The sequence below is a fragment of the Wyeomyia smithii genome, chromosome 2 (assembly GCF_029784165.1).
Source record: "Wyeomyia smithii strain HCP4-BCI-WySm-NY-G18 chromosome 2, ASM2978416v1, whole genome shotgun sequence".
Taxonomy (NCBI): Eukaryota; Metazoa; Arthropoda; class Insecta; order Diptera; family Culicidae; genus Wyeomyia; species Wyeomyia smithii.
Genome location: NC_073695.1, coordinates 115,001,923 through 115,129,011, shown reverse-complemented (window position 1 = coordinate 115,129,011; position 127,089 = coordinate 115,001,923). Strand labels below are relative to the sequence as shown.

The 127,089-nt window shown below is 39.2% G+C and overlaps 4 protein-coding genes across 5 annotated transcripts; 2 read left to right on the top strand and 2 right to left on the bottom strand.

Annotated features, from left to right (window-relative positions):
* The first annotated feature begins 3,204 nt into the window (after positions 1-3,204).
* LOC129721541 (uncharacterized) lies at positions 3,205-7,182 on the top strand. The gene is made up of 5 exons (XM_055674239.1): positions 3,205-3,476; positions 3,534-4,497; positions 4,566-4,682; positions 4,751-6,984; positions 7,043-7,182. Exons 1-5 carry the CDS (start codon positions 3,447-3,449, stop codon positions 7,094-7,096), a joined length of 3,399 nt encoding a protein of 1,132 aa, XP_055530214.1. The 5' UTR covers positions 3,205-3,446; the 3' UTR covers positions 7,097-7,182.
* Positions 7,183-21,814: 14,632 nt separating this feature from the next.
* Positions 21,815-88,603, bottom strand: LOC129721550 (cold shock domain-containing protein CG9705). Its single transcript, XM_055674253.1, has 3 exons — positions 88,028-88,603; positions 25,361-25,483; positions 21,815-25,189 (listed from the first exon to the last, which is right to left on the bottom strand). Exons 1-3 carry the CDS (start codon positions 88,174-88,176, stop codon positions 25,009-25,011), a joined length of 453 nt encoding a protein of 150 aa, XP_055530228.1. The 5' UTR covers positions 88,177-88,603; the 3' UTR covers positions 21,815-25,008.
* On the bottom strand, positions 30,667-33,537 carry LOC129721543 (uncharacterized). Its single transcript, XM_055674243.1, has 2 exons — positions 33,499-33,537; positions 30,667-33,430 (listed from the first exon to the last, which is right to left on the bottom strand). The coding sequence occupies exon 2, from the start codon at positions 33,285-33,287 to the stop codon at positions 30,747-30,749; it is 2,541 nt and encodes an 846-aa protein (XP_055530218.1). The 5' UTR covers positions 33,288-33,430; positions 33,499-33,537; the 3' UTR covers positions 30,667-30,746.
* A 13,207-nt stretch (positions 88,604-101,810) lies between the features above and the next one.
* Positions 101,811-110,952, top strand: LOC129721544 (E3 ubiquitin-protein ligase RFWD3). Of its 2 annotated transcripts, XM_055674245.1 has the most exons (3): positions 101,811-102,059; positions 102,114-102,671; positions 109,207-110,952. In XM_055674245.1, exons 2-3 carry the CDS (start codon positions 102,119-102,121, stop codon positions 110,736-110,738), a joined length of 2,085 nt encoding a protein of 694 aa, XP_055530220.1. In that variant the 5' UTR covers positions 101,811-102,059; positions 102,114-102,118; the 3' UTR covers positions 110,739-110,952. The 2 variants fall into 2 exon arrangements, with proteins under 2 accessions (XP_055530220.1, XP_055530219.1); XM_055674244.1 differs by having other exon boundaries at positions 101,811-102,671.
* The last annotated feature ends 16,137 nt before the right edge of the window (positions 110,953-127,089 follow it).

Genomic DNA, 127,089 nt, shown 5'->3' with positions numbered 1-127,089 from the left:
AGTTTCGCCCTTAACAAACATCGTACTTTTTAATAGTTAGAAAAATGATCCATTATTTTTTCGAAGTTTGAAGGTGGATAGTAGCTCACTTCATACGTTTTCGGTAATATCTCTATTTGTTTACAGTTTGTAAGATTCGCCCTTATCACGAAGTACTCCGGATATAGTATCTTCCCCTAGTATCAATAAAACAAAATTTTATTTAAAACGAATTTCTTTATTCCACTGTGTCAGGGAAAATCTGCAGAAGAATAAAGAAACGACATCGCGATTTACGACCACAAGTAAGAAAGATATGCCAGATAATTGTTTACGAACTAAGCACGTGCGGTGGTGGGCTGAAGTTGATAAATTTTACAGTGCGCTTCGGGCAGCACGCCAGGTCAATATTGGGTTAAAATCGAGCGAGTGAAGAAGGATTTTGACAGCAGTTAGGTTGCTTCCAGGTCAAAACGAGGTGAGCTGGTAAAATAAAGAAATTCAACATTATAAAATGGATTTGTTGGCGACGTCATCGTGCTTTGGTTGAGTCGGTTTGCATTTAAATTGTAAAATTTCGTTAAACATGCGAAAGGGACCATGTACCATATATAACCAAGCCAAAATTTCAAATTTTTTAATTGATGCATGGCTGGTCAACTCGTACAAATGAGATATTATGATTGAATAATTTCATAATCGAATAATGAGTACGACGAATCGAAAGTTTAGCAGCGTACTTCCGGAATGGATAATTTTTTCATAGAGCTTTCTACGCCAGATCTCACCAATACAGTCGTGTAGTCGTGTATCCTTATAAAATCGATTTGTTTTCAACCAAAAAATCAGCTGATTTTCAATTTTGAAAAATATTTCACCTATGAATCCTAGTTCATTAGTGTTACCTATTTTAACAAACTTTGTTTTTGGTGGAAAAATAAAATAAATAATAGCAAGCAAGGATAAAATAAAACTTAAAATCGGCTTACAACTTGAATAAAAGTTCGGAGCAGGAGTAAATTTTTTGATTATTTGCAACCAAAATTAAAACTTGTATTAGTGAAATCTACCACTAATACTAGCGCAGATAGGAAGGTCTATGACTGTTTTTGAGCGGTGAAAAACGTGAATTCAGCAACTGGGTTTTATATGTTGGAGGTGCCAGATCTCTTTTCAATGAACAATGTTGACTACCCAACAAACAAATTTGTTGAATAACGGCTTGTTAGGCTATAGTTGAGCCGAAATTCACTGAATAATAGCTTACTAAGCTGTAAATCAACAAAATTGTTTGTTGGGTGACTTTTTCATTCAACTCGTATAATCGATGGTGACGATAAAAATTCAGAGAAATAATGAAGTGCATCGCGAAAACCATGAGTGTTGGATTTTATGTTTATGTTTTATTCTATATGCATCATTATGTTGCTAACCATAAAAAGGTAAATAAACCTATGGTTTAGAATCAATGGAGATATGTAATTAGGTAGCATTTTGGAGTACTTTGTGATAAGGTCGTATTGTTAAGCGTAAACAAAACAAGTGAGAGATGATTTGTGCTTGTGAAGTACAAGGGATATAACTCTCATTCGTTTGGTTTACGTTTCGACATACGACCTTATTACAAAGTACTGTATCATTCTAAATTCATCATGTAGTAATAGAAAACGGAAATTGTATCACTTTTTTATAGCCCGAAAAAATAACATCAAAACAACCTTAAAAGTTACTGTAATTGTACATAGTTATACCACTATTTAACTATGTTTTTCATTGTAAATACATAAATTTTACTAAAATATCATTGTCCAGAACAATAAAAAACATGGTTTCTGCCATTTTTAACATGAAAAAGGAGGGTTGTTTTGTATTTTTTCATGCATTTTTCCCATATATTTAGAAGTCACTGACAATGTTTTTCATGGTAAAATTATTGTCGGTGGAAAATTCAACAACAAAAAACGTTGTTAGAGCATGGTAGTGACAAAAATCGTTTGCAGTCTTACAGTAAAAACACAATGTTTAGTATGGTTACAGTGAAAAACATTGTCCATTTACTGTTCTCACCTACACGGTAAGAGTCGAAAACCCATTAATGGATAATTCTGTACCCATATTTTACTGTTATATGCGGCTGTCAAAAAAATTGATAATTTTAAAAATGTGAAATGGGTAAAATTGTACGCATTAGGAAGACATATTTTTAGAAAAAAATGGGTTCAAGTGTCTTTTTAGTTTGCTTTGTCGGTTTGTTCGCCAGCCTTGTGCACCAGCGAAAAAAATGTTTTGTAGCGATAAGGTCACCAGGCGGCGCTAGTGTACGAGTGATTTATAACGTAATTTACTTTGAAAATTTACACGGAAATTTCTATCAATGTTGTTTTTGCTTGGACGTCTGTCTGTGATATAACGTTGAAGAACTATGATATGAATAGAGGGGTGCCCAAAAAAGCACCGATAAATACTTCGTAATATTGAATATTGGGAGTATTTTGCAATACATCAATAGCGTCTTGCCCCAAGTTTCTTACCGCAAAATACAACGTAAATTTGTTTTCGGGAGTACATGATTGCAATACCCGTCAATGTGGTGTGACCTTTTTTGTTCGTTTGGCTCACAACATTTTCTCCGCGCATCTCTCCATCTGAAGGTCAAAACATAATTGATACGTTGCGGCTGCGTTAGCGGCAATTTGGGAGTTAGCTTATACATTTTCTATCAAATTAACGCAAACGTATCCATAGACTTTTTTACGTACGAATGTGTTAGTGACACTAGTTGAGGAAAATATTTACAAATAGCTGTTTTGTTTGCAATGCTATGTTTTCAGCAGCTGGGCTAATATTCAGTTGAACACTCATTATATGTTTTGAACTTGTTTCTGAATAATTTTTTCATCCGTGATCAGAAATCGGAAGAAGCTGCTGAACATAATCGGCCAAAAATGGTAAAAAGTGATAAAAGTCGAAGCAACGAGATGCGATGATTTACAGTTTAGAGGAAACAAAAGCAACCATACACGGGATTAAACGTTTACTAGTGTGCGTAGGTGAAAAGTCACTTATCTCTATTGTGTTTGGGCCTTGAGTATTTCCAGTGAATACAATACTGAGTAACTCTACTAGGTTGGAGCAAAAATCGTTGAGCGTGTACATTTAGTCTCTTGTTTCTACTGTGTCACCCTGTGTATTTATCCCGCCAGTGTTTGACAGGTTGCACAAATTCAAAAAGTGCATTTTTATACCTTTTCATCTTTTTGTAACAAACGGTCGCCATCGTTGTGCGATTTGCAGTAGCAAGGAAACAAAACTATTTATTATTTCAGTTGTTGGTTATTTGTTCCTAAAGCAAAGCATAAATTATTTTAGATCAAGAAGTTTGGCTGGTACTTAAATACTTCTGTTATCAAATCTGCTGTGAGATAAAAATAACGGATTTCACCTTCATTTACTAAAATTCGGACACAATGGATTACTGTCCATCAGATAACTTAAAGGTAATTACATAGATTAACCTCTAAATTTTATTTATTTATTTATTTATTTTTTTGCAGAAACAACGTTACTTTGCAGCTCAAACTCTGCAAAAGGCCGACAATATAAGAAAGCGTAGTCCTCTGAATAATCGCCAACCTTCAACACCTCCTACCAAGGATAACGATATTAGTGACGATTCGCGGAATGATGGGGAGTCTATGCTTCAACCGCGTCGGTACAAATCTATCAACATTACGGAACTAGAGGAGGATAACACCATTCACATGCAAGCCACACCGCATAGGGTTAGCTTCGAGCCTAAAGAAATTGCCGCAAGATCTACGATGGATGAAAGCAGAGTTGATATTGCACGTCGCAGGTTGGAAGTTGATCAAATTGCTCCAGATATCCGAGAGATTTTACAGCAGAGCTTTGCGGACGAGATTCGCGAACTGTCTCATCAAAATGGTAAACCAAAGCTAGCAGCAAATGATTCGGTCTACGGCGTAAATCGTGCGGACCTGAGCCTGCCGCGTACAGCTGGCATAAGCAGAACATCCTCGACGAGGGCGTCGCTTTTGTCTATCCCACCAAAAGATGTTAAATCACAAAAGCAAGATTTCTGGAACTTGTCTTCGGCAGTTTTTGCAGAAAGCTGGATGCAGAAGGAACTTTCCCAGCTAGAAGAAATTGAATTTCAGGCTGCAGATGAACAAGCTTCCAGGTTACTTCGCGATGAGTTGTCTTGGGAGCAGGAAAAAGCTATTATCCCAAAAACGAGTGTGAAGCAGTCATCGCCCACTGCTTCGACAATGGACGCAAAAGTTCCAAAAAATTTCAAAAATCATGTAGATTTTTCCTGTTTTTCTGGGTACCTGGAGCAAGATGATGTGGAACCTATGCAGGCCACTCGCATCGAAGACGGCAGTTATTGCTCAGTTGGAGAATACTTCAATAAGATGTCCGATCTGAAGGATGTTCTATCTAGTAGAAGTCCCCCGCGCAGGACGCCAGATCCGTTGGTGGATTTGAGTAATTTATGTAAGATTTACATCACTTTAAAGGGTACCGCTTGTGTTTTGTATGTTTATAATGAATTCTATTTTCAGCTCCAGTGGAAAACGTTGGGAAAAGTTCGCCACAGATTAATAACGACAACAACCGAAAACCAGAGGAGTCAAACAAAGAGAACTCGCTGAGTGTGTCCAGTATGTTAAAAGCTTTAAGTAAGTTTAAAATTCTTAATTCTAGAGTAAAAATCATATTATTTGATTAATTGTTTCATCATTTGCAGAATCTGTACAATTGGAGGATTCCCCAACAGCATTCATAAATAAATTGTCACATCTTCGTAAAACAAAATCCAATCTCACTGAAGCGGTTGTACGTGAACCAATGTTGTCGCATCCACCTAAGGAATTGCATAAAACCTCGTCTCTTAGGGCGGATTTAAACGCAGTCTCTAAAACTGCTTCTTTCGAGACTGATCTCGAAGCGGCAAAATTGTGTGATCCCAAACGAAATGATAATTTGGCCGATACGGTTAGCTTCACCGAATCTTTGCTAGAATCGTCTTCATTTGTTTCGGCGAAACCTCATCGTGAACCGCCTTCTACCGCAAAAACTATACATAATGAACCAGATGGGACATATAAAATTTCAACGGTAAAAAAACCTCTCATGGATACATACCGGGTTTCAACAGCGACCAAACTGTCCGAACAACAGTTAGAACTTCCGCCAGTTCCTATGATACGGAATCCTCCAAAATGTCAGCGGCAGAATAAAATGGAGGACGCGCCGATAAAACCAAATCGAAAAAGAAGATCAAGCTCTGCTACTAGACAAGAATTGCAACATGCTGAAGAAATTCGAGTGGAAGCGGTCGCTGTTCAAAAGCGTAGTCGATCACCTTGCAACGTGGCTGAACTGAAGGCTGTAGCTAGCCATCTGGTAGAATATCCGGATACTCCTAAAGGATCCGTTCCATCACAACGTGGTGTGGTTGGCCACGGTCAAAAATCGTTTCTTTCGCCTGAACCACGTTCTCGCGACACTCAAATGTACGGTGGTAAATCTCCATTCACGTCCCCCAAATCAGTCGCTTCAAGTCTCGAATCAGAAATGGCAGATCGTGCTGCCTACACGGATCCCATTTCATCAAAGAATCATATATCAACCGGAAACTTTGCTTTCAGTTCTGCTCGATCTGCATCTCAGTGCTCGGTTGCAGGCAGTGAGTTTAGTCATAAAGACGGCATACTCCCACTAAAAGCAACGCACAACGAAATTTCCTGGGGAAGCACTAGACTTCGACGAAACGAGAAAAAATCTATGCAAATCAAGAACATGTCACAAAAAAAGTTAGTTGTTAAAGCAAGCATTACGGGACCGGGTTTCCAGTTATGTGGAATGGAGCCAAGTGGCATTCTAACATTACAAAGTCAGGAATGTCGCACTGTAACGGTGGACTTTTGTCCGACGGTGATTGGTCCTGCTGTAGGCGTGTTAAGTTTTCAACCACCGCACGATTGCTACGGCCAGCGAATAGTTTCTCTCTATGGATATGGCGGCGAAGCGTCCATCAGAGTAGAGGGAATTCAGAAAGGACCTGGTGGACCATATTTAGAACTTGGCCAAGCACGCAACTTAGGATGCCCGCTAGAAAAATCCTTTTCACTTTACAACAAAGGTAGTCTCCCAGCATTTGCGCGGATTGGAATTGATAAAAAAGGTTTGGATCAAACATTCCTGGCCTCTGCTGTCCACGTGCAACCGCAAAAGGTAATCATTCCACCGAACAGCTACGCCCACATTCACGTCGTTTTTAAACCAAGTCGCCAGGAGGTGGCCCAAATTTTACAAAAACATATCGATGTTTTGTCCATAACCAACTTACACATTTTATGGGGTGATGAACCAACACGTCATCGCGTTCGCAAGATAATCTCTATTATAAAACGCCACAACTTAAAACAGAACAAGCTGACTCCGCTGGAATCAGTTTGCGAAATCTTTCCTAAAGAACACGAGTTGTGTGAGCTGGAATCGTTTAGTGAGAACCTTTTCGAAACCATTCACGAACTTTTTCTAACATTCCGGGAATATGAACTTGTTCTCACTGTCGATCGTGCTTTGGACGAAACTATGCTGGACCTTTCACTGTCGGAGGATAGCAGCGCCTTGTTCAAAACTATGTTTATCCCTCCTGAAGTCGGATCACCTTGCCTGCCGCAGGAGACCACCGCAGCCGGCCTCACGACGGCATCACTGCAGTCTGCTAAACGTGAAAGTGGCGAGTCTTGGAGTGTTCGACCGACCTTCCTCGAGTTTCGTCCTGGCGAGCGGACGAAACAGTTTGTGATCAAAAGCAATTTTTATACGATGCAGTTTTTCGAACTAAACTCTAACTTTCGGCCGCTGTTCAAATTCTCCCCAATGGAAGGTCAAATTCGACCGGGACAGGAGGTATTGGTGAATGTAGACTTTCATTCGGGGCCCCCAACTCAGCAACAGATTCTGATCGTGGTATGTATAGCCCGCAATGTGATGATTTTTGATACTGATTCTTTTGTCCTCACTGCAGGTTTATATTGAGAATGAGAAAATAACCATACCGGTCTACGTTCGGAATAGATAATAATGTTCTCGGCTGGAGCTTAAGTATTTGTATTTATTTATTGTGTTCTATAGTGATTAACCTAGTGTAATGTGAATTTAAAATAATAAAACGTCAATAATACTGAGTCCTATTCTTCCCTGCCCTTCGGTTCAGTAAGGGTCTGGGCGCGTTCTACCAACTTTGTCGAGGTAGATGTCAAGTGTGAGTAAGCGATGACAGTGGGTCGCCACTGACGAGCATTAGAAGCAATATCATAGATATCCCTGGTCACATTGTCAAAAAGTGGGCAGCATACATTACTTCGACACTCTGTCAAGCTGCATCCTCACTATATAATAATTATTCTGAAACTTAAAACCTAAAATATTCATTCTCTGGACAAGTCTACAGGACAAACGATAGACAATCCGCTCGGCAGTGATGACCCTCTGTCATGGATTCTTGTGATCTGTCTATATGAAATGTCGCGCGGGATGTGGCCGAGCCGGGGAACCACAGAGTCAACTAAATGAGTCGTGGGGTTTATCGACTTGACTTGAACACGCATGATCTAGTATAGAAGACCGGGCACACGAGTCATCACATGCAGTTCTAAAGTGCCAGAACGAATTGTGGCTCTTGCAAGGATCACCTGATGATGCTCTGGCATCCGTCGAACAATACTGAATGGCAACGTCTTAAAAACATTATCGCTTGTAACATCATATTAATTATTTTATTTATCTCTCTTTCTCCCACGACAATTGTCTCTGAGATTACGAAAGCTACGATAATACGAAATGGAGCACATGAGATATAACGGCAGAGTGGTCTTAGTTAAAAAGACAATCGGAGACGGACATTGCTTGTTCTCAGCGCTAGTGCTACAAGAATATAACACGCAAATAGGTACAAAAGTTACACACACCTAATGAAAATCATGGAACTACGAAGAGCGGTTGTGGAGCATATAACGAACCACATGGCAAACTTCAGGGAGTCCTCAGCAGTTACTACAGAAGAAATGACACACTTGGGTGCAACTTCTGAAGTAAGGATTGCGAAGTTCCTTGAACGCCTAGCTGAGACTAATGAATGGGGCAGAGAAGAAATCATAGCAGCGGCAGTAGAAATCTTCAGAAAAAAATGAGATCTACCATGAAGACGGTCCCATTATAGCGTTTGGCAACACCTACAGAGCATACGGACTAGTAAGAATAGCGTATAGAACGGGGATCAGGAGCAGGAGGACCCTGTCTAGGAACCACTATGATAGCGTTCTGCAAAAACTTACCTCTAACTGCAACCAGAATAGAAACAGCTCCAACAATCAAGGACTAAATCCTCCAAGCTCATACATTACTGAAGTTCAAAAAAACGCAGGTGCGAACATGTCACAATTAACCTTGGGATCGAGAATGGAGTCTCAAGAATCCACGCGATTCACCCAAAACAGAGACATATTCACTATCGCAAGCTGGAATGCAAGAGGATGCTCGGACGAAGCGAAACGGAATGCAATGGATGATCAATTCGCTAACAATAGCTATGCGATAATAGCATTGCAGGAAACCCGTCTGGCACAATGCACAATAGAGACAAGGCAGACAGGCAGGGTGGAGGAACGGCAATCGTAGTAGCTAAATACATTAGCGATATGAACAAATTCCGAAGAATAAGCAGCAATTCATCCACCCAGGTCAATCGATGACCAAACAGTACTCTACAACAAACCAACAAGACGACATCTACAAGAACTACAACACACACCGCAACGGAATGAGGTACTAAAAAGACTAGCTGTCACAAGGTGAGTCAATCAATCCTTTCATTTGTTTTCACCTTATATTTCAATTTATTTGCTGATTGATTCATACTCAAACGTCAACAGTGCCTATCCGACCGACATTGGTTACCCTCGTCTGAAAGCGTGCGAGTTATGAATCAATTGGAACAGAAGCAGGCCTTGACAAAAGAGCTCCCCCGCTGCAACCTGCTCTCTTTGAAAAAATAAAATAATAATAATAATACTGAGTCCTATTCTTACAGTTGTTTTACCTGGCTTTACGCATTCGATTCTCATAATCAGTTGGGTGATTATGACGGTATTATTTGTGATTACCTGAACTGCCGCTATTCGCATAATAGTCCTATGTAAAAGTTGCGAGTTCTATGTAAATTTTGCGAAAATTGGTCCATTTTGGCATGTTTCTCAAGAACAGCCATTAAAAAAGTAAGGTTCGATTCCCACAACCTCGATTTTAATGGCTACTTTTGTAGAGCATGCCAAAATGGACCCATTTCCGCAAAAAAGTGGGAGAGGTTGTTTATAAGAAACGACCGCAGGGTTAACGTAGAATTACGACAGCCTGTCTTATGTCAATAATTTTTTGCAATAGCTTTGGAAATACACTCGATTAGGGTTAATCATTTTAATGGTGTGAAGCGATATATTTTTCCGTATTTGTTTCGTATATTATTTTTGCTTTAAAAATAAACGGAATCCGTTGGAAACTAGCTGAGTTCAGAACTTTTGAAAGTGGGCAATATTCGTGACGCTCTCGATGCTTTCGGTTTTACAATTTGTACCCCTATATATGTTGTCGTAAGACATAATTCTACGTCGAAAACGCACTAATCGATGTGCTCAAGTCGACTCTGTAGAAAGAAACATAAAAAGTAGGAGGTTGTATCCAAGACACAACCGCATAAATGACGTAGAACTACGTACACTATCAACAAATGCATTGAGTGTTTCATTACCCTAGTAACACAACTGGTTTTATCACAGTTTCATAGCGCTTTTTTGGTTGTATTGAGCGCTATAAAACTTTGATAAAACCAAAATTTTTACTTGGATAATGAGTTATAATGTCTACTAATAAAGGGTTGTGAATTTCGTGAACCGGATTCAGCAGTTAGCAGAACGTGCCGAGTTAAAAACCATACACAGCACACACAGTGTGGTCCCCGTGGCTCTGTGGTTAGCGATGTCGATCGGCTAGCTCTCCTACACGGTTGTGATATCGGGTTCGATTCCCGATGAGTCGAGGATCTTTTCGAGCTGGAAATTTTCTCGACTCAGCAATGGGGCACGGTGTATCGTTGTACCGCTAGACCGCTATTAGCCCCCAGGCTAAGCGTGCGATATTGCTGCTGTTACACACACACATACACACACACACACACAAATCATACCATATCACAGACACACACAAATCATACCATATCACAGACACACACACATCATACCATATCATACAGACGCATACACATCATATCATATCATAGAGACACACACACACATCATATCATACACACACACATCATACTATATCATCATACCATACACACATCATACCATATCATACACACACAGCAAGCAAGCGACCAATCAGAGGACGTTATTTTTATTTCAACAAGGCTTGACAATTTTCAATAGTGCAATAGTTCGTAGATTCAAACAACATTTTTCTGCATTTGGGCAGATGTGTGTATAATTTTCCAATCGATTGCTGCAAAAATGAAGAAAATCGGTTGAAAACCAACCGACCTGTAAGCATTTGAAAAGGGACAAATTTTATCACAGTTTTTCAGTTTGCATCCCTGTGTGGTATGCTAAAGTAAAACGTAGTTTTACGTCAAAATCAGTTGCTGATCGCAACCTTTGTGCTGCCCCAACAGTAGGGGAGTTAAGATACACGGATAACATGCACTGTGGAAGCTATTTCACCTTCTGTAAATTAGACGGCCGCGACAGATGTAACTACTAGAATCCGCACAGAATGCTTGCTTACGTTGTCAAAAATTATTAACTTTCAATGACTTGTTTATTTGCCTTGAAAAAAGGCATTTTGCTGTTCAAAATTGGATTTGGTGATGACGATCTTTATGCTGCCCCAACAGTGGGGGAATGATGGCAGTCTGGCGAGGCACGCTGAGAAGAACCGCGCTGCTACTGAGACATGGTGACCAACCACAGCGCAAAAGGTTTATTTAATTTGAAGGCAGCCACAGGCGCAACCCGCTGTTACTTCCGAGTGCTGTATCTGCTTCTACTGCTGTCAACGTTGTGGACGGTCCATCCAGCTCACCTTCCGACTAATGAATGTAGCTAGTTTTCCCAGAAACACTCTTTTATAGCCGAAGGGTGCTACGTAATAGGCCACGCCCTTCTGTTCAGTTGTTTAATTCTCTAATATTCTTTAGACGAATTATTCCACAATTCGCATTCGATATTTATTTCCAGCGAATAAACACCGATGGTGCTCTAACACACGCAACGGTTTTAACCCGTATTTTATTGCGGTTTGTAACATCAAGCGATTTCGTTTGCTCGTTGTTGCGTGTTACATCATGTTGCAACTTGGCAGCTGGGAGACGACGAAATTCTGTTAATGCTGATTGATTGAATCGACTTCATATTAGCTCTGCATATTCGAATTAACTGCCTTTGTGAATGCGTTCTAACAGGGCAGTTTGTTATTCAAAATCGGTTATGTTGATCGCAGCCTTTGTGCTGTCCCAACAGTGGGGGTATTAACTAAATAAACTACAACAAAATTTGATTGCTTGGATCCCGCGAAGAATGTTTGCTTGTGTTGATGCTAGGAAATTTTCACCCTTCAATTACTTGTTTATTTGCCTTCAAAAAGGCCTTTTGCTGTTCAAAAGCGGTTGATGATCGCAACCTTTGTGCTGCCCCAACAGTGGGGGAGTTAAGATACACGGACAACATGCACTATTTCACCTTCTGTAAATTAGACGGCCGCGAAAGATGTAACTGCTAGAATCCACACAGAATGCTTGCTTACGTTGTCAAAAATTATTAACTTTCAATGACTTGTTTATTTGCCTTGAAAAAAGGCATTTTGCTGTTCAAAATTGGATTTGGTGATGACGATCTTCATGCTGCCCTAACACGGGGGAATAATGGCAGTCTGGCGAGGCACGCTGAGAAGAACCGCGCTGCTCCTGAGACGTGGTGACCAACCAGAGGACTAGTGCTGCTGCTGCGGGAGGACGACTGCTGTTGTCGCTGTCTAGAACTATTATGAGCGGCTTCGGCAGAAACAGGCTCTTATATAGGCCAAATAGCATGTTTTCAATTGCAAGGTATATGATTCTGTCGACCGTGCTTGGGAAGCAATCATATAACTACCAATCAGAGGAACGATCAATAGTACAATAGTTTGCATAATCAATCAACAATTTTCTACATTTGGGTGAGCGTGTATAATTTTCCAAACAATTGCTGCAAAAATGAAGGAAATCGGTTGAAAACAAACCGATTTATAAGCATTTAAAAAAGGACATATTTCGTCCCCTTTTCGGTAATAGTTTTCCTATTTACATCCCTATGTGGTAGGCTAAAGAAAAACGTAGTTCTACGTCAAAAAAAAAATAACAGGAGGATTGTGTGCAAAGCCACGACCGCAAGGTTGAAGTAGAATACTTTTACAAGAAAGATAACCCGGCTGCTTGCGTGTCAGTCATTTTTTCTAGTAAATAAACGTTGACTAATCAGATCAATCGAATTATGCACTTCAACAAGGATTGACCATTTTCAGTAATATAGTAAGTTGCTTGTCATGGTTGGAGCTTGACAATTTTTAAATTTTGAGATGAATTTTTATCGGATGTCGTGCTCATGACTGAAGGAAAAGATGATTCGGTACATTCTGAGACACGTAAATAAAGTAAAATTTATAACCTCTACAAATTTAAAAATGTGAATTAACTAAAGAGAAAACATTAACGCTTTAATCGTCAGGTTTTTTGAAAAGGACAATTTGTTGTTCAATTTAGTATCGGATAAGATGCCGATTACATCTTAGCGTTATCACTGACAGTGCGAACAAAGTATTCGTTGTGATGAAGTAACATGTGAAATGCTAATATAACACTCAAAGCTAGACGGCTCACGTGTTGTCAAAATGAGTCAACTTTTCATTGAATGCATTTACTAGTGTCCACTATCGCACAGAGACCGCATTTCACTAAAGTGCCTCACTGCATCAGCCGCTATCGATGCTGAGATCCGCTGCAACTAGTGCGCTATTCATAGACGTGCCACAGTTGTGGCCGCTATACGCTACCATTGGTATCCGCTGTCCCTGCATCAGCTGGCCGAGCTGCTATCGTTTCTGGGATCCGCTGCAAAAAGTGTGATATCTATTGCTACGCCGCAGCTGTGGCCGCTTTCCGTCATCGCAGGTATCCACTGCACTGCTAGTGCTGCTGCTAAGTAGAGGTGGGCAATCCGCTCACGAACTGATCTAAAGAGCTGGTTATTCAAAGTGAGTGAGTGATCTATCGCTCTTTTTTAAAGAGCGGTAACTCACCCCTTACTTCAAGCAAAAAGCTGAAGCCGATTTTGTTGATCAGACACCGCAAGCGAGAGCCATATAAATGTTTTACACCCCAAGCGCAAAGCGGCGTGCGACACTGCAATAGAACTCCCAGAAAATAGCTGCCGCAGGCTGCCTGCTCTTCTATGTATGCATAACCATCCACCCACCGCGGGAATAAAAAATAAAATCTACTTGCCACAGTTCACACACAGCACACGGGCTGGCTAACGCCGGGACGCAAACGAAAAGTGGAACGAAAAGAGCGAAAGAACTGGTTCACTGATCTTTTGAATCTATGCAGACAACCCGCTCCCGAGCTGATCAGAAAATTAGTTCTTTAAAAGATCGAAATCTTCTGATCGCGAGCGGATTGCCTGCGAGCTGAACAAAAGAGCCATCGGAAGAACCAGTTCTTCTGAGAGCGAAAGATTTCGCTCTTTCAAAGAACTGAATCTTTTGATAAGCCTGCGAGCGGATTGCCAGATCAGTGAATCAGTTCTTTCGTTCTTTTCGTTCCACATCCATTCGTGTGCGTACTCGGCGTTAGTCAACCCGTGTACCTGTGTATGGACTGTTGCAAGTTGTTTTTTTGCATGCTCTTGCGGCTGGCTGGTGGCTGGGTGATGAGAAATGCAAGTCATGCATATCAGGGCAGACGTTTGGTGGCAGCTTGTTTCTGGGAGTTCTATTGTAATTTTGCGCGCGACCTTGCGCTTGGCAAATCGGGTGTAAAGCTTTCACCTGGCTCTCGCTTGCGGTGTCTGATAATTAGCTACACTGATAGAAACCAAAAATTATGTAGGAACGAAAAGAGCGAGTGAGCTGTTAAAAAGAACTAGTTCATCTTAGTGAGCGGAACCGCTCTGATCCGCTCACTATAGTGAACCATTTTTCCCACCTCTACTGCTAAGGGAGGACGATTGCTGTTGTCGCTGTCTAGAACTAATATGAGCGGCTTCGGCTGAAACAGGCTCTTTTATAGGCCAAATAGCAAGTTTAAAATTGCAAGGTATATGATTCTGTCGACCGTGTCTGGGAAGCAATCATATAACGACCAATCAGAAATCGAATTTTTCGTTTTGACAAGGCTTGACTATTGTCAATAGTACAATAGTGTGAATAACAAAATTACAATTATCTTCTTTTGGAAAGAATCTTAGAAGATTTTCCAATCTATTGCTGCAAGAACGAAGAAAATCCATCGAATACTAACCGATTTATTAGCATTTGAAATTGGACATATTTTTCACTTTTTTCGGTTTTAGATTTTCATTTCATATCCCTATGTAGCCGAACTTCCTGAGAGAAGTATTCTACTTCAAAATCGTATAGTCAATTCATAAATTCATTAAGCAGACAGTATGTGAGTATATTTTATTTTTCCAAATCTGTATCATATTTCCAGTTCGCTTATTTTTCGTTCTTCCTCTACTCACATACTGTCTGCTTAATGAACTTGCGTGTTAACGGGAAAAAGCCGTTGTTAAAAATAGAAATTCAGTTCGAAGAAACAATTCATAAATGTTTGATATTAGTTGTATTTACCAGACAATTGAACTGTGCAGTAACAGTTAATAATTTCAGCCTTGTTAGATGTATAAAATAAACAAAGCAGAAAGAATTTTAATTTACCGAAGGTATCGTCGGAATGCTTGGTCAAGTATATGAATGTGAAGATTGTTTGTATTTTATGATGCTGTAAGAAGACGGAGTTTAACCAGAGAAAGACCGGAATCCTCAATCGGCAAAGATGCCCCTTCTGTAAATTGTTATAAACCATGAGTATGATCGAGATGCTGTAAGAAGTGACTGGTTTGTAATGATGAAAACTTAGTAAATTGACATTTACGGATTTGTTTCGCATATACCGCTTGTGATGCACAGTGTTAATGAATCGTAATATACATCACACTGCTGCGCAATTGCAGCAGCATCAAACTGCAATCAAAGTTGCAATTTAGTAATAACCATTCATTACGCTCTTCCAAATATATTTAGCAGCCTTGAAAAAGACTGGTTGCTGCAGTTGCAAATTTCATTCAATTATCGCATAAATGCTTCATGGTCCAGATAGCGCGCGATATCCGCTCTGACAAAGATTTTTTACGCACGATGTGAAATGGGATAACTGGAGAAATTATTTCCAGTTATATCATTCTACTACGTTCGTAAAAAAGAGGATGGGCTACGCTGCTCACAGTTTGTCGGTATATAAGCGAAATTTGATCGTGAAAGCGCATTAGTTTATCGTCAACTGTGTACCTGCCAACAAATGTGTCATCATTGAGATGGCACCAGAGGCAAGCGACAAAGGAGCCAGGAAATTTGTCACAACAGGTCAAACCTCGTTGTAAGGAGAAACATTTTCGGTTGCTTCCCGGTTGGCGGATTACAACAAACGTTCTACTATTACACTTGCCGCAAAGTTCAGGTCGCCGTACGTTTGCTGCTCCCAGTAAATTGTTACATTCCTCTTGTCAACCTATTGTTGCCTTATAAAGGCAACAATATAACATGTATCGTGTGTTGCACGGCTTGAAGGAAGAAGATGTTCCTGTTCTCGTATCGGATATAAGGGTCGCAATTATGCTGTGATGTCAAGCAACAACCGTCTTCTTCAAGACGTTACATATTTGTTAATGAAGTGTTATGAATTTTCTAAAACGGACTCAGCGCCGTGAGCAGAACTTGCTGAACTTTTCTGTTTGGAATCGGATTTGTTTCGCATATACCGCTTGTGATGCACAGTGTTAATGAATCGTAATATACATCACACTGCTGCGCAATTGCAGCAGCATCAAACTGCAAACAAAGTTGCAATTTAGTAATAACCATTCATTATGCTCTTTCAAATATATTTAGCAGCCTTGAAAAAGACTGGTTGCTGCAGTTGCAAATTTAATTCAATTATCGCATAATTGCTTTATGGTCCAGATAGCGCGCGATATCCGCTCTGACAAAGATTTTTTTCGCACGTATAAACTAAAGTATCAACGCGCCCAGCGCGATCAGCCAGAAATTGAAACCCGGCTTTTCTTTCTTCTTCACGATCAGCAACCAACGTCCGTGTGGTATCGGCACAATCATGGAATGAATTATACATAAAACACAAAGCGCGAATTCTTAGTCAACTAGGTATATTCTGTCGACCTTGTTAGGGAAGGAAGCATTGTGCGACCAATCAGAGGTCGACATTTGCGTTTAGACAAGGCTTGACAATTTTCAATAGTACAATCGTTCGAACAATCAGATTACAACTATCTGCATTTGGACGGGTACTTGGTTGATTTTCCAATCGATTACTGCAGAAATGACGAAAATCGGTTGGAAACTGACTGAGCTTAAAACGGTTGAAAATGGACAATTTTTGTGACGCTCTCGATGTTTTTGGTTTTTGAAATTGGATCCCTGTAATGAAACTGGTCCCCTGTATATGTTGCCGTAAGACGTAACTCTACGTCAAAAAAGAAAACATGACTTTTACATAGGACTGTTATGCGAATAGCGGCAGAATGTGGTTGCAGTCTTCAAATAGCAGGACAAGACAGTAGTAATTTGAAGGCGGTTTTATATCTCGAGACCAACTTAGAGGTACGCAAAACCCTGCTTTGAAAGGATTCGAGAATTCTATCTCTGTAGTTTGCTTTCGTGATTTATATAATTCTCACTTAGGGATATACTGCCGTTCTTCGCATGTCGGTCCCATAGCAAAAAACACATTTGATCAATTTTCGATTATTTTGTCCTAGTACACCAATGCGAGCGATCGGGCGTGAGCCTTGCCGGAGGGTAATGAACAGCTCTACTTACGGCTGTTCATCAACCTACGGCAAGGCTCTCGCCCGATCGCTCGCGTTGCGTTCAGCATGGCAAAGGCCTATGATGGATGTCGTGTGACGGCTGTTGAAAAAGGCTGTGGGAAGAAAAAGCGTAAGTACTGCTCCGCACCTTACCGACAGCTATCGTGCAAAGAAAAGCAAACTCGGCAATGGAGCGGCTGTGCACTGAAGGATGTATGTATCGCATACCGAATGTTATATACAACCATACATTCTATCGCGGACATGGGAATAATGTAAACAGCAAAGAAAAAAAACATTCGTATATGGGGAACCATCGTTATATGTAGTCGCAATATATTTCATCTGTCGGCTGTCTTTATTTTGCCAATACCAACACTGTCATGGAGAGACGGTCTCGGATGTCTTGAAAAAATGTCATCGCTCAGTACATTTTTTCCCCTGCTCAAGACTCGAAAATAGAGCTACGTTTGTCAGGAAGTTCGGCTACATAGTAGAGATGGTCGGGTTTGGCTTTTTTCAAACCCCTACCCGACCCGAACCCGAAACTTTTTTCTTCGACCAAACCCGAACCCGACTCGAACCCGAAAATTTTATTTGTGTGGAACCCGAACCCGAAACTCTAAAACCCGAACCCGAGATTTTTTTGGGGAGTTAATTTTTTGTACCGATTTGAGACTCCCCTGAAGCTTTAAGCTTCGTATGGTATTGGAATGTTAGTAAAAATCTACTGTTGCATGAAATAGACATCTATACATATAAAAATGCAGCTCTGTCTATCTGTCTGTCTGTTCCATATAGGCTCGAAAACTACTGAACCGATCGGCGTGAAATTTTGTATATAGGGGTTTTAGGGGCCGAGAAAGGTGATTAAGATAGTTTGAGACCCCTCCTCCTTCTGGAAGAGAGGGGTCCCATACAAATGAAACACAAATTCATGCACATCTCGAAAACTAACCAAGTAAATGAAACCAAATTTAGCATGTGGATGTTTTCAAGAGTAACAAATATGTCCATGTTGATTTGACACCCTTCCCTCTTCTGGAAGGGAGGGGTCCCATACAAATGAAACACAAATTTCTGCACATCTCGAAAACTAACCAAGCAAATGGAACCAAATTTGTTAAGTGGATGTTTTTAGAAGTAACAAATGTGTAAATGTTGATTCGACACCCTTCCCTCTTCTGGAAGGGAGGGGTCCCATACAAAGGAAACACAAATTTCTGCACATCTCGAAAACTAACCAAGCAAATGGAACCAAATTTGGCATGTGGATGTTTTTAGGAGTAGCAAATATGTCCATGTTGATTTGACACCCTTCCCTCTTCTGGAAGGGAGGGGTCCCATACAAATGAAACACAAATTTCTGCACATCTCGAGAACTAACCAAGTAAATAGAACCAAATTTGTTAGGTGGATGTTTTTAGGGGTAGCAAATATATCCATAATGGTTTGACACCCATCCCTCTTCTACAAGGGAGGGGTTCCATACAAATGAAACACGAATTTCGCACAGCTCGAGAACCATCAACCAAATACAACCAAATTTACTATGTGAATGGTTTTAGAGGTAACAAGTATGTCCATAGTGGTTCGACTCCCCTCCCTCTTCTGTGAGGAAGGGGTTCATAACAAATGAAACACAAATTTCTGTTTATCTCGAGAACTAACCAACTAAATGGAACCAAATTTGGCAGGTGATTGTTTTCAGGGGTAACAAATATAATGGTTTGCCACCCCTCTCTCTTCTATAAGGGAGGGGTCCCATACAAATGAAACTCAAATCACGGACAGCTCGAGAACCAATCAAGCAAGTATAACCAAATTTAGCAGATTAATGTTTTTAAGTGTAACAAACATGTCCATAATGTTTCGACACCCTTCCTTCTTCTGGCATGTCTCCAAATACCATTTCGAAATCCAAGATGGCGACTTTCCGTTTCTGAAAAATAGCGGCAAATGACCTTATACCACCTTACATGGGTATTTCCGGGATTTTTATGATGCACTGAAGCCACAAATCGACCTCAAACAACATTTTGAATTGTAAGATGGCGACTTCCGGTGTCTGGAAAACAGCCGAAAATGACCTATTTGGTCATTTTCCACACAATATGAGTGTTTCTTCAACCAGATTGACGCTCAGAGGCCAAAAATTGTCTCCTAATGCCATTTTGAAATCCAAGATGGCGACTTCCGGTTTCTGAAAAATAGCGGCAAATGACCAAATACCACCCAATATGGGTATTTCCGGGATTGTTATGATGCACTGAAGCCACAAATCGACCTCAGAAAAAATTTTGAATTGTAAGATGGCGACTTCCGGTGTCTGGAAAATGACCAAATACCACACAATATGAGTGTTTCTTCAACCAGATTGACGCTCAGAGGCCAAAAATTGTCTCCTAATGCCATTTTGATATCCAAGATGGCGACTTCCGGTTTCTGAAAAATAGCGGCAAATGACCAAATACCACCCAATATGGATATTTCCGGGATTGTTATGATGCACCAAAGCCACAAATCTACCTCAGACAACATTTTGAATTGTAAGATGGCGACTTCCGGTGTCTGGGAAACAGCCGAAAATGACCAAATACCACCCAATATGAGTGTTCCTTTAACCAGATTGACGCTCAAAGGCCAAAAGTTGTCTCCTAATGCCATTTTGAAATCCAAGATGGCGACTTACGGTTTCTGAAAAACATTGTCAAATGACCAAATACCACCCTATTTGGGTATTTCCGGGATTGTTATGATGCACTGAAGCCACACCCCGTCCCCAGCTCGTTGGTGGTGCCACGGCTCTGGTAAAAGGTAGCCTCTCGATCTCTGCTTTCCATACCTTCTGTTTCGACCAGCGAAGTTCTGCAGTGACTACGAATTCGAAGTGGCGTGAATGATTACCTTAATTCCTTAATTCCCTAATTACCTTAATATATGAGCATGTCGCAGCCGTGAAAGCATAACGATCACCAGTTCCATGTACGTAGTTTCCAATCGTAGTCCTTATTTCGTCGCCTAGGGCTGTGCCTATTGCTCTGATCGGTATTTACTTGTGCGATACTTGCAACGTTTGGTGTTTTGGCTTGTTGAGCCTTCTCCAAACCCTGTCTCACCGGAGGACCATCGTGTCAGCTCTGCTTGGAGTCCCATGGTGACCAGGGATGTTACGGATGATTTTTCAGACATCTGCAGATGCGGATGCGGATATGTAATTACGGATGCAGTCGTTGATGCGGATGTCAATTTTCATGCAGATGTTCCGCATTCGCGGAAGCGGATATCCGTAGCATCCCTTGTGTTATATTTTGCTTTTTTCACAAAACCATGCCCCTTCCCAGTGCAAAAGTTATTTGGGTGAGCAGTAAATACACCAAGGAAAATTTTTCTGCAATATTTTATGAAGCGATATACATTTTCAATATCTGCATGGTATGATGCGGATGCGGATATGTGATTACGGATGCAGATGTTGATGCGGATGTCAATTTTCATGCCGATGTTCCGCATTTGCGGATGCGGATATCCGTTACATCCCTAATGGTGACACCAGGACGTTGAACAGCCACTCCTAACATGTAGGCCAGACACTGTTTCGAGCCGCACCATCTTGGTGAACAGACGCTCGAGTTGGTGAAGCATTTCATCTGCCGCCGGAGTCTCACTTAGCTATTGTCAGATGGCAACATTGCCCAGGCAACGACAACCAGGTGTTTCCATGTTTCTTTTATATCATATGACTCGTGGACATGCTTGTCTTTTCTCCCCAGTAAACCTCTAGAGTGCAGGAGAACATCTTGCACTGCGGAGACAACTGCCGTCACACTAAAGAGCAAATCAATACGCTCATGCTAGAAGAGAGCGACAAACGATTTTCATCTGTTGAGCTACCTGAACGCACTGCGGTGAAATCTGAAATCTCTCTCGTGTGAGACAATGAACTATGGTGTACTTTCTCACACGTGTGGACATCACGTACAATAATTACACTGCAGAGCTATCTGCGGTGCGTTTCACAGTTGGTTTCTTGAGCATGGCAGAAAAGGAAAAGAGATTGGGAGAAAAAAAGGCTGCGTTGCTCGTGCCGGTCGAATTTACTCTGGTGGAATTCATTTTCGTAGTGTAGCTACACGAGGGCTACACTTTTGCCCGGTAGGTTTCTTTCACCTTCCGGTTTACTCGCCAGCGGACACTGTTGTGTACTTCTGCGTTTTCTCTGTAGAGTGATTCACCCCTCTTGTTTCTATCAGATGTGGGGTGAACTGGAAGTGTGTTTGTCTCTCTGTAAGCAGGTTCAGACACTTTGGAGTGGAGAAAGAAGCATTGTGGTGAAAACATTTGCTACACGCAGGCACATACTGGAAGGGAAGTGCGCGGTGAATTTTTGCTCCTCTCCTTTCACATACTGAGGAGAATGACAAGCATGCTCGTGGATGCGAAATCCAGCTGCCTCATCTGCAATACCAAAATTGGTTAGACGAGTAACTTGCCGCTTGCCTCGTCTTCTGTAATAGAGGCCTATGAAATCAAAGCTAAGTCTCTAATATGATAACTGAGGATATTCGGATTGATGCTTGAGACCACAAAAAAAACGGGTGACATTGTTTACAGCTCCGTTGAAAATTTATTTGTTATCCTCGTATGCTCGTGCTTAGTCCACTTACAAGATATTTTTGTTTTAAAACAGTTAACATTAAATCCTACTGTTTGTAATTAACGAACGATACAAATATATGTGCTTTCATTTGTATTGAAATTCGACATTGTTTCAACACAATCGGTTTTTTGTTTGAGCAGGCCTCCTAGCATGCAGTTGCAATATGAACCAAGACGAAACTAAACGGAACTTTTGCATTGACCGTAACAGAACGAAAGAATCAACTCTTACGAGGCAACGGGGATAATCTATCTATATATAATCGCTTTTTGCGGACGCAAATATTTGATCCTCATATGTTGTAAAAAACAAGGCCGCACAAGAGGTTTTGGCAATCGACAAAAAGTCCAAAGGACGAAAGGTTTCCACTGGGAAAGTAAAAATGTAATAATCTTATTCATAACGGGATAATCATTTTCGGTTCCGCGTGTTGCGCAAAGTTTGTGCCTATTTTCAATCGTTTCCGAGATTCTATCTCGGATTGCTTAGTTCGCATTTTCATCTCGTTGTTAACGTCTTATGCAGTAGTTATTTTCCGGAATCGAAGTTGTATGTGTTCTTAGGTTATCTGTTATACAAGTCACTAGTTAGGGCTAAAGCGACCGGGCAACAGCGAGACACGAGCCTAATAAATTTTTGGTTACATCACGTGATTTTATCGCCATTACCAGGAAGCCTTAGTGGATTGGTGCTCATTTTCTTTGTTATGTTTCCTTAAATGCTAAAGATGTGGATTTCTTACACTTTGTTTTTGCTGAAGATGTATATCGTAAAATATGTTTGGGATTTGACACCGACAACGCATAATCCACCGCCGATGGTGCGCTTACATTCGTGATTTCACATGAGGTGGAGGGGCGTGATATTTGATGTTGGTTTGATAAGGGGAAATGAAGATATGCGTTTTATTTCTATCATGGTCTACGTTTGGAGTTTTGCTGGTGAATATTTTCGCACTTTGTGGGTAAGAAATCGTTTGGATTACGTCTAACGAAGAGGTATTAATTTTCATTTACCTTATATCTTACATAAACAACTATGATGTATTAAATACTGCGTTGGACGATGGTTGACGGCTTGATTCCCTTCTATTGTTACCAGTGGATTTAACTCTAATACTGATACTGCGGTCAGCCTGCATTCATCGTTACTCTCTCATTCAAGACAAAATCCATCCTGACACGAGTTACATTTGATTACAACACGATTAAAAAATCGAAACACTTGCGGGGTGACATGTTTAAGCTTATCCAAAATGGTATGAGGCACACCTGAATTCAATTATAGTTTTTTTGCTAGAAAAAATCGATTTTCTAACATATGATTAGGAAGTGCTTCGTGAAGCCCGACGATTTTTTATTTAAGGGTGACATATAAGGGACCAAAATAGTTTTCAATCTGGAGGCGAATCATTAGCAGAGTTGAACATTATGCACTGTGCCCTAATTGAAATGCCCATAAATGTACGGTATGTGACTAGTTTCATGGAAAACAGTGCTCAAAATGATAATATTTTGATTAAATAAACAAAAGTTCTGTGAAATTACGTTACATTAGGAAATTGGTGAATCACTTGAGAACAGAACTTCCAGCTATAACTGGGATTTATACAGGTTGTTAATTTTACGATATCGAAAAGTTGCTTATATATTAAACAAACCTTCTCATTCATTCTTATGAAATACGTCGATCCTATCTCTCATTTTAAATTGTACTTTGTTTTCCGCAATACAAACAATGTTTAACTGACGAGAAACGACAGTTTCGTGTAAAAGGTTAAATAGAAAGGAAATTAGGGGCATAATGAGCATATGAGGTGAAATGGATAGTCAAAAAAAGAATGATTCAGTTTTTCAAAGGTTTTCAAGTGTAGTAATATTTGTTACTAAAACTTTTTCAGCACTTATTGTAGTTTTATTTTGATACTACTTTTGGGAAAACAATCATTTTGATAAATTTCGTTGTAATGGGCCCTACTATTTGGAGTTGAATTTAGTATAGAGTAAATTTGAGCTTATCATAGATAGACCGAGGGAAGGCAATTGAAAAAGATTCGCTGATCCTCATGGTTGAGTATTGCATACTCGGTTTGAGCGAAAAAACTACTTTTGAAATGCGGAAAACTGCGCATTATAGTGAAACAGAAGCTCAATCCACTGTTTCCTTAGTTCCACAAAACAACCCCCTCGGGTTTTTACACGTGGAACAGAGCTTTGTTCAAAAGTCATCATATTCTAAGATTCATTTTGTGTAAAACGTAGTACTTGCTCAACTTTTTTCTAATAACGGATAAATCACAAAAGGAGGTAAGTTTTCAGTAATAAACGTTTCCTTTTCTGTTTCCAAAAGCATATTCGTATTGCCAAATGAAAGTTTTCAAACAACTGGTAAAGATTGCAGCTTTTCGTGTGCCTAAATCTGCTCTTTATACCTCGAGTTACAAACTAAATTTTGCTTTATAAATTTTTATGGAACGCTTAGTAAGTGGAGTACTTCTATATATTCCTTTTTCTCTAATTCTAATTTTTCCATCCTTTTTTTACAGCCTTGCTCTTTCCATAGAGTAGTTTCGAAGCTAACATTTGTTAATGCCTTCTGCATTGCTCTTTATCTGCTAAAAATCCGCAGTAGATCAATTTATGCAATGTTTGTATTCGTCCATTAGTCAAGATAGTATTTCGCTTTGATTTTTCTTTTGTTGAGTTTTTGCGGAATTCTATCGTAATAAGTAGAGAGGAGAAAAATCAAATTAGTAGGTTAATAAAGGCTTGTGCCGCAAAATTTATTCTCTAGCTTGCTTTCATCCTTTAATCACTGTTTACCTTTTTAGTATTTAAGAAGTTCACCAATTGGACATCCTACACATACATTCTCCTTTCGGTTCACATTTCAAAAAAGATCCTTGAGCAGTACAAGTGAAAAAATAACATTTACAAAGCATGGAACGGGAAACATAACTTTAAATACAAAAGTAGCCGTATGTACCGAGCACACAACTACTTGTAGCATATTTCCTCACTAGAATATAATATATATAGAACAGTATGCATAAGAAAAAAAAGAACACTAGCTTGGCCGGAACTGCTAACCCCTACATACGACGATCCCAGCAGAATGCGTGACCATCCAAGCCATATCCTAGTGCAGCCGGGATCCGTCGGGAGACTTGCAGGACAACTCCTCCCATTTTGAGTGCTTCTCCGGTGTCAGATGAGTGATTTGAACGTGAATTGCTTGAACTTTTTCGAACTTAGGTGGAATGAAGCAGATTCGGTAGCTGACCTCATCTCCTGGTAGTGGCACATATTCGCCTTCGACGCTAAAATTTGACAGCAAAAGGAAACAAAAACGATGTAAAGCAGTCATTAAGACTGACATGGGCGCTGTGTGCCATCGTCCCGTGGGACGGATGGACTAGATATAATGAATTATATTTTTCTGACAGTATGACGTGAGGCAGGAGGCAGTGACGGTGAAACAGACAACTTACTCTGAAATGTGCACGAAAATGTCGTCACCTCCTGACGCGGGCGTAATAAAACCGTGACCCTTATTCCTGTTGAAAGATCTGACTTTTCCTTCCTCGATAGGGTTACGCATGGCACGGTCCGATCTGAAAAATGAAAAGAGGAAAAAAATGTATCAAAAGGCATATTGATACAGGCCACTTTTAATAACTGCTAATTAGGATCAATGGTGTTAGCATCATATTTCTGCTCCGTATAGTATAGCGACGAAGCGCTGATATCGTAATCGGTTCGCTGTAATTAAAAGCTTTGTGAAAATCGATGCTGTATCGTTATTGGAACCCGGTTACTCCGCTAATCGGGAGTTGATAAATTATCATTAATAGAGAAGAGCGATGTATTAGTAAACGTGTCATAAACATCTGATTAATGTGTTATACGTTTCCACAGTAGTCACCAAGCGCTTCCATCACTGTATAGGAACAGTGTGTGTGTATCTCAACAGGTAGGGTGCTCTTATCGATAGAATATATGGTAATGTAGTATACCAATAGAAAATCGATTGGTATTAGCGTTGTAAAAATGTTCACGATTGTTGGTTTTGAAAATTTACTTCAATAAAAATATGATTTACTATCAAATAGATCTTTAACTCTGAAGAAACGTAGCAAAGTAGAGCCTTGGTGATATATTCCGATTCGGAACTTGATCTTATATTTATTCTACATAGACTTCGCGGCCACCTTTTTAGTGTACCGGACTGGCCGCGTTTAGTGTACTGAAACTAGCAGTTACTCCCGAGTCGAGACTCGAACCTACGACGAATGTCTGGTTAGACCAGCATCGTATCTGGAGACCAGCTGGCAGGGAAGGAACACAGTTACACTGGGGTCTTTTTTACGCGGGTTATTTTTATGCGGTTTTTTATACGCGATTTTTTACAATAACGCGGATTCTTTTTACGCGGTTTTTTTAAATAACGCGGATTATTTTTACGCGATTTGGAAGATTGCTTTTACGCGGTAATTAATTAGGTTAGGTTAAGTAAATCCAATAAAGAAAAAATCAATCGTATGGTTTATGACAATAAGATATTCTGTTTTATTAATCTAAATAATGCATATTTTTAATATATTTGCTGTTATCATCACAAAATTGGCAATTTCCGTTGATTCGGGAAGAATGAACAAAAATACCATAATAATTGTATAACGATACGAGTCAGGGTCGTTGCGATTAGCTTCCGATTAAGGAACGAAAGTTTAAACATGTGGCAAAATTATTATAAAAAAGTTATTGTCATGTTCTTCAAATAATTTTCATTTCAGAAGCACTATAAACTCATTTTGTGTGTTTCGTTACCATTTTTATATCATTTTTTAAGTTTATATTTACTCACGTGCCATTATTTTTAATCGGATCTTATTATTGAATGGAGTTTTCTCACGCATTTTTTTTTAAATTACGCGGTTTTTTTCAACGTGGTACAACTAATCGCGTAAAAAAGACCCCAGTGTATTTCATAAAGACTGGAATCTGTGATTTCAAAACTCTATATCAACGCCTTGCGTTGTAAAAATTTTAATTGAACGAGTTTTCCTAAGTATGACGGAAATTAAGACCACAATCCTATTGTGGAAAAATTTGCGGATTATAATTTGAATTGAAAATCCTCTTCTGTTAGCGCTTGGTGTTTAACAGCTCATAAACACGAATCGATCGATAAAGTTTTATAAACTTTTTTTTTGGTCGAAACCAAGACTCGACAATAGACGGGGGTTGGTTCTCGAAGTAAGAAGCATAAGCACAAAATTAATGGTGTGGGTTTGATTCATTGTATCCATTGGTATGAGGTGTTTAGAGAAGGAACCTTTTGATCCAGGATAATTGGATTTAAATTAAAAGCGTTCCTTCTAAGAAGAGGTTTTACGAAATGGTTAGGGAAGCCGTCTGCAATGGAAGTATTAAAGTAAACTCTACTCGCAAACGCATGTTTAATATGATAATTTCTAACTACTGGATAAACTAGCGAGTACCCTTCAGAACGTGTGGAGCTTAATGGCCTCAAGGTTGAAATAGCATCGTTTTTATTCGATCGTAGCCACGGCTAGGTATAGTATATATACTAGGGTGGCAATGAAAATCGACTTTTCGAATTTCACTTTGGAGTAGTGCTCAAAAATTCCGTCTTCTCTGAAAAAGTCTACTAACGAAATTTCAACTCAATCGGACCTTGGGAACACGTGTCTCAAAGCGGCCAAAGTTTCACTTTTTTGATCAATGAAAAAATGTACAGGTAATAGTACCTACACAATATTGCCAATATCGAAAAAAAATTTTTGATGCCAAATTTCTCAAAAATGCATTAAACATCGAGAACTATCTGGTGATTTTCGGTAAATTTTTTTTTTTGTAGTCCAATTAATCTTAAATTTTAAATGGGTAGATTTGTCGAGAAGGAGAAACTTTTGAGTTCTACTTCTAAGCGAAATTCGGATTTTTCCACCTAATCCGGATTTTGTCCAAATTTTCAAACTGTTCGGAAAACATACTGAATATTCTATCAACTCAGAGTTTTATTTACAAGCTCCAATCGAATTTACCAATAAAAATTTCTAGGAAAGTATACATTCAAGCAAGAACATAAAAACCCTGGAATGTCTAGAAACAGGTTTTAATTTTGACTTTTCTGATTTTGTTTTTGTCAAACTTCGAAGAAAGCATGTTTGGTCCGGATTTCATTACCTGACTATCCAATAAAATTGAGTTCTGAAAAAATGGTTCGGATTTTTCCGTAGAAATACGTTTCTCAGGAAGTTCGGCTACATAGGGATGTATGTAAAATGAAAATCTAAAAACGGTAAGAATGAAAAATAAGTCCAATTTCAAATAGACTTTCCCAAGCACTGTCGGCAGAATTATAGAACTAGTGACTCGGAATGTACTATTTGGGATATATAAGAGCCTGTTTCAGTCGAAACTGCTCATCAACATATTCGTTCTCAAACTGTTGAGTAGTACGGTTCGATTTGTTAAACGCTCGGTTCGTTAAAGTTGAATTTTGTTTCGTGCGACAATTCGTCGAGATAGTCGCTTGCATCGCTGTGTGATATCGAAGAAGAAAGCAGGCACTAGCCCTGTGAAGCAGAACCACGCTGCTGAGGGAGGCAGTAAAAAGAAGAAACAAGGTGGAGGCAGGTGCACTTCGAAAAGTGTGGCTGACTGCGACACGGTAACAAATGTTAGCGACGTTGGAGATTTCAGCGGGCCGACTGAAGTTTCGGATGTTGCCAGTCACAATGCGGTGAAGGTGATGCTACCCCCGCTAGTTGTGAAGAATGACCCACTCAACAAGCTCATTAGCGACTTTGCATCGCTGGGCGTCGCAGCTGAATACAAACTGTTCGGCATCGACACGAAGATTATGCTCCACACGAAAGTGGACGTTACGCAGTGTCAGAGGTGCCACAACCGCGTTGCAACATCTGTGCTAAGGACCACTCTACGTCGGTTTACCCCGTGGAAGGTGCCGGTGCGGTACAGTTCAAATGTGCCAACTGTGATGGTGATCACCAGAGCTCTGATCGGCAGTGTCCGAAAAGGGACTGGTAGGAATAAATACAAACCACCGCGGTGCACCGGTCTTCAGGGCGGAAGATTAATCTCCTCTCCGTCTTTTCCAGCAAGCAGAACAATCAAGTACACATGCGCAAGCTGATCTTCCACACTCATCATCCGGCGGGTTAGCCGGTCGACGGTCGCCTCTTTCCCCCTGGCTTCTGACTAGTGTTCGACATTGGACCGGGTAGGGTCCGGTAAAAGTCCGGTCCGGTCCGAAGTCCGATCGGACCGGAACCTTTAAAGTCCGATTTTTTTCCGGACCGGACCGGAACGAAGCCATCCGGACTTCGGAACGGACCGGGTAATGCTTTCCGGACCCCGGACATTTTCAGTGAAAAAAAATTATTAATTTAGGTCATAGAACGCAGCAAGTTTTTCATCCTTTTTGATTTTCTTCGCTGCTTTTATTAAATTTTCCAATAAAATTTTATATGTTAACTTGAAATAGGCAAAAACTAAACTATGATAAAAAAATATTTTAAACCTGAAACAAGTAATGCCTCCACCAACCACGCTGGATCTGGGTTCAAATCCCAACGCCATAGGTGTCGATTCTTGTGTGATGACGTTATTCACTCACAGTCAACCAAAACTGATCTAGATTCAATCCTCCGGAGATTTTCTGAGGCGAAAAATCTCTGGGTTCTTCTATCGCATGGGAAAGTGAAGCCGTTGGCACCGGTCCGTTAATCAACGGATCGTTAGTTAAGATTCTAGTTGAAGTCGCCTCCCCGGGTGTCGGTGATTGACATAATTATGGCAGAAATAGACAATCAGAAAATAAGCAAAAATAAAAAAATCGTAACCTAACCCATTCCCGGCGTATGATGACATATGGCATTACCTGACATTCGAACTTTGATTTGAGTTCAACATTTATACTTGAAAATTTACACGAGGAAACTATTCAGCATCGTTAGAGAATAGATTGATGCTTAATATGCAATACAGTTTATGTAAATTATGCATATAGTTGATTAGTAATAAGAGTTTAAAGTTAATTGTTTGAGGTGAAAACTGATTTTTCTACATCGGTAATGGGTTAAGCTTAAATCCGCTTGAGAAAATGTCTTGAGGCCAGAAATTTCAGAAATTGATTTTAAAGAATTTGCGTTTCAAAAACCAGAGGCAACGAAAATAATTTAAAATTCAATTCAAAGTTTATTGAATAGTATTCTAGAGGCTTAAAATGCAGAGCCTGTCTTTGTTTTTTCTCAAATTGCTTGCATACTCCTCTAAAATCAGAAAGACATATTTTTCAAATAAAAAAGGCAAAACTATAAGGGCCATTGCGGAAATTATTCGCCTAAAAAAACCTGGAACAATACCACGTGATGGGTTCAATGATGGCAATTTCGGTCACGGGTTTCTTTAAAACACGTTTTATTATGTCAAAGCCAACGTTTCAAGGATATATTTCCTCGTCCTCAGGGCAACTACGATTAACAGTTTACAATTTACATAAATTAGTCACACGAATTAAGTTATTACATACACAACTTACAAACAAAACAAACAAGTTCTCGTCAAAATATGGTGCATTGGTGTAAAATTGCTTTAGGTTAACTGCACTACACTATGGATATCAATTATACAGAATATTAATTGGTTTGTGACTTTTCAAAATTTGAAAAAAAAAAAAAACGCAAACGGATGAGCTACACTTACACAGTATCTTCCAACACACATCACACACGATTAAAGCCGTCGGGAAATGTTGCGTCAAAACGGGGAGAAATAATGTTGCAAGACAGAGATAGAGAGTGCTAGAGACTGTAGCAGTCTGCATCAACATGTGAGAGATCGCAGCGTGCCGGAGTAAGCGATGCTTAAGTTGTTCGTGTCCGTTCTATAATTTATTGCGGATCTGTCACATGCGATGTAACACATTTCTAACACCTGTAATGCTTGAATCCTGTCATCCGAAGTTAAAATTCTAGTGTTGGCTATATTGAAACTGTGATTCTCTTCTATCGCATGCTTCATCAACGCCGTCTTTTTAAACTCATCTTCCCTTCCCTCCCTCTCAGTGCTAGAATCTCTATACTGTTCGTAGCGTTTCATGAGAGAGCGGTGCGCGGCAAGACGGTTCTTCAGTTGCTGTGTAGTCATACCAATGTATGAGCTATCGCAGTCTGCACACGGGATACGGTATATAACGTTTCTTTTTGAAAGATGCGAAGAAGAGTCTTTGAGTTTCGTGAAAAGTAGTCTGTTGGTTTTGACGCATTTGAAACTCAGACTGATATTTTCATGGTTCTTTTTAATGCTGCGTGCAAGTGCGGGTGTGAGGCCGTCAACATGGTGCAAAGATCGATATACTTTTGGTTCCGAGTTTACTTCCTCAACAACGTTATTCGTGCTTTGGTTGATAAATCTGTTGATTAACCGATTTATCAGTGAGCTCGGATAGTTGTTGGTAAGCAAGTGCTCGCGTACTATCTGCTTATTTTCCGTGAGCGATTTGTTCGTCGATAATCGAAACACTCTCCCAATAAAACCGGTTGCCGTATTCAATTTCTGTGCCAGCGGGTGCATCGAGAGAAAATTAAGAATTCTCCCGGAAGCGACAGGTTTCTTATACCACTCGGTCACGATTTTTTGTTCGTTGGTTCTAATAAGAACCATATCTAAATACGGTAAACGGTTGTTATTTTCTACCTCATATGTGAATTGAATATGTGAGTCGAACCCATTGAGAGCGTTCCTCACATATTCAATCTTGTCAGCTGGGAGAGCGGTGAACAAATCGTCGACGTATTTTTTAATACATGGAATGTGTACATCGATCTTCGCAAGCACATCATCAAGTAATGTAGTCATTACAAGATCAGCTAAAGCAGGTGACAAAGGATTCCCCATGGCTGTCCCCTCCTTTTGCCGGTAATAGGCCCCACGGAAGGTGAAATAACTGGACGAGATGTTAAACTCAATGAGCTTGATAAAAACATTTTGATCTTTGATCGTCGTATTTTTCTCGATCAAGTTCCAATTATTTCTCACCGCTTGTACCACCAAGTCTCTCGGTATGCAAGTGAACAGGCTCACCACATCAAACGATACCAATACATAGTTGGGGGGAAGTGTGACGTTGTTAATAAACGTACAGAACTCATATGAGTTGCGTACGTTATATTTCTCGTGGTCTATCGAATGATGCAGAATGCTAGCAAGGTATTTTGAGAGATCATATGTTGGGCAGTTTATGCATGACAGTATGACCCTCAGTGGAATGCCGTCTTTATGAATCTTAGGTAGTCCATAAATTTTAGGGCAAGTCGCGTTGTATGTAGTTAGCCGATTCTTGGTGGGTTGATCAATCATTTTTTGGTCGAATAGTGATTTCACCAGCGTGTTATTTTTCGTTTGAATTTTGCTTGTCCAATCCGCGTCGATCCTTTCGTATGTGTCGATGTCGTCAATAAGGGCTCTCATTTTTGACTCATAATCTTCTCTCTTCATTATAACTGTTTTATTACCCTTATCGGCGGTTACAACACATAAGTCTGGATTTTCTCGGATGAACTTTTTGCTGACGTGAAATGCTTCGATCAAAAAACGATTGATAGTGTCTGGTGGTGATGTATGACCACCGTTCGTTAGCCTGTTCATATGATTTTGAATTATGTTGATGTACTGATTGCGACAAACCATTTGCAAACTCTCATCTCTTTCGGACTGTAGAATTGATTCCAAGTCCGCGATAATCTTGAAATATGGAATTTCTTGATTATTTTCCAACGGCAAGGCGAACTTGGGACCATAGCCCAAAAGAACCATCGTTTCTTGGGGAATAACAACATCTGTGATGTTTTTAACCCAAGAATCGTTCACTTTGAGTTTGTTTGCTTTTTCAATTTCAACTGTTTTGTAGAGACGTTGAAATTTGCGGCTCGTCGTAATCTGCAACGATCGACATTTTCTTTGAAAGAATGTTTCCTGGCGCTCGAAGAAATGTGTGTATGTGTTAGAGGGGGATACTTGCGTGATTTTGCTCGTGAGGGTAGCTTTCGTTTTCTCTAGCGTTTTGATTTTGTGAAAACTATCGCTGATTTCGACGTTCAGGATCGTGCGTTTGAAACGGTCCATCGCCTTCTCCAGCTTCCCTCTGTATGGACTGGCATCCTCCAATAATCCGTTTATGCAGCGGAAGGTGTTTTGTATGTGTGTGGGGTGTAAGCCAAACTTTTTACATCGTCGGAGAAAATCTTTCCTTATGCATTGGGCGCTCAGCTTGTTAACCGTCTGGGCGTAGCTTTTGTACAGTTTTCGGTGTGATGGTGGTAAACTGTTGTAGAACGAAGTGGTAAGGTTTACGTTCGACGCCATTGCTGTTTTATGTTAAGCGGTGTTTGACCAATAAATAGTTAATGGGTTCAATGATGGCAATTTCGGTCACGGGTTTCTTTAAAACACGTTTTATTATGTCAAAGCCAACGTTTCAAGGATATATTTCCTCGTCCTCAGGGCAACTACGATTAACAGTTTACAATTTACATAAATTAGTCACACGAATTAAGTTATTACATACACAACTTACAAACAAAACAAACAAGTTCTCGTCAAAATATGGTGCATTGGTGTAAAATTGCTTTAGGTTAACTGCACTACACTATGGATATCAATTATACAGAATATTAATTGGTTTGTGACTTTTCAAAATTTGAAAAAAAAAAAAACGCAAACGGATGAGCTACACTTACACAGTATCTTCCAACACACATCACACACGATTAAAGCCGTCGGGAAATGTTGCGTCAAAACGGGGAGAAATAATGTTGCAAGACAGAGATAGAGAGTGCTAGAGACTGTAGCAGTCTGCATCAACATGTGAGAGATCGCAGCGTGCCGGAGTAAGCGATGCTTAAGTTGTTCGTGTCCGTTCTATAATTTATTGCGGATCTGTCACATGCGATGTAACACATTTCTAACACCTGTAATGCTTGAATCCTGTCATCCGAAGTTAAAATTCTAGTGTTGGCTATATTGAAACTGTGATTCTCTTCTATCGCATGCTTCATCAACGCCGTCTTTTTAAACTCATCTTCCCTTCCCTCCCTCTCAGTGCTAGAATCTCTATACTGTTCGTAGCGTTTCATGAGAGAGCGGTGCGCGGCAAGACGGTTCTTCAGTTGCTGTGTAGTCATACCAATGTATGAGCTATCGCAGTCTGCACACGGGATACGGTATATAACGTTTCTTTTTGAAAGATGCGAAGAAGAGTCTTTGAGTTTCGTGAAAAGTAGTCTGTTGGTTTTGACGCATTTGAAACTCAGACTGATATTTTCATGGTTCTTTTTAATGCTGCGTGCAAGTGCGGGTGTGAGGCCGTCAACATGGTGCGAAGATCGATATACTTTTGGTTCCGAGTTTACTTCCTCAACGACGTTATTCGTGCTTTGGTTGATAAATCTGTTGATTAACCGATTTATCAGTGAGCTCGGATAGTTGTTGGTAAGCAAGTGCTCGCGTACTATCTGCTTATTTTCCGTGAGCGATTTGTTCGTCGATAATCGAAACACTCTCCCAATAAAACCGGTTGCCGTATTCAATTTCTGTGCCAGCGGGTGCATCGAGAGAAAATTAAGAATTCTCCCGGAAGCGACAGGTTTCTTATACCACTCGGTCACGATTTTTTGTTCGTTGGTTCTAATAAGAACCATATCTAAATACGGTAAACGGTTGTTATTTTCTACCTCATATGTGAATTGAATATGTGAGTCGAACCCATTGAGAGCGTTCCTCACATATTCAATCTTGTCAGCTGGGAGAGCGGTGAACAAATCGTCGACGTATTTTTTAATACATGGAATGTGATAAAATTGTATTGAAGCCTGAAAGAAACTAATAATATCAATTTAAAATCAATTTCACAATTGAAGTGTGTGAACACTAGGAAATGGGTAATAATTAGGTTGAAAATGCAAAAATTTATTCTTTATATTTATATTTATTCATAAACAAATTTAAAATTGCCAGAAACGGCTATCATTGCAGATTCACGCAAGGCGAGATACTATCTCGATTCGGGGTCAAAAAAATATGTTCTAATTATTTTGAAAACTCTGAAAATTAACTAGAATGTTTCCTCTCATCAACTAAAAATGACTATGAACGAGTTATCAGGAAACAAGAAAAAAATAATAAAAAAAATTTTAAGTCAATTCAATAAAAAAAATTAAAGCCAATTCAATTTAAAATTAGGTTTTAAAAGAGAAAATGAACTCAGACTTGGGAATTTAGTTAAAAAAATTGCTAAATTCTAGTCTGACGAGAAATCAGAAGAAGAAACTCTAGAAAAGATTCCAAATGAATTTAAACAAAATCCACAATCATATTTGAAATTCAACTTAGAATTAGTGGAAAATGAATTTTTATATTTTATTTTTAAATAAGCACTTTGAATAAGGCCAAAATCCGTAACAAAGCTTAAAAACAATTAATGAAATTTCACAAGGCTTGAAATGATAGAAAATGATTTCAAAGATTTGTCGTTTCCGAAGCCTAACAGCAGCCAAAACAACTTTGAATTAAATTCCGAATTTGTAAAAATATATATTAAAGGTTTGAAAAAGCAGAAACCAGTCCTACAAAATGCAGAAAATCTCAACCAGAGAATGCAGAAAGTTACAAACATTGCTTTAGTTAAACAGTTTAATTAAACCAATAAATATTTACGTAAGTCTAAAATGACACAAAACTGTTCCAAAAAACGGTTCAAAATAAATGAAAAATTTATGTGAGAATATTCTGAAACATGAAGCACAAATTGATTCTTAATTATATCCTGATTTTAGCTGAGTGAAATAATGAAAATCTTAGCCATGAAAAGTCGAAAAATCAACAGCAAATACATGTTGGCCGAAGAAGTTAACCCTTTTTCAAGTTTTGAAATGAAATAATGATATTAAAAACAAGATTCTCTCACAAAATTATTTTGTCAATAAATAAACGTGGTTGAACTTATATATTTATGCGTTTTAAAACCGGGAAAAACATCAATTTCTAACCGGGAAAAAAAACCGGGAATTTGAAATTGAAAATCTGGCCACCCTGTTAATTGAATGCCATCGGCTAAATTGGTGGAAAATGAGTTACAATATGCATAATTTTTGTTCCATTTATGGTGTTGTTTATTTTCTTTTCATCATTCAGGACAATTCTGAAAGATTTCCGAACCTGTCGTTAATGGTAAGAGACGTCCTGTGTGTTTCTGCATCGAGTGTTCCACTCGAAAACAAATATTCTTCGGGACGGGTCCTCGTCACATCACGCATAAACAGACTAAGCAGGAAAAGAATCCGGCAGCTACTTTTACTAAAATATTGGCTTAAATAAATGTTCCAGAACTAGGACAATTGTAGAACCAGCCTTTTTTGTTACTACACTCCAAGTTTTTCAATTAGAGAAAAAAAAAAATAAAAAAGTAGAAAAACAAATTGCAAAACTTAGTTTGTATTGTATTGATTTAGTCAAACATTTTTCAACATGCATAAATAATATTTTTTTCACTAAAATAACGCTCTCGAAAAAACTGGCAACTTTTGTTCCCGGACTTCGGACCGGACTCCGGACCGGAACCGGAACGAAGCCAATCGGACCGGACCCAAATCGGACCGGAACGAGCTAGTTCCGATTTTTTACCGGACCGGACCGGAACGCGGCCCAACGTTTTCGTTCCGATGTCGAACACTACTTCTGACGTCCACCTACAACAACACCAGCGAGCTGGGTGAGTCCGAGGAATACTCTGCCGATGAGCTGCTGGAAATCTTTAACAGCATGACCAATCCGCACCGCCGTCATCGAAGCCCTTAGTGTGGAGGTCAAATCAACAACTGGCTTTATATGGTTCATCGCCGTCTACTGTCCTCACCAGTGCAAAATCAGTAACGCTACAGCAACGCAGTTCAAGAGTGACCTGACCATTCCGAGTTGTGCTCTCGTCATGTTCGGTTGCAATTTTATTTCGATCTCGATAGTGCCGACCAGTTATTCGCCTCCAAGGTCACCGTGCATTGTATTGCGTGTGCACTGCTGCTCGTTGCCGTCGTCGCGACAGCAAGAACAAGGAAGAAAAAGTCAACAATAGCCCGTGTGTTGTGTCGCTACTTGGAGAAATCCAGTACCCGGCGCTCGGCTGCTTGGCTGTATTAGTGCTGCTGTGTGGCTGGAGCGATTGGCATCGCCCGTGCGCTGATTGCGGTGGAGAGCGGCTGCAGAAGATAAGTAGTTTTTTTTTTCTTGGTTTTTTTCTACAATATTATTTGTTGATTGGCATTTTGCGTGTGTGGCTTACGCGTCCAACATGGACGACGAACGCGGGGATGAAAACCCGCTCGTTCTACCGCCTAGCCCTCCCGGATACAAAGTTCCAAGGGTTAAAAATGGAGCCCCGCAGGAAGCTACCCATCGGCTTAAGCAGTATCCGGAGGGCAAAGCTGGTATTGGGGCTGTATTTTTCCGGCCGAAAGTGAAAGCATTGAACACAATGCAAATCTGTAGAGATCTGGCACGGTTTACAGCCGTGACTGAAATTACCAAAGTACGTTCATTAAGCAGACAGTATGTGAGTAGAGGAAGAACGAATTATAAGCGAACTGGAAATATGATACAGATTTGGAAAAATATACCGCATCCCGACGGGACTTGAACCCGCAATCTCCCTGTCTCCGGCATGGTGTTTTGACCAATTAAACTACGGGGGACGGTGGTACTGTTCCACAATCTATATCGTATCACATTCCGCTGTCGACTTATTCTATTGCTCATCCCTAACTACACACACTGCTGTGCAAGCGTTATTTATAGACTGAAGGGAATGTCTCATCACACACAGAAGAGTCAGCTGATGCTGATAACTCTTATAGACCTGTGTGATCGAGACCGAAGTCAGTCTGCGTCGTGCTTGCAAGTGCGACACAACTACGGAAGGTGCTCCGTACGGCTAATTTTTTCGAACTGAATTTCTATTTTTAACAACGGCTTTTTCCCGTTAACACGCAAGTTCATTAAGCAGACAGTATGTGAGTAGAGGAAGAACGAAATATAAGCGAACTGGAAATATGATACAGATTTGGAAAAATATACCGCATCCCGACGGGACCAAAGTACGCCCGAATAAGCTGCGTGTTTTGGTGTCCGACCTCTAGCAAGCAAACGAGATTGCTGCTTGTGAGCTCTTCACGCGGGAGTACCACGTGTACATTTAGCTCGCGTAGTTGATGATGATGATGATGGTCCCGCCACATACCCCTACAAAGGTTTGAGCTGGACGATTTATCTATAGATAATTAATGTGATCACATTTTAATCAGTTATACAAAACAAAAAAAACGAACTGATTTCACCTCCAGATATAAACTTCTTCATACTTACCATACTTACCATACCATACTTCTTCATATAAACTTCTTGTATACTTGATTCATAGAGCACACAAAACTAGTACAGGGTTTTCATGACCTTCAGCCAGACCAACCACAACTATTTCATGATTTTCTCTAAGCATTCAAATAACAATTTTAATTTGCTAAAAGAAATCATTTATATCTGAAAACCGCGCGCGAGGCTCAAGCTTCTGTAGTCTCTTTCTATTATTTTTAAAGCTACAACAACATAAATGAAAAAAAAATCCATCATCATCACCGTGACGAACACAGTAGTTTTGTTGTTATAAATTTAGAAAAGTCCAATTCAATATAAACATATAAATAAAATTTTACAACACAATCAGATCCGTTCGTATAAAACTTCGTCATTTACAAGCTTCAATAAAACAATCATTATATGAATAGAAACCAAAACAAATAGTTCATCTAAAATAAATCCGTTTGTTAAAACTTCGTCATTTAAGATCCGTTTGTTCAAACTTCGTCAGGTAAACTCTACATCATTTTGAAAAACTTAGTATCGTTCTATACAATAGAAACTTTCACGTGTGAATTACATTGTCTCTTGAACTCCGCAAGTGTTGGTGCACGTTTAACATGTCTTGGCATCGAATTGAAAAAATTTATACAAAAACGTAAAACTCGTCGCATGTCATTTATATACATAATGAACAAAAGGGGCCCTAATACACTTCTTTGTGGAACTCCAAGATCATTCTCCACGGGACTAGAAACAGAATCATTGAAAACAGTCCGTTGAGTTCTGTCAGACAAGTAGCTTTCAAACCATTTGAATGCAGTACTCGAAATTCCAAAGCGCTTGATTGTGTTCAACAATAAGGGCCTAGAAATTGTCTCAAAAGCGCGTTTTAGATCCAAAAAAACAGCAAATATTGTGTCTCTATTTTCTAAGTTATCTCTCCATTTTGCTAGTACTAAGTTTAACGCGGTTTCACATGAGTGGTCTTCCCGGTAGCCTGATTGTTCCGGAATTAGCAACGAGTTACTATTTAAATATTCTAGAAGCTGGCCTTTAACAACTAGTTCTAATATCTTTTCTAATGTGTGTAACATGTTGATGGGACGAAACTCTTCGGCTTTAATCGTTCCAGCAACCTTTTGAATCGGAACAACCAACGATTCTTTCCACACCAAAGGCAAGTGCCCTGTTTGCAACGATTCATTAATGAGGTCCAGCAAAGTGTGACCAATGACATTGAAGCAATCTTGAATAACTCTAGCATTTACATTATCTACTCCAGCCGTTTTACCTAATGAAAAACAAATTTTTCTCAGTTCATCTAACGTGATTGGGTGAAAACCATCAAATGTACAACTACTGTTAATCGGTTGTTTTATTTCGTCGGGTTCCTCGACCAATTCAATGGATTGATTGATCAATGAAACACTATTGACAAAATATTCATTAAATCTAGATGCAATAATTTGTTCTGAATGTTCTGATGTGCCTTCAAAAGTTATGGACCGCGGTTTACAATTACTAGGTTTCAACATAGATTTCAAAATTTTCCATAACTCTTTGCTGTTATTTTGATGTTGAACAATCTTTCTCTGGATATATTCACAACGCTTCTTTTTAATCGCTTGTGAATATTTATTACGCGCGGACGTGTACTCAATCCAATGATTCTGATTGTTTGATCTACAAAACTTTTTGTACAGTTTATCTCTCTTGCGCTTTAGGCGCAAAAGATCCAAACTATACCAGCTGTTCGAGTTTTTCAGCGAAACAAATTTATGTTCAACTAATTGATTCGTACACGTCTTCAAAATGTCAGTAAGAACAGCTGCAGATTCATCTAAACTACCGGTCGCGTTGAGATTGACGGTGTGGTCAGCGAATCGAGTCTGACTGTCGAGGACCTTTTGAAGGCTGGAAAAGGCCTTTTCAAGGATTCTAGCCTTGAACCTGCCAAGATACTTGAATGTAAGCAATTAAATTCAGTATCGCTCGACGAGGGTGTAAAAACTTACACCCCATCAGACTCTTTTCGCGTGACTTTCGCCGGGTCTGCTCTGCCGAGCTATGTGCTCGTGGATAAATGGCGTCTACCCATGCGCTTTTTTGTACCGCGGGTAATGAATTGCCTCAAGTGCAAACAGTTGGGCCATACGGCCTCCCACTGTGGCAATAAAGCACGTTGTGGCAAGTGCGGAGAGCAACATGCGGATGACGCCTGTAATAAGGGTGCTGAAAAGTGCCTTTATTGTGGGCAGACTCCGCATGAGCTGTCTGCATGTCCCGCGTACAAACAGCGCCAAGAAAAGATCAAGCGGTCTCTGAAAGAGCGCTCTAAGCGCACTTTCGCAGAAATGCTCAAAGGGGCCGCTGCCACCAAACTGGTTTCCCCGAATCTTTTTGAGGTCTTGTCATCCGATGAGTCTGATTCTGACTATTCAGTTGGGGAACATTCTTTTGTTGAACCCGGGAAGTCTAGGAAGAGTAAAAAACCTTTCTTCCCCTAGACTTCCTAGGAAAGGACAGAGAAGGTCTCCATCTGAAGTGACTGATACTAAGAAACAAAAAAGTGCTGTAGAAAATCCGAAGCAAACTCCTCCGAGATTGGCAAAATTGAATTCAAGTAAGGAGTTTCCGGCACTTCCAGGAACATCAAAAAACCCAACTGTTCCTTCTTTTTCGTCCAAAATTCAGCCAGAATCTGGACTGCTGAAGTTTTCAGATATTGTGGACTGGATTTTCGAAAAATTTAACAAGGATTCTATCCCTATTTTACAGTGGAATTGTAGAAGTATCATCCCCAAAATTGATTCATTTAAAGTTTTGATTAATAAGCATAAATGCGATGCATTTTCCCTCTGTGAAACTTGGCTCACTTCAAATGTAGATCTTAGCTTCCATGATTTTAATACAATTCGCCTCGACCGAGACACCCCTTACGGAGGAGTACTTCTAGGGATTAAGAAGTGCTATTCCTTCTATCGTATTAACCTCCCCTCGATTCCAGGCGTCGAAGCTGTCGCATGTCAAATGACAATACAAGGTAAAGAGCTTTGTATTGCCTCAATATATATTCCTCCCAGAGCACAGGTTGGGCAACGGCTGCTCTTTGATTTAATAGAACTTCATCCCTCGCCACGTTTGATTTTGGGAGATTTTAACTCTCACGGCGGGGCTTGGGGTTCCCCATCTAATGATAACCGTTCCACTTTGACTATAACCTCTGCGACGACTTCGATATGACAATATTAAACAACGGGGACATGACACGCGTTCCGAAACCTCCAGCGCGCCCCAGTTCTTTAGATTTATCTTTATGTTCAACATCGCTACGGTTGGATTGCATATGAAAGGTAGTCCATGATCCCCACGGTAGTGGTCATTTGCCTATTCAAATTTCAATTGATAATGGTTCAACTCGCACGCGATCAGTTGATATTTCGTATGACCTCACACGGAATATCGATTGGAAGTTATACGAGGAAATGATTTCAGAAGCTGTCGAGTCGATTCAACATCACCCACCACTTGAAGAATACAACCTCCTCGCGGGCTTGATTCTCGACGCCGCGTTGCAAGCCCAAACGAAGAAATATTCCGGCGTGACGATCAAAGAACGGCCTCCCACTCCGTGGTGGGACAAAGAGTGCTCCGCTGTCTACACGGAAAAATCCGACGCGTTTAAGGCCTTCTTTCGGGTGAAACGTCAACCCGACGACATTAAGCGGTATTTGGAGCTTGAGACCAAGTTTAAAAGTCTGGCTAAAGCAAAGAAACGCGGATATTGGCGTCGGTTCGTAAATGAGACGTCGAGGGAGGCATCGATGAGCACTCTTTGGAACACAGCCCGAAGAATGCGAAATCGCGTAACGGTCAACGAAAGCGAGGAGTCCTCAAGTCGGTGGATATTTGATTTTGCCAGGAAAGTATGTCCGGACTCTGTTCCTGCGCAAAACTTTGTTCGCGATACGTCTCCGGGCCACGACGCGATAGAATCACCTTTCACGATGGCAGAACTTTCAGTTGTCCTCCTGTTCTGTAACAATAACGCGCCTGGGTTAGATAGAATCAAATTCAACTTGTTGAAGAATCTACCCGGCAATGCCAAGAGGCGCTTGTTGAACTTGTTCAATAAGTTCCTGGAGCAAAATATTGTACCGCAGGATTGGAGGCAAGTGAAAGTGATCGCCATCCAGAAACCGGAAAAACCACCTTCTGATCACAACTCTTATAGGCCGATTGTAATGCTATCCTGTATCCGGAAATTGATGGAGAAAATAATACTCCGTCGTTTAGGCCATTGGGTCGAATCAAACGGTCTACTATCAGATACTCAATTTGGCTTCCGCCGTGCCAAAGGAACGAATGATTGTCTTGCGTTGCTTTCTACAGATATTCAGCTAGCCTATGCTTGCAAAGAACAAATGGCATCTGTGTTCTTGGACATTAAGGGGGCTTTTGATTCCGTTTCTATTGACATTCTTTCGGGCAAACTTCACCGACAAGGATTTTAACCAATTTTGAACATTTTTTTGCATAACTTGTTGTCCGAAAAGCATATGCATTTTACGCATGGCGATTTGGCAACGTTTCGTATTAGCTACATGGGTCTTCCCCAGGGCTCATGCTTGAGCCCCCTTCTTTACAATTTTTATGTGAATGACATTGACGCATGTCTGGCAAATTTTTGCACGATAAGACAACTTGCTCTCCCAGCTGGTCTCGAGGTACGATGCTGGCCTAACAAGCCAGTTGTCGTAGGTTCGAGTCTTGGCTCGGGAGAGACTGTTAGTGTCAGTAGGATCGTAGCGCTAGCCCCGCAATTGTCCTGTACACTTAACAGTTGGCTGCGAAGTCTGTGTATAATAAACAGAAGGTCGAGTTCCGATACGGAATGTAGCACCAAGGCTTTGCTTTGCTTTTTTAAGACAACTTGCAGTTGACAGCGTGGTCTCTGTTACAGGAGCCAAAGCTGCCGATTTGCAAGGACCATTGCAAGATACCTTGAGCAATTTGTCTGCTTGGGCTATACAGCTAGGTATCGAATTCTCTTCGGAGAAGACTGAGATTGTAGTTTTTTCTAGGAAGCGCGAGCCTGCTCAGCTCCACTTACAGTTAATGGGTGAAACGATTTCTCAGGTTTTGGTATATAAATATCTTGGTGTCTGGTTCGATTCAAAAGACACCTGGGGATGTCACGTTCGGTATTTGATGAAAAAATGTCAACAGCGAGTAAATTTTCTCCGGACAATTACTGGATCATGGTGGGGCGCCCACCCAGGAGACCTTATAAGGCTTTACCAAACAACGATATTGTCGGTGCTTGAGTACGGGTGTTTCTGCTTCTGCTCCGCTGCAAACACCCATTTAATCAAGCTGGAACGATTGCAGTATCGTTGTTTGCGGTTGCATGCATTCGACCCATACGATGAGTTTGGAAGTTTTGGCGGGCGTTCTCCCATTAAAGACCGCTTTTGGGATCTGACTACTCGTATTCTTATCAAATGTGAGGTTTTGAACCCCTTGGTAGTTGAAAATTTCGATAAGCTAGTTGAACTTAATTCTTAAACCCGTTTCATGACTGTGTATTTTAATCACATGTCTCAAAGTATAAATCCTTCCTCATACACCTCCAATCGTGTCAACTTGTTAGATACTTCTGTTTCTACTGTGTTTTTCGATACATCCATGATGGAAGAAACTCGTGGAATCCCGGATTATTTACGCGTGCAGCAGATCCCTAAAATATTTTATAACAAATTTAAAAACATCAACTGCGACAATGCGTTTTATACTGATGGATCACTCCTCAACGGGTCCACTGGCTTCGGTATCTTCAACAATAATTTAACCGCCTCCTACAAGCTCGATAATCCTGATTCTGTTTACGTCGCAGAATTGGCTGCAATTCAGTATAATTGAAACAATGCCCACGGACCATTACTTCATCTTTACGGACAGTCTCAGTTCTATTGAAGCTCTCCGATCGATGAAGGATATAAGGCACTCTCCGTATTTCCTGGGGAAAATACGTGAACATCTGAGTGCTTTATCCGAAAAATCTTCTCAGATTACCTTAGTGTGGGTCCCTTCTCATTGTTCCATTCCGGGCAATGAGAAAGCGGACACTTTGGCTAAGGTGGGCGCAACAAACGGTGATATTTACAACAGACCAATTGCCTACAATGAATTTTTAAAATTTTCACGTCAGAATACACTTGTCAACTGGCAGGCCTCGTGGGATAAGGGAGAACTAGGGAGGTGGCTACATAGCATCATCCCCAAGGTTTCCACCAAACCTTGGTTTCGTGGGTTGGATGTAGGACGAGATTTCATTCGCATGATGCCCCGGATTATGTCCAACCACTACGGGTTAGATGCACATCTCCTGCGTATTGGGCTGGCGAGCAGTAATCATTGCGTTTGTGGATTGGGGTACCAAGACATTGAACACGTGGTTTGGGTGTGTGCTGAATACCGCGACGCCAGATCTCTACTTTTGGATACCCTCAGGGCCCGAGGAATACAGCCCTATGTGCCAGTTCGTGATATCCTCGCTCAGCGAAACTTGCCATACATACTACTTGTTTATAGCTATTTGAAGAGCATCGAGATGCCCATTTAACAGCGAAACGAATCTCGGATAAAAAAAAAAAACCATGTTAGTTTTAGTAATAGATTTAGTTTCAACTCGTAGTCGGCAGCGAGGATAAAAAATTTGCCTTTAGATTATAAGATATTTTAGACCATAAGGCATTAGATTTAATTGGCTCCGTAAAACATTAATTTGTATTGTGCCGTGTCAAATAAATGTTGTGTGAAAAAAAAGAGTGACCTGACGACACGAACATCGACGACGACCAAAACCAACTCCCGCTCCGTCGCTGGGGGAGACCAGAATGCCCGACACGAAGCCTGGCTAAACTACCAACAAAACCAAAACGGTCGCCTACTCTTCGGTCACTGGCAGCATGGTTTGTACACGGTGCAGCTTCTGGATGAGCCGACTTACATCTCCCCAGCGGGGAACACTTCAACCCTGGATTTCTTCTTGGCCAACATCAAGCTGTCCAAACCAAAGGTGCACAACAATCTGAGCTTAGACCACCAACCTGTCGTAGCTGAGGTGGGGATCGGTGTAGCTGCTGCTAGCTGTCTGCGGAAAGATTACCACCATGTTAACTAGGAGCGCTTTGTTCGAATGGTGGACAACAACATCGACGACACACCGCCGCTTGACAGCGTAGGAGACATCGACCAGGCGTTGGAGGCGTTTATATGAGGGGTAAGTTCCTTGTTATTGATTCCCACACCCGGCTGCTAATTAGATTGCGGAATGTGCGTAGACGTCAGTTCCAGAGGACAAGGGATCTGGACATTAAGCTCGGGGTAGCCGATCTGAATAGGCAAGTTGCTTCCAGGATGGTCTCACTCCGGAATGATAATTTCAGACGTGTAGTCCACAGTTTGAACGACCGCTCTAGGCCATTCTGGAAAGTAGCCAAGGTGCTGAAATCGACCATGGCTAGTCAAATGGAAGACCAGGTTGAGCAGTGCGTCCGCAACCTCGATAACTCCCCCCGATAACATCAGAAGGGACAGAGCTGTATCCAAGTCCACAGCCATGGCATTGTTGGATGTCGAAAAGACGTTTGACAATATCTGGCATGACGGGCTGGTATACAAGCTTTGTACCTTGAACTTTCCACCATGTGTCACGAAAATCATCCGTAGCTACCTTCGTTCAGGGAGGTCATTCAGGGTATCGTTGAATGGTTGCCTATCACACTTTTTCCATCCCAGCAGGGTCCCGCAGGGTAGTCTGCTGGGCCCTTTGCTGTACAGCATCAACACCTCCGACATTCCCTCCCTAGGAGATGGCCAATATACTGGGAGTCATGTGCACAAACTCACAGGAACAAAATCCAGGTTGCGCAAAACCGAATCTTACGAATGATCCTGAATTGTCCCTATGACACCAGGATAACAGACTCCCGCCAGGAGACTTCTACTCAAAAAGTGGACATTAGAGTCTTCGACACTAAAGCCAAATTTATGCGAAAATACCAAACTTCAGAATACGCTCTAATAAGCGGATTGTACATAGTAGGTTAAGTTAGTGTTCTAGGTTGTATAGAAGTATTAAGTAGTTTTTTTTTTCAAATTCTAAACGAAACTAACACTATCAAGGTACAAATTCTTCAGATACATAAAGTAAACTGTAACCACAGACAAACAGGCGTGCCTCTTCGAACGAAAATCCTGAAATATCTTCGTCCTTATTCGAAACGTTACACTCATGCGTCACCATGTGAGCTTATTACCTATTAGCTTATTTTTGTAAAACGGTTATTGTCTTTGCTAATGGGTGTGCACGCTTGCTTGAGTCAACACAAACGGCATTACTGATGGTTTTTGTCTTTGATAATGAATGTGCACGCTTGCTGCACGTTTCAAATAAGGGCGAAGATTTTTCTGGATTTTTCTTAGAAGAGGCACGTCTGTGGTTGTTCCATCCCTGTTAAGTGATATAAAAGTAAATTGTTGTACCATTCCTGTTAAGTGATGTCGTATGTGCAGATTCAATTGAAATTCGGTAGCTTTTGTACAACATTTTAAATATATTCAATAAAAAGTGATGTAACTACCTCATGTAGTTCTATGTCTACCTTGCGGTCGTGGCTTTGCATACAACCCTCGTGATTTTTTTCATTTATGAGTTGTTGCTCGCTCATATCGATTGCTTTGAATTGATAGCTGCAGTCGCCACAGATTAAAACTTAATCTAATAAATTCTCAACAAGTCCTAGGCTCTGATTTTCAAACACTATTTTAATATCGTTTTTTTGTTCAGTGGATCCAGCATACTTTATGGTCTCTGACGGAAAAGCAATAATATCAAAGAAAGTTCTGTGCAGTTCAATCACAAAGCAGAAGCATTTAACGCTGATGGGATATCGATTTTTGGTACGGAGAATATTGGTGATTTGTAATGGTTCACCAGATATTTTCGACGTGCGAAGTTTTTGAAGTTTTTGTTAGTGCATAAAATCCATGTTGTTCGAACATTAATTACATTTCTTTTTTTCTCTTTGTTATCGAGACTTGTTAAAGCCTTGCGAAAAATCTACACTAGAATACGAAACGATATTTTTATTTTTTTTATTTTTTAAAGTCTATACGTTTCACAACAAAAAATACGCTCGATTTGCACATATGATTCAATGTCGTCTTCTTTAGTGAGAAAACTTAGACATAAATGTTGGCTGCGTGATTATTTTTCACTCGCTTACTCACTAGGCTTATCTTATTTGTTCATAAAGAGCGAGCCAGTGAATCACGAAAACGTGTGACGAAACCAATCAGAATTCGTCGCACTTGACCTCAAAGCACAGCTACAAGTTAGTGCACGGACTGCTACACTTATATGTAATTGAAAAAAAAAAACATGACTGAGTACTTTCATGTTGATTAAATAAATATTTTGAGTACTCAAAATAATGGTAATTTATTGAACGTTAAAGGAAAAGTAGCGAAAAAATTATTTCGATTTACTCCTTCATTGTGAAAGCGAAATTTTTTCTTCGAATTTCATTCAACATATTTAGGACACTGTTGACTAACTTGAGTGAGCAGTTTGTTCCACCATTCTCTTCTGTCGCATGCCGAGTCATTTTTCCACTCTCCGAAGAATTCAACAAATAAGCGACATCGAACAAAACGCTTTAGCAGATCGGTGCCCACGCATTCACCTCACAGTGCACATGATATTTTTTTGATCTGGGAATGGGATAATTTCCGTTGAAGTATTGCTCGAACAGTTCGCTCCCAATAGTTTGAACATGCAACAAATATCTATTTTTGATGCTTCAAAGACCAGACAAAACGGTGACCTTAAATCTATCAAATTCAAGTTCAGACAGAACCGCTGTCAGAGGGGTCTCTTAAAAGGAAATTCACCAACAAGTCACAATCAACATTAATTGAAAAAATTAAAGAAAAAATCTCTCAAACATTCAGCAATGGGTTGCATTGGGCGACCACTATGCAAAAAAAAAATGCAATTAAATTTTGAGTGTAAAATGTGTTCCTTCCACCTCTAGGTGCCGCTAGTTAAAATAAAGAGAAATAGTCTCGTTTCTGATTTCTTAAATGTATATCTATCCTGCGACTGTAGTCATGCCAGCTTGCTAAATAAGATCAAAACTTTACATTCTAAACTCAAACACACGAAAGATAACATCTTACATCTACATTTCTACATTAAAACCCATTGTCTTCTTTGCCAGGCAAGCTTGGGGTTTCATTCCACGATTGCATATACCCTGACACTAAACTGTTACAATTTATTATAGGCTCGTAGCTCTACATACGTCACATTTTGCTGCAGTCTGTTAATGGAACATGGTAAAAAGGCCTAGCGTAGTTGACCTTGGTTCGCACTCCAACTCTGGAATCGATGTTGTGGGGTGACTTATTCACCAACCAAACTAGCTACATTTCAATCCTAGTCGACACCAAGTTCCAAGCCAAGTTACTGGCCTTCTATCGTACGAGAAAGTAACATATCATTCATTAGTTAGAACCCCGGAAGAAGTCACTTTCTTGGGTTTCGATTATTGGCAAAATAAGGACTGCCTTGGGCTGATGGAAAATAAGCGAGTTAAAAAAAGTGCATGCAAGATTTGTTGAACGTTAAAATTGAACAACATAAAAATAATTGTCGCCTCGGTTATTTGAATAAACTTCTATTGCCTTCCGTGCCAGAGCTCTTCAGTACCTACACTTTCATAGTCAAGAAATCACAGCAATAATCCACCTCCGTTGCAATTCGAAGCATAAAACAGCAACAGAATGAGGGTGTCATTTTAATTTTCCACGCAGCTGAATCCATTACGATTGGCTGACGACGAAGGGTTATTATGATGCCACTCATAGCCTACACTCCGGTGTTAATATTATACGTTGGGCGTAAAAAATTCCGGTTAGGTCATGCTCGTCTACAATTGTGTTTGCGAATAGAAACGTTCTAACGGTTAAATGACGTTCAATCATGGAAAGTGTTTTTTTTTCTTTATTCACAAATCACAGTGCTAGTCCATCAGAAAAATGAATTTTATAAAAAGTGAATGTCATATCTCAAGCCGAAGAATGAATGATGAGCCAGAACCAGTCGCTTTAAACCTATTTGAGGAAATTTTATGAGACTGGCACACACGGTAGAGAAGACAATGAAACAAAGATTATCACTGCGCTTTTGTTTCATCCATGAATTCATAGGGACTACCGATTTAAGCCCCGAAACTGCGGGTTTAATAAACAATGTAAATAACAATAATTAAACGTGATTAATCTGCAAACTTGTCTACGTTGTGGGCTCAACCCACGTGGACAAGATAGACAAAATCTCGTCCAACAACGGGTATGGTTCCAGAAGAAGTGTCAAATTAGGAACGACAGCAAACGAGATTAACACGATGATATTTATTCATGACACGTTATTCCGTACAATAAAGTATGTGAATCTAGTTGGTGGTTTGTGTTTGATATGACGGCAAAATGTCAAAAAGAATCAAGCATAACTTTACTATCACAGCAGGATATGCAATCAACTGGTCGTTCTTTGGCAATTAGTGGCCGTAATAAAATTGCACTAGTAATGAAATGTTGCATCTCTATGATCCAACGAGAATCCTACAGCTATTGGGGCGCCAATGAAAATCGTTTTTTTGGGATTTATTTTAGCGATAGGGCTCACAAGTTACGTCTTGTCGAAAAAAGTCACTATGCAATTTTTAAGCTCTATCGAACTTCGGGAACACGTGCTTAAAAGCGGTCAAATTTTCAACTTTTTGACCGATGGAAAAATGTTCATGAAATTTGCGATATCGAATTTTTCATGTTAAATGTCTGAGAAATCCACGAAATGTCTAGATCTGTCTGGTGTTTTTATTTATTTTATTTTTTTTTCAAATCGGCCTTCTGGGACTTAAAAGTTTTTGACCTGGGGCCAATGAAATGTATGAGAAAAATTGACTTTCGAATGTTGTTTAGCGGTTTCAATTGAGAAAAATTTTCCATGTGGGTTGGCTGTTTTTAAATTAACGATGCATTTATTGCCTGAAATATATGTTGAAAAAACCGTTAACTACTTCATTGTTGAGAAGCTTTACAGAACAGATATGCAACATCGAAAAAACTCTGCTGCAAATCCTAGCCCACGGTTTCGCATTCGGTTTTCGCTCTCCTGTTCTCGTTGATTTTATAGTGCATCGTTCGAACAGTTCGCTTCAATAGTTTGAACATGCAACAAAAATTTATCCCTTTGTTGCTTCATTGACCAGACAAAACGGTGATCTTAAATCTATCAAAATCAAGTTAAGACAGGACACATCCAAAAAAATTTTCAAGCGAAAATTTAGTAATAATTTACAATCAACATGAATAGAAAAAAAAATAAATTAAAAATCTCTCAACTATTCAAATACTGTTTAACAAACTTTCTTGGATCGTAGCCCCGCGGTTGCTGAAACCATTCTAACCAGTTAGTTAAATTACTTAAATATTTTCGTTGGAGTTGGAAACATTGCGAGTAATGCATATCAGACGCGCTACTATACAAAGCACTGCTTAAGGCATTAGGTACTATGTAAAAAAACGATTGTCGTTAGTCAAGATATTCGGTTTTCAACTCGAACAACTATGAAATTCATTAAAAAAAATACACTGAATTTTTTTTACGCGATTTGTTTTTACACGATTTTATTTTACACGATTTTTTTTACACGTAGCGGAAGATTTTATCAAAACGACGCGATCTGTTTTTATACAATTTGTTCACAATTACGAGATTTTTTTTGCGCGAACGCATCGATTGTTCAAAAACAGAATCCAGTATATGTACATAAAAAACGTTGCACGTATGCGGGTGGTACTGTACGATTATCATTAAAACGAACTCTCACTATGCCAGTACCGGAGAGAATAAAAAATTCTTTCGACGAAAGAGCAGCGAGAGGTCGCACAGTCATTCTGCTCTTTGGTTTTGTATGAGGACAAGAGAGACCGAAATAATTCTCCACCACAAGAAGGTATGAATGGTATACTGCCGCTCCAAGCATAACTGTCCCAGCATCCATAAGGTTTGCATAGAATATGGGACAGTTATTCTTGGAGCGGCAGAATAAGTGTAATGAAATTTTGAGTGTAAAATGTGTCCCCTCCACCGCTAGATGTCGATAATTAAAATAAAAAAATTTGGTCTCATTTTTGGTTCTTTAGTTGCATACCTGTTCTTTGGAAGCTTTTGATTCGCTCGCGACTGTTTTAAGCACGGCATGCTGGGGCTGGTATGCAATTGTTTCCCTGCAAATTGGTAAACGCAGGGTGGAGTCGCTGAGTTTGACGCCAGTTCTACGATACTCGGCTTGTCTCAAGCCGATAACTTCCATTTCTTACGCCATCGCTTTTGGATCTTTTGAATAAATTCTCTGTCACTTTGAGATTTTGTAAGTATACGTCTAATTTCTCAAGTTGGTTCTATTTACGGGTCATATCAATATCAAAAGCTCAACTTAGTTCAACTGGCGAAAAAAAAATAAATATATGATTCGATTATATATAATTTTAGACTCGATTACTTACAGTCCTTTTTTTAAATAAGACTTATTTAAAGCTAAAATGTCGCAAGAAAACGTTCATAAAATACGACATGCTTAAGGAGAAGGGAGAGGGGCTATCTGACAAAGCGTTGCAACCCATTCAGAAAATTCTCAGGATCTATACATAAGGAGAGAGTGTCGGGAATAGTTATTCTCGTGCTGCGTAGTTTATGGAAATGCTAATAAATCACACTAGTGAGCGCAACTGTTTGTGTAATCGATTTTTTCATTCACATCAGCAGATGTCGTTGCTTGGCTATGAGTATTGATAAAGTGGTTTATCATCACATGGAAATGTTAAAACTTGAGAGCATAATTTAATTGATTTCATTTGAGGCCTCGGTTCTCGTCCCAATTTTGAGATGTTGTCAAAATCAACACCACAGGCTCATGGACGAATGATATTAAGACACAATGCACAGTGGTACAGAACGACAATTTAGGCAGACATGGGGTTTTCGATGCAATTTTGTGATTTTACAGCCATACTCTCTATGGAGAAGTTGCTTCTTATAAATAGGTCTACAAACACAATGAAATAAAAATTAGGGTGGTTCTTAAACCTGCAAAATAGAACAACTAAAATTCCTGTACGTCAAAAAAATGGTCAATTATCTTTGGCAAAGTTGTAGATTACTTGATCTTAAGCAAATTTGTAGAAGACTCTTTGTTTGTAGCTCTTGAATTGACTGAATTAGAGCAATTCTGCTCAGGGTGGCTCTGAAAAAACAGTTTTTTGCTCTATTATTTTTATTTCAAATTTCTCAGTAAAGTTGAGTTCGGACAACTTTTAGAACTTCAAAAGACGCAACTTTTGGTTGCTAAACTTTGAAGATATATTTTACGGGTGAAGAGTTATTATTGTTTTAATTTTTGAAATACGTTTGTTTTCAAAAGTTGATATCTCTGCATGGGGCAAATGAAAACAATATCTTCTGGTTTCATTTGAAAGAGCAATTCGTGTACTTTATCATATGATAAAATTGGAGATATACTTTTTCTTGAAATTTAATAAAACTGGTTTGAATCTTCTAACTTTTGTCGAAAAAGTAAATTTTTTTCAGTTATAGTTTATTTATTTGGTACATATTTTTCGGTAAAGTTATAGATAAGCTTATTTAAGATAACTTCGCATTTAAAAACACCTACATCTCTTAAATCGACTGATAGAGTGTAATTTTACCTGGTGGATCCACGATTTTTTATATATAAACTTATGTTTTACTCTATACACTAGATGCGTGTTGAACTTGCCATCATATATTCACTTCAAAAGTTACAGTTTTTAAAACTAAAAACACTGATCATTGGCGTAGTATGGTGGGGCGGAGGAGGCGACAGAATGGAAGTTTTAAAAACTAAACAGAGAGAACTAGGCTGAAGTGCCACTGCGACAAATACTTGTCTTTTGTATCTGAGAAATTGGATGCGAGTATAGAGCAAAATATATGTTTACACAGTGATGATTCGCTCGTTGGATGTTCGTTAGTTGGACGTTGGTTAGTTGGGTGTTCGCTAGTTGGGCTGTCACCCAGCTAAAAAGCACTCTAATGTCAGAATTCAACGTCAATCAAATGCATTTCAGGGGTCCGAAAAGTGAAAAAAATATTACTAAAATAAAATTATATTATTTATTGTTGCAAAAAAAATTGTAAACATGTTTGACTATTACGCTTAATCCATTCAGCACTAATAAGTAATTTGAAAAGTCCATGTTATAAATTGACAACATTTTGTGTGTAATTTAGAAGTATACTGTTCGGTTGTTTGTTTTTTATTTCTTCAACTCCTGCACCGGAAATATCCAGCGTAGCGATCTTTCATATTTCAGGCATGAAGCAAAGTGACGTGCTTGCGCTTTATCATTTTGCTTCTCGTTGGATTTTTTGTATGAAAAAGTATTGACCAAATACATAAAATATTTACTACAGCAGCAAGACAGATGAGCAAAGTTGATTTTCTTTGACATAGTTTTACCGCAATGAAATAAGAAAATTTCCCGAAGCAGGAAGAAAACAAACAATCGGCGCTACCCTTTGAAAAATTTCTCGAGTTGTCAGTTCATCCACCTAACGAACACGATTCGCTAGTTGGGTGGTAGTTGTGTTCCAACCAATGAATTTCGGCTGTATATGTTGTACAGAGTTATGCACTCGAATCGATTCAATCAATTTTTGAAAAAAGATCAGCTTTGCTTTGTGAATGTTCAAAAGTACACTCTGTCAGTCAATTTGAGAGGTATAGGAGTTTTTATGTGCGAAGTTATCTTGACTAAGCTTATTTACAACTTTACCGAAAAATATGTACAGTAGTTTTACCAAATAAATGAACTATACCTGTTTTTTTTTATCTTTTTTGACAAAAGTTAGCAGATTCAAACTAGTTTTATTAAATTTCAAGAAAAAGTATATCTCCAATTTTATCATATGATAAAGTACACGAATTGCTCTTTCAAATGAAACCAGAAGATATTGTTTTTATTTGCCCTATGCAGAGATATCAACTTTTGAAAAGAACGTATTTCAAAAATTAAAACATTAATAACTCTTCACCTGTAAAAGATATCCTTGAAGTTTAGCAACCAGAAATTGCGTCTTTTAAAGTTCTAAAAGTTGTCCGAACTCAACTTTACTGAGAAATTTGAAATAAAAATAATTGAGCAAAAAAACTGTTTTTTTCAGAGCCGCCCTAAGCAGAATTGCTCTAATTCAGTCAATTCAAGAGCTACAAAAAAGTAGTCTTCTACAAAATTGCTTAAGATCAAGTAATCTACAACTTTGCCAAAGATAGTTTAACATTTTTTTCACAAACAAGAATTTTAGTTGTTCTATTTTGCAGGTTTAAGGACCACCCTAATTTTCATTCCAGTTTATATATAGACCTATAAATAAGAAGCAACTTCTCCATAGAAAGTATGGCTGTAAAATCACAAAATCGGGTCGAAAACCCCATGTCCGCCTAAATTGTGGTGCTGTACCACTGTGCAATGGAGTTATATAGGAAAAACATTTATTTTAATAAAAATAGATTGCGTTTAGTGAAGGTAAGTACTAGAAAGTTAGAATAAGTTATTTGATAGCTGTTTTCTTGGTCAATGAGCCAAATACTCGAAGAAATTTCGATTTTACTACCACTGGAAAAGCGTCATCGCTTGCAATTGGACATTTTTTCAAGTGTCCCATTGATTCATAAAAAAAAAAAAAGAACAAACGCAAAACAAAATAAAATGTGGCCAAATATAGATCGTTAATAGTATTCTTTAGCAAAAAACTTTAAGTTTGATATGTCGCAAGCAAGGTTTCGGCAACATTTTTAATCAAGCGTGTGTTTCTGGAAGGGTACTTACCCCACGGTTCCCCTCGATAAATCCGGAACAACGGAAAACTTCGGAATGTCCTCCACTGTTCCAAAAACTATGATAAATTTGTGATCTTTTGAAAAAGGTTCTATCAAAATCGGTTCAAATCTTGTGGAATGGCAGGTAAAAGAATTTTAATTTTTTCGGCTCAGGAGGGGTCGGGCACGCAAGTGTTAACGAGGTCAAGCACAAGAAGTATGATAGCTAGCTCAATTCTGTTGATTTTTTTTGGAAAGCTGAGAATTTCGTAATCAATAGTGTCTTAAAAACGTCGAATTAGAGAGAATAAGATGCACTTAGAAAGAAACAAATGTAAAATCAAATGTTTTTTGACGTGGGACTACGCCTTTTTTTCTATACTGGGTAGTGAAAGTGATAGAATTAAAAAGTGAAGTGAAATGAAAGTGTAGTGAGAAATTCTCGCTGAAAACGTCCCACTAGTGACATGGGGTCTTTCAAAAAGGATATTTTTATGTCTAAGTGATTGAAAGTAGCGAAAAAATGAGAAAACCACTTCACACAAATCGGTTAAACGGTTTTTACAAAAATTAATTTTTGAGCAATTCTTGACCTTTTTGTTGATTTATTTCTCTTAAATTTGTCATTGAACCCCCTGCAACCAACACATCGTTTTCAGGAGGAATGATAGAGCTTTCATTTGAAGTAGAAAAAAATTGGCCGCCATCTTGAATCTCGCGGCCATCTTGGATTTCATCAGAAAAACGTGTTTTTGAGCGAGTTCGCAACCACCGACTTTGAATTTGAAATCACCATTGGAAAGCTGAGAAAAAATGCTTTAAGATACATCCAAAACATTAGGTGAGCATTGAGTTTACCTTGTCATTCTGGTCACTTTTCAAAATCGACCTTCAAACAGTACAACGCTTGACGTGCCAATATCAAATCATGCTGAGCCTGTGGTGTGTGTAGTGTATATTAGGGGTCATTCATGTTCCAAGTGGACAGATTTTGAAGGATTTTGTTAACCCCCCCCCTACCCTCCCCCACAATTTCTCATATAAATTCTCAAAATTTTGTATGAAGCGTGGACATCACACAGACCCCCCTCCCCAAAGTTGTCCACGTGGAAGGTGGATGGCCCAATGCCGGTGTGACTTTGGGTCTGTTCACAAATTACGTAAAGCAAAAAATCGTATCTTTGATCCCTTTTCACTGCATTCATATTGTTTATTTCTTCACTCCCACGCTCCTCCTTGAGTGTAACGTAATTTGTGTTTAAGCTTCTCTACGATTTTTTGCTAGAACAAAGTTTGGTTCCCTGTACGGAGGACAGTTTTCGCGTGTTTAGTAATTAAACAAATTAATGTTAGATGCTGTTTTTTCTACTGTTATATACTGTTGTTTTCATGCATTAAACTACTATCAACAAACTTAGGTATGGTATACCAAGGTATAGTATGAATCAAGTATATCCCGAGTAATCTGGAGAAGATTTGTGTTTGCCAGCGTAATAAAAGTAAGAGTAGAATCATCATTTTTTTGATCCCTAACAAATTCTTATCGACGAAAAGGGTACGTTTGCTACCTAACGAAATTCAGCCAATTAATTAAAGGCTATCAAAAATTACGGTGCGTGGGTGCACTTACTACCTGTGAACTAGGAATACTGACTGTCCACATCATACGCACACCACAGGCTCAGTATATTGCGTTGTTTTGATATTAAACGCGAGTCATGTGTTGAACTGTTTGAAGTTCGATTTTGAAAAGTGACCAGAATGACAAGATAGCCTCAATGCTCACCTAATATTTTGAATGAATCTTAAAGCATTTTTTCTCAGCTTTCCAATGGTGATGTCAAATTCAAAATCGGTGGTTGCGAACTTGCTCAAAAACACGTTTTTCTGATGAAATCCAAGATGGCGGCCAATATTTTTCTACTTCAAATGAAAGCCTTATCATTCCTCTTGAAAACAATGTGTTGGTTTCAGGGGGTTCAATGTCAAATTTAGGAGAAACAAATCAATGAAAAGGTCAAGAATTGCTCAAAAATAAATTTTCGTAAAAACCGTTCAACCGATTTGTGCCCGAGGGGTCCATGACATAAAAATATCCTTTTTGAAAGACCTCATGTCACCAGTGGGACCAGTGGGTTTCAGCGAGAATTGCTCAGTGTAAAAGTATACGGGGATGCATTATGTAAAAAAAGAAATAAAATTGGCAAATGTTGCGTCAGATTTCAAACGATAACAGCATAATTACATAAAGGATAACAATGACCAACATGTTTTTTGGATTGATAAAATGTTGGACAATTTTGTAATACGCTAGTTATTACTATTATTTCATTGCTCAGCGCTGAAAATTGATAAATAGTTTCTAGGACGAGTTTATGCGAACAACAGGGCTGAAAGTGGTCAAACTGGTCAGAAAAAGTGATTTTAGTGACCAAAATTTCGAAAAAAAGTGACCAAAAAGTGACTTCAAAGCTCGAAAAAAGTGACCAAAAAGTGACTTTAAAAATTGAAAAAAGTGACCAGGCTTTTTCTGATTGTCTTGCATAAATCTTTCAAAAGGAAACAGTTTTTTCCAAAACATAATGTGGAATTTTTCAAGAAATTAAAATAAATATTTGCGTAACAGAACATTACGCTAAAATATGAAAAATATTGATAAACCGATAAAGCTAAGAGCGGTGATGACAATTCAACAATTCAGGAGGCCTCTCAGTAAAAAATAAACCTTTGATAAGTACCCGATCCAATTGAGCTGAAATTTTGCATCCAAAGCTGAGAACGCGAAACTTTTAGCCCTACCGCTAAATGAAACTCGAAGAACTATATTTTTTCCAGACATTCCATTAGCCTAAACTAAAAAATTCCCAAAAAGTCGATTTTTTTCAAAAAGAAAACTCAGACATTTAATTAATTTTATTATTTTAATGCAAGGCATTTGGCAAAAAAAACCTATTTCGACATTTTCATGAAATTTTTTTACTTCGGAAAGTCAGTTTTCGTCTGTAAAATAAATCAACTTTGTACTTAGAAAAATATCGAGCTTGGAGAGTGAACTATTTTTAAATGGAGGATTTAATTGCAATTGCTCAGATATTCATGACAACCAGTGGCAAAACGCTGGGTAACACCCGGGCGGAAAATTTGCAAGTCGACAACCTCCCTTCAGGTTGCAGTAAAATCATCTTGTAGCCAGTAATTGTATTTTATTATATTTTCAAATGAAATAATAACAGCATTTAAAGCAAAGCAAAGCCTTGGTGTTACATTCCGTATCGGAACTCGACCTTCTGTTTATTTTACATAGACATCGCAGCTAACTGTTTTAGTGTATAGGACAATTGCAGAGCTAGCGCTACGATTCTACTGAAACTAACATTCTCACCCGAACCGGGACTCCAACCTGCGACGACTGGCTTGTTAGGCCAGCATCGTATCTCAAGACCAGCTGGAAGGGAATAACATCATTTATTCAGTTTAATACCAATTTATGGTTTTAGCAAATTTTAACACGTTTTGGCTTAGCAACAGTAAATTGTCCGTTAACATCATCAAAATCAGTAGAGTTATCACGGTCGTTTTCAATTGATAATTGGTAATTGATAACACTCGTCGACAGAAGCGAAAATAAAATCTCTAAACCTTAACCGGAAAAATAAAAAAAATAAAACTTTTAACCGTTCCACAGAAGAGTAACTCGAGTGAAAACCTGGCCAAACTTATTTTCGCTGCTATTTAGCAATATTTTGGGTAATATTTGAGTGTGAAGCGAAAATAAATTTGATTTCGTTTAATCATTGTAGCTCTGTTTGGAGCATGAGGCAGAGACCCAGGTATTTTATGTTTTCTATTTCCCATGTACGCGTAAGGTATTAACGTCAAAATTTGTTAAAAATAGCATTTTTCAAACGGGTCAATCCGGACGTTTCCGGATGAGATATTAACAAGAATATGTTCGTGATGATATGAACTTTCATTCCCCCGAAGTTTATATGATAGGATTACACGGAATTTGGTAACTTTTTCAATATTGAAAACGCTTGAAGGTACATAAAAATCACTTATTTCGAGTTTCTGAGAGAAGTTATAATTTTTATTTCCGGAATTTCTATCAACCGGTTTACTGGAATTGAACATAGAGAATTCATTTACTGCAAAATATTGATCAAATGTCATTTTTTTGACGCCTGGCACAAGTTGTTAATAATTCGATTCCCAAAAAAGAAGCTTGAAAATTTGTCAATGTTTACACCACTCTCAGTATATGAAAACACAGTTAAGACTTAATAGAATGATTGCATTTCGTAAAGCATTTATTCAAGCTGCAGAAAAAATATAGCGACACCAAAAAGCTTAAAAAACTTTTTTCTTATTTTGGCCAGCTTTTTGTTCTAGGCACTCCTCTGGCCGTTCCTAAAAGTTTTGAGGCCCCTAGTTAATGTAAAAGTGCATCAAAACGCCCAAGAGTAATTGCTCGCCAGGTTCGTCGCTTCTACGTTCGTTGCTTACGGGAAAACTTATTTAAATCTCTGGAAAAGTTATCTGTGCTAGGAGCATCAAAATTCAAAGGAATGGTTGAAAAGCTAGAATCATTCATTTTCTCCATTTCGAGCAAAACCTGTGTTTACCAGTTTAATTATTCTCCCTGATGGCAGCCATGAAGATGACACTTATGAAAAATATTCTCGTTGATTTCACGCAATTGACCTTCTTTTTCCAAAAATTAAGAACGTATTGGGCAAAGCAAATTTTATTCGAAAAAGGGGAAAATAAAAAATTGTGGACATTTAAAATTTTATCGTGATGGCTAGCTTATTGTACATAATATACCATTATTAAATTCGATTGAGATATCAAAGTCAATAGCATAAAATCATTTCCTATATCGTCGTAGGACGTTATTAATGTGTGATATTTCTTTGAAACGATTCCCTCATTTTCAGGTTGGAATTACAAAAATATGTTTTAGCAAGTGTAAACAGTAAACATTTTCCGTACAGCTTTAAAAGTTACATTTGGAATGCGACACGACTTCAATTGAGGCGTATTTACAGTCATATTTTTTCGTTTTTTGAAGAAATAAATATTATCTACAACTTAGCCAAAACCGTTCTGGCTTTTAAAATATTTTTAATCATCCATTACCATCTACCAATTTTACAAAAGCCTCTTACATAAGTTAGTCGTGACTCAAAAAAAAAAAAATAACACCACAGACTGATATGTTTAGCCTATAGGAACATCTATGCAAAGTTCCATCAAAATCAAAAATGACAATTGAAAAAATATTAAAATTTTCCTATGTTGCTAGCACAACAGCAATATCAATATCACAGAAATACACCTCTTGTATGAGTATCCTTGTATGCGAATCGGCACGGATCCTAACTGGATGTTTAAAAAGAACAAAGTCAATGATCCTTGCGCACTCTAATGAGATGGATGAAAATTGAAATCATTCAGCACAAGCTCCTAAAAAGCTCTAATGTACAAGATTCAGTGGTGATCGATTCAGCAGTTTGAAAATGAATAAAGTTTGCGATCGCTTTCCTTAACCACGCCTCTGAAATGCAGCTAAGTCAATGTCACAGAAACACGCTCCATACTCGAACAGAGAACAAATTTAGTTGACACGACATGAACTGTACTAAAAAGTCCTGGATTGCATAGTTGAACGCAAGATTAGTTCCCGTCGCTTATTGGGTCCAAATTTCGTCAGGCTTTAATTTTTTTTAATAAGTAGTAATAATAAGTAGTTAGTAGTTTAGGTATTTATGATAAATATTAGTAAATAATGAGTATGTGTGTCCAATCACAAATGGTGACTTCTCAACACTGTTAGAAATTTGTGATTTTGATTGTTAGGATTTGTTTGCTTTCGCAATTAGGACTTATCATTCGTAGAGATTCAAACCTACTTGTCAAAAAAGGGAAGTAAACTTACAACTAACTTAATTGCTAACTTATTGAAAAAAAAATGCTGTACAGAACTAGACCCAAGACTGAACCTCGAGGCACACCTGCTCTGACAGAAAATCTATCAGATTTTGAATTCTGATGGACAAGTTGCAGAGTTTGATCAGCAAGATAATTTTTTTCTATCGTCTAGCTCTTATGATTGGGATAATAAACAATGATCATAACTACATTTTTGTCGGCAAAAAATCTACATTATGAAGACGGAAAAGTACCTACAGTTGAAGGTGGAAGTACAAGTTGCAAATAGCTGATTTGATTAACTATTTAGATTGACTCGTTCTTTATTCTAAAATGGATCATGTTTGTTCAAACTAAATCGATTTTTACACGTTTTTATTCCATAAAAATGTACTGATTATGGTAATCGCACCCTTTGCCGTTTCAAATCGAATTATTGTTTGTTTTTTTTTTCGTTTCAGGCTGATTATGAATCGCTTAACAAAAAAATTACGAAACTATTGAATAAAAATATACGAAATTCCTATTCATTTGCAAAGCAAAATTAATGAAAAGACAAAATTCAGTAGTTTAGAAACAACATGTCACTTTTATTTTGATAAAAAAAACTCTTAAATTAGTATTATATAAAAAACTTATGTTTCTGATAACGACTTGGATATTTATTCACTTCTGTTCGAGCGTCTTGATAGAAAAATTTTCACTACTTGTGACACTACTAGTGACTTGGATATTTTAAAAATTAGTATTGTACGTGACGCATGGAGAAACCTCAACGGTTTTGATTTCAGAGATATCATAGCATATAGTACGTTTTCATGCGAAACAGGTACCGTCTGCCGGGGTGAGATTAAGCCACGGGGGTGAGATTGAGCCAAAACGGGAAATGTTTGTATGTTAAATTACTTGAGATTTCTAGAGCCTAATGCCTAGAACTCAATACTGTATGAAACATGACATATTTATTCACAACTTGACATAGAATATAGATAATATTAGTGAACTGTTTTACCTAAATGATGTTTCAAAGTACAAGCTGAAAAACACGCGCAAATAACGTTACCAAAAAATGTCCCATGCAAACCAACCCCGATCAAGAAATTACATCAACTTAATGCTCAGATGGTACGTTAGGATGTCGTCTCCAATGTGTTGAGGAAATATTATGCATTGAACCTGTGATGGCTCAAAAAATAATGTTTTTCCAAACTGTACACTTTTCGAGCCCCTTTGGGGTGAGATTGTGCCAAGCTATAATGAACGGTACAGTGTGCGGAGCTCACATTCACAACAAAATTATATCAGTATACACCAAAATACTTGCATTGTTGACACAGCGTATGTTGTCTAGCATTGGTATTCTTCGAAATAATGACTTAAAGTTTGAGAACTGTAAGCTAACAACTGTTAAATGGAAATTTGCAATGACTGATGCTTATGGAATGTAACAAAATTTTGTACACCTATTCTACATAAACTGATGACTTTAAAGCAAGGAAGGAGGGTTGTGGGTACGTTTGCAGTGGTTTTGAGATCTCCAATGGAACATACAGTGATGAATGACACATAATAATTGAAACGAAAAGTCTTCTTAGGCCTTATTTCCTAACGTTTTCCCTTTCTAAGCTACCTGGAGACGCCACTATGTGTAAAGAGACTGTCTATAAGCTACGTTCTCATAACTGGTTACTCCAGCTATCGATTTGATCCAGTAAACATTTTTTTATAATTCATATGAAACGTAGTTTCTGGTCAACCCCCTACAGCCCCTTAATAGTCCACGTTGTTGATGGTCATCCCTATACTTACTGTTTTATCATGTTATTCATGTGAATTATTCGTAGATACACTACTGTTCATTCAACAGGTATTAAATTCAAATTTTTGTTTTTGGCACAATCTCACCCCATAGAAGGGGTGAGATTAGGCCAAAGTTCATTCAATTTTAGCAAAATTGTATTTTTTTTTTCAGTTTGTTAATTAGCAAAATTATAGTTTATTGTAACTTGACCATATTTGCGGAAGTCGTTAACTAAACATTTGAGTGTGCATTGACGTGATTTGGATCAAACTCATTGCCTGAATGTGTGCATTACAAGCTAAGGAACAAAAACGTGTTTTTTTTTTGGCACAATCTCACCCCGGCAGACGGTAGCTGACAAAACATTAGCATGAAAAACAAATTTTTGTACATTTCTGAAATTCATATTTGTTTATGCGAAATACTCTTAGTGAACACATTCTCGAACAGACTTGTTACTCTTCTCAATATGTGAAAAGAGCGAAGTTAAAATCAGCGCGCGCTTCTTTTCGAACATGAGTGCTGCATGTAGCAATTTCTTGTACTACACTTCTTTCTTCTACTTTGTGTTGTGCTTCTGCCACTCGTAGAAAGACACTAAAAACACTGCAGTGAGCTCTGTAGTGTAGCTATAGTGCGTAATGTCCTTTCGTGTGAGAAATCTAATCTTAGTTCATTATTTCTCAGGAGAGATAATTCAGATTACATCACGATGTTTTTGTAGGCTCCTCAGTTACACACGATTCGCTCACTAGTGTGAGAGCAGTTGTTTTCACAGTGAAAGATATTCTCTTAGACGCCAGTGATCCTCTTGGGAGAAACGACAAGCATGTCCTAGAAACGGCTGAACGGCATGAAAACATTTCCTCTACTATATTTTTTTGTTGTCAGAGATCAAATTCTGTTGTTCAAACTTTTGAAATCCTTCAGGTACAACAAGAAAACCTTGTTGAATGAAGTATGTAAAATGAAAAACAGTGAATCAATTGTTTTTTCAAAACGACTACACTTAGGAATGAGAATTTCTGAATGTAATTTAACATCAAAAATCGTTATTTTCAATCAAAACGTTCAAACATTGAACTTTAAACAATTAATATGAAGATGTAAAAATTTGTTTTTCACAATATTTAAAAATAGTTATTGCTTCAGCTTGCGACAACTTTTAAATGCTTGCAAATGTCATCAATTTTACAGGGCTAAATTAACGAAAAAGGCTGTTTTTCGCAAATTTAATTTGAAATTTATATTTATTATATAAAAAGAAGTAATTTTTCTCAGAAAGGACGGATTCGCTTGGAATTACTTTAAATCGACAATTGAGAACTAAATAGCGCAATCCCTGAAGCAGAGCTAGAATTCGACAAATATTTCTGTTAAAATACTGGCTTAAATAAAAATCATTTGTTAGGAAAACTGTAGAATCAGCCTTGTGTGTCACTATTTAGTAGGAATGGTCGGGTTTCGGGTTTCCAAACCCGAAACCCGAACCCGACCCGTACCCGTCGGGTTCGGGTTTGAAAATTTTCGAAAGTGTCGGGTTCGGGTTTAGAAATGTTTAAAGGTGTCGGGTTCGGGTCGGGTTCGGGTTTAGTGGATAAAAAAATTTCGGGTTCGGGTTTGAAAATTTCGGGTTTAGGTCTGAACACCCGAAACCCGACTATATTAAATAAGCATTTTTATAAGATAATGATGTCTAGTTTCATGCAACTGTGCAAATCACTAACATTTCAATACCATTCGAGGCTCACAGCTTCAGGGCAACCTCAAATTGGTACAAAAAATCTACCCCAGAAAAAAAACTTGGGATCGGGTTTGATCGAAAAAAACTTCTCGGGTTCAGGTCGGGTACGGGTTTGAAAAAAGCCAAACCCGACCATCTCTACTATTTAGTCCTTAATTTATTTAATCGAAAAATACATCAAATTAAAAACAGATATAAATAATAAAATAAACAGTAAAAATTGATGGTTCAAAAATCAAACAGTTTCTAACATGCATATATGAATTTATGATTGATTCTTCCACTAAAATAACGTTTATTGAAATAATTAGCAATATTCGTTCCCAAATTACAGACCGTACCGGACTTGGAGCCGAACCGGAACGAAACCAAACGAACTGCACCCTAAACGGACCGGAACAGAACAATAAGCAATATCGTACGCTTGCCTGGAGGCCTAATGCGGTCTCGATCAACTAGATTATTAGTTGAGAGAATTCGTTATCGATATTGTTTTTGGCACATTTTGCATGTTGTAGGATAAGTACAACGATAATCCGTGCCCCAGTGCTGAGTCGGGAAAATTTCCAGCTCGAAAAGGTCCTCAACCTGATCGGGAAGCGAACCCGACACCACAACCGTGTGGGAGAGCTAGCCGACCGACATCGCTAACCACAGAACCACGAGGACCAGGCTCGTTCCGATTTTCAATCAGACCGGACAAGACCAAAGTCCAGACCCAACTTTTCGTTCCGATATCGAGCACTTTAATACTATTATCATGAATTTCTCAGGAATTGCATTCAAATCCTTTATGTTAAATACAATGCACTCTCCCGCTTCGAAAATTTTCTCTTAGTGCCAGAAAGTCGGTTTTTCCCAAAAAAAAATTTTTTTTTGAGAGAACAGATCTCGACGTATCATGCATATCTAAGATATTTGGCATCAAAAATTTCATTCAGAAAGCAGGGCTGATGAGGGCTGGTCAAGTTGGTGAAAAAGTGACTTTAGTGACTATTTTTCGGAAAAAGGTAACTTTAGTGACTTTTTGATGAAAAAAGTGACTTTTGAGTGACCAGCTTAAAAAAAGTGACCAAGTCACTAATAAGTGACCAACTTGCAGCCCTGGAACAAGAACCAATCACATGCGAGCATTCCTAACACAGACAACATGAATAGACACCAACCATTCCCTCATATATTCTCTTTATCAATATCAAAAGAAAAATTGACAGAAATTCCCCGTCTCAATAGGTCAATTTATGTTTGCTTCCATTAACTTAGACTAATTTGATGTCTTGAAGGTAAAGGTTTTTCGAAAAGTTTGAAACGACCCTTTTTCTTGAACAATTTCTAAATCTGCTGTTAGAACGTAATAAAAACTGATGTCTTGAAGGAAAACCAAGACGGTACTGTTGCTTTCACCAGCATGAAAGCAACAGTACCGTACAGTATATGTGAAACAAAGCGCTCTTCTAATGTTTCTTTATTTGTGAGCCTATGTAACGGCTTCGAAATTATTTTCAGAGTAAGATTTATTTCACGCAATTTATTCGAGTGTTGTTGAATGTATTTCTAAAAAAAATAGGGGGGGCTGAGAATGAAAAAACCTAAGTCACTAAACGTACGTTGAAAAAAACCTAAGTCACTAAACGTACGAATTGATTTTGTCTTCGGACTCTAACCTCTGTAACTGAAGATCCTATCTTATTAGAGCGTCTAGTCCACCGTCACCGATTCTCACAATCCTAGGGCTGTATACCAAGTAGTATTGAGAACTAAACTGCGCATTTTTCTTCGAAATGTGTGATAAACATCCCAAGTAACAATCTAAATGCTTCAAAGACTTAGGATTGTTTTGTTTTTGTTTTATATCGACTTGAATTAAAGTCATTAATTATATGTTGGTTTTATTTGATAGCCATGAAATATGATCCGCAAGTATCATTTACAGCCATACTATGCCAACCGTTATATACATGACGTTGTATGATAGTCCCTCTGTTGACAAAATAAAACTAAAAAACTGCAGACTATAACTGTGGATAAAATATAACTTGATGATCGTAACTTAGGCAAATTAATACCATGATAGGCTTGCTTGGTTTTATATATGCTATATTTTGATCAAATTAAGAGAATGAGTTATGATCAAGAATTTAGAGTGCGGTTGAGGGTTTATTTGAAAACAATATGTCGCCTTGAATGAAATAATGCAAAATTATGAAATTCAATCCTTTATCAGCATTTTATTTTACAATATCACCGATACCACAGAGCAGTTTTGAAATTCGCATGATAAATAAAGTCATACATTAACCAAAATATGACAAATCATGGCATTTATTTACTTACCACCTTAGTTCAGAGGAATCAAATTTTGATTAAATATTCATTTGGCTGGTTTTACCATGAATATTTCACGGCATGTATTTTTACATGCACGAAAACAATTTGAATGATTATAATATTAAATCATCATAGATGATTAATCATTATAGAGGATTCAATTATTGTGACATTTCGTGACATACGGGGGAGGGGGTTAGCTTGAGTGTGACCTCACATTTCAACTCAAAAAAAAAAAAGTCACATACCTAACCATTATGATATTTGCAACATTCATTTATAGTTCTACGATCCCTTTTTTTGCTTAAATTTGCTTTAGATAAAATAAATGACAATTTTTGTTCACACTAAAAAAGCATAATGTTCGTTAATTCTGTTTTACCGTGCATGTTCATTTACGAATGACAGCGCAATTTCATTAATTTTAAGTGTCTCTCAATCCAATCAATACAAAAATTGTGACAAAACGTAAATAAAAATGCTTGGCTATTGTAACATGTGGAGAAGATTTGAATTGCAAATTGATTGAAGAAGGGGAACTAAATATTGATGGTCTTTCAATATGCTGCAGTTACTGTCTCGACTTTCTATGTCGTCGATATGCGACTCCATCAGCAGCATCCTTGGACTCAGAACTAAACGCCTTTTCTAGTGATTTTCTATAATCTTCTATAATATTTCCTATTAGTTTCAGTTTTTCTTTCAGTAAAATCGTTCTTATTAAGAAAAAATGCATTCCTAACAAATTTCTCGATTTTCAATCAATTATTACCAAAGAAGGGAGAGGGAGGTATAAAAACGTGACGTAATTAAGGGGGGGGGGGGTCAAGGAAGTTGTGACAGCTTGTGACAAGGGGGAGGAGGGGGGGAGTTATTATTTGCCAAATTTTGCGTGACATCATTAATGGATCGTCCCCTACAAGAATATGTTTCGACTTCTAATAGTCAGTTTGTAAAAATTACCAGTAGAACTATATTCTACTCGAATAATTATAACTAGTTCGATAACTATGCAGTCATCGGTTATCTATTAGTACCTACTACTTTATGGTAACTGTATAACATTTCGGAGTGAAAGAAAGCTAAATTCACCTTGCTGTGCCATACATTTTTCGTTATTTATATGCCTATGGTGCTAAAATGTTCACAGGTAGAAAACAGTTTAAGAAAACTTCGCCAATTTCGTAAAACAGTCTAGAAAGACCATCATACTGGTAAAAAGAAGTTAGAAAAACAAAACAGTTCAGAAATCAATGATAATTAAGCGAAAGTAACACCTTCTGATCAGTTTGTACCACCAAGACGTACGTAAAGCGATGTAGGGTAGGGAACGGCTTAAGCAGTAGCGCCTATTTTAATCAGTCGAAGAAAACAGGCCTCAAACTCCTGCATTTTGATCAATATCGACAATTTCAATGATCGAAACGAAAACTTTGATTGTCTAGCTGTCTTACGAATATAAGAAATACCGTTAATCACAAAGAAATCTGTGAACAATTGCAATTGAAACAAATCGACCTATATTGCAGCCATTCAGGAGCCACTTCGGGTGCTGAAAAAAAAAAACGCATGCAAAACAGATGGAAACTGCTTAAAATAGGTTCGGGGTGATTGGAATAGTGTCCCTCGATTGGTAACTTTGATTGATGATTATTAAAGTTTGCTAACTTAGTTTTACAATCTGAAAACAAGTTCTGACAGAGAAAACGATAGAGAACAGATTGATATACTACTGTTTGAGTTTTACCCAACACATTCCGAGTATTTCGTCTGAATACACAGGCGGTTCCTAATGCTGCTTAGAATATGTTCCCTACCCTATATGATTTCATAGTTTCGCATAAAACATAAAAGCTAAAAGTGTGGCATGAGAAGTAGCAATTGGTGATGGCGATAAAAACCACTCATTTCTTAAGAGTCTCTCGACAGTGCACGGCCGAGTTGACAGGCAGACAGGAAAGCATCATGGCTCGTTTTACCGGTTATGGTGTCTCCGCTTTGTTGTCCTATTCGTTTGAATGCAGTTCTATTTACTGCTCATAAAATGACATCCTGGATGAGAGTGGCTGCAGGTTGCAAATGCAATCCGGTCGCAGGACATTCTGAACGCAATAGTCGTCACAGAAAGGGAAAGATGGAAATGCAGAATCCTATTTATCTGCTTAGGTATCTTTTCTTCAATATCTAAATTTATGTTACAATGTGAATTTAACTGTATGTTTGTTTTCGCTAGGTGTATCCCCATTGTTCCACCCTTTTGCGTAACGTTTCCATTATTCACTGCAAATAATAATTATTTCACAGTATGATGTTATTTCCAGTCTTTCAAAAGGTCAGGTCATGGTTCACTCACATTGCTGCTAAAAAGAAACACTTCAGCAAAACAGATTGAACTCTTGGCGGAGTCGCTTTATTGCCGGCGAAATTTCTTCAATAATGGTTTTAATGATGGGTCCTTACAACGTCGGTTTTATCAGCAACATTCGAATAAAAAGGTTGTAGATGATACAAGCTCCTCTTTCTTTTCGATTATTTTTTCCATACGGAAGTTTTCAGTAAAATGAATGGTAAGTCCACATCCTCAAACTTTCAAGTTCACTCTACCATACAGGGTAAACCTGCTTATGTTTATAGCGAGCAAACAAACACTTGTTCCTTATAATGTTGCGTTGTGTTGTCGTGTCGTAGGTGACAAGAAAGAAAACATTAAAATGTAGAGAGTAATTTTCTCAAATGTGTTATCATCCGAAATCAGATACGCTTTATTGCTACCCACATGCACAGGTTCATTTGACAAAGCAGAGAAGAATCATTTACTTGAATTACTATAAAATAGGTTGAGCTAGTTTATAATTGAAAGCGATTTATCCGCAGCTGCGGATCTAGTGCTAAAAATATAGTGCTTAAAATAGCCAAATGGAACCTATCCTCGATTAGTTATTGCTCCGCCAACCATGCACGAAACAGCTGTTAAGATGTGTAGACGGAAAAATCCTCGGAACACCCCGGAGAGTGCGTCACATTCCAATATAGAAAAGCTAACCATGCCGATAAAAAATCTTTTTAGACGTGGGACTACGTCTTTGTTTACTATACTGGGATGCATTCTGTAAAATTGGAAATGAAACTGGCAAATGTTGCGTCAGGTTTCAAACGTTAATAACAGAATAACCACATGATGGATAACAATAACCAATATGTTGTTGGATAGATACAATGTATAACAATTTTTTAGTATTCTAGTTATCACTCTAGTTTCATTGCTAAGCGGTAAATTTGATAAAAAGTCTCAATGACAAATTTACGCGAACAATGAACCAATGAATTGCTCATAAAATGACATCCTGGATGAGAGTGGCTGCAGGTTGCAAATGCAATCCGGTCGCAGGACATTCTGAACGCAATAGTCGTCACAGAAAGGGAAAGATGAAAATGCAGAATCCTATTTATCTGCTTAGGTATCTTTTCTTCAATATCTAAATTTATGTTACAATGTGAATTTAACTGTATGTTTGTTTTCGCTAGGTGTATCCCCATTGTTCCACCCTTTTGCGTAACGTTTCCATTATTCACTGCAAATAATAATTATTTCACAGTATGATGTTATTTCCAGTCTTTCGAAAGGTCAGGTCATGGTTCACTCACATTGCTGCTAAAAAGAAACACTTCAGCAAAACAGATTAAACTCTTGGCGGAGTCGCTTTATTGCCGGCGAGATTTCTTCAATAATGGTTTTAATGATGGGTCCTTACAACGTCGGTTTTATCAGCAACATTCGAATAAAAAGGTTGTAGATGATACAAGCTCCTCTTTCTTTTCGATTATTTTTTCCATACGGAAGTTTTAGGTAAAATAAATGGTAAGTCCACATCCTCAAACTTTCAAGTTCACTCTACCATACAGGGTAAACCTGCTTATGTTTATAGCGAGCAAACAAACACTTGTTCCTTATAATGTTGCGTTGTGTTGTCGTGTCGTAGGTGACAAGAAAGAAAACATTAAAATGTAGAGAGTAATTTTCTCAAATGTGTTATCATCCGAAATCAGATACGCTTTATTGCTACCCACATGCACAGGTTCATTTGACAAAGCAGAGAAGAATCATTTACTTGAATTACTATAAAATAGGTTGAGCTAGTTTATAATTGAAAGCGATTTATCCGCAGCTGCGGATCTAGTGCTAAAAATATAGTGCTTAAAATAGCCAAATGGAACCTATCCTCGATTAGTTATTGCTCCGCCAACCATGCACGAAACAGCTGTTAAGATGTGTAGACGGAAAAATCCTCGGAACACCCCGGAGAGTGCGTCACATTCCAATATATAAAAGCTAACCATGCCGATAAAAAATCTTTTTAGACGTGGGACTACGTCTTTGTTTACTATACTGGGATGCATTCTGTAAAATTGGAAATGAAACTGGCAAATGTTGCGTCAGGTTTCAAACGTTAATAACAGAATAACCACATGATGGATAACAATAACCAATATGTTGTTGGATAGATACAATGTATAACAATTTTTTAGTATTCTAGTTATCACTCTAGTTTCATTGCTAAGCGGTAAATTTGATAAAAAGTCTCAATGACAAATTTACGCGAACAATGAACCAATTACATGCGAGCATTCCTAGCACAGACGACATGAATGGACACCATCCGTTTCCTGTGATATTCTCTGTATCAATATCGAAATAAAAATTGACAGAGTCTCCCCGTCCCAATAGGTCGATTTATTTTTGCTTCCACGAGCTTAGACTAATATGATGTCTCGAAGGTAAAAGTTTTCCGAAAAGTTTGAAACAATCCCCATTGTTGAACAATTTCTAATCCTGCTTGCAGAACATAATAAAAACTGATGTCTTGAAAGAAAATATTCCGGTAAAAGCAACAGTACCAGTGGAGTGAAGAGCCGCAGGTTTCTCGTCGTCTATGATTGCAGCGGTACTCTTCTATTCGTACATTTCAGCGGTACACTTCTATTCGTACTGCAGCGGTACTATTTGTATTGCAGTGATACACTTTTGTTCGTACATTTCTATTCGTTTGCAATCGAGGAACAACTGCAATGCTGCTGCTGATGGTGATTGAAAGTTTATCTCATAAATATAATAACCATAAATTACTCAACAAGAATTGTAAATTTTTGCAACGGATATTAATTTAATTTTAACTTCGATATTCAGTAAATAATCGTGACCGGATAGTATCGAAAGAGTAAACTCCCAAATATACACATTCTTAGAAGAGTAAGAGCCTGCGAATGCTTGTGAATTTTTGGTTTATTTACTAAGATTCATTCAGAATCTCTTTTTACATTTCAAAGTTGTTAGATGATATATTATTATTCTAAGTTTTACCATAATAAACGTATATTATTTTTCAGCAAATACAATTGTAGGTAAATGAAAAGAATTGTCAAGCAAAAAACAAAAAAGGAATTGTTGATTGCTACGATTTTTTAGCTGGAACTTGTCAATAATTTTGTTTAACATATCTTCTTATGTTTGCCAATTAATGATCCTTTGTAAGGGCTTCCATATTATTTTGAAAGTAAGATCCATATTATAGATTTGATTTAATCTAGTTAAATAAGACAAAACCATTCATTATGATGACGTAAGTATTATTGGATTTGGTTTTTGAGGATATAGAGTTAATTCTGCCTTTGACGCATTACGAGAAATTCTTAGAGCTTCTTCAACAAGCACGATATGCTTGTGCCTTGTCAAATACATGTTGTTTGCACAAAAAAAATACTACAGGTATAATATCGCTAAGTAGGTATGAACGATATACTTTCGAGTGTTGTTGAATATATTTTAAAAATTGATTTCCAGGGGAAGCTGAAAATAAAAATACGTACAGTCGCTGAGCGGACTCATTGATTCTGTCTGCAGACTCTGTATATTTTGAAACAAAAAATCCCCTAATTACAGTGTTTAGTCCCACGTCACCATTTCATACAACTCTAGGGCTGTATACCTTGTAGTATTTTTACTCATTATTTTAATGATGCTATTAAAGAACAATCGTGATGGTATCGAATTTGTACAATGTCCACCAAAAGCATATCATTGATGACATCAGTTGAGTCTATCGTTTAATGTAATAACAGCTTAATATCGTTTCAATGAATTCAATAACGTCGAAACCTCTTTCGGCACAAAATAGAATTCTTTTGAAAAGGCATATCCCATATCAGTCTATTTACTCGTTAGTAATCTATCTTATTAGAGGCCTCATGTTTGTCTCAAACGCAAAGAACGTAGTATTATAATCAATGCTGGAGGGTATTTTCTTCATATAAGAATTCCGTCAGGTGGGAGGTGAAAGTAAACAAAAACGCAGCCTGTGCTAGCAATTCTCTAAGTACTGTTGAGTGAACTTTCTATTTGCAGCACTTATTGAAATCGAAAATTGTCTATGTATAGGTTCGTGCATGTTGGGATAAATAGCTAACAAAAATAACAGAAGGGTTTTGTGAAAAGCCACGGCGTAGAGAACTACTTAAGGCTGTTTGTTATATTACTTGTATTGTTGCCTTTGGGAGTGATACGTTCGAAGCACACTTCTCCTTTTCAATCATTCTCAGAATTGAAGATCCTATTTCAGTATGAGTTGAATTTTGGCAACACGTTCCCGGTAATTTCGAATCACTATCCAAGTATGCCTGGACTTTGGATGAAACCGGATTTTTTTTTCAATAAGATAAAAATTAGCATCTTAGCATCCGTTGGAAACTAATCGAGTTCTAAGCAGTAAGAACAAATTCATTACAAGTTCCGATCTTAGATTTTCATTCTACCACCTCTGTAGAACTTCTTCGGAGACGTAGTTCTACGTAAAAACAAATTTAACCTTTCTGACAACGTAGGTTTATCTACTTACAGGGGCGGAAAAACGCGAAGGCGAACCAGACGGTCGCCTGCTCGATAATCACGAAGGGCGCCACCAAATAAGTAAGCGAAAAAATTGGAAGAAAAAAAAGTAATAGTTTGAATATCCAGCAGATCTAGTTGACTATCTTTTTTCAGACTGTTATCTCACAAAATTATCGGGTCAATAAAACTTGGAAGGACAAAGACTCAGACAAACGTCTACGAACAAGAAACAGTTTATTGAAAAATGATCCTATTGATTGCTCGTCTTGATTGCAAATGACTTAAAAATTTCTCCATGACGCCTTGTCAACTTCTCAAAGTCTACTTGGTGTTGCCTATTTCGTTTCCCCTCTTTAATTGTGGAGCCTAATCGTTTGTCGTAGATCTTCTAATCATCCAACGTCCAGCGCCTGAAGATGTCCGCAAACTACTTGTTGGTCCAAATAGGTTTTACTCATATGCGTTCGATGTGGTCACGAATGAAATGTTTGTTGTCAACATGTTTTGCTCGTTTACACTCCAAGTTTTGGGTCATCCCTATGCAACCACATTTCTACTATCGTCTCGAGGTGTACTCCATGATTAAAATGTCATCGACGTATATAACCAGGTTGACACCATCGTTCTCCTTCTCGTGGATCTACGTGCATAACCAATAGCTATGTTACGGTCTCTTGAACCCAACCTTCGACAGTACCTGGTTCAGTTTCTTGATCTACAATTTGGGAGCCTGCTTGAGACCATGCAAGAACTTCTGTAACTGGCAAACTGTATTTCGATACCATCAGGTACAGCCGTGAAAATTGGTTTTGGGAGTTCACCATGAAGGGCCGTCTTTACATCCATCTGGTGAGTGACTCATCGCGACTGCAGGACGGTCCGAATCGCCGTCAGCTTGTTTACTAAAGCACGTTTCCACGACCACAACATTGTGCCGCACAACATTTCCGTCAGCATATTTCTTCACGCAGACTTTAATCCTGCTGAACGTGACGAGAAGCCTAGCGTAGTTGGTAACTTCTTCACCAACTACGCTGGTGGCCTGGGTTCGAATCCCAACACCGACAGATCCCTATGGTGACGTGATCTACCCATAACCAACCCAACTGGTCTAGATATACTCCTGGCCGACATCGGGTGATCGGTTGAGGCGAAAAATCTCTGGGCTTACGCCTTCCATCGCATGAGGAAGTAAAGTCGTTGGTGCTGGTTCGTTAATTAATGTAAGTTGGGGTCCTGCGTGAAATCGCCTCCCCGGGCGTCGGTAATTCGCACAGACAACAGTGGCGGAACCACACCAACATGGATTGCAGTTCATCATGAACAACCGACTTACAGTGATCCCTGTCGTCTTTCCTCTCGATTTCGTTGAAGAATGACGATTATTTCGGTTAGGAAATCAAGCAACTTACCCGAAAGTCTTCGCTCCCGTTCACTCCGCACAATTTTTACTGATTTAAGCGCCCAAGGGTTTGTTTTTTTCCAAGGTTTCTTCCTCCGTTTGTTCGTGCAGGGCCGGCGGTTCATGTAGGTAGTAGTGCCCACTCGGAAAATATCCATGTGGGTACTTACCCACTCGGGATTTTCGGGAAAAACAAAAATTCTAATATTTTCCACGTTCGAAATTTAAAATATACGTGTAGATGCGTGAGTGACGGTAAGAATTTCTCTAAACAAAATTCGTAGATCTAGCAACTCTGATAGCGAGTGATGCATTTGTATAAAGGCGTTGTCGCATCTATTTTCCTCCCCGATTCCTTACTACCCGCTCGGGGAAAAAGTGTGACGCCGGCCCTGTGTTCGTGAGGAACTTCACTTCATCATCGGCTTCATTAATTGAGACTTCCGGTGGCAGCTCATTATAAGGATTGCTCGATATCTTTTTCCCTGGATTATGAAAGACGGGTATCATCAAGGGAACTTGATATGCCTCAATAATTTGCTAAGCGAGAGAGAAACACTCTTAGTTGAACTTGACGTTTCTTGCAATAACGATTTTACTCGCCATCTTGTCGTCATCTCGTGTTTTGCAAGGTTATTTAGTGCTTGTTGACTTGCATGACCCTTTCTTAAAACAAATGACATCCAAATTTAGAAAGTACATATTGCCACGGAGATACATCACACCGATCAGTGATCATTCTTCTTTAACTCCGCACGGTTGTGGTCACCACGAGCAGTGAATAGTTTTTGAATATTAGATTGTAAGAGCTTCTTGAACGAGTGCAAGTTTTCCCCAAGGTACGGCAGCAGTACGTCATGCGGGATGATAAATTCAACTTCTTTGTTAGACATACCTTTCGCTTTCCGTATGCTAGACACTCACGTCATTCTTGACCGCATGTATGATGAAAGAATGCCGACCGACCTTGCCACAGTGACGTCTCCGACGAACACTGCACCACTTAGGTCCTCCTGGCGATCTGCTCTTTTTCTCTCTCCGGTTAACAGCCGTTACTTGACCATCCTTCTCCCCGAGTCTCGTCCCCAGCGGATCATAGCTGTCGCGTGAGGTTAAAAATAGTTGAGCCAAGTTCATTTCTTCAATTTTCGCTCCTGCAGGCTTGGCTCCCTTCCTTCTTCTGTAATCTTGCATAGCAACGTTTAGCTTGAAACAGATTTTTTTACAATTCATAACCCATATACCGTATATCGCAGAAGCTAGTATGTAAATTTGCAGTGAAATATCATCGCAGGATATTGGAGGTGGCGGTAGCAGCCATGCAAGAGATGCGTTGGCCTAAAACCGGAGAACGTAAATTCCCGGCGGTTGATCTGACCGTGGGCACTTCTTTCAAGTACCATATATATTACAGTGGCGGCGACAGGGCGGAACTGGCAGTCGGTTTCGTGTTATTCGGAAACCAACTGAAGCGTGTCATCAGGTGGACCCCTATTAATGACCATTCTATGAGCTTCTTGAGAAAACGTATGGAGAGTACCCACAACACGACATAAAGATCGTCATCGGCTATACGAACGTTCAAGTCAGAAGAGAGGAGTTCTTTCGTCCGGTAATTGGTAGTAAAAAGCTTCACTCTACCACCAGAGACACCGGCTTGATGTTAGTGAACTTCGCCGCGGCCAGGGGAATGGCCATCTGTAGTACCTATTTTGCACGTCTGACCATTCGGAAGCACATCTGGAGACAACCCAAAGGAGAGGCCTCCTCCTAGATCGACCACATGCTGATCGACGGCCGGCACTTTTCAGACGTCATAGATGTGCGGTCTTTTCGAGGGCCAAGCATCGACTCGGATCACAATCTCGTGGTAGACAAGATTCGCGCCTAGTTGTCCAACGTATTTAAATCGAGATCGGCGAGGAAGATACGTCTGGACATCCAGAGGTTATTAGTAGAAAGAGTTGCAGCAGAGTTTACCCGGAAAGCTGATAGACGGATCGGTGAACCAGCTGGAGTGGACCTGAACGAGCAGTGGAAGCACATCCATGATGTGGCCAGCAAAACACCGCGAGAAGTGATAGGCATTACAACGGGAACCACGCGTAGTGGGTGGTCCGATGCTGAGTGTCAAGAGGAGACGGAAGAAAAGAACTGAACCTACGCCAACACGTTAGTAGCAGCTAGTCGTGTGACGTGTCAGATGCAGGAGAAATACCGGGAGGCAAGAGCTGCCTGCAAGAGGCTTCACCGCTGTAAAAAACGTAAGCCATACGATCGCGTACTTGCACAGGCGGAGAACTGTTTTGCTAGGTACGACACGAGGAGCTTCCATAGAACGATTAACGACATCAGGAACCGGACCGTGCCATTACCTGCCATGTGTAATGGCAGGAAGGGGAACCTGATTACCGATAAATCGCAGGTGGCCAGGCGTTGGAGCAACATTTTGTGGTGTTGAACGGTGAGGAAGGTAGGAGAGTCGTCGAGAGGAATAGGATAGAAATTGGGGAGACCGGACAAGCTGTGGGCCCACCACCATTGGACGAGGTGAAAAATGTTTGCAAAGGGCTAAAGAACCACAAAGCCACTAAGAAGGACGGATTACCGGTCGAACTTTTCAAAGTCGGGTGCGAGCGGCTGTGTAGTGCAATTCACCCGATTATCCTAAGGGTATGGTCTGAGGGACAACTAACTACGGACTGGTTGGAAGGACTCATATGCCCTATCTACAAGAAGGGACATAGACTCGACTGTAGTAATTATCGAGGCATAGCCCTCCTCAATTTCGCTTACAAAACTCTCCCCCGTATCCTGTTCCAACGACAGAGGCCGTTGCAGGAAGCCTTTGTTGGAGAACACCAATGCGGTTTTCGAGAGGGACAATCTACAACGGACCAATCTTTACCTTGAGACTGATCCTCGACAAGTTTCGAGAACACAACTCTCGGACACATCATCTGTCAATTGACTTTAAGGAGGCGTACGATACAGTAAAACTCAACGAGCTGTGGCAAATAATGCTTGAACCAGGTTTTCCAACAAAACTAATTAATTTTCACATCATGCGTCCGGACAGCGGGCGATTTTTTGGACGCGTTTGTGACGTTAAATGGTCTAAAACAAGGTGACGGGCTCTCGAGCTTGCTGTTCAACATTGCTTTAAGAGGTGCAATACGAAGGGCAGATGTGCAGAGGAGCGGCACCATCATCACGAAGTTCCACATGCTTCAAGGCTTCGCGGACGACATTGATATAATTGGTGTTAACCGTAGAGCAGTTGAGGAGGCCTTTACGGCTTTCAAAAGGGAAACTGCGAGAATTGGACTCACCATAAACACTGCCAAAATGAAGTACATGGTGGCTGGCTGGCAGCAAGTGTGGTAGTCCTGCGGGGGTTGGTGCTGCGGTGGAGGTGGATGGAACTACTTCCGAAGTGGTCGACGAGTTTGTTTATCTTCAGAAATCAAAGCTTAAATATTCGACTAAAGCTAGTGAATATAGAAAACATTTGAATCATTTCATATTAAAAAGCAAAAGGGATTTGAAAGAATGGATAAATCATACCGTTATTTTTGCTGCTTCTAAAATAAAAAAAAAATCTGATTGATGTGTCGATGTTGTGTTGGCATATGGAAAATCTACAGGAAATATATATTTTATAAAAGAGTGACAATTACAAGTATTTTGAATTGACTTATAACATTTGCTTTGAACTTTTAACATTTACTCGCTTTAAAAATTTTACTGTCTTCAACTTTGCGAAGACAGAATTTTAATCTAACGCATCATATTTCCAATATACCATTACCTGTCTGTTAGCAAAACAGTCGTGTTCTTACGTGATGTCATAAAATGGTATCACGATCAAAACTAAACAACTGTGCAACGCATAATCGAAAATGATCGATTCGGAGTGATTCACAAAATAATAGTAATAGAAACATTTTTTTAAATTTAAACCACAATTTTGAAATTGATTATGTGTCGTTTGAGCCATTTACAGAACTACTACAAGCGATATTTATCAGAACCTATGAACGTTAATGTAACTTATTCACCCGGTAAATTGACCTCGGCTAGCTAGGTTGAAACTTACATTTAATGTTGCCCGCTCGACGTGCTTGGTTGTCACATTGCATTTGCGAGAAAAAATTACGGCAATTTCTTTGACAATATCATCGTCACACTATATACATCGTTCGCCATAGCCTCGTTACGCTCCACCGCTACACCGGCGGCTGTCTGCTTTAGAAGTTGCCAAAATAGGCACCGGAATGGGAAAGTAAATCCCTGTGATTTTGGCGGAGGCGTTGTGCGGGTAAAATGCTATTAGGCGGCGCCAGCGATTCCGTAAAACACCGTACAGAGCACTTTGTAAGTTTCTGCTTGCGAAACTCGGGCGGAAAGACTTCTAGGCAGGTCGGAAGTGCGCATAACGCAAGGTAAATTGTATTATTTATACTTTTTTGGCTTGAATGCAATTAAATTTGGTTGCCTTTGACAGGCTACTGATTTTGCTTTTCCTGTTGAACGAAAGCGGATAATTTCGTTAAATTGTTTTCGTCGCGAGCAATTGTAGTCCTATGTTTCCTGAGTTTTTTAAGATATGAATGTAGTTCTGTATTCTATTTGAGATAACGTTTGTTAAACACTTAGAAAAAAACTTCATAAGCGTTTTTTCAATTGTATAAGTAACATTACGGAGTTAATATAAAGCACAAAATTTTGATTCACCTTCTTGATTGAGGAATACCAATCGATTATAAAACAAAATGTTCTGCTCAAAACTGTTTCACAACAGAAGATTTTAGCGCTTTTGGTAACATTATTCGAATGGACGGTTTTTTAGATTACAGCCTCGTTTATCACTATTTCACTGGAAGCTGCTGGCAGCTGCACAAGACACACACAAAAAATACAAGTGTAGTCATCTGCTTTCAGCAAATGTCCATCATTCGTAAGCTCTATTCTGTTCTTCGGATGGCGTTGAAACCAATTTAAAAACAATAAAAGCGACAGCGATATCATCCATTCCAATGAATAGTCACGTGCTTGCACACTTGTATCGAGTGACAATTCTTTCCTGCATCATCTCTTTCGATGTGAGTTCACAGTCTTCCGGTGCGAAGCGAACACGTATCGCACAACTCATCCAACACAAGAGAAGCTGCAATGAACATGGTCTAATTTTATCACTGATTTTACCATTCAGCCAACAAATGAAGATAACTATCGATTAGTTTTTTGGACGGTGTTTACATTTCGAATACATCTACCAACACGAAATAGACCGTAATCAACTGAAAGAACATACGATGTGAGACCAGATGAATGTGTATACAAATTCCCAGCGGAAGGGAGCAGCCGATTCAATCAATCTCTGTTTGGCTGCAGATTTTTAAATTATTGAGAGGGTTGGCGGTCGGCAATAATTTATTTCGGTGGTTTTGTAAACAGAAACCAGTGGGTGAACGTAATTTTTATTTCGCGTTGCCAATGACCTATTTCAAAGGCCACCATAATGTGTTTGCGATTCATCGATTCATACAATAGATTTCTTTTCGCGGCAGAAAACTTCAATGGGTTTTGAAAATTAGATACCATACACTCCACATTACAGACATGATAAAAACGACACTGTCTTAACACATACAAGTTAGTTAAGTTTTAGCTTATTGAGTGATTTTCTGCAAGGGTTTTATCGTCAATTGCCCATACAAATTACTATCTAATTATATTATTTTCACCTAATTGAAGTGTGTTATTAGGCGTGTATCTTCCATTACTCGCGTGAGTATTTTCATTAATAGAAATGAGTATTTACGGCTGGATATTTATATACGAGCTCGACATGAATACCCATATCGTTTTTTCAACAGTTTTATCTTTACACTCTTATCCACCAAAGATTCTAGATATCAAGACTAGCTTCATACCTCGAAATCAACATCACAAATATTTGTTTTTAGAAAAACTGAAGGAATCCATAAATTTGAAATTAGAAGACAAATTGTAAAAATCACGAGTATTATTTTGTTGGCCTAAGTTTTATCGAGGGATTTCTCCTTTTTGGGTGTTACAGATCAGTATTTTTGAAGTTTATCTTACCCAAGTGCACTAAGCGAACAAAGCAATTTCTTTGTGTACCTAGGATTTTACGAGACACTAGGGGCTTACTTCAAATGCGCTGGTTTGTGCGTTCGCGTTACAGGTCGGACTCGATTATCCGTAGACTCGATTATCCGGAGACTCGATTATCCGGAGACGTTTCTAATTTTTATTCTAAAATTTCACCTTTACCATCTCTTCTGGCATATTTGTTACCATTTATGTCACATCCGGCATGTTTGGGACATGTTCGAGTTAAGTGAAAATAATCAATGTCCAAATTATTTTTTTGCTTCTTAAGATTTAACCTCTTTTCGCCTCAGAAATTATTTCTAGTTACGCTATTGCATCATACAAGTGAAATAAAAAAAGAAATATTTATTTTATGTACGTTAATAGCAAATTTGAATTTTTTTTTGTGATTCGATTATCCGGAACGAAATTTTTTTGATGTTCCGTATAATCGAGTCCGACCTGTATTCGTACCTGAGAACAACCAAAGGTAATATTTTATGGTTTTGCAATAGATGTTATCCTGATGAAACCGGCACCTGATCGATCTACTGTGGTTGGGTTGGGATTTATTTTTCCAGAGTTTACGCAATACACAGTGAAACGAGAGTTCAAAAAATCGTGAACTTATTTCATTTACTTACCAAATACTATCTTACAAGAATGAATATAAGTTTTAGTTCGGAACTCCATAGCTAGTGGTGCTGCAAAATCTAATTTTTAATCATTGCACTTCAGAGAAACGGTGTATTTAAAATTGGAGATAATATTGTCATGAAAAACTTCACTGAAAACATTTTTCTCCTAACATCTCTTGTTCAGGAGATATAAAGTTTTATCTTGGTTTAGTTTAGATGTTAATACATATCAAAAAACTGTAGCATTCAGAAGGCAATAATATTCAACATATACTTGTATACCATCAAAACAAACAACTTTATAGAAGACACAAATATGATAACAGTTACAAAAACCAAGTTATTACCAAAAAATGAAAAAAAAAACATTTTTTGTACATCCTCAGATCACAAATAAGCTAGAACCAACAGACGAAACTAGCAGAGGTAGGATGTCTGTCTAGTCAACTCCAAAAATAAAATTGCCTGATTTTTCCAGGGGGTCAAGTTTTTTCGAATGAACCACGAACTGCAGGAGATGCTTGGGGAGCCATCGTCCACACTGCTAAGATTGGCAGATTGCGGTGGGCTGGCCATGTTGTAAGGATGTCGGACGACAACCCGGGTAAGATGTTCTTTGAAACCAATTCTTCAGGGACGAGACGGAGAGGTGCACAGCGGGCAAGATGAATCGATCAGGTGGAAGACGACCTGCGGGCCCTACGCAGACTGCAGAACTGCAGCCATAGGCCGAGTGGAATGAAGACGACTCTTATGTACAGCAATGGCCACACCTCGGCTTGGGACTATTTGGTGAGGTAAGGTAAGGCATGAAGCCATCACCCACGTGTAATGCACGTAGTGCACATAAGAACAAGATACCACTGGTTGCCATATATCAAGGTATAGGAGATAGTCAAAATAAGTAGGATAAGCAAATTATTGATCAACTTTGAAATGCTGTAACTTTGCTAAATATTGTTCGAATTTAGAAATTCGAATAACATTTAATTGGGAAACTTTTGAAGTCTCATTTGTTAGTTCATTAAGCAGACAGTATATGAAGTAGAGAGAACGAAAATTAAGCGAACTGGAAATATGATACAGATTTGGAAAAATATACCGCATCCCGACGGGAAATAGGAAATATTCCTGAGTTCCGGTAGGTACGGCAAATCTGCCAATTTTAAGATAGTTTTGGTAATGGGTTGCTTAAAAAAATGCTTATTTGCATCATGAGCATAGATTGGAGAACCATTTCCGAAGAGATTTTCATTAAGATCAGGAATCGACCAAGAAATCATCGAGAAATGGCTAATATCGGGGGATTTCGGCTAAGCGGTCTTTTAATTTGGAAACACTCATTTGATTCTGTCAAACGTTTCAACACCGGTTGGTGTCCTCATCAGGGAAACTATATTTTGTTTTAAATAAGTTGGATTTTAACAATTTTCTTCTCTTATACAAACATTGTCTACTTACAAATGCTAAGGTTCCTCGTCAATGTAGCGAAAAACTTCATTCATCGGGGCATGTTTTTATCACGCAATAGCAGCATACAACATCAAAAAACCACAATACACCAGCATCTGCGATACAACAACTTCCCAAAAACACTGATAAACAGGCTCATCCAAGAACAAATCTCGACGATGAATAGGAGATGGGGATCTAACATTGATCCAACGCCAGCACATATTCCATCCAGGCCATCATCACTTCCAGCACCGCCTCCGTCACCGACAAATCCACAAAGCAGCACCCTAAAATCAGCACCATCTTCGGTTCCGCGAAATTCACCAAACAGCAACCAACAAGAACCACTAAGATCCCCGCCAACAACAAATCCACCTACCCAATCCGACCAAGACCAAGAAGAAGACACCGAAAACACCATCCACCCAGGAGCATCCGAACAACATACTCAAGAACAACTTCGAGATTGTCCCAGCGTCACGCAGCAGGTAAAATTATATCGGTCTGTTCCTTACGTTCCGATGCTGACAGAAAGACTAGCAAAAATGCTTACACATGACTATCCACAATACCACATAGCATGCAGACAAACAAACACAGTTAACCAATTTCTCTCGAGAGTAAAAGACCCACTCGATAAATCAGACTGTCACAGCGTTGTTTACAAAATACCATGTAGCAACTGCAATAGCTGCTACATTGGTATGACATCAAACAAACTCAACACAAGACTATTGCACCACAAATCCAACATGAAACGTGTAGATGAGATCATGGATGGTACCCACACAACAACAACAATAGAAGAGATGAGAGAGAAAACTGCACTCATACAACATTGCGTTGACTTCAAACACAAATTCAACCTAGACAACACCACAATTGTAGATCGTAGTAGAACAGTTAACACACTCCCGTTCTTAGAGATGTGTCACATATACACCACACAACACCTAGTAAATAAGAGAACGGACATCGCTGGTCTTAACACAGCATATGCCTCCTTTCTAACTCAGATGTCAAACAATAGTCCATCTCTCTCTAAAAATAGCTCAAACAGCAATAGCCAAGATATTAATTCCCAATAGCCAAAAGTGAACGTAGCCAGTTAGAACAACCACAGATTTTTAAATAGCAAAACAGAATAGCAGTAAGAAATATTTAATTTAAAACCACAAATAACAGACTAAACCACATAATTTCTCATAGTTAGCCAAATTATAAATGTCACCACCACACAACTGCACCAAACACATAGTTATAAGCTTTAAAAAGCCATAGGACGAGGAACCTTAGCATTTGTAAGTAGACAATGTTTGTATAAAAAAAGAAAATTGTTAAAATCCAACTTATTTAAAACAAAATATAGTTTCCCTGATGAAGACACCAACCGGTGTTGAAACGTTGGACAGAATCAAATAAGTGTTTCCAAATTAAAAGACCGCTTAGCCGAAATCCCCCGATATCAATATTACGGTCGATTCCCAAATTATAGAAATGGCTAATTTTCATCCGGAATATCGCTAGTCCCTAGAGGAACCTGTATTGCGTGTTATACCTCTATCTTCAGGGTTTTTTAATCGGAATCCTTCAAAAGACATATTTCTTATTAAGGCTGCATTGGCTACTCCTGGAACAACCTGGATGCCCAGAAGGAATCTGTAGTAGGAACATTTACATTTTTTCATTAAAATATATTAAATTCATTCGGTTGTGAAGCACATCCATGTTACGAACGTCATTCCCATACATTTTGCTTGAAGCCAATTTTCTCTGGCTCTCTGGCTCGATTTTACGTCAAAAGGCTGTCAGTGCTTTCGAAACAGCCGATTAAGCTTCGTTCATGCGAGATCAGTTTTTGCTGCAAGTGGTGTGTAGAAATGTAAAAAGCGAAGAACTTTTTTTTTGTTTCGTTAGTTCTCTAGATGTTGTGCAGGACATAAATGAATATGTACAGACATGTTTCAACACGTTCTGGACCATAAATTCAATATTCATATTGATATGTATTCATTAGAACTTTTCACGCAAAAAAAACGTGCAACAGCCTATGCAGCACAATGAACGGAGCTTAAGACCATATCATTAACAGTAGCGCCATCATCATCGGCGGCGGCTTCAGGAAACAGTCGCCGTGACATGGGTCTGTTGTGAAGTTGACGACATGATTGCCCAAAAAGTATTGTAGAATTTTTGTAGTCTGCAACATACAACATTTCAAGATAAGATCTAGTTTAATTTATCAGTAGTCTTCGAAAAGTTAGCAATCGACCAGGCAACGCAGTAGCTCGCACCCAAATAGAAAAGCTGGTGCAAATATAAATTATTTTGTGATTCCATCCAATCCAAGCCCTAGAAACACATTACAAACATTTCGTTGAACGACTATCACCCGGCTAGAATCAACAAGTAGAAGCCTATTTATCACATTATTCGTAATGCGAAATAAATCACTTCAGTTAAAACAATATCACCACCCAACAGCACTACAAATCAAGTGAGAAAACATAAAGCCCAATAACATCCTGCGGCAGAAGGATACTGTCAGAGCTATACTGCGTACAAAAATAAAAGCAGAAGACAATATAATGGAAGGACCATGGTGCGAGCCAGCTGGTTCACGCCAGACGGCTTTCGCGAACAGCTGGGTATTTCAGGTTATTTTTCCACTCTACTCATGTCACTGCCCAATCATTGATAGGACATTCAAAGGAGCGGTGCCCGTTTTAATTTTAGATTGCCCATCGTTATATAGCAGTAAAGAAAGTAATGGAAAAATGATTTACTAATATCCTTTCACCACAGTGTCTGTCTCTGGAGGGCAACGATCAGTTCGCCAGTGACGTCTTTCGATGAGATGATTTGTTGCATTATTTGTGGAATCGGTTCACTGGAAACGTGGTTAGCTTTAACCGTTACTAAAAACAGCAGGAGGTTGGAATAATTTTGAAACAAAATGTTAGACACTAACACTAAAGTTACGGTGTCCTCAACCCAACCGGAATGGCTGACATCCATTCTATATACTGAATAAAACAAAATACAATAATTGAAACAAGTTGTCTCGTTTGGAAATTGAATGTATCTTTTGCAGTCTGGCGAAGAGGATATCTTCCAGCGTGGTGTATATTAGATAGCAGATATTGTATTAATAAAATTAAGCAATTCCAAACTATGTGTTAGCTGGCACAAAGCAGAGCAGCAGCAGCAGTGTAAATATTTGATTACTACCAATGCGACAGATGTAGAGCACAAATAAACGCTCTCAGGTACAGGGAAGATATTTAGTTATACACATGTTTGGTACAAAATAGAGAGAGTTGTGAGAGAAATAGAATGTCTCTTCCGTTTTTGTACTATTTAGTGATTTCAACACCGTGCATGTACAAACACTCTATCATTCGTTACTACCGGCAAAAGTTACAAATAACCATTAGACTACTATACTTCGGCAACGTAATGATTGTAAAAATTGGAAAAAACAAAAACACAGATAAAAATTAAAATTTACCATCTCCAAGGTGAACCCAGTTATAGAGACGAAACCCAACAACAAATATGAGCATGAGACGAAAAACAACAGAACAATTGAAAATATCTGAATATAAAGACAAACGTGTATTTACAATTTTTAATCTTACTATTATTGTTGGTGAAATAATAAATAACGAGTAATTTAAGCGATATGACAAGAATTTTGTCCTTGTTTTTTTGTTTGGTCAAAATGAATTAATTATGCGTAATTTGTTCGAGACGAATGTCAATTGATGAAAGTAACTTATAATTGAAAACAGCGATTTCATCTCCGGAAGAAAAGAAGAAATGGCACTAATAAATAGAATATAGTGTTGAAAACAAATTTGCTGTTTTGGATAAAATATACACTGTTACTGTTACACCACTAAACCAACAATCTATAATGTTATCTAGCAAAAAGGACCACGTTATGATGAAAATTAAAATTATGAAGGACTATCACATTTCGATAGAAATTTTTTTTATTTACTTTTCATTTCCCGAATCGTGAATCGTCCGGTAATAAAATTTTAAATTCATTAGTGTTATATTCATTAGACTTGATTGAGATTTATTTCTAGCTTTTCTTCTAATCTTAAATGATGAAAAAAAAAAATACCATTACTAGACCGTTTTTGATGAAAAACTGATTACGGTTGACCGAGAGTTGCTATAATTGAACAAATTGTCATTATGGGTATTCATGTCGAGCTCGTAAACAAATACCCAGCCGTAAAAATACTCACCTCCATTGACGAGTAATGGAAGATACACAGTTTACGGCAGGGTATTCGTATACGAGCTCGATGTGAAGACCCCTATTCTATTCTAATCATTGATTTGTCATATAATTACGAAGTTTGGTACAATACTTACGTGGAAGCGGTTCTAGTTCGACGCGTAATGATCGGTGATGGCAGCTGCAAGTGGGACGGGCTTGACGGAATGCTTGCAACCGGTTTCGGTGGCGTTGTAATGCCGGCCGAAGGTTTGTCATCAGCCGTTATCTGAATGTTGCTGGACATGGTAATCTTCCACTGGCCGCTGTTACTTTGTAATAAGTGGGCAATTTTGATTGATTTTCTGGTGCTTTCCAAGCACTAACCTGACGCTATTGAATTTAAATTCAAGCAGCAACGCGTAACAATGGCTGTTGATACACTTCCGGCTAGTGTTCGACAATTATTCACTTGCAGAGATTTGCACACAAAACCACGCAAACGAGCGTCACTTTTCATGCAATTTCACACTGCTGTGTTGTATCCGAGGATGAATATACTGAATTGTTACATAAAACTTAATGACAGACTTTAAAAGATTTTGTTATGTATCGTATGATGAAATTTAACAATACTTTGATAATTGCTTACGAATCTCGCGACAAAAACTTTGAACAAAAATCTTATCCTAGCCGATGTCTAGCGAATACTGACGAAATTGCGTCGATTGATTTCGATTCAACTCTGTTCTGCTGAACTGAAACCAGAGCTGCTAGATTTTTTTATCTTTTGCATGAAAAACGAATATTTCGAAGTGACAGCTTAATTACACGGAAAAAAATAAAATGGTAGTTGCGGCTATATAAAGATATAATAGCGAATTTCTTTATTCCACTGTGTTCGGGCAAATCTGCCGAGTAATAAAGTAACGATATCGCAATTTACGACGCAAGTGAGAAAGAGATGCCAAATAATTGTTCACGAACTAAGCACGTGCAGTGGCAGGTTGAAGCTGAAAAATTTTACAGTGCGCTTCGGGCAGCACGCCAGGTCAATACTGAGTCAAAATGGAGCGAATAAAGAAGGGTTTTGACAGCAGTTGAGTTGTTTCCAGGTCAAAACGAGGTGAGCTGGTGGAATAAAGAAATTCGCTATAAAGGATTTTTCACTAAAGCCCGTATTACACTCTTTGATCAATGGTCAAATATTTGACCTTCTGACATAATGGTCAAAGTGTGATTTGCCCGTGTTTGCCACATGTGAAAATTGGAGTGTGACAAACAATTATCTTTGACCAAATTTGTATCTGTCAAAAAATGACAAATATTTGACGCTTGGTCAAAGCTCGCTGAATGTGACTGTAAACAAGGTCGAAACGCCCTCAACGCGACAAAAAAAAACTTGGGGCACAGACAGACGTCCAAGCAAAAATAAAATTGATCGAAAATTCCGTGTAAATTTTCAAAGAGAATTGCGTTATAAATCACTTGAATACTAGCGCCGCTACAATACATTTTTTTTTCGCTGGTGTAAAAGGCTGACGTTACTGGTAGCGCTATCTGGTTACGAATTGCTACTACAAAAATCTTTACACAAGTTTGGAACTCAGCTTGGACGTCTGTCTGCGCTTGGGGCAAGGCACTATTGATATACTGCGAAATACTTCCAATCTTCAATATATATTACAAGGTATTTTTCGCATTTTTGGGCACCCCTCTGTTTATATCATAGCTCATTGACGTTATATTATCGTTGGAGGATTGTCAATTGATAGATAAACGATAAATATCAAAATATATCTACCGATATCGAGTAATATATCGAAATACTTTTCATGAAATTAAAGTTGTCTAGCCCCTATGTCTATCCAGCTTCTTACGCACCATAATGGCGGTCGCTATAATGTGTGTTCGTAATATGTGAACCTCTCTGCTTACGTCAGTTTAGAGATTTCTGCTGAATTGGCAACAAAAATGTTGCCAGATATATTTAATTTTTGATAAACTATATGAAGACTTCAAACTGACAGAACTTCGCATTATAGCGTTTGCCATTATAGCTCGTAAAAAGCTGGATAGTAAAAACACGTTAATGAGTAGAATGATACTTGTTGGGGCATCCTTAACGGTGCGCTTCCATACCCCGTTTGCAGCGCTCTATCATCACTTCATACCGTACCGGTCGCTGCTAAACGCGCTAAAGAAATAGTAGCCGAGCATCCGGGAAGCACCGCGCTCTCAAATTTAGCAGCCCGATACCAGCGCTGCTAAAGGTTTATGCTGGATGAAACGTCAAACTGAGACGGTAGCAACGACCGGTGTGAAAACGGGTGAGTAAGCAAAATAGCCGCGCTGTACACAGCCGCCATAACAACTCAAATGGTACCGCACTGTTAAGGATGCCCTTAGAGAATTCTGTCTCATTGAAAATGTGTTCTACCAGCAACCTCATGAGCGTGAGTTCAAGATTCGAGACTGTAATTGGATATGTACTAAAAACACAGACAAACAGACGTGCCACTCAATGACGATTTCATCGACCAGAAAAATAACGATTATTTTTAAATTTTGCTTATTGGGCAATAATGCCGCTAGTGTCGCTATAAGCATGCGTGCACATTCATTATCAAAGACAAAAACCGTCTGTTATGCCGCTGGTGTTAATTTAAGCAAGCGTGCACACCCATTAGCAAAGACAAAAACCGTTTTACGAAAATAAGTTAGTAGGCAATAAGCTCACATGGTGGCGCACGAGTGTAACGTGTCGAATAAGGACGAAGATTTTTCAGGATTTTTCTTCGATGAGGCACGTCTGTTTGTCTAGTCTAGTCTAGTCTAGTCTACACTAACACAGCCAGCACTTGAAAGGATCCTGGAAAATGATATCCACCATTTAAAAAAATGGTTCATACATTTTTCTTGTCAACGGCCAGGCCTACTGTGTAGCGCAATATAATACAATATAATCTAAGATCGGGGACAATCCGTACCAACCGATCCGTGTGTAAGAAGTCATATACCTAATTCGTTGGGAGTGATGAAGCTAAGAAAGTACACTCCTTTGTTGACCAATCTCCTGGGATGGAACATAGGTATTTCCTCCTTATGTTCGGGTTTCGAAACCAAGGATATAGCGCCTTGACTCGCTTCCACTGTTACGGTTGGAACTTGAGTATTAACTCTAGTCCTAGCATTTCTAGCTTATGGTTATAGCGCCATTACTCGCTCTCTGAAATGAATATGGTATTGTTTTTTGTTATTGAAAAAGGAAAAATAATAATATTCCTATTAAATTTAAAATCTGGCACCATTCATGCATCCAAAGCCCGAAAATTCGAAAGAACCTTATAAGTATAAGTAACAATACAACATTTTTAGTTTATTTAAAAAATGCCGAAATAAACATTATTGTTTCAAAGTGGCTGAGCTTTGAAAATTTAGAATAATTATGTAAAATTTGTTTAGGAGCTAAAAATTTATTCAAAAGCTAGAGAAGTCATAAAAATTAAATGCATATCAGAATTATGTTATCAGATTATTATTCCACTTGCGTGCTACACTTTCTCAAGCGATCCAAGTTATGTTCTGGCGCAGTTCGAAATCAGAGACGAATGATTCCAGTGAGAAAATGTTACACCGGAGTAACGCGTTCGACATTAAATGTCGCACAAGCCCACCAGCAAAGGAATCGTGAGGCATACCATGTATAACACACGCTCACGAACACGTGACAGTACAAGTGAGTTATAAAAAATACCATTGAGGATTGACGTATTTACGTAAAAGTGACCCATTATTGTAGCTGACCCTGAAGCTGACCTGAATTTAGAAATAAATATTTCCTGTAGGTATATACACTTATCTTGACTAAATCCGAAGATTTTTCGTATGTGCAGGTCTTAAATCTGACATCTCTAACTATCGTGGAAAAACTTTTTTGTCAGCTGGGTCGAAATGCTTCGAAATCATTATCAAGAGTATGCTGTTCAGCTCGTGTAGAAATGATATTAGCATTTCTAAACATGGATTCTATCCCAAACATTCTGTGGACAATAATCTGTGTGAATTTACATTATTTTACATCTGATCGCAATGGACAGGGAAGCTCAGGTAGACGCTATATACACCGACTTTGGGGCCTCGTTTGACACCGTTAATCACTTCCTTCTTACTAAGCTACACCGTTTGGAAATTTTTGATAGAATTTGCAATTGGTTTAGTTCTTACTTGAGCAACAGACAGCTCCGCCTGAATGTATCTGACATTTTCATCTCATCCTCTGGCGTACCTCAAGGATGCAATTTGGGCCCACTGCGATGAGGCACGTCTGTTTGTCTGTGCTAAAAGGGTAATTTTCACTAACAAAAAGGGTAATTTATTCGTTGGGAGTGATAAAGCTAAGAAAATACACTCCTTTGTTGACCAATCTCCTGGGATGGAACATAGGTATTTTCTCCTTATGTTCGGGTTTTGAAACCAAGGATATAGCGCCTTGACTCGCTTCCACTGTTACGGTTGGAACTTGAGTATTAACTCTAGTCCTAGCATTTCTAGCTTATGGTTATAGCGCCATTACTCGCTCTCTGAAATGAATATGGTATTGTTTTTTGTTATTGAAAAAGGAAAAATAATAATATTCCTATTAAATTTAAAATCTGGCACCATTCATGCATCCAAAGCCCGAAAATTCGAAAGAACCTTATAAGTATAAGTAACAATACAACATTTTTAGTTTATTTAAAAAATGCCGAAATAAACATTATTGTTTCAAAGTGGCTGAGCTTTGAAAATTTAGAATAATTATGTAAAATTTGTTTAGGAGCTAAAAAATTATTCAAAAGCTAGAGAAGTCATAAAAATTAAATGCATATCAGAATTATGTTATCAGATTATTATTCCACTTGCGTGCTACACTTTCTCAAGCGATTCAAGTTATGTTCTGGCGCAGTTCGAAATCAGAGACGAATGATTCCAGTGAGAAAATGTTACACCGGAGTAACGCGTTCGACATTAAATGTCGCACAAGCCCACCAGCAAAGGAATCGTGAGGCATACCATGTATAACACACGCTCACGAACACGAAAGTACAGAACAATCTAGTGACAGTACAAGTGAGTTATAAAAAATACCATTGAGGATTGACGTATTTGCGTAAAAGTGACCCATTATTGTAGCTGACCTGAATTTAGAAATTTAGAAATAAATATTTCGTGTAGGTATATACACTTATTATGACTAAATCCGAAGATTTTTCGTATGTGCAGGTCTTAAATCTGACATCTCTAACTATCGTGGAATAACTTTTTTGTCAGCTGGGTCGAAATGATTCGAAATCATCATCAAGAGTATGCTGTTCAGCTCGTGTAGAAATGATATTAGCATTTCTAAACATGGATTCTATCCCAAACATTCTGTGGACAATAATCTGTGTGAATTTACATTATTTTACATCTGATCGCAATGGACAGGAAAGCTCAGGTAGACGCTATATACACCGACTTTGGGGCCTCGTTTGACACCGTTAATCACTTCCTTCTTACTAAGCTACACCGTTTAGAAATTTTCATTGGATTTGCAATTGGTTTAGTTCTTACTTGAGCAACAGACAGCTTCGCCTGAATGTATCTGACATTTTCATCTCATCCTCTGGCGTACCTCAAGGATGCAATTTGGGCCCACTGCGATGAGGCACGTCTGTTTGTCTGTGCTAAAACGGTAATTTTCACTAACAAAAAGGGTAATTTTCATTAACAATAATATAAAATTAAACGATGAAAAATACACACAAAAATGCAAAAAATGGAAAGATCTAGATGGGTTCGAATCGCCTAAACAATAAAAAAGTCTAATTAAGGCGAACATATATTTTGAATTATATTTATCGTAGCTATAATAAAGCTGAAAAAGTACTTTTTCAGAAAAAAAAAAACAAAATGTTCTATCCAGCTTTTTACGCGCCATAATGGCGAACGCTATAATGTAAAGTTCGTAATAAATTACCCACCCTTTTGACAACTCTGCTTACGTCAGTTTGAAGTCTTCATAAATATTAGAGATGGTCGGGTTTCGGGTCTTCAAAGCCAAAACCCGAACCCGACACGTACCCGACGGGTTCGGGTCGGGTTCGGGTTTGAGAATTTTTGAGTGTCGGGTACAGGTCGTGTTCGGGTTTGGTGAAAAAAAAATTTCGGGTTCGAGTCGGGTTCGGGTTTGAAAATTTTGGGTTCAGGTCGGGTTTAGGTATGAAAACCCGAAACCCGACTATAAAATCTATAAAATCTCGGGTTCGGGTTCCACAATTTTGGATTCGGGTCGGGTTCGGGTTTCATAGAAATATAATTTTCGGGTTCGGGTCGGGTTCGGGTTTGAACGAATAAAAAAGTTTCGGGTTCAGGTTTCGACCGAAAAAAAAATCGGGTTCGGGTCGGGTACAGGTTTGAAAAACATCAAACCCGACCATCTCTAATAAATATGTTATTCACGTCGATGCATTAGTTCTAGTGAGTGATGAACTTGTTCCAATTTTGTATGAGATTGAAAATGATTATGCATTTTAAACTAAACTTATAAAACATACTTTCCTGAAAAGATAAAGGTATGATGTTGAAACATGTTTTACTTGTGAGAAATACATAAACATGCTGGGGTTTAGGTTAAATATGCTTTTTTTCATCACTTTCCTTTCTGCACTTTTCGTCTTTTCCTTGTAGTCGTCATGAGCTATGACAATGACTAAGATTATGCTCCAACTATTAGCATTTTTATATATCTTATTTCGACATATTGTCGCTGTTTTTCACACTAAATTTCAAATAATATCAATTTCTAATGTGTTTCAACTGGAGATTCACTCTCCAACCAAAAAAATCAAATATAAAACAATATATATCGAGAAATTTTCGAAAATGTTCCAAATTCAATACAAAACGCGAAAAATTTCATAACGTGATTTGTTTGTGTGCGTGGATAGACAAAAATGTAGCATGCCTTGTAGAACTGTCATTTATACTTTGATCTTGGGCCAGCTGGCATCTCTTTCTCAATCGTAAATCGCAATATCGCTTCTCTATTCCTGCCAGGGGTCTGAAGTTTGATGAGTATCCTGTATCCAAAATCTTAATGCAATATGGCGTCTTTTGTTCAGTAAACAACTTGAAAACCATGGTTTTTCTCGACCACAGTGCAGTTCCAATAGCATAGCCCTGATTCCTGCGTAGATTTCCACTAAAGGCCTTGAGTTGAAGTTTGGCCGACTGAATTTCTGTCGATCTGGCAGCTATTCTAAAATTTTAAAGAACTAGCAACATTGCAAATAATAAAAGTCGATACATGACTTCTCGTATTTTCAGTTTCATATTGTTTTGTTTCAATTTATTTTGCTATATATTATTGTTATTGTTCACATAACGAACTAATTTTTCGTAGCAGCACCCCTTAAATTTGTGACAGCTCAAACTATAGGGAATATATTTTTAAGTAGCATTTGCTTCAACGTTACAATTAACAAACTTACAATAATTAGTAACCTTTTCCTCTTGGACACTACGACCGTATCGTTTTCCTTCTATGCCTCACGTTTCCTTCCTTTTGTTTTACTTCTGTCCAGAATTTAGGTTCAATTGGATTTATAATTTTGTTTAACTGTTTTAGCTGTTTAACTACTTACGATTTAATTACTAATTAATATATTTTTTCTCTATTTTCAGGTTAGCCACCAAATCACGTCGAACCGGACCTTCCGCCCCAGGAGAACCTTGAAACAACTTCACTAGTTTATAATTCTTAAACTATTAATGCCAATATAATTACTTGAAATCGTAAATTATCGTAATCCAATGTAGTTTACTAAATTTCACTAATGTAAGATCGTTTAAATTTACTTTGATGCGAATTGAAACCTTTTTTTTCTAGCAATAGCCAATTCAGTTTGTTTTTATGATTTGCACTTTTTTCAACTGCCAGATGATACACACGGGCAGTAGCAGCAGGTACGCCAACCGCCTTGTTGCGCTTCGTTGTGTTGGTGAGACGCCCTGCGGTGTTGACAGTTATTGTTACGAAAAAATGAAGTGCTGATTACTATTTTGTTCAAATCGAACAACACGAAATTTTAAAAATGGGCTTTTTTCGATTCCCCACCGATAAGACACCGGAAAATATGTCGGTTGATCACGGTCATTCCGAAAAAGCTACCTAGAAATGCATCGACTTTCGTTAATGAGGCAACATTCGATTTTTTTGGAGCTAGAAGAAATTTTTAGAAAAAAACATAGTAAAACTAGTCATAACATAACAGGTTAATAACATATTTGAAAACCTTAATAAAACATATTCGTACTGAACACATACTGCGTTGTCATAATTTGGGCGATAAAGTTAATAGAAGATACATACAACTAAGATTAAAAATTAATCAGAAGCAAACGATCAGTAAGAATAGAAAGGAGGCCCAAGGCGTTATGATTTTTGCACCCATTCGAAATATAAAATATCGTAGATTTTTGGAATTTAATATTTTTTTGTTGTTACAATGGACGCGATCTAGATTTTTCGTATTTTGTTATTGTTAAATCACAATACTTCCTATCGACTAAGACAAACTTGGCTTGCCAAATATTTTTATGTTCGATTGGAACGAGTTTTGACAGTTCGATTAAAACTTTCCGGTGACAGTCGTCCAAACTTTAACTCTAGGGCTTTAATTTCCACCGGCTCCGTGGAATAAAGAAATTCGCTATCAGCTTTGGGATTTTCGAAGAATTGGCATCACAAATGTTGCCAGACATTTTTTTATTATGAAAAATACATGAAGACTTCAAACTGATGTAAGAAGAGTTGTCAAAAGGGTGGGTTATTTGTCCAGGTAATAATGGCAGTTCTAGAAGGTATGTTATTCACGTCGATGCATTAGTATTAGCACAGGTAACAGACATCCAAACTAGAACCACAGATAACAGACATCCAAGCTAGTTTCGCTTCATGTGTAAAAAGATTCAACGGTTTTTTAGCATGTCGCTATACGCAGTATGGTGGCGCTTAGAACACTAAGTAGTCAACGATTTAATAAAATCGATAGTTTTACAGCTTTTATCGATAGTATCGCAATAAGAAGGGTTGCGGTTTTTAATGTAAAAATTTCGAGCAGTCGTAATTTGTACACAATCGACAATTTTATTCCTTCCCAGCTTAAATTTACGATAAATATGTTTGTTTTAATGTTGATTTGAAAAATAAACACCCACCTTACAAAATCAGTGTTATATCATTGCAAAAACAGCGACTCTATAACCTGTGATAATGTTCATGCGTCTGGCAGCTTTGACTGTAATCCAGCGCTGCCATCACTAAACTGGTTAGAGTCGCAAGTTGCAGAAAGATGGCGTTAGCATTCCAAACGAGTAAAAGTTTGAAATCTTACACACGATTTCTGGAGTTTTTTGTTCTAGCTTGGATGTCTGTTATCTGTGCTAGAACTATAAACTTCAGATATCGCGTGTAAGATTTCAAATTCTTACGTGCGTATTGCGACATGCTAAAAACCGTTGCATCTTTTTACACATGAATTGAAATTAGCTTAGATGTCTGTTATCACAGCGTTATGAACTTTTTCCAATTTTGTATGAGTTTTAAAATGATTATGCATTTTAAACTAAACTTATAAAATATACTTTCCTGAAAAGTTATAGAAATGGTGTTTAAACATGTTTTATTTGTGAGAAATACATAAATATGCTGGAGTTTAGGTAAAATATGCTGTTTTAATCATTTTGCCGGTAACCTTTTGGCACTTTTCGTTATTTTCTTGTACTCTCATAGCGCTTCTAAATAGAGTCGCTTATGTTTCATACAGTAATAAAAGTCATGAGCTATGACAATGACTAAGATTATGCTCCAACCAGAGCCGGATTTACGATTGTGGGGGCCCGGGGCCCAGTTTTCAGTGGGGGCCCCAAAATAAAACAAACCCGTTTTTTTATCGTACGAGTTAAAAACATTTATTTGTTATTGAAAAGTTACCAAAAATTTGCTAGACTTTTTTTACGAGTTTTTTTTTTTGCAGAGAACTTATTGATTGAATAATCAACATTCAGCTCCTTCAGAATATTGTACTCTCAACTTAACAATGCTAAGTTTGACAGCCTTCCACTCTTCATAGTCGTACGCAACCTATTTTCAATCGGTTTCATCTTCGAAAAAGACCTTTCTCCAGTTGCGTTCGAGATCATTAGGCTCAAATAAATCCTTAAATAAAATAATTTTTGCAAGGCACTAACGAGTTTTTGATTTTTTTCTTCATGTAATCATCTTTTTTGAGCTCCACTTTGATATACGCGAGGTTTTGTGGTGACAGCTCATTTTGAATAAATGTAATAATAAATTCGGTTCTTGCTCACTGTTTATAGCCAGATCTAACTGATTTGGACCAGAGATGCCAGATGTTTTCGAAAGATGTATGCAACTGCTCGAAATCCGGAAATTTTTTCTTGATATCTGAAAAAAACCTGCCGCAATTTGAAAAAAATTGCGATCCGCAGGCAAAAATTTGCACACAATTCGAGTGAGACTGCGCAAATATAAGGCTATGCTGGCAATAATCTACAGAAACTAGGAAAAAACTACACACATCTGCAGGTCAATAAAATCTGCACACGGACTCTGAACATTTGCATTTTACAACGCAAATCTGGTATCCCTGATTCGGACAAGTAAACTTATTTTCGGAATCAACAGCAATGCATTAAAAAAACTTGTGGATTATGTATTTTCTTTCCTGCTTGATCTCCCATGCGCGCTGGTTCGATTCAAATGGTGTGTTAATGTGTGTCATTCCAAGAGAATCGAAGGATCTTGGATGTAGTTGTGATATTGGCGCTCGCGAAAAAATAACACTGAAGAAAAGTTTCAAATTGAAATGGTCTGTTCAAATTTTCTTGTTGTAAATTGAACTTTTGATTGAATCTCATTTTTGATAGAGAAAAGAACTTTTTCTCGTTTTGTGGGGGCCCCAAAAATGTGGTGGCCCGGGCCCCCTGGCCCCCCCCCTTAAATACGGCTCTGGCTCCAACTATTAGAAATATAGCATTTTTATATATTATAGTTCGACATATTGTCGCAGTTTTTCACACTAAATCTCAAATAATATCAATTTCTAGTGTGTTTCAACTGGAGATTCACTCTCCAACCATAAACATCAAATATAAAACAATATAAAACGAGAAATTTCCAAAAATGTTCCGAGTTCCATACAAAACGCGAAAATTTTCATAACGAGATTTGTTTGTGTGCGTGGATAGACAAAAATGTAGCATTCCTTTTAGTACTGTCATTTATACCTGGGGTAATTTATTACGAACTGGGATTATATCATCCATCATTATGGCGCGTAAAGAGCTGGGGTAACATTGCGCATTTCGTTTCGAGTAATTCGAATAAAACTAAATGATCGCTGGTGGGCGTTCTGTTTCGTTTTTCGTTTTTATTTTTGACTTTGGGATTAGATGAGCCGAATGACAAGTGACAATAACAGCTCCTTTTGAGCTTAAAACAAAACTGTCAGTATGTGACGTACTTGAAAATAGCGAAAATCGTTCGAATCGAGCTGCACAATGCCACCCTTGAATACCGAGTAGCGGTAAATGACAATGGATTCATGTTTTGGGTTAAAACTTCATCTATGTTATCAGAAGAATCTATTCATTTTCATCTATTTTATCATAAAAAAAAATATATCCGGCAACATTTGTGTTGCCAGCAGAGAAATTCGTTACAAACACGCATTTCAGCGACTGCCATTATGGTGCGTAATGAGCTGGATAACTCCGAGTCTAATCCTAATCATGATTTACTCTATTTATATTGTGATTTCAGAGAAAAATAAGAATTTCTCGCTCTAACTGACAACCGGAAATGACAATCTCAGACAGCACCGATAAAAATGCAACTCAAGAACTTGTTTGTCAAAGCGTATGCACTCTTAATTTACTTCTATTGAAATTGAATAGCATTGACTTAAAGCCGCCTTGATTCCTTGCCCTCGACTATGCAGCAGAGCCGCATTGATATGGTTTGCAATCAGAATGCTCTACGAATAAACTTGTTATAATCCATTATTTGATGTTGCTTGAACAGTATTCAATATAACATAGTTTTTATTGACTGGTGAACGACCGCCGGTTAAAGCCCCAACAAAAAAATGTGTCAATGAGATAAATGGCTAAAAGACCTCAGAGATTAAGAGGAACGGCTCAAAAGTTCCGTCTTCTCGAAAGAAGTCACTATTCTAAATTTTAGCACAATCGGACTTCGGGAAGTCGTGCGGGTAAAGTTATACTTTTTTACCAATTAAAAAATGTTCGATAGCAAAAAAAAATTTGTGATGCCAAATTTCTTAGAGATGCAATAAACGTTAAAATCTAGTGTTTTTTTTGTAAGATTTGGACCACTGCGAACATTATTTTGATCTGGTAAAAAAAAAAATTATATATTTTTCAGCAGGGAAACTCTCTCAGCTTTAATTTATTTTTACCCTTGAGGAAATTTTTCGAAAAACCTCAGCTTCTGAGCCCTACCACCAAACAAAGTTCGAAGGCCTAGTTTCCCTAAAATTTCTGTTTGTTCCAGCTTTGGAATTCCTATGCTTCAGAAAGTCTTTTTTTTTGAAATTTGTTTCCTGAGATAACATGAATGTTTTCCAGTACCTCAAAAGTGTACAGCGCATCGTTTCTATGTCTGTCTCCTGCATCTTCAAAATTGAGCTTTACAAACATAGTTTTACCACGGCTTTTATTTTAAATATCATGGCATTGTTGTGATAAATACATCAAATCGCCAAAAGCATGCGAACTTTAACAAACTCGTACTATGTTGTCGTATTATGTTCACTAACCGATCTAAAAATAGGAGAAATGGTGCCCATCACGGATGGCAATAAATCGTACATGCCTTTGATGATGAATATGATATTCTTTGCTCGATCAAGACAAACGAAAACCTAAGAAACAAATAAAAAGACCATAATTAACTAATGAGGTATAGAGATTAAAACTTATTCGGATATTTTCGTATTTCAATTACGAACATTTCACTATCCCCAGTTGAACGTGTTTCGAGTGCTATTCTTTACAACACTTTTTTACCAGTGTTTGAGATGTCTGTCAGTTGCGGGTGTTGCTTCTTCTTTTTTTTGAAAATACTCTGCATTCTAATTTTTTTGTGAAAGGACAATACTTAAAGTACTAAAAAAATTGTACTGGCAACCTTTCTTTTAGCTATAAAAATTCTTTTTGTTTCTTTCATTCAGCTAAAATCTCGCAGTCAAACTTTGTTTACGTATCAGTGTTGTTGCGTTTAACCACAGATAACAGACATCCAAGCTTCATGTGTAAAAAGACGCAACAGTTTTTCAGCATGTCGCAATACACAGTATGGTGGCGCTAAGAACACTTAGTGGTCAATGATTCGATAAAATCAATAGTTTTCCAGCTCTTATCGATATTATTTCAATAAGAAGCGTTGCCGTTTTTTAATGTAGAAATTTTGAGCAGTCGTAATTTGTACATAATCGACAATTGTATTCAATCCCAGTTTATATTTGCGATTAATTTGTTTGTTTTAGTGTTGATATGAAAAAAAAAAAAAACACAAACCTCACAAAAACAGTGTTATATCGTTGCAAAAACAGCGACTCTACTATTTGTGAGAATTTTCTTGCGTCTGGCAGCCTTGACTATAATCCAGCGCTGCCATCACTAAAGTGGTTAAAGTCGCAAGTTGCAGAAAGATGTCGTTAGCATTCCAAACAAGTAAGAATTTTAAATTTTACACACGATTTCGCGAATTTTTTGTTCTAGCTTGGATATCTGTTATCTGTGGTTTAACTGTTCCTGAAGCTAAATTAATCAGTGTGGAATTGGTCTATCGAAGTAAATTTAGTTGTGCGTTGTACTTTTAGCAAGGATTCTAAAACATAAATCCTCGTCACTGTGTTTTCAAGGAGAGCGAGTTTTCCTTACAAGCGTTGTTATGTGTTTGAAAGAGTTGCAGTGGTTTATGTGAATTTCGATTGACGTTTTTCTCAGCAGCTGATTTGTGTTGCAACACATAAACAAAGAAACGCGTCGAAAGAATTGGAGTTTGCAGTGGCTTGGATGGGATTCTATTTGGACAGTAGAAGCAATTGTCTAATATTGGTGTTTACTAATGAAATTCATAGCGTCTGTTTGTTGATAATTGCTGTCTTGTAGAAGTCATGGAAGCTGCAGATGATTCTGATCAAAATACCTCCGCTGGGTCATCGAGCATGTTTGAGGAAGAACCCGAAAGATTACAGACGTTACCACTAGCAGTGCAATCAGAAGATTCTAATTCAAACACTGAGCAGGGTGATCAAGATGCGATTTACCAGCCAGCGTATCCAGGGTCAGAACCACCTGTAGATTTGGGTCAAGAACAAGCCGCCATGGTATTCGAACAGCCAACAATCAATATGGAAATCGATCTTCGACGGATCCAGCAACCAGGTTTTCTCTCGCCCGTGATTATACTGAATAACAATTTAATAGTTGACCCAGTTCCGGAAGCGCAGGCAACGGTTGAAGTTATTGATGATGACCAAGGTGGAGGAAGTGATGGCAGTGGAGATAGAGTAGATGGTGAGCTTGCGAGTACACCAAGGGCAATTATGGCTGCTACAATGGACGGACCCATAGTTTTGATCGAAGACACGTTGCGGTCAGAACACAGATCAGATGGCCTAGCTGGACCATCTGCTGTACGAATCGTTGGGGACTCTCCAAGAAATAGTGAGTATGGTTTTTGAAAGTGGGCTAAATTTTCTTACTACGCAGTAATAATAGTTTGGAATAGGAACAATACTCGAAATATTTCTGCTTCTGCGTATGACCGTGGAGTCATAGTATGCATATTATTTCGTTGCTACTTTTTGTTTTGTGCACATCGTTTTCAGGACTCAATCCCATCGTTTAGCTTAATGATATATTGTGTTGTAGCAATGAGAGGGTCAGTTTATTGTTACACGGCCATGTGGGGTACATTTCACAACAATATACCGTCGGAAGCGGCGCCCTCTTGTACATAAACAACGGACCTACAGGTTTCCCAGGATAACTAACTGCAAATCTGTATAGGTGAGCCCTTTTTTAGGGTTACTGATTTCACACTATCCCCTAGTTCAGTCCGAACGAGCTATTAGCGATTTAAGTCCTCATTGTTTTATGAAGTACAATGTTTTACAGGACAATAGAAAGATTTTTTTTTTCTACAAAGTGTTCCAACAAGCAATGGCATCGCATGCTTGGGTGTTTAATAAGTGGCTTCACTGCGTAATGCGCCATGACTTCGTTCTAATTCGAAAAATATATCAGATGGACTTTATCAGTTCATAGGTATTCTTTGGGCTCGTATATGAATCTTCTCAAATTTGTTGAACATATGAAAATAAAAATAATCTCCCAGATGGTCTCGAGGTTCGATGCTGGCCTAACAAGCCAGTCGTCGTAGGTTCGAGCCTCGGCTCGGGAGAGACTCGTCACCTTCCAGCGAAGCGTCAAGTCATTTTAAAATTTAAAATTTCCTAGCACTGAAAGTTAATTATGTAAAAGATATAATCTCGTAAAGGGAAAATTTTCAAGAGTCTAACTTTCATTAAATTGATTGTCGGTGGCGAACCAGTCTGTGGTTGAAAACCAACTTAAAAATAAAGATAAAAAAAGATAGAAATTTTATATTCAAAATACAATAAGGTCACTTTTTAAGCGTTTTTTTTACGCGGATTCCGAAATCTACGCGTTTTTTACGCGGATTCTGGAATTTACGCTACTTCCTTTTACGTGGGTTCCGGAATTTACGCGGTTTTTTCACGCTGATTCCGGAATTTACGCGGTTTTTTCACGCGGCACGTATCCCCCGCGTAAAAAGCGACTTTAGTGTATAACGATGTGCTGATTGAAAGAAATCGAAGCGACCTGAATTCGCTGAATCGTCTACACTTGCGGGGCAGAAATCCATTTTTTCACGGAGTTGCACACTATGTATTCTTTTCTTAGTTTCGCTTTTTCTCGCTCTTTTTGTTTTCTTTCTACTCTCTCCTCCTTCGTTTTTTCTCTCCTATTTTCTTTCTTCCTTTCTCATCAATCTGGTCTCTTCTCTCCTCACTCCTCTTTCCTCTCTCCTCTCTCTTCTCTCCTCTCTCCTATCTCCCCTCTCCTCTCTCCTCCCACTGCTCTCCTCTCTCCTCCCATTTATCTCCTCTCTCTTTTCTCCTCACTGCTTTCACCCCTCTCCTCACCGCTTTCACCTCTCTTTTCTCTCCTCTCTCCCCTCCTGTCTCCTGTCTCCTGCCTTCTCTCTTCTCTCTATCCTCCATTCTCCAATCTCCTCTCTCCTCTCCCCTCTCTCCTCTGTACTCTCTCCTTTCTCTTTTCTCTCATTTCTTCACTCTCTTTTCTTCTTCTCTCATTTCTTCACTCTCTTTTCTCCTTTTTTTTCTCTCTTTCTCTCTCTCTTCTATCTTTGTGACTTGTAAACGATGTGAAAGAAAGTGGTGAAGAGAAGTGAACAAAAGAAGTGGATAAAGGGAGACAAAATATGAGGGAATAAATACAAAGATGGAAAGTTGAGGAGTTTTGGAGAGAAGATCAAGGAGAGAGGAGGGGGAGGGTTCAAAAGAATCACAAAGAGGATTGCTAGAAAGAAAGGGTTGACGACCAAGCGCGAAGTAGGTCTGGATATGAGAGAAGGTAGTGTTATAAAGCAAGAAGAAAACTGGCAAAGCGAGAGAGAAAAATGAGAACGAGAAGAAGCATTGGAAGGCGATAAGAAGAGTTGGGAAGTGAGTGAAACTAGAGCTAGTTATAGGGTCGTTCCAATAGTTCCTATTCCTACTAGGACGAGGTATGCAATATTCCGTTAAAAATGAGCAACAATTTGCAGCCGGGATGAGGGCTCTCTGTTCATTGACCGTAGATTTCGCTGCCATCTGTTAGGGGTCAGTAAAAAATGCATGGCCCTCGCTATGATTCTACTGGCACAAATTCTCTTTTAGGCTTAATTTTGCACATACGACAAATATCTTGCTAAACCAAACGAATCCTTATTCTTGTTAAAAAAAAATGGGAACGCTGGTGCGCTGAACATGCGACAAAATGAAATACCTTTATATTCTGTATACTTTGTATACCCTTTGTTCTTTCACTCGATCATTCCTTTTTCAGTAAAGTAGCATTCAATAAAATCCACGTGTTCAATAAACTTCGATCTGGGTTGTTCTTTCGGTTTTAATCCTCTTACGCGGTATTGCCGGTTAATGGTCATTATTTCCTACAAGTTTTGAGCCCAGCGGAGGATTAGTGTATCGGTTTGTCGTTTGGCAGTGTTTTTTTTCGAGAACATTTGCCATTATCGGTCGTATTTTGTGTGGCGAAATAGTTCGCAGATAAAATGGCGGACCCTGCAAGGTTTTCGATTGCGAAGCTAACGCATCAAAACTACTTGACATGGAAGTTTGAGATGGAAATGTTTCTCGAACGAGAAGATCTGTGGTACGTTGTTGAAGGATCGAAACCAGAACCTGTTACAGACGCGTGGAAGAAGGCAGACAAAAAGGCCCGAGCGACTATTGGCCTTTGCATTGATCGTAGCCAATACTCCCTGATCAAAGACTGCGAAAGTGCTAGTGCTGTATGGGACGTCCTTAGGAATTACCATGAAAAAACGACTGCGAGTTCCCAGCTATCTCTGCTGAATCGTCTTTGTGATGCTAAGCTAACCGAGAACGGTGATGCTGAAAAGCATCTTCTTGATATGGATGTGCTATTCGAACGTGCGGAGGATGCAGGATTGGAACTGGCTGAAAAACTAAAGGTGGCAATGGTGTTTCGCAGTATGCCGGAATCCTACTATCCTTTAGCGTCGGCCCTGGAGGCTCGGAAGGATGAGGATGTTACAATGGAACTGGTTAAGTCTAAATTAGTCAGCGAGTACCACACACGTTTATCACGTAGCGGAAAAACGTCCAGCGAAGAGCAAAGATTAATGACACAAAAAGTGAACAAAGAAAAGCTATGTTTTTTCTGCAAAAAGCCTGGGCATTTTAAAAAAGACTGCCGTAAATGGCAAGCGCAGAAACATAAATTTCGGGAGGAAGGTGAGGCATCCAGCAGCAAGCCAACAGGAAGCAAGCAGCCAGCAAAAGCAAAGCAAGCGAAAAACTCGGATGGTGGAGCTGTCAGTTTTTCGGTGCAAGTTGCGGACGAAGCTGTCTGTGCTAGGGCAAAGCTGAGCCATTCGTGGACTGTTGACAGCGGAGCATCGCGTCACATGACCAGCAATAAAGATTTTTTCACTCGTTTGGAAAAATTATCGACTGTAACAGTTGTCATGGCGAATGGAAACAGCTCGTAATCTAGCGGAGCTGGTGGCGGAGTTGTCAGAGGTCTAAGTGATGCTGGAAAAGCAGTTGATATCAGCTTGAAAAAGGTGTTGTATGTTCCCGGCCTGGAATCTGGACTTTTGTCTGTGAGTAAGATAGCTGAAAATGGTTATAAGGTATTGTTCAAACGTGATGTTGTTGAAATTCTCGATGTTGACAATAATGTGATAGTGATGGGTGAGAGATCTGGGGGTTTGTATGTTCTCAGAGAGTTAGAGCATGCTGCCATGTCAACAGAAAAACGTCATTCATTGAACTGTCCACATACATGGCATCGCCGATTCGGACATCGCGATATAGCAGTTATCGAGCGTTTGAAAAAGGAGAATCTCGTGTCGGGAGTGAAATTTTCAGACTGTCCAGCTGATAACGTTTGTGAACAGTGCTTGGAAGGAAAGATGACGCGTTCGCCATTTCCTCAGCAATCTGAGCGGAAGACTACAAAGCCGTTGCAACTAGTGCATACTGATTTATGCGGACCGATGCGGAATATTACTCCTGGTGGTAATCGCTTCTTCATGACCATATTAGATGACTATAGCAGGTATTTGTGGTTGTATCTGCTAAAAGAGAAGTCGGAGGCGAAGCGATGCATTCAAAATTACGTGAGAGCAGTGGAGAATCAGTTCGGAAGGAAACCGTCAGTCATACGATCGGATAGGGGCGGCGAATATATGAACAACGAGCTAGAAGAATTTTACCTCAAAGAAGGTATCCAGATGCAGCTGACGGCAGGGTATTCTCCTCAACAAAACAGCGTTGCGGAGCGGCGGAACCGCTATCTCAATGATATGGCGGTTTGTATGCTACTTGATGCGGGACTACACAAGCGCTATTGGGGAGATGCGATCGCTACTGCGGCTTTCATACAGAATCGTTTGCCCTCGCGAGCTGTACATCGTACCCCGTATGAGCTCTGGCATGGACGTAAGCCAGATTTGAGCATTTTGAAGGTCTTTGGCTGTGAAGCGTTTGTTCACATTCCAGGTGAAAAACGTGGCAAGTTAGAGAGCAAGGCAGAAAAGTTAACTTTCATCGGATATGACTGTAAATCGAAAGCGTATCGTTTTCTAGATCGGAAAACGGGAAAAATTACCATAAGCAGGAATGCGAAATTTTTAGAACTAGATTCTAGATTTCAGGAGGAGAAAACTAAAGGAGAAATGTTAAAAAGGAAAGACGAAGTTTTAATGCCGTTTTCTGAAATCAGACCAGAACAATCGGACCTGCAACCTGTGAACAGTGATACCGAAATAGAAAGCGAAGATGATGAACCATCTCTACGAGGATTTTCATTAGCGGATGACTCTAATGATGAGTTTTTTTATATATCGTCGTTGTTTGAGGGTGAAAAAATGCAAGTCGAGCCTAGAAAATCAAACCGGTCGAACGCAGGTGTGCTACCTAGTAGGTTTGACCAAGCTGAGCCGAAATGTTACCAAGAGGCATTATCGAGCGTCGACAAGGTAAAATGGATAAAGGCTATGGACGAAGAGTATCAGTCTCTATTGGATAATAATATGTGGGAGTTGGTACCACCACCGCCCGATCGTCGAATAACTGGATCGAAGTGGGTGTATAGGAAGAAGAAAAACTGTTCTGGACAAACAGTACGCTACAAAGCTAGACTTGTAGCACAGGGGTACGCGCAGAAGTATGGTGCAGATTTCACCGAAGTTTTTGCACCAGTCGCGATGCAACAAACGTTACGAGTACTGCTTACTGTGGCAGGACATCGAAAGTTTTCAGTATGGCATATCGACGTGAAGAACGCATATTTAAATGGAAAAATCGATGAAGAAATTTTCATGCGGCAACCTTTAGGTTATTCTGTACCGGGAAAGAAAACATTTGTGTGTAAATTAAATCGCAGTCTGTACGGCTTAAAGCAGGCGGCAAGAGTGTGGAACAACACGGTAGAAGAGACTTTAGTCAAACTTGGGGTTTCTCAGTCGATTTCGGATCCGTGTTTGTACTCAAAGCGTCTGGATAACGGTGAATGGATTTATCTCCTAATATATGTCGACGATATGATAGTGGCTTGTGAAGGCAAGCAACATGTGGCGATGCTAGAGAACCAGTTGCGAAAGGAGTTTGAAATTTCTTCTCTCGGCGAAGTGAGTCAAAGGAATCAAAGTAAGAAAAACGGGGATGGTTTTTATTCGATTAGCCAACAGTCGTTTATTAAAGAAATTGCGGAGCGGTTTGGACTTGATGCAGCTAAACTAAGCAAGCTTCCGTTGGATATCGGAAACTATAAGCAGCAGAGCAGTGAACTATTACAGAACAATGAAAAGTATCAAAGTTTGGTGGGGGCTTTACTCTACGTAGCTATGAACTCCAGGCCGGATATTGCAGCAGCGTTATCCATTCTCAGCAGAGAAACAAGCTGCCCCCGGCAGTGCGATTGGTTAGAGCTTAAACGGGTTGTTCGATACCTTATTGGAACCGAGCACTCAAGCTCAAACTAGGTGATCAAACCCAGGATCTCATGCAATACCTTTATATTCTGTATACTTTGTATACCCTTTGTTCTTTCACTCGATCATTCCTTTTTCAGTAAAGTAGCATTCAATAAAATCCACGTGTTCAATAAACTTCGATCTGAGTTGTTCTTTCGGTTTTAATCCTCTTACGCGGTACTGCCGGTTAATGGTCATTATTTCCTACAATTCTTAAAGTGAACCTTCTACTTTAAAAAGACAGAACACTTTTAGTTGTAATCTATTGTGCTACTGCATTTTAGAATAGCTCTTTTACCAATGCATTTTTCAGAATAAATACGATTTTCACAGTCTAAATTTCATGTGATTTGCAGAATTGCGTAGAAAAATAAACCATTAGTGTACTTGGGATTGCACTGACCTGCTTTGTTTATTATTGCACAGGAAAACGTCGACGGACCAACACTCCTTCGAAGACAACACCACCTCCAACTAGTGTAACCGCTCCGCAGTACGACGACGATGACGACGGAACCATTTGCTCGATTTGCCTGGATAGCTGGACTCTAACTGGTGAGCATCGGCTAGTGTCGCTTAAATGTGGTCACCTTTTTGGTTATATGTGTATCAAACGTTGGTTGCACGACAATCCAATGCAAAGCCGCAGTTGTGCGACTTGCAAAACCAAAGCCCATCTGCGCGATATTCGGCATTTGTACGCAAAAGCAGTGAAAGCCGTGGATAATTCAGAGGAACTTCGGTTAAGGCAGCAAGTCGACGAAGAGAAACTCAAGGTGAGTAAGCTGGCTGGTGAATTGCAAGTTGCGCGGATGGAACTAGAGGTGCAACGAACTGTGGCAAGTGAGCTTCGGGCTAAATTGAAACTTTGTGAACAACGAGGTGTTGGAGATCTTCGCTCTAGTGTTTCTCTGATGGGCGAAATCGGCGTCGGCGGAAAGTCGTTTCGAAATTATAAAATGGCACTGGATAAAACCATTGATTTGTGCCGAGATCCAGGCTGTCGCGTTATGGTTTATGGAAGCAAACGGCAACATCTCCTAGTTTCACAAAAATCTACTCAGAACCTTTTCCCCGGATATTCGATAAAATTTATCGACATTCCAGCATTCCAGTATTCATCGGTACTGCACGTTTCTAGTAGAATGATACGCGATATTAGTATAGATGTTGAAGACGAGTTGTTTACAGCAGCTACGAGCGAGCGCTGGGTGAAACTGTTCTCATTCAACAACCGATCTGTAATTACCTTCACTCCTTCTGATGCAAATGTGTGGTCATGTGCCTTTGATCGAGAACGGAGCAAGTTCCTTTATCTGGGCACACAATCGGGAATAGTATATGTTTACGATATTCGTAATAACAACCAGTATGTAGAAGAATTTCGAACCGAGGGTGACTGTTCGCCAATTATCAATATATGCCCAGTTTCACCAACAAGTTCGATTCCGTTTGGTGGGTTTCTAGTGTGCAAACTTACATCTTGTTGGTTTTTCGAATATACTGCTGCTCAACGGGTTGAATCAATTCGTTTGAATGTAGACGGACCATTTACCGCGATGAATTATTGTGAAAAGACTGGTTATATAATGATAACAACTCGGCCCAGCAGCCGTCATCCAAGGGCTCGCTATATTATCGCTAGCCTAGTGAAATTGGAATCGATTTGCGCTTTGCACATTGTTCAAGTTATTACAGGATCTGTTGTTGAGCCGAACATGATTCGCAGCGCGCAAGTGAGCCTGGAGGATAATAACACGCTCGTAGCGGCCTATTTGCAGGATGACCGTCAACTAGCTACATGGAGCACTGCATGCGGTAAAGGAAATCAACGCCTACAGAGTTTGCCAGTTTCCGACGTGCTCTGGGATCTATGTCCAATTTATGCGTGTACTCAGACCTTCTTAGCCGCACTCAGTGACAGCAAATGTCGTGTTTATAGGGCCTATTCAGAGTAGCGTACAGTACAAGTGTTAAAACGTGTTGTTGAGTTTTTGTGCTCGAACGAAAATTTACAGCTAAGAAATAGAATTGCAAACATTTTCCGTTTTGTTTGTCCAAATATATAGTTTCCAAAGGTATCATAACGAAAAACCATGTTGCTAGGTTAGTTGAGTGAGAACGGTTTTTTTGAACTACAGCCTTGGTACAAATAAAGCCATACAGATATGATTTCGAGTTTTGTGATTATCGATGACTACCGACTGAGAGCTAGGGAGAAATTTTGGCTTTTAGGTAAATATACGTAAATAAATTCTCGGTCTACGGTCTACGACTGACCAAATCTTTACACTGCGGCAGATCATCCAAAAGTGCCGGGAGTTTAGAGTCCCTACACACCATCTTTTCGTCGGTTTCAAAGCCGCATACGATTCAATTAACCGACAAGAGCTATGGAAAATCCTAGACGAAAACGGCTTCCCGGGGAAGCTGACAAGACTGATTAAGGCTACGATGGAGAATGTGAAGTGTTGTATGAGAATTTCGGGTGGAACGTCGGACCCATTCGAGTCTCACAGGGGGCTTCGACAAGGTGATGGTCTCTCCTGCTTATTGTTTAACGTCGCACTAGAGGGTGTTATGAGACGAGCGGGGTTTGACATGCGGGGCACGATTTTCAACAGATCAGGTCAATTTATTTGCTTTGCGGATGACGTGGATATTGTCGGCAGAAAATTTGAGACGGTGGCAGACCAGTATACCCGACTGAAACGTGAAGCAGATAGGATCGGACTGAAGATTAATACGTCAAAAACTAAGTACATGCTTGCAGGTGGGTCCGAGCACGACAGGGCACGCCTAGGCAATACGGTAACAATCGACGGGGATGAGTTCGAGGTGGTCGACGAGTTTGTGTACCTCGGCTCTCTGGTAACTGAGAATAACGATACCAGCCGGGAGATAAGGAGACGTATTATCAGTGGAAGTCGTGCCTACTATGGGCTCCATAAAAAACTACGGTCGCATAATCTGAATCTTCGCACCAAGTGTATCCTGTACCAAACGCTAATAAGACCGGTCGTTCTCTACGGGCATGAGACGTGGACAATGCTCGAGGAGGACTTGCGAGCACTCGGAGTTTTTTAACGTCGGGTGCTAAGAACCATCTTTGGCGGTGTGCAGGAGAACGGAGTGTGGAGGCGTAGGATGAACCACGAGCTTGCGCGCCTCTACGGTGAACCCAGTATTCAGAAAGTGGCTAAAGCTGGGAGGATACGCTGGGCTGGGCATGTAGCTAGAATGCCGGATAGCTACCCTGCAAAATTGGTGTTCGCTTCAAATCCGGCGGGAACGAGAAGGCGAGGGGCGCAACGAGCGAGATGGGTGGACTAGATGGAGCACGATCTGCAAAGTACCGGGTGCCCGCGGAACTGGAGGCAGGCAGCCATGGACCGAGTGAATTGGCGGAACCACGTTATGCAGGCCATGTCTTAGGACGTACGGCCATCTAAGTAAGTAAGTAAGTAAGTAAGTACGTAAATAAATTACACGTTTAGGGTCGCTGTAAAAATTTGAGTTCTAAGAGGCAGACACTGGAAATAAATTATCTTGCTTTTGTTGAAGAACGATCTGATCTTTGTGTTGTTAATTTTTGCTTTCGAATTTGCAGGGAAGAAACAAAAAACTATTTACAAAAACTGTGAATGCTTCAAATGATCTACGAGAGTTACTTTTAGAACATATGTTTCATTATAAATACATATTTAATATAATTACGGCAAAAAATAATAAGAATCGAGTTTCGGGTCGATTTTACAGAATTTTTAAAAAAGGTTTTTTTTCTGCACTGTGAAAAAGTAGCGGGACAAGATGGGTCACCCCCTCAAATAGCAAAATAGCATGTTTAAATCTCAATAAGAATTGTATGGTTAGCAAGAAAAATGTCTACTCTGGAAAATCAACCGAAAGGGGTCATGCACAAAATAAAAAAAATAACGGGAATGTGGTCTATAGAAAATTGTGAAAGTTGAGTGGGCGTCAATGATACTTTTTCTAAGTTTTGAAAGAATAAGTTGTACATTATTAATCAATTAATCAATTTCTAACGCTTGGAACGAGCTGTCTTCACAAACGAAAGAAGATTCTCAACATTCTTATTTTTGGTAGCAAATCCGGATTTCGATATTTCACGCTTATTACGTGCTTTCTCCTTCTTGCGCTTTTCAGGAGCTTACTCCTTCTTCATCCTTTTAAGCCGAAGATTGTTGGTGTACTCATCGCTCGTCAGAACCGCTGCTTTCTCCGGAGCTCTTCCTCGCTTTTGAACGGCTCGTTCTTCTAATTGGGGGACTGGCATAATGTCTCGGGGTCGAATGAGATTTTTCCTTGGAAGGTTGATTTGTTGAGATTGCATGTGCGGAACATGTTTAGAAAATTTCGGAGTAAATAATTCTTCTTCAAATCCAACGAACTCGAAATCAGAGTCGTCGTCTTCCGGAGTTTGTGAAACCGGTGTGGGTGGTAGAATTTTATGCTTTTCCGTTGTAGTACGCTGATCCTGGCTGGCTGTTTGATGTTGAAACATTCATTTGCTCCACTGTAATCAGCGGATCGACCGATGCTCTGGATTTTGAAACTGTCGAAATTTTCATTTGCTTCATTTCAATGGGTTGTTTATCCGGAGTTTCTAGTGGTACATTCGTGGTTTCAAAAGGACTGAAATCTTTATCCTTGAATACAGACATGTTTTTTATTATTATTATTTATTTCTACAATTTATCTGACCAAGGTCTTAATAAATATTACAATGTGTGTGTCAATTTCATAAAATGTTCGTTCTTTTAATCTTCTGCACGAATTTATCCACGGATTCGTTGAAGTCAAACGGGTGCTCAGCACAAGCAAAAGTTCTTATACAGGCGGTAACGGGCTCATTATAACCGAACGATATGCGATGAAAAGGGGTCTGCAGCAATCCAGTTGAACGCAGAGTGCGTTGTGATGCTCGAAAGTTCACGAGAGACAAAAGCTTTGGTGAGTCGATTTCTCCATGGAGTAATTTGGCCATAAACACAGCTTGATGCAATCGGCGACGGTGTTCAAGTCTTTCAATTCCGATCAAGCGGCAGCGATCTGGATACGGAGGTAAGTTAGCATTAGTCTAAATCGTAGTGACCTACGGATAATCACGGGACTCCTTACCGGACACTGTCCCGCTTTTTATCATTTAAAGAAAATCGGTGTAGTGTTGAATGACACCTGCCGATTCTGCAAATCTGAACCAGAGAGTTCAGAGCATTTGCTTTGCTCTTGCGAAGCTCTTGCTTCCTACAACTTCTTAGGAAGCAACCTTCTAACTCCATACCAAGTGTGGAGCTCTAATCCCAAACAGGTAATTAGTTTCATCAACTATGTTGTACCTAATTTGGGTACAGGTTTACAACAAAACAGTTCTACTCCATCAATGAGTACGAGCAATCCGTAACCTGTGCACAGCAATCGGGGCCCGCCACAAAAGACAATCAGCAAGAATGTCGCAGTGGCATTTTAGTACCCAGTACCCTTCAGGCATACAGATAAAAAAGTTAGCAGGATCACGCCAGGGGAGCTCACGTAATGCAATACGGACGAATCGTTTTTGAATACGCTCAATCCTCAACTTCCAAGTAAGTTGGTGAGGAAACCAATCCAAATTGCAGTTCTCGACTAGTGGGCGTACTAATGAACAGTAGAGCGTTCTTAGGCAGTGCGGATCATTAAAATCACGGGCGACTTTTGATATGAAACCAAGCTGGCGTGTAGCTTTCGAAATTATCGTTGCGTGATGTAGGTGGAATGTAAGTTTAGTGTCAAGAAGAACACCTAGATCCCTTACATGATCAACCCTCTTCAGTTCCAATCCGTCGATGCGATAGTCGAAGATAACCGGGTTTAGAATGCGATGGAAGGTTATAACTTCGCATTTGGTTATGCTAACCACAAGCCAGTTTTTTCGACACCAGCTGGTAAACACATTCAAGAAATTTTGTAGGCGACGGCAGTCTTCGATAATTCGTACTTCCAAAAACAACTTCAAATAATCTGCATACACCAGCTTGCAGCCATCACCCAGCAGCAGTGTCACGTCATTGAAGAAAAGTGCGAATAGTAAGGGCCTCATATTACTTCCTTGGGGAACTCCTGACTTGTTAGTAAATTGCGATGAAATACTAGAACCAAGTTTTACGCGTAGAACTCTTCCACGTAAATACGAGCTCAACCATGCAATGAACTGGTGGGAGGCACCTAGGCGTGAGATTTTACACAAAAGTATTGAGTGGTCCAAACGATCGAGAGCTGCTTTGAGGTCGGTGTATATCACATCAACTTGAGCTTTATGTTCTATTTGTGAGATGCACGACCAGGTGAACTCCAACAAATTGGTACTGAAAGAGCGGCCCGGCATAAATCCATGCTGAGTGGTTGAAATATAGTGCTTAGTGCAGAAGAGCATATTCGTTCTCGGAAATTCGTTCTCGACAGTTGCCACCATAGCAGCCTTCTTGTACGCTTCACCAAAGAGTGCCGCAATATTTGCCTGACGCACTGGTTGTCCATTCGTAATCCGATGGAACTTTTCAATAGCCTTGCTGTAGTATGTCTTCAGTGGTTCCATGAAGGATACATCCAGCGGTTGTAGACGATGTGTACAATGAGTAGGTAGGGATACAACTGTTACGTAATTATCCCGAGCCAACTCAAGGAACTCGAGGTTTTTAGTATGAGATGCATGTCCGTCAAGTATCAGCAAAACATGTTGTAAAAAGTGTTTGAACCAATCTACAAACAGATCCGATTGCATGCAGCCGCTAGAATGAGCCCTGAAGAGGGTTCAGTTCGGCGCTCCGCGTTCCAGTTCCTGCTTCATACAACCGCGCGGGTAGATAAGCATCGGAGGTACGAAGTTTCCGGTGGCACGGGATTGGATCTGAGTAAAAGACTGCAATGAAGTAACTGCCGGTGAGGGGGAATTTTTCTTTCGTCGATTACTTCCGTCAGCATTATGAAAAATTTCTTCACCGTCGGCTCATTGAAGCATCGGGTTCTAGCAATGGAAATTCTTTCCGGAGTGCAAAGTGTCAATTACGAATGGCTTTCTCAAGCCAGCATTTACCTGCGATTCCTGTCTCCTTGCAAAAGGTAGCCGGTAAATCATTTTTTTCGCTAGCTGAAAGGCTAAGCGTCTCACGTCTAAGCATTTCAATCCAAAGAATCGACTCTCCAACAGAAGCAGATGTTCCGCTAGCTCGTCTTCCACTACCTTGGGAAAAACTGTATCAAAATGGCCTAGCCGTTTCGCTACAGTGATGCCCTTTTCTAATTGATTTTTTCGTCGGCAAAGAGCTTCGCGAGGTATGTTAAAGGTGGTGGCTGCTTCCTGAATGGTCAATGTGCCCTTTTGCACTAGCTCCAATGCTCTTTCCAAAGCTGACACAGTCCACAAACCGCAGTACATCATAAGCAAAGCCTACTTCTGCGATAAAAGTTTACGGTAGATTATATAGTGAGTGGTGAGCGAACACGTTTTTGCGATAGTGTGAATCGTCTAAGAAACTTAGCGGAAAATCATTTTATTTATTTAAGCTCAAAATTTGTGCAAGTAGAAACTATGAACATATAACGTTCAGTCAAAAATATGATACGCATCATACAAAATTATTGCTACCGCGTAAAAAGTTGTTTCACGCTCAAAAACAGCACTGACCCATCTTGCCCCAGCTTACCCTATGTATATGTAAGCTAGGTTGTATAAAAAAAAACTCGATGTTGAAATAGTCAAGGCGCTGAGTCCTAAATTGAAAGATTATGTTATTTATAGCATTTTTTTCGAATATTTTGATTTTCCAAAAAATTGTTTTCAGGTTGCCCAAACGTGATATATTAAAAAATGACCTTTTCAAGCTACAAAACCACTCTTTTTCACTTTTGACGTAGAATTACGTCTTACGGCAACATACACAGGGGGCCAGTTTCATTACAGGGATCCAATTTCAAAAACCAAAAACATCGAGAGCGTCACAAAAATTGTCCATTTTCAACCGTTTTAAGCTCAGTCAGTTTCCAACCGCTTTTCGTCAATTTTGCAGTAAGCGATTGGAAAATCAACCAAGCACCCGTCCAAATGGAGAAAGTTGTAATCTGATTGTTTGAACTGTTGTACTATTGAAAATTGTCAAGCCTTGTCGAAACGCAAATGTCGACCTCTGATTGGTCGCACAATGCTTCTTTCCTTAACAAGGTCGACAGAATATACCTAGTTGACTAAGAATGCGCGCTTTGTGTTTTATGTATAATTCATTCCATGATTGTGCCGATACCACACGGACTGCTGGATGGCAGCAGATAACAGAAATGCAGCACTTACGCTATTGCGTCTTAAAACAAAACGGTTATAGTTCGACATCACAATATCCACCTTCATACTCATGTCTACCGTCGGCAGCATAAAACATGCACGATCTGCTTCCATGCGACTTTAGTTATATCTATTTTTTCAGTTATCCCAATCCACAACGTGCAAAAAATCTATGTCAGAGCGGATATTGCGCGCTGTCTGGACCATGAAGCATTTATGCGATAATTGAACGAAATTTGCAACTACAGCAACCAGTCTTTTTCAAGGCTGCTAAATATATAATAATAATAAATATAATATGTTGCCAGGTACACAGTTGACGATAAAATAATGCGCTTTCGCGCTCAAATTTCGCTTATATATCGACAAATTGTGAGCAGCGTAGCCCATCCTCTTTTTTACGTACATTGGAGAATGGCATAACTGGAAATAATTTTTCCAGTTATCCCAATCCACAACGTGCAAAAAATCTATGTCAGAGCGGATATTGCGCGCTATCTGGACCATGAAGCATTTATGCGATAATTGAACGAAATTTGCAACTACAGCAACCAGTCTTTCTCCTTCTTAGGGATTATTGAAACAATGCCCACGGACCATTACTTCATCTTAACGGACAGTCTCAGTTCTATTGAGGCTCTCCGATCGATGAAGGATGCAAGGCACTCTCCGTATTTCCTGGGGGAAATACGGGAACATCTGAGTGCTTTATCCGAAAAATCTTCTCAGATTACCTTAGTGTGGGTCCCTTCTCATTGTTCCATTCTGGGCAATGAGAAAGCGGACACTTTGGCTAAGGTGGGCGCAACAAACGGTGATATTTACAACAGACCAATTGCCTACAATGAATTTTTAAAATTTTCAAGTCAGAATACACTTGTCAACTGGCAGGCTTCGTGGGATAAGGGAGAACTGGGAAGGTGGCTACACAGCATCATCCCCAAGGTTTCCACCAAACCTTGGTTTCGAGGATTGGATGTAGGACGAGATTTCATTCGCATGATGTCTCGGATTATGTCCAACCACTACGGGCTAGATGCACATCTCTTGCGTATTGGGCTGGCGAGCAGTAATCATTGCGTTTGTGGATTGGGGTATCAAGACATTGAACACGTGGTTTGGGTGTGTGCTGAATTCTGATCTCTACTTTTGGATACCCTCAGGGCCCGAGGAATACAGCCCTATGTGCCAGTTCGTGATATCCTCGCTCAGCGAAACTTGCCATACATGCTACATGTTTATAGCTACTTGAAGAGCATCAAGGTGCCAATTCAACAGCGAAACAAAAAAAAACCATGTTGGTTTTAGTATTAGATTTAGTTTCAGCTCGTAGTCGGCAGCGAGGGTAAAGAATTTGTCTTTAGCTTATAAGATATTTTAGACCATAAGGCATTAGATTTAATTGGCTCCGTAAAACATTAATTCGTATTGTGCCGTGTCAAATAAATGTTGTGTGAACAAAAAAAAAAACCAGTCTTTCTCAAGGCTGCTAAATATATTTGGAAGAGCATAATGAATGGTTATTACTAAATTACAACTTTGATTACAGTTTGATGCTGCTGCTATTGCCCAGCAGTGTGATGTATATTACGATTCATTAACACTGTGCATCACAAGCGGTATATGCGAAACAAATCCGATTCCAAACAGAAAAATTCAGCCAGTTCTGCTCACGGCGCTGAGTCCGTTTTAGAAAATTCATAACACTTCATTAACAAATATATAACGTCTTTAAGAAGACGGTTGTTACGAGAACGGAAACATCTTTCTTCAAGCCGTGCAACACACGATACATGTTATATTGTTGCCTTCATAAGGCAACAATAGGTTGACAAGAGGAATGTAACAATTTACTTGGAGCAGCAAACGTACGGCGGTCTGAACCTTGCGGCAAGTGTAATAGTAGAACGTTTGTTGTAATCCGCCAACCGGGAAGCAACCGAAAATGTTTCGCCTTACACCGAGGTTTGACCTGTTGTGACGGATTTCCTGGCTCCTTTGTCGCTTGCCTCTGGTGCCATCTCAATGATGATGCTTTTGTTGCCAGGTACACAGTTGACGATAAAATAATGCGCTTCAGCATTGGCCGATACCGTATCGATATGCGCTTTCGCGCTCAAATTTCGCTTATATATCGACAAACTGTGAGCAGCGTAGCCCATCCTCTTTTTTACGTACGTTGGAGAATGGCATTGTTGTGACCGTACCGAGAATGAAACAGTTAGTTTATTCTAATTTAGTTTATTCATATCAATCTAATTTATTTAAAGGTTCTCTACATGTTGTGACTATTACTTTCCACGAGGCTTATTACACTGACTCGTCAATTTTAATATCGATCCAGTATAGCGCTTTTCAGTGGTACACTTTCAACGTATCTCTCATCATAGGTAGGATGTGACACCTCTCCCCCTCGTAAAAAAATAGTATTCAAAAAACTATTTATGTAAAAGAATTACAGATTTAATCTCTTGGGAGGATTAATTGTGCGACTGGAGCGCCGTAATGGTGGAGAAATCTCCCCAAAAGTTTCTCTTTGAAATCCGGTCACAGAGCTTCCCATCGCATTCGTAACCGCTTCCGTCGGAGTAATTGAAGGTTGAACGGTCATCGCCGGAGTTGAGTCCATGGTTTCTGTGCGAGTATCTTTCGTAGCAGTTACAGTTGCACTAGCAGCAGGTGGTGCAATCGAAATCTTACCCTCGTTCTCTATAGCAGACTTGACACTATAGTCAGTTGAGTTCTCGCTCAAATTAGCACCTACTCCCACAATGTGGTCGATGTGTCGTTCCCAAATTCGACCATCGTCCAAGCGTACAGCATACCGTAGTTTCCCGACTTTTTTTGCAACTCTACCAAATTTCCATTTATTATTTGATAAGAAATCCCGTACACGCACCCGATCACCATCTGAGAACTGTCGAACTTGGTAATTGGTCCTCTGCGCTTCATTTTTCGGCAATAGTAAATCGAGTCTCGATCGAATCTGCCGACCGAACAGCAGCATCGAAGGTGATTTTTCCGTCGAGGGATGTATCATTTTCCTATAAGTTAGCAGTACATTGGCCAGTTCAGGGTTTATTTGGGATTTGGAGCATTTTAATGCCTTCAACTTCTGCTTGAATGTTTGAACGTAGCGCTCTGCTTGTCCGTTCGATGCTGGGTGGTACGGTGCTCCCATTTTATGGACTATACCATTCATCCGTAGGAAAAGCTGGAACGTTTCCGAAGTGAATTGGACATCGTGGTCGCTCACGAGTACCGACGGAATACCGAAAGTACTAAAAATATCACGACACATGTTTACCGTACCCTCAGCAGTTATTGATTTGCACACTTTAATTTCCGGCCATTTACTGTAAGCGTCAACTAGTATGAAGTAATATGTGTCCATGAAGGGACCAGCAAAATCAACGTGAACTCTTTGGAAGGGTTCAGTTGGAGTTTCCCAGCAGTGTAGTGACATTTTTGCAGGTTCTGGTCTAACTATTTGGCAGTCGGCGCAGTTTGACACCATTTCTTCAATATCGCGATCGATTCCACTCCACCAGCAATAACCACGGGCGAGCGATTTTGTGCGGGTAGTCCCGAAATGTGTGGAATGTAGCTCATCTAGAACTCGCTTCCTCAACCTAGCAGGCACGTAAACACGAATCCCTCGTAAGAGACAACCCTTTTGTAGCGAAAACTCGTTTTGCTCGATACCAAACCGATCTTTCCCTTCTACCAGTTTGCCATATTTGATACCTTGAACCAGGTTCTTCATTAAAGGATCTTCGGAAGTAGCTTGCGATAACTCTTCTGCAGTTAACGGTAGAGTTTCAATTTGATTCAACTCAACGACGTCTGATTCTTCAATTTCGTTCTCTGGGTCGGTTCGAAGCAGCGGAATTCTCGACATTGCGTCGGCATTAGCATGGTCATTAGAACGTCGAAACCGTATTTCATAACTGAACGACTGCAAATAAGTTGCATAGTGCTGCATTCGTAAAGCTGACATGACCAGTAAACCCTTGTGCTCTCCGAATATTTTGGTAATTGCCTGGTTGTCTGTTATTAGTGTGAATTTCCGGCCATATAAATATTGAAAAAATTTCTTTACGCCAAAAATGATTGCGTAGGCTTCCTTATTCACCTGCATGTAATTCTGTTGCACACGGCTCAGCGTTTGAGAGGCAAACTGAATCGGACGCTCGATACCATCTGGGTAAAGATGACTCAACACGGCTCCTACTTCATAGGGGGATGCGTCGGTAGCAAGTAACAATGGCAATTCCGGCGAATAGTGGACAAGGCAAGTGTCAGATTGCATTTGTTTTTTAATTAACTGAAATGATTTCTCGCAGTGCTCACTCCATTTGAAAGAAATGTCATTTTTTAGTAGATTATTGAGTGGATATAGTATTGTGCTTAAATTCTTGAAAAAACGACCATAATAATTAATGAAACCGATAAATGATCGAACTTCATCTTTATTCTTCGGTTGGGGTATGTCCTGAATTGCTTCTATTTTCGTCCGAAGTTTGTGAACTCCTTTTCTGTCGATCAGGTACCCACAGTATTCAATTTTGTCCACAAAAAAACGCATTTATTTTTATTTACTCTTATGTTGTGCATGTCAAGCCTACGAAGAACTTCCTCTAGGCGGCTCAAATGTATTTCATCTATCTCTCCTGTAATCTTTATATCGTCTAAAAATACGCTAACACCTTCAATTCCTTGTAGTATTGCTTCCATTTGTCGTTGCCAGATCGCAGGAGCTGATGCAACACCATACATTAAACGATTCGGACGATAAAGGCCCCGATGTGTACTGAGCGTTAAAATTTCCCGATCTTCGGGAGCAACTTCCAATTGTAAATAGGCTTGTACGAGATCAATTTTGCTAAACTTTGTTCCTCCAGCAAGCGAAGAAAATAACTCGTCCACAGTAGGTAGGGGATGTTTATCGACGATAAGATTTGGGTTCACTGTTTGCTTGTAGTCCTCGCAAATACGTACACGGTTCTGAGATTTTTTTACAGGAACAATTGGCGTCGCCCAGTTACTTTGGTTGACTTTGGTTAGCACTCCTTCGGTAACTAGTTTCTCCAGTTGATCTCCGACGATTTTCTGCATATTAAACGGTATTTTTCTTGCTTTCATAAAAACCGGCCGCACATTTTGTTTCAATGGTAGATTAGCTTGGACACTAGAAATTTTACCTATCGAGTCTTCAAACACTCTCGGATATTTTGATAAAATCACGGCGAGTGAATCACTCGTATGATCGGATGTAGCATCAGGTGCAACAATTGTATTTACGGTACCAACTTTCAGAATATTGTTCCAATCTAGTGACAACATATTTAGCCACTCGCGCCCAAGCAATGGGTGTTTTTCGGACTCTACCACGTACAACGGTAAGGAAACTACATTACCATCAAATTCTACCTGCGCATCAAAAATACCTTGAACTTCAATATTGTTATTGCAATAGCTAACGAGTCTTGTCTTGCTTCCACGCAATTGTCCACAGTTTTTTTCCAGAAATCTGCGTTCATAATACTCACAGGAGACCCTGTATCAATTTCAGAATTGACTTCGATTCCATTCACGCGAATTGGCAACCAGTATTTCTTATTTTTCGATAGACAATCGACAGTACACACTTCGCGCATATCTGCAATTTCGGGACCTTCTTGACACGTAGCATTACTAGACTGAAAGACGTAGTTCGTCTGAGCAGCACTTGAATTATTCGCAGTATTACTTTCTCCAGCTTCCTTCTTCATGCACACCTTACCAAGATGTCCTTTAACCTTGCAAAACAAACATACAGTTGCTTTGTGTTTGCAGTTGTTTGCCAAATGCGATTTATCACCACATCGGAAACAATAAACGTTCGCCGTGTTTTGACGTGCTTTGGTGGGTCTTTCCCCATCGTTCGTACTGTATTTTTCTTTTTTACATGGCAGCTTACGTACCGTATGGACGTCCTGATTAACTGCACTGTTTTCAATCTCCGCACCGCTTTTTCGTGTTAGTTCCATACCCACCGCAATATCACGGGCTCCTTTCAATGTAAGCTGTCTCTTCTCTAGTAACCGGTTTCGGATTTCTGTTTCTTTGATGCCAAAAATCAGCTGATTCCTTAGCGCCGTATCTAGATAAGCACCGAAATTGCACGTAACAGCAATCTAAGTAAGCTGAGAGCCATCAAATACTCGTCTATCGTCTCATTAGCAGAAGCAGCGTTGCTGTCGCCCTGTCGGCGACAATTGAAACGAAAATTCTCGCTAATTTCCAGCGGTTGTGGGTTGAAAAAAACCTTCTAGAATATCAACAATCTGCTGGTATGTTTTTTCGCGTGGGCCTCTGGGTGCAATTTCGTCGCAGAGGACATCATAAGTCTCGGGTCCCATGTGATGAAGCAGTAAATTTTTTTTCATCTCCTCGTTATTAATACCAAAAATTGAGAACGCAGTCTCCAACCGCTCAATCCATCGTTCCATCGCAACTTTTTTCTATCGAATGGCTCAATACCAAGGTTCGGTGGCGCAGCACCACAAGCAGCAGCAACAGCATTTTGATTATTCTGATCTGCATTCGCCATCCTCGTCGCCAGAACTGTTGTGACCGTACCGAGAATGATGACAAAACAGTTAGTTTATTCTAATTTAGTTTATTCATATCAATCTAATTTATTTGAAGGTTCTCTACATGTTGTGACTATTACTTTCCACGAGGCTTATTACACTGACTCGTCAATTTTAATATCGATCCAGTATAGCGCTTTTCAGTGGTACACTTTCAACGTATCTCTCATCATAGGTAGGATGTAACAGGCATAACTGGAAATAATTTTTCCAGTTATCCCAATCCACAACGTGCAAAAAATCTATGTCAGAGCGGATATTGCGCGCTATCTGGACCATGAAGCATTTATGCGATAATTGAACGAAATTTGCAACTACAGCAACCAGTCTTTCTCAAGGCTGCTAAATATATTTGGAAGAGCATAATGAATGGTTATTACTAAATTACAACTTTGATTACAGTTTGATGCTGCTGCAATTGCCCAGCAGTGTGATGTATATTACGATTCATTAACACTGTGCATCACAAGCGATATATGCGAAACAAATCCGTAAATGTCAATTTACTAAGTTTTCATCATTACAAACCAGTCACTTCTTACAGCATCTCGATCATACTCATAGTTCATAACAATTTACAGAAGGGGCATCTTTGCCGATTGAGGATTCCGGCCTTTCTCTGGTTTAACTCCGTCTTCTTACAGTATCATGAAATACAAACAATCTTCATATTCATATACTTGACCATGGATTCCGACGATACCTTCGGAAAATTAAAATTCTTTCTGCTTCGTTTATTTTAAACATTTAACAAGGCTGAAATTATTAACTGTTACTGCACAGTTTAATTGTCTGGTAAATACAACTAATATCAAACATTTATGAATTGATTATACGATTTTTTTTATGTTTTTTTCAACAGAGTCGACTTGAGCACATCGATTAGTGCGTTTTCGACGTAGAATTATGTCTTACGGCAACATATATAGGGGTACAAACTGTAAAACCGAAAGCATCGAGAGCGTCACGAATATTGCTCACTTTCAAAAGTTCTGAACTCAGCTAGTTTCCAACGGATTCCGTTTTTTTAAAGCAAAAATAATATACGAAACAAATACGGAAAAATATATCGCTTCACACCATTAAAATGATTAACCCTAATCGAATGTATTTCCAAAGCTATTGCAAAAAATTATTGACATAAGACAGGATGTCGTAATACTACGTTAACCTTGCGGTCGTTTCGTATAAACAACCTTTAAAAGAGCCTTTTTTTCTATTCTGTTCGATTCCTACATTTTTTCATATAATTTTTATTTTTGGGGTTGTTTTCGAATATTTTGCATTGTTTAGTACAGCATCGCATTCAGTTATTTGACTCGGATGAAAAGGTTGCAAAACGAGGCGTCGGTTTCGTAGGGTTGGGTCAGCAGAGGAAAAGAGTCATCCAATGGACGCCTGTATGTGACCGCATATGCGTGTTAAGGATTGAGGGCAAATTCTTCAACTAAAGTCTAATCAACATTCACCCGATGATGTCAAGGACGATTTCTATGATAAGCTCGATAAGACTTATGGCGAGTACTAAAACTACGACGTAAAAATCGTTTTCGGCAATGCAATGGTTCTTCCCACCAATTACAACAGTAAACACAGTCTCCATCCGTCAACTAATGAAAATTACCTAAGGCTGATAAACTTTGCTGCGGCTTTGAGACGTCTGCTCGCAGATCGATCATGTTTTGATTGATGGTAGGCATCTTTTCGGACCTTATGGATGTGAGGTTTTTCGGGGACCGAACATCGACTCTGATCACTATCTCGTCACATGTGAGATCCGTGCACGGTTGTCGAAAGTATTGAAATCTCGCACAAAGAGGACGATGCGTAACAAAACAACATCCAGCAGTTAAAAGCGGATGTTGTGTTAGTTGCCTATGTATAGCCGAAAGTTGAATCAATTGATCACAGGACAACAGAAGGAGAGGGTAGAAAACATAGATGAACTTTGGAAAAACCTTGTATAAGGTGCCATCGAAACAACTGCGAGAGAAGTGGTAGGTATGATGCGTGGGAAACAGAGTAACAGCTGATTCGACGCCGGCTGCCAAAGAGTGAGACCGTGGTTGTAATGGCGCGATGTGGCGCGCACTGCGTTAGACGTACAACTTACTCACCTGTAAATATTGTTAAAATTGAGGCGGTTGGCGAACCTTTTGTCGGTGACTACCAGGTTGATTTTCGGAAGAAACGCTCCACGATGGACAAATTTTCACCCTGCGACAGTTTCTAGATGAACTCGTGGAATGCAACATGCATACTCTCCATCTGTTTGTGGATTTCAAACGATCTGAATGGCGCTGGAGGGATCAACATTATGCGTACGACTAGCGGAGGGAACATGGACTGAAGCAAGTGAATACGCTGTCAAACCCTCCTGTTCAACATTGCCTTGGAAGGTGCAATACGAAGAGCAAACGTGGAAAGCAAGTGAATACGCTGTCAAACCCTCCTGTTCAACATTGCCTTGGAAGGTGCAATACGAAGAGCAAACGTGGAAAGCAATGGCACTATCATTACAAAATCTCACAAACCTATTGGCTTTGCAGATAGCATCGAAAAAATCGGGATGAACCGTAAAGCTGTGGAAGAGGCCTCCAGGCTCTTTTGAAGTAAAGTGGCGAGATTAGGGCTCATCGTCAACTCTGCCAAAATAAGGTACATGGTAGCTGGCAGAGAACGTGGGAGTTCGAGTGGCGTTGAGACTGAGGTGGAGCTAGATGGGGAAATCTTCAAAGTTGCTGAGGAATTTATATACCTTGGTACCCTCGTGACACATGAAAAAGACGTAAGCCGCGATGTCAAACGACGAGTTTCAGCTGCAAAATGGACTCTCTACGGAATACGTAGCCACGTGAAGTCCCGTAGTCTGTGGACTCGTACAAAACTAGGGTTTTATTGAATAATGATCCTCTCCAATGTCCTTCTCGATCAGGAATCATATACGCTAAAGAAAGCTGATCGACGAGTGCTTGGTGTTTATGAGCGTGAGGGCTGTAGTCTCTTATGGCTGCTCAACACCGACAACTTTGGCGAAGGGTGGATGCTATTCCTTCGGCATTGGACCCCTAGGAGGACTTCTGCCATAAAAATAGAGTAAAGTAAAATAATGGTGCTTATTACGGGAGTCACTTCACGGTGAAATCGGAGTGAAGTGAATACAGACCTATTACGGGACTCACGTAAGAGTGAAAAACGTCGCAAAGTGACATCTGCTGTGAAATCTGGGTTATTATGAATGTCATTTCACTACAGTAAAAACGGAAAAAGTGACGTTTCGCGTGGAATCATTTCACGATCATTTTGATAGGTGAAATGATTTCACGAAGATGGAAT

What these genes read in the sequence shown, in the direction of transcription:
- LOC129721541 (XM_055674239.1), top strand. Translation starts at nt 3,447, where the DNA reads ATGGATTACTGTCCATCAGATAACTTAAAG. An exon ending in GGTGGATTTGAGTAATTTAT is followed by an intron (nt 4,498 to 4,565) that starts GTAAGATTTACA and finishes TTCTATTTTCAG; the next exon opens with CTCCAGTGGAAAACGTTGGG. An exon ending in CAGTATGTTAAAAGCTTTAA is followed by an intron (nt 4,683 to 4,750) that starts GTAAGTTTAAAA and finishes CATCATTTGCAG; the next exon opens with AATCTGTACAATTGGAGGAT.
- LOC129721543 (XM_055674243.1), bottom strand. Translation starts at nt 33,287, where the DNA reads ATGGCGTCGAACGTAAACCTTACCACTTCGTTCTACAACAGTTTACCA.
- LOC129721550 (XM_055674253.1), bottom strand. Translation starts at nt 88,176, where the DNA reads ATGTCCAGCAACATTCAGATAACGGCTGATGACAAACCTTCGGCCGGC. An exon ending in CGAACTAGAACCGCTTCCAC is followed by an intron (nt 25,484 to 88,027) that starts GTAAGTATTGTA and finishes TTCATTTTTCAG; the next exon opens with ATCGGACCGTGCCATGCGTA. An exon ending in ATTTTCGTGCACATTTCAGA is followed by an intron (nt 25,190 to 25,360) that starts GTAAGTTGTCTG and finishes GTCAAATTTTAG; the next exon opens with CGTCGAAGGCGAATATGTGC.
- LOC129721544 (XM_055674245.1), top strand. Translation starts at nt 102,119, where the DNA reads ATGGAAGCTGCAGATGATTCTGATCAAAATACCTCCGCTGGGTCATCG. An exon ending in TGGGGACTCTCCAAGAAATA is followed by an intron (nt 102,672 to 109,206) that starts GTGAGTATGGTT and finishes ATTATTGCACAG; the next exon opens with GAAAACGTCGACGGACCAAC.